At 47.0% G+C, this 143,246-nt stretch overlaps 2 protein-coding genes across 4 annotated transcripts; one reads left to right on the forward strand and one right to left on the reverse strand.

The window, feature by feature from the left end:
* Positions 1-465: 465 nt before the first annotated feature.
* Positions 466-34,920, reverse strand: MIA3 (MIA SH3 domain ER export factor 3). 3 transcript variants are annotated; one of them, XM_081114531.1, is made up of 28 exons: positions 34,740-34,920; positions 31,577-31,710; positions 28,438-28,524; positions 22,682-25,496; positions 21,107-21,268; positions 19,684-19,799; positions 15,345-15,476; positions 14,308-14,329; positions 13,464-13,552; positions 13,143-13,220; positions 12,941-13,051; positions 11,876-11,947; positions 11,585-11,689; positions 10,848-10,970; positions 10,645-10,756; positions 9,851-9,906; positions 9,666-9,756; positions 9,169-9,307; positions 7,096-7,197; positions 6,438-6,498; positions 6,303-6,338; positions 6,160-6,227; positions 5,940-6,037; positions 5,164-5,298; positions 3,939-4,015; positions 3,757-3,828; positions 2,177-2,315; positions 466-1,278 (listed from the first exon to the last, which is right to left on the reverse strand). In XM_081114531.1, exons 1-28 carry the CDS (start codon positions 34,870-34,872, stop codon positions 971-973), a joined length of 5,673 nt encoding a protein of 1,890 aa, XP_080970657.1. In that variant the 5' UTR covers positions 34,873-34,920; the 3' UTR covers positions 466-970. The 3 variants fall into 3 exon arrangements, with proteins under 3 accessions (XP_080970657.1, XP_080970658.1, XP_080970659.1); XM_081114532.1 differs by lacking the exons at positions 19,684-19,799; positions 21,107-21,268; positions 22,682-25,496; ... (1 more) ...; positions 31,577-31,710; positions 34,740-34,920 and adding an exon at positions 16,645-16,934; XM_081114533.1 differs by lacking the exons at positions 3,757-3,828; positions 19,684-19,799; positions 21,107-21,268; ... (2 more) ...; positions 31,577-31,710; positions 34,740-34,920 and adding an exon at positions 16,645-16,934.
* A 4,638-nt stretch (positions 34,921-39,558) lies between these two features.
* On the forward strand, positions 39,559-59,847 carry TAF1A (TATA-box binding protein associated factor, RNA polymerase I subunit A). Its single transcript, XM_081114536.1, has 11 exons — positions 39,559-39,630; positions 41,411-41,533; positions 43,329-43,498; positions 46,518-46,631; positions 47,873-48,071; positions 51,169-51,299; positions 52,249-52,407; positions 53,008-53,074; positions 54,848-54,971; positions 56,838-56,992; positions 59,601-59,847. The coding sequence occupies exons 2-11, from the start codon at positions 41,413-41,415 to the stop codon at positions 59,711-59,713; spliced, it is 1,353 nt and encodes a 450-aa protein (XP_080970662.1). The 5' UTR covers positions 39,559-39,630; positions 41,411-41,412; the 3' UTR covers positions 59,714-59,847.
* The last annotated feature ends 83,399 nt before the right edge of the window (positions 59,848-143,246 follow it).

Here is a 143,246-nt window from a genome sequence, read left to right on the forward strand (position 1 = left end):
CATCAATGATGAGAGAATCATCGATCAGCTGCCTCCTGCACGCCCCACACTGGAGATTGAGCCTTCAACCTGGGCATGTGCCCTGACCAGGAATTGAACCTTGACTTCCTGGGTTACAGGTCAATGCTCAATACTGAACCAAACCGGTGGGCTTCTGTTGTGCACCCTGAATGCACAAATGGCAAAAGCAACAGAACATCAGAGCAGACACTCCTTGCTCCTGCTGTAAACTCATCTTCGGGAATGACCCAGGCAGGTAGTCACAGAACGCCGTGAGTGCTGTCAGATGGCCTGTGGCTGCTCTGAAGTGAAGGAAGCCCTCAGTCCTGGTGCCTGGGTGACGGAGGCCGAACCTGCCGAGCAGGGAGCAACAGGGAACTTGGTGCTGGGAGCCCGAGCTTTCATCTTTCCAAATGGCACAAGTCTCATGAGAAAACAGTCGAATGAATCAACAGACTCTTGGGAAACATTAATAACCAAATTTTAATGAACTTCCACTACAAAGAACTTCAGCAAGAGGGGAGATAAAGTTCAGTGATTTCTTAGTAAACATTTTTAGCGTAACAGTCCTTGCGACCAGATACTTTAAAAATTCAAGCTTATAAACACCGTTGCTCTGCGTTCAACTGGTGTCCACTAAAAACAGGATAATAAATGGAAATACATGTTCTTATGGCATTTCCACAGGAAATGTTCATATTTTTCATGACGTTCTAAATCATTGAACAGTTACATATGCTACACGAACTAAGACACAGGTATTCTTTATTGCACATTTCAGAGTTGGGAGGAGGCTCTAGCTTACGAGGTGATGTTCATTTAAGGGGAGAAATGGTATTTTTTCATTGTTTGGCTCAAAAATGCACACTGCCGGGGCAGCTTAGGTCTAAAAACTAACTTTATTGAAACTTTTGGATTTGAGACTAATGGGTAGTGCACAGTCCACTTCCTCTCCGGCTGCGTGTGGGAGTTACGGGCTCTGTTTCAAGGTCTGGGAGGGGCCCTGGCTGCCGCTCTGAGAGGCAGGTGGGGGCTCCTCTCTGGATCCAGGAGGATGTGAGTCTCTTGCAGCAGGTGAGGGGTACTCCGGGGGGCCGTGGCTCGGGGGCGGTAGTCGGGGGCCAGGAGCGAAGTACTCCCGAGGGCCAGGAGAGCCTCCAGGTCTAAAATGAGGGTGTCCCGGTACAAATCCTCGAGGGTCAAAAGGCACGTCCCGTTTCCCCGGTGGCACGCCCGGTGGGTATTCCCTTAAGCCTAGAGGTGGCCGGAAACCGGGACCTGGGAAAACAGAAATGGCGTCACGTATGAGCATATCTCCGTGTGGGGGATTCCAGGAATGTTCATCTTTCATTTCTCCCAACCCTAGAAGTCGGGGGTGGGAGCCCACTGTATACATCGGTCACACTGAGGCTCAGCAGGTTTAAGTGACAGGCCTCTGGCCGGCCAGCCATGAAGCAGCACAGGCAGGATTGCAGCACGGCTCTACCTACGTCACTCGTCTGCCATCTTTATCTCACGAGAACTTGGCTTGTATTTGACCCATTATGAAAAAAAGGGCTTCACAAGGTAAAGAAGTCTTGGTAAAGGAATCCTGTCTACTGCTGTGTCAATTAAAAGTTCCTGCGGGGCTCAGCATCACAATCAAGGTGCTTGCCCCTCTGGGAAGGCCTTCCAGCTCCACCTAATTAAACTCAGCAACATCCAGTACGTAGCTGTTCCACGCCACCTTCTCTTTAAAACTTCCTTCCCATTTATTCCCAAGGTGGGGAGTAAGGGTTTAGTCTTCCCTTTATACTCTGACCCACTCACACATATGGCCTATGTAGCTGGTCCTATAGGACACCCTGAGTTCTTGGAGTTCGGAGAATAGTGAGTTCTATCCACCATAGAGCCTGGCACGCAGCCCCAGATGTTCAGTGAACATCTGCAGCAGTAATATTTCTGGCTTCCTATAAGCAGCCCCTTTCTGCTGTCTACAAGAGATACCATTCGGCCCACCCCAGCGGAGGGAGATTTTGCAGCCCCCCCCCCCCCCGCCATGTATCCTAAGAAACTTTAGGACAAGTTGAAAGGGACTCCGCCAGCTTTACCCTTTCATTGCAGAGCCCGCGATAGTAACTGTTAAAATCTTAGCAAGGAGCACACAGAGAGGTGGTTGGCAAGTCCATCATCATACCAAATGGTGGAGGAAATGGCCGAGGCCCGAAAGGCCTGCAGAGCTGAGGAGGTGGTCCATAGCGAATGGGCGGTGGTAGAGGGCCTCCCATGAGGGGCACGCCTGGGAAAGGAGCGGGCCCTTCTGCAGCCATATTCACCTGCAGAGCAGAAACGGTTCAAGTCTGAAATACTCTGGAATGACAGACAGAAGCACCAGCACCAGCAAAAGCTGAACCCCAAAGAAGCAGATGCCAGGCACCTGCCAATGGGCAGAACCAGTGCAAGAGACTGCCCTCCTCCCATTGGTCCCACTGGCAGCCTGGCCGGCAGCACGGCACAGCAGTGGAGTTTTGCTGTGATCGTGCTGCTACTGGTATGTCCAAGTGGGAGGGGGGAAATCACACCATGCTATACACGGCGATCTACTTCCAGGGCTTTCCCTCCCTCCCACATCCCTCCCATCACCACAACAGCTCCTTGTTTCCATACGAAGAATGGAGAGAAGGGAACAAAAATCCATTCTCTACACCTGTCATCACAGCTACTCCTCAGAGTACCTTCAATTTCTTTTCATTTAACTCTCAGGTCTCTGAGTACCACCATCTTGTTGTAAATATCAAAGGGCACAGAGAGCAGCAGACGCTTTGCCAAAGGTCATCCAGGATGGGAGGCCAAGGCAGGAGTCAGGGTCAGAGCTGCTCTCCCCACCCCTGCGCCCTCTCACAAAGCAGGCTATTCTCTTTGAAGCCTTCAACTTACAGGGGTCTTGGGTCTTATTCAAGCCGCCCCTGGAGAAAAGACCTGTCGGGAGAGGTGTGTCCCGGGGCCCTGCACCGAACGGGAAGTGTTTTCCAACCGAAACAATGCTCCATGTTGGTGAAGTTAGGCAGGCAGGGTGCTAATCCTCACCTTCACTCACCAGTGATACTGCACACTGTGAGATAAGGACTGATCTTTCCTCACGGGAACTGGGTTGAAAATTCTAAATAATTAAATCGCATGTACTTCTATTTCAAGCTAGAGAAGCCCTGTGAGGTATGACAGAGGACTCCCAGCGAGAGCCGCTACGCGAGAGACAAGCCTCTCACGGGACCCTCATTTAAGGCTCTTGCCAGAATTGGCACAACAGTAAGGACAGGTTTGCACTAGTCAGTGTTTCACCCCCGGCAAACATCCTTCTGTTACCAAGCTGTGATTGCAGGTTATTCAAATTAGGGTTTGCCTACTGTACAACTGGGGAGGGTCTTAAATAGCAGACTTCCCAGCACATGTACTGACGATGAGTTATGCACCACACGGTGGATTTGCTTTCCTTGAGAGCGCTCAACACGGAAGCACGCGATGTAAGGGTGGAGTGATGCCTGTGCACGTGTGTTAGTTAATTATAGCACTCCAAACGGGTTAATCACCGAACCAAAACAGAAACCAGTCAACCGGTCAGATTTCAGCAGCAGAGAAACACTCGCAAGTCCAAGGCCAGAGGAAGCTCACACGGCCGTGCAAGTTCACGCAGGCAGGTGCGTGCCAGGACCTGCGTGTCCTTCCCAGAAAGGCACCAGGTGTGACAAGCCCAGGGCAGTCCTCAGCCTCAGTACTCACTGCTGCTGGATGCTCAGCCAAAGGTGTAGTGCTGGGAACTGAAGGGCCTTCAAACTCCTGGGGAACCGTTTGCTTTTTAAAAAATAAATGAGACAGTAGAGAGATAACCGCACACACACACAGTGATGGACGAGGCGCAGAGAGGGCTGCGGACACAGCGCAGTGCTTCCGGAAATACGTACCTTGCCCTCACCCACCCTGGAAGGGGACGCGCTTCTTGGGCTGCTGTTCATCATGGGAGCTGCACCAGACCCGGGGTCTGTCGAAACCAGAGGATGAGTTAGACTTCCTCTGAGTTACATACTCTTTGAGGAAGAATAAAAACCCCTCTACCCCCTGCCTCCATGATTTTGTTGTTTTCTTAATATATTTTTATTGATTTCAGAGAGGAAGGGTCGGGGGGAGAGAGAGAGAGAAACATCAATGATGAGAGAGAATCATTGACCGGCTGCCTACTATATACCCCCTATTAGTGATCAAGCCCGCAACCCGGGCACATGCCCAGACCAGGAATGGAACCGTGACCTCCTGGTTCATAGGCTGAGGCTCAACCACTGAGCCACACTGGCCGGCTGCCTCCATGATTTTAGACCTTGAACACACCAGGTCCCTACCAGAGGCAGAGGGGCTCCCAGGTGCCTCAGAGCACTGGAGAGGAGGTGGAGGCTCGTCCACTGAACCTTGAGAAAGAAAGAACAGCCCTTGCGTGGATTTTCAGGAGGAATGAACCCACTGTGGGCGGGGCAGGGCTCAACTCTGAAAGTAACATTAAAAACAGGGCCCCCAGCACCTATGAGGGGACATCGCAATTTATGCCCAGACTTGGAGAATTAAAGTAGGAGCTGTCTTAGAAAGAAGGGCAACAAACCCTGCGATGAACGGACTGGTTAGGGACCGCACGCCGCAGGCTGAGGCAGGAGTATATGCTCACCTTTTTCAGTTTGCATGTAATGACTTCCATATCTTACTGAGTCTCATGGACATAGTTATGAATAGAAAAAAGACCTAGCATTTCATACTATAGTGAGAAATGGTTGCTGCAGAAATTATAAAGTCTTAAGGCTACTTTTGTAATATTTCAGAAGGGAACTCCATAGAAATTTATTTTACAGATAAAGGCTTACACATCACAGTAAAACATAAAAATAGAAGCAAAAACAATATTATTTATGCTTTTACTTAAGTATAAATATACTTTACGTATTTATATGTAAGATAAATAATGATGATAATAATTAGATGGTTTCTGTTCTAACGCAGATCTTGCAGTAGACTATTCGAAATAAGTAAAATTAAGAAATTCTCTATGTTAGGCACAGATTCTAAAAAGTTTGCATTAGAATTCTCAAATAAAAGGGGAAAGTGCTCTTGAAACAGTTTACAGGTAATGTGAACATGAATACTCACCAAATTCACTTCTGGGCACATCTCTTCGACTGAGCGTGGCAGAGAGAGGTCTCGCGGGCGGGTCCCTCGGTGGCGGGGAGCATTCTCCACCACTCACGGGTGAGGGGCCGAAAGAGCCGTTCTGGCTCAGGGGGCCTGCAGGTGACAGTCCACCGTTACCGCGGCAGGCAATCTCTTTTCTTTAACATGTTGCGGACTGATCGCGAGAATTCTCGTGTTTTCTGTTCTAAGGCTTGTGCCCAATCACGAGAATTCTTTAAAAAGCTATTAGCTTGTAAGAATATGTAATAAGTAACTTCAAAATGCCATGGGTGCCCTGACCAGTTTGGCTCAGTAGATAGAGCGTCGGCCTGCGGACTCAAGGGTCCCAGGTTCGATTCCGGTCAAGGGCATGTACCTTGGTTGCGGGCACATCCCCAGTGGGGAGTATGCAGGAGGCAGCTGATCGATGTTTCTCTCTCATCGATGTTTCTAACTCTCTATCCCTCTCCCTTCCTCTCTATAAAAAAATCAATAAAAAATATTTTTAAAAAAATGCCATGGGTATTTAATTTTAAAGTGTGCCTTTAACATTTATGTAAAACATTGTTTGTACTCGTTCAACAGAAACTTATCTGGCCACTGGGTAAAGCTGGCAATAAAACTACTGGTCGGCACTGTGTTAAGTTCTTAGGCTTGTCTCTAGGGCATCGTTATATTACACACAGAAATAAAAAGCAACCTATATTCAGTCTGCACCAAAATACAGATTGCTGCCCTTCAGGAGCGCTCCCCACCTCTCCGTGGAGGGTTCTGTGCGCTGGGCCTTCCGGGCATTGGTTTTACAATCACAGGTTCTTGGAGCATCGCCATCTTCTGGGTCAATTCTAACAACCTTGAATTTGGAGAAAGAATGGACTTAAATATGAAATCGGAAACCAATTCTTATCAAATACCACTCAGCACAGCCTGGAAGACCTCCAAGGGCACTGACAAAACAGGATCAAAGCTACGTACTTGTGTCTCAAATTGGCTGCTTCCCTCTTCTCTTCAGCCATAGCTCTTTCTGCCGCACGAGCTTTGAGCTGTTGGAGGAAAACGTATCCAAGTTCAGCTGTGGTCGACTATGCGCCAGATAAAGGGAAGGGAAAAAACCTTACCCAGTTCTCGTGCGCTTTCTTCTCATTAGCAGAAATCTGAAAAAGATAACACATCAAAAAATACGTTTATGGATTCTTTACACTAGCCTGTCGGAGACCCCAAAGAATCCTGCAGCTGCCGGGCGGTATACTCACCTGGTCTTTAAAGGAGCGTTCCGTTTTCTGCAATTCATCCTCTAGCTCTTCGATTCTCCACCTAAGAATACACTTGCTTTTATCCGTCCAGCACAACTGAATTAGATGTTACATGATCCTCCCATGTTCCCTTTACTGTAACTGTACCCTTACAGATTTCATCTTAACAGAAATGTATTTTACATGGTTATAATTAAAATTAATACCACCTAATGTCCTTATTTATTGTAGCAGCCAGAGATTCCGAGTTGATACATTATAATTTCTTTAACTGTTCTTTAATATGTTCTCATATAAGCCTGCTATCAATAGCTCCCTCCATAAAGCTTCTTCCTTTAATTATATCCACGGAGCATTACCCAGAGCTGAGCACTGGGCCCATCAATGTCAAGGTCATTTTAAAGGTCTGATACACCAGAGAGCAAACTGCCTTCCTAAAACAGGTCTTAAACCACCCAGATCTGCCGGCATGATTACCAAGCTCCCTTACATTCACCAGTGTTGGGTGTTGGGAAATTTTTGTTAAACATTATTTTCCTTTGCTAAGCGAAAATTTTCCTTGTGCGAATTAAACGTACTGATGTCCTCTCACCATTATTTATGTGCCAGTTTGTTGCGCAAACTGAACGAGTGGTTTCTGTTAAAAGCCTGAACTCACTTGTAGGTTTTTATCTCCTCTGCCGCCGAAACCGCCTTTTCGTCGGCCGCTGACAGCCGCTGCTCCCTTTCTCGCCGCTCAAACTCCTCTTGGCTCAGCTTCCTAGGGAAGAGCCAGTCGCCCAGTGAAAGTGTGTCTCCTTTCCCCAGCGCCTGTCTCAATGCCTCCATCGAATCCTCAATGCCTCCCCTTCCCATCCTCTCCCAGAGGCTCAGACGTGCATACAGATTCACAGAGGGTTTCCTTCACACCTGCCATTTGGGGATGCAAACCAAGCTCTGGTCTTTGGCAAATCACCTGCATTTCCCGACTTCTCTTCGTAATCCTCTACTTCTTCACAAATAAAACAAAGAAACGAGAAACACTAGGTGGCCCACGGGCAGCGTTCTGGGACGCGAGACAATGAAAGCTCATTTGCCTCGTGTGGAAAGCCGAGGCGGATCTGCCCGACAGTCAAGCTCATCAGGGTAAAGCAGGGGATGATTCCGATTCCCACCACGGGGAGACCTGTAACTGCTTCTCTTATTCCTGTCACGGAAGGGCTGTTTCTCAGCTGAAGACTGGCACCATGAGAAGACAGCCCGCTGAAGACAGAGTCTTTAAAACACGTCTCCTGTCGGTGCAATTAACCACAGACACTTCCACAGTTTAGGTCCCAACCCCCCTCCCCACCTGCTTCAGTGGGATTGTGATGAGGAGAGAGAAAAGCCAAGGACTGGCAATGTCCATTGAAGAGAAAGAGACTCTGACTGCCCCCTATTCAGTGTACCATCTACGGGACACTGGTTTTAACCCAATAACCTGCCAGCTCAAGCTGTCAATCTACTGTAACATAAATGACAATGGTGACATTTAACGGTTTAAAAACACTACTTTCTTGTTACCCTTGGACCTCTCTGCACATAGTTCTGATTCAAAAGACACTTAACTTGAAACTTAATTTTCTATGAATCAGAAGCAAAATGAGAGAAGAGCTATAGTAAAAAGGGTTAGTACCAAAGAGAAAAAGGTTTATGTATTCTTTTAAATATTTTTTTTTTTTTTTTTACAGAGATGAAGGGAGAGGGACAGAGAGCTAGAAACATCAATGAGAGAGAAACATCCATCAGCTGCCTTCTGCACGCCCCCTACTGGGGATGTGCCTGCAACCAAGGTACATGCCCTTGACCAGAATCAAACCTGGGACCCTTCAGTCTGCAGGCCGACGCTCTATCCACTGAGCCAAACCGGTTAGGGCAATGTATTCTTAACTGCCCATTCAATACTTCAGCCAGTATTTTATGAATGGCTGTAATAGACCGGTTACCTAGTAAGATGCTAAGATTAAAGTACGGACAGATACTATTGTTATGTGCCAGGCAATCAAAGCTGACGGGGCATTCCGCGAGACGTGGTGATGAAAATCTAAAAGACAGGCCAACTCCTTGGCACGGTTACATTATGTACTGTTTAGTGTATTTGACTTACATATCTTCAATAGCTAAATATTCCTTTTGAAGTATTTACTTTACTAAAAATAATGTATGTAGCCGAAACCGGTTTGGCTCAGTGGATAGAGCATCAGCTTGCGGACTGAAAGGTCCCGGGTTCGATTCCGGTCAAGGGCATGTACCTGGGTTGCGGGCACATCCCCAGTAGGGGATGTGCAGGAGGCAGCTGATCGATGTTTCTCTTTCATCGATGTTTCTAACTCTCTATCTCTCTCTCTTCCTCTCTGTAAAAAATCAATAAAATATATTTAAAAAAAATTAAAAAAAAATAATGTATGTAAATCACTCAGGATTTTTCAAGACTACAGAAAGGGTAAGGATCATCAAAAACAAAAAACAAAAACCACTTCTGCAGCAGTAACTGTTAGTACCAACACCACTCCCCCTCAAAAAATTTCTGACAACTGGTTAGAATGGAAAGAAAAATGCAAGTTATGAAAAATGGGGCAGAAAGGGAAAAAGGCAACCCTAACTTCATCATGGATGGAAAGCCTCGGTAATCTTTAAAAAGGAGACAGTGATGGGATAGTCACGCCTTTAGTTAAGCGGCCGTCTGGCTGCCAGCGCCCCGGGAGAACCGTACTTCTGCAGCGTCATCTCCTTCTGCTGGTAGAGTTCGTTCAGGATCTCCACCTTCTGCTTCAGGGTCTTGTTCTCCTCCTCCAGCCCGGCCTTGGCGGCCTGCAGGGAGCTGCGCTCCTCTTCTAACTTCTTTATTTGGTCTGCAGAGGAGAACACGTCTGAGCTGTGTGTGCACAAGGACTGGGCAACTTGAGGGTGGGAAACACGAACACCGGAAGCCATTCTGTCTCTTATCAATGCAATGATTATTTAAAAAAATTTTTTTTTATTGATTGCAGAGATGAAGGGAGAGGGAGAGAGAGATAGAAACATCAATGATGAAAGAGAATCACTGATTGGCTGCCTCCTGCACGCCCCCTACTGGGGATCTAGTCTGCATGTGCCCTGACCAGGAATCAAACTGTGACCTCCTGGTTCATAGGTCAATGCTCAACCACTGAGTCACACCAGCCAAGCATCCAAAGCAATTCTTTCTCTTCCCAATATCTGGCAACCTACCTTCCAGGTTACATTTTGTGGACATCGAGGCTCTCAGCTTACACTGTAGAAGTTTTAGATCCTCTTCAACTACGGATATTTCCGTCTGTGTCTAGAAAGTGCAGCAGAGAGAGGTGTTCTTAAAAGGAGGCACAGTAAGGACTCACAGGCACGGACGCCACTCTGTTCTACACAAAGGACGGTACCCGAGAAATGTCCATCATCTGCTTAATCTGATTTTTCATCTTCTCACTTCGGTCACCTAGGAAACAAAGAGGTTTCATTACTTCTTCCTCCCGTGCTTTTTAACTCTATTTCTCGATTTCCCCTAAATGAAAAATGACTATGTTTAAACAGTCGAAGTCAAAACAAACGAACCAACAGAACTGATTAGGCTACTTGACTTTTAGAGAGTTTTGTGCAATAAAAATATTACCCATACCATTCGTGAACAAGGAGGGATATGTGAGGCAAAGCTCTCTCTTCCATCTCACATCTACCTGCACCTGGTCAAGTATCTTCATTAGAAAGACTCATTCCTCCCTTCTCCCCTTGAATCTGCTACCGGGTGGGGTTGAAAACACCCACTATGTGAGCAACATCCAACTCGGGAAGCAGCATCCAGAAACATCTCATCTCTAGTCAGTTCACGGCTCCCATCACCTCACTCTCAAAGTTAGTTGTGGGGCCTTCGAACCATGGAGCTACAGAGATGATGGGCATTCAATCCCAGTATCATCTCCGTGAAGGTGGGAAACCAGTTTCTCCTCAGTGCCCAGCACCAGTGCACATGTCTAGTTCTACTGGGATGGAAAAGCAAAACCAGTGCTCACTGCACGCCCACTGTCACACCGGAGCCCAGCCACCCACCTCTGCCCAGCGCACACAGACGCACACACAGATCCAGCGATGTGCGCCCACAGCTCTAAAGGCGCACTGGTTACTTGATTAAAGACAGGAAGGCAGAAAGAAGACTTAGCCTCCCTGAAACCCATCTTACCTCCCACTTCCCCGTTTGCTAGTTCATCTGATTCATTTCCTGTTTTATGTTGATGCTCAGATTCAGATTCACAGTCTAACCGATTCAACTGTGTGATGCAATTCGTCAAAGCCTAGAAAAGAAGCAAAAGGGTATTAGAAGGAACCTCCTGGTTGCGTGGGAGTTCATGAGAACTAAACATGTGTTCGAGAGAATGAACTTACATTGATATTATCATCTTTTTGAGTAAGAGTTACTTCCAAATCTTTCTGAGACTTCTCAAATGATTGGATTTGCTCACTGAGCTCAGCGTGGGATTTATTCAAGTCTTTGATTTCCTGCTGCAACTGAAAAGTTAAAGCACACGAATTTCCGAAAGTTAGGGCTTTGTGCTGGAGACATCAGGACCACGTGACCGAGACAGGTTAGTACAGAGCCAGGCTCCTCTTTGCCCGTCACCACGGGCTAAGGCCTCGGTTAAGGGCGAAGGGAGAGTGGCTCCAACCCTCAGAAGCTGATCCAGTTTACTGTATCCTTCAGAAAATGGCAGCCAATTCAAAGAACTAACACCCAGTAGGAATAGAAGGGAACAATCTCAGTCTTCCAGACCCAGAAATGTCATCTTCCCTTGAAGCAGGAACTGCTTAGACTAATTCTTTAGTTTAAGAAGCAAATCCACACCCCCTTGAGGCCATTCAGGTTAATAACTGGTTGGTGTTTGAAGACGAAGATTAAGCACTCCGCTAGCTCTAAGAAACTGTACAGAACAGAAAATCCAGAACAGATGGAGGACGAACACATGTACTCAATTTAGGGAGCACAGTTTAAACTCTGCATATCTCAGAATAGAATCCTGAATACATATTTCATTTCCTTAAAAACAGATCTGAGAAAAGATATTCAAGAGGCAATGGTATTGGGTTCTCTAGTTTACATAATCTACGCGTTAACTTTTCTTTACCTGGTCTCTCTTCTTCTTAAGCTTAGCATTTTCCTCTTGAACCCGGTGGCATTCGGACTTCACCTTCTCTTCACTAAGTTTAGCTTCGTTAAGGGCAATCTGAACCTAATGCGAAACACTCCTATTAATGAATTAATTCCAAAGGGGGGAGAAATAAATCCACAAAGTTTCACTTTCCCAATCAGACCTCAGATAGTTTTCAGTTGCATATTCTAGCACAAATAAGAGTTTGCTCCGCAATAAAACTAAGACATTGCATTAATATCTTGCAGGAATTATAGGCAGCTTTACCTCTGAAAGTTCTGAGGCATTCATTGCAATAACATCCTTTAACTTCTCTAAAGATATCTTGTTTTCCGAAATCTGCCATGTGGAAAAGAACACACAAAATATGTCAGGATTTCAGTAGGAACACTGGGATACAAGCTAAAAAAGAAGGGCCATCCCCTATGTATAGCAGGTAAAAGCAGGTGACCCAGCCTTAGCCTCCAAGAAAAGCCAAGAATGTAAAGAGATGAGGAAACAAGAAAATAATTGGAGGCATTAGTGTTTCGTGCCACCCACAACCTTCCTGCCTGTGAGATAATGTGGCAGAGGACCAGACAAAAAGGTGAAAGCAAAGGAAATGAAAAAACTTTCAAGCACACCAGTTCAAATCAATGGTTTTTTCTAGTAAGAGAGAAAAAGATCCCGAGGTCACTTTAAAAATTCTCTGGCCTGAACTGCAAATGGCTGGACCAGAGAGTAGACAAACCTCACCTAGAGGAGACTTCACGATAAATTATGAAGGACGCTGCCTCCCCAGGTTGGGGGTGGGGGGGGGCGCCTCTTCCCCCTTTAGCTGTGGGCTGTGACTTCCAGGATACAGCAGGCCAAGGCGGCAGAGGGCTGACTGTACCGTGGAGCAGCCTCAGCCAGGTGATCACGTGTAACTGGGCGTGTGATATATGGGAACCCTCTCTCTACTATGTTGAACTTGAACTCTAAAACTGTCCTAATATTAGAAGTCTATTTTTAAAAAGAACCACGCAAACAAAACAAAGCACTAGCACTGTTCAACTGGGCTAGTTTCTTAGTTGCTCAACATGTTTTGGGGGTTGAGCCAAGCAATATAAAAATTACCCTGGGCTGAGGACAAAAGTACTTCCTAGGACCGTAAGAATAAGAACTTGTGGTATTAGCATTTAAAGTTCCCAAGAAATGAACAGATGTAGGTTCAACTCCCCTGGCTTCCCATCTTACTCTAGTTACAACATGGGAAAATGCAGAGTTCAACTCACCCAATCTATTAAATAGTTTGAAATATAAAATAGTCTGAAATCCAAGTGCTGGTGACACTTAGAGCGAAACTCTTACCAAGTCCTCATTCTTGGCATTCTGTTCTCTCTCAGATTCTAAGAGGAGACGCAGATTTTTTGCTGTATCGTTCAGATTTTCCTTAGTTTCTTCAAGTTCCTTGATTCTATGCTATAGAAAACGATATGAAGATTAATAATAATTACTTGTTATTTTTCTTTTGTTCTTTGAATGTAACCTCAAAATGATCAGGGATTTTTACCTTAAATTTAGTTGCTTCATCAGAGAGAATCATATTTTGTTTCTTGGTTTCTTGAACATGCTTCTTTGATTCCTTGACCTATTTAGATAAAGCATTCAGAATATAGAAATATGAATCAGAGTGCTATCAAACGTATCTCCACCAGGTGGCCCCTTTAGAAAAAAGAGTAGTACTTTACACACATCATGGTTGCTTCAAATTTGAATGGTTTGTAGAGAATAATGGAATTTAAAAATATGATTTAAAAATAGCATAATAACTATAAGACAGGAGGAGGAAATGAAGCTGGAACCATGGGGGAAAAAACTAAAAGAATTATACCTTCTGCTCATAATTTGACAATTTTTGTACAAGATCTGCGTTTTCTTTTTTGAGCATCTTCAGCTTCTCAGAAATTTGTTGTTCAGTGACTAAAAGAAAAGGGGGGGGGGCGAATCCATAATGGAATTATGACTTCTAAATAAAACTAAATTACCCAATCTATTAGCAACAAAGACATCTTATCCTGCACTATGAAGGAAAAGAACTTCTTAGCATAACTATCAGCCTTTAAAAAGCAATCAGTAGTTAAGAGAAATAAAGGTGTAAAAATATTAAAATTTAAGAAAAATATACTAAGAACCTTTACTTCAATGAGTTTCCAATTAAATTTATTTCAGAGGTAGGAAATACAGTAAAATATTTTAGCTCTATATCCTTCCCTTCAGGAAACCCCTTTCTTCGCAGAAACTGTGGTCATTTCAACTATACATAACTTGCAAAGAGGAACAGATGAAAGTATAGCATATTGATTTGCATCTCTTATTCCTCAAATTATCTACTTAAATATATTTATATACTGTATTGATTATAATATTAGCCCAGGAACACTGTTCACATGTAATAAATTTGCATTCCATCAATATTTAAAGTCAATCTGCCCCAAATTAAACCAATCATCTTCTTCCTACTGCGAGTCTGTTCCACCTCATCCCCAATGTCAGTGGGTAGCATCACCATCTATCTACTCTATCACCCAAACCACAACCCAGCATTAGTGAAACCTTCAGGAGTTAATAAGTCAGTCATATATCAGATGTCACTATAGCTACTTCTAGTGTAAAACTCTTATCAGGCACCAATAATAAGGACACAGCACAATAACAAAACCAGCCTAAATATTTACCTTGGTACACATGACTCCTTACCTAAAAGAGAAAGAAATAAAATTAAATTTGATTTCATTATTAGAAATAATACAGTTCTAATATAATAGTCAAATCGTAACTACAAGGAAATTTAGTAACAGTTGGTTCAGCCCAATGAGCCATCAGGTTAGAAAAAGGTTACAAAGCATTTCAAATGTAATTGGTAGTGATACTTCATAAATAGTTTGATAGATAAAAGCAATAAGGCAAACACCTCATTTTGCAACAAAAGGTACATTTATATATCTATGGAATGAGCACCAATCTTATTAGCTAAGCACCTAACTTTAAAAAATGAAAATGGATAGTATCTTCATATTAAATATACTAATGCTTCATTTACCCGAAATAACCTGACAACCCCAAACTGCCAGAATGAGGTCTAGAAACAATGACTGTTTAAAAAGACAAAAATTAAAGGCATTGTCTTGGTACTAAGACATGCCTCTTCCTCTCACCAGAAAACATCATGGGAATCCTATTTAAAGTTGACTATTGGCTGAATTTAGAAGTCTAATAAATTAGCTCGAGATCATTCAGATTTTCCCAACCCCCTGAGAATAGTGGTCATAATCCTGAAAGGGAAAGGAGACTAGTGCAGGAAAATGCACAAACAAAAAGACAGCTAAGCCCTAGCCGGTTTGGTTCAGTGGATAGAGCGCTGGCCTGCGAACTGAAAGGTCCCGGGTTCGATTCCGGCCAAGGGCACATGCCTGGATTTCGGGCTCAATCCCCGGTAGCGGGCGTGCAGGAGGCAGCCAATCAATGATTCTCTGTCATTATCCATGTTTCTATCTCTCTCTCTCCCTCTCCCTTCCTCTCTGAAATCAATAAAAAATAAAAATGACAGCCAACACCAATGAAGACTATACTGGGTTACTTTACAAGGGTAGTGTAGATTACATGCATTGGTTTGTGTTCATGGTAGGAAGTGAAAAAGAAACAAAAGGGCCAGTGACTATAAAATACTCCTTGTACCTATGAGGCAAGAGATAAGTTAATCTAATTTACTCACAGCAAGGATGGTTCTCCAGAAGAAAATGACAAATGAAAGAATTCCCAAGAAGGCAGTGATAAGTACAGGCTTCCATGGCAGTCCATAAAAATCCGGCCCGGGCTGAACATCACCAGGCAGTGTAGAAAGCAGCTGCAACAGAAATATCAGAAATAATAAAAACTCTACAGCCGAGCAGCCACAAAGAATTATCCACAGACATTCTAGAACAACCTCTAGCAGGTAACTACCCCCTCAAAAATCTTCAATAGCTTCCATGGTTTCTACAAAGACTGGATACTGGCAGCCTCACACTCCTCTCTCCTTTAAAAAAAAAAAATTTAATGATTTTTTAGAGAGAGTAGAAGAGAGAGGAATAGAGAGAAACATCCATGATGAGAGAGGAACATCATCGATCGGCTACCTCCTGCATACCTCCTGCATGCCCCGCACAGGGAATAGAGCTCACAACCCCGGCATGTGCCCTGACCGGGAATCGAACCGTGACCTCCTGGCTCATAGGTCGATGCTCAACCATTGAGCCACACCAGCCGGGCGGTCTCACATTTCTTGTTTGATTTGAAATGTTTCTAAACAGGATGAATCCAAATGTCTTTAAGTTGTGCATGTATTTTCATATGTGACACCACATCACCGTGTCTAACACAGGGCTAGAATCCCTCTGGATCTAGCTGATGTGTATGACTTAAACAGCCACATAAAACAAACAATTAAAATCCTGTACCAAGCAATCAAGTTATACAGCAGCAAATAAAACCAAAATGGTAAAAAGTACACAAAAAAGTGCACTTTTCCCCTAAGACTGTATTCCACTCCTACAGACACATGGCGAGGAGGCCGCACAGCTGGTCAGTGGTCTCGGGGGGGCGCCCCTGAATATAACTGTCTTCCGTGCACCTCAGCGCCTCCATTCTAACAGTTTCCGCGAAGGCCGTGCAGGAAACACCCGCCTGTGCTCGGTTCCCAGCGCCTCTGCCGGTTCACGGCACCTGTCCCGCTGGCCCCGCCCCCGCGGAGCCGGGGTCACGGGGAGGAGGCGGCGGGGCCGGGAGAGGACGGCGATCTCACAGCGATCGCAGGCCAGGGTAACCCAGCGCCCGCCGCCTGCTCAGGGCTCAATGGGAACCAACAGGCGACACCTCGCTCAGGCCCGCCGCCTCCTGGAGCAGCGCTGCAGGGTCCCGCCGCCTCGGGCCTGGCCCCCGTTTCTCCCTCGCCCCGTCCGCCAGGGCACCCGCTCCCATCAGAACGGCCACCGGCCGGCCCGGGGTCCCCCCCGCCCCCGGAACGGGACCGTCACCTCCAGGAGCTTGGCTATCAGCGCCGCGAAGAACACCGACAGGGGTCCCAGCAGCTCCGAGTCCCCGGGGGAGGCGGAGACGGAAGGCACGGTGGCGGGTACGGAGTCCATGGCGCGGGGGCAGGCGACGGAGGCGACGCTTCCCCGAGGTGCGGCCCCGGGCGCCCCTCTGGTCACCGGCTCCCCCTTCGGAAAGGACCCGAGGGGCGGGAGCTGGCAATGAACTTCGCCTCCCCCGCCGCCAGCACTGACACTTCCTACACCTGCAGTCAACCACGTCATCGGCCCCTGCCCCCGGGCGACGTCAACGTGCCGGCGGGGGCGCGGCCTTGGTGGGCGGGGCCGCGGCGGGAGGAGCCAATGGTCGAGCGCGGCGGGGAGGGAGCGAACGGACCTGCGCGAAAGGAACGGACCCGCGCGGGGAGGAAGGAGGCGCACTTGCCTCAGGTACCGGGGGAGAGAGCGCGATCGAGGGGAGACCCCGGCTACGGGAGGAGGACGGGGGGCAGGGCCGGCCACTCGCCCGCCCCGAGCCGGACCCTCAGTCCCGGCGGGCTGAGCTCCCCGACACCTGCGGTCGCTCCGCTCGTTGGACCGCTCGGCCTCCGGGTCCGGCCGGCCTCCCTGCGCTCAGGTGCCCGCCCCGCTCAAGGCTCCCTTCCCGACCGCCGGGGGCTCCAGGGCCTCATTTCCTGCTGATGCCCCTTCAAAAGCCACGTCCTAAGGAACCGCGCCATTATCACGCCCGCGCCAGTGGGCTCAGGGGGTCCCGCGTTCGATGGTTACGGGACTCATGGAAAGAAGAGGATCAGGAAGAAACGGGACAGGAAGCTGGAGAGGAAGCAGTTCTTGCAGATTTTAGAGGCATGTCTCCGGGCTGAGTGTCCAGTCCATTCAGAAGAACAACAGAGCAGGGACAACCAGAGAAATCCAGAATTACGCTTTATACCCCCTAACAGCGGTTCTCAACCTCCTGGCCCTTTAAATACAGTTCCTCATGCTGTGACCCAACCATAACATTATTTTCGTTGCTACTTCATCACTGTCATGTTGCTACTGTTATGAATCGTCATGTAAATATCTGATATGCAGGATGGTCATAGGCGACCCCTGTGAAAGGGTCGTTGGACCGCCAAAGGGGTCGCGACCCACAGGTTGAGAACCGCTGCAACCTTCTATTCCTAGCACAAGACTTGGTGCATATTGGGCCATCAAAATGCTTTGTACCTTTCAAACCAATGTTATTTTGCAACATTGCACCCTTCTCTCTTGCCACTCGTATCTGTCTTCTCCCATCAACCCCCAAGCAGGCACTGTAACCTGTAGCACATCTGTGTCCACCAACCCTGGGCTAGAACAGGGCTCTGTGCATACCTGTAAGTAAAGGGAATAAAGAATCCCTCCCACATATGGAGACGGTGAAACTGTGGAAGGGATGATGATGTATTCTGATCATCAAATGTGAATTCTGAGCCTCCCTTAATCTCTGGAAATTTCATTATTCTGCCTCACAGGTCACACACACCTTCACCCGGACCGGCTGCCACCCACCACAATGACCATGGAGGAAACGGAAAAGCAGTTTGGTTTTCCTCCAGCCTTCTCATCCGGTGGCCTTCCTCCTGAATTCCTTAGGTATTCGACATCTTTATACTGGACCCCTGGTCAACCAAATGAGAAGCAGGTAGGGGGTGACACCTACAAAATGCCAGGCACTGTGCTAGACACTGTCTATTATCAACTCATGTTGTCCTGACAACGATCGGAGTAGGTATTATCTGCTTTGTGAAGACGAGGAAGCTGATATTCAAAGTTTAGTAATTTGCCCACGCTTCTAAATCAGGGGTGGGGAACCCTTTTCTATCAAAGGTCATTTGGATATTTGTAATATCATTCATGGGCCATACAAAATGATCATCTTAAAAATTAGCCCGAAATATTTGGTCAAACATTTAATTCACTCACCCCTAATGCGTGGGCAGGGCCAGACCAAATGATTTCTCGGACCTTACACAACCTGAGGGCCAGGCGTTCCCCACCCCTGTAATCTAAATGATGTATCTGGGATTTGAAACCAGATCATCCTGGCTCAAAACCCATGCATTTTACAGGACAAAAAAACTCCTCTTTCCTACACAAGTTTTGAAATAACAGAACCGGGAGGAAAAGTATTTTTGTAGGAGAGGATACTTTCTCTGTAGCTTCAAATAATTTACCAAGAAAAACCACCCCATTTCAACAAACACCACAAGGGGGAGCTATGACCTAAAAAGCGTAGGTAAAATAGATTAAGTATCTCATTTGGGTCATGACTTCCTTTAGGAAGATAAATCTGAATAAATATTTTACCGTAAGTGACTCTTTCTGAGAAGCAAATCTGACCATACCCCTTTTCTGCTAAAAACTCGAAAGGACGAACCCCCATCCCTAACAGCCTAACACACCAAGATATACAACTTCCTTTATGCCTCACCATTACTCTGCATTTGAATGACACACAAAGCTTCCTTGGCTCCCCCAAATAAACTTTTCTTTATGCCTCCATCTGCTTGAACATATTATTTCTTCTGACTGCACACTGCCCCGTCCCCCGCCCCCACCCCCCAGTCCCTCACCCCCGCTGTCCTTCTATTCAACAACAAACTACACATCAAACTCCCACTGGCCCTTCAACTCTGCCCCAAACATATCTCAGCCCACTTCTGACCTCCTCCCACCACAGTGAATCGATTTATTTAACACAGTGCTCACCACCAGGTAAACACTCTTTCGGCCTGTATGAAAGTGTGTTCAGGTGGATGTCTCTATTTCCTTGCGGTGTTTTACAGCCGTGCATATGCCCAGCTTGGGCACAAAGAAATCCTCCTAAGTGCTGCGCTACCTAAGAGCCCGTCAGAGTCATCTACCTGAGGCCCTCTTCAAAGAATCGGGAGTCGTTTTCAGAAAAACACCTTAGCTTTCTCACCTCATGCTCGAAATCAGCTTAAAAACTGTAATCATCAACATTCTATTTGAAGAAACCATGTATGGCAAACTTACCGTCTTAGTCAAATAAGCCATGACAGGCGTGGCGCTAGCTGGCTCTTCGGCATGTATTTCTAGTTGCTCTTTTCCATCCACAAAATAGTCAGGAGTGCTTTCGGTTACAAATATCCCTAAAGTTGAGGGGGGGAAAGGAATATTTTATTGTATGCTTTAGAATAAGAATTGTTTCTCTTCACTTAACAATATTTATGAGTGCCCACTAATAGTAGTCACAATGACGGGATCTGTGGCTGTTAAAGACGATTCTATAGAGAGGAAATCCCAGAATTCCCATTGGGGCCATCAAAGCCTTCAGTTATAAAACGAACATAGCACTGCCCTCACTGGTGTGGCTCGGTTGGTTGGGACTAATCCTGGGCACCTAAAGGTTGCCGGTTCGATTCCCAGACAGAGCACATGCCTGGGTTGTGGGCTCAATTCCCGATATCTTGCTCTCTCCCTCTCCCTTCCTCTCTCTCTAAAAAATGTTGTTTTTAAAACAACTTTCTCAGTTCGGACAAAATGAGTTGCTCTCCCACTAGACGTTCGCTGTGCTCTGTGATCCAGTTACTGTTCAGAAGTGTCTGTCTCCACTGGACATCCCACCCTGCTACATTCTGTACTGTTTCCTGAACTCGTACAGTATAACGATATATGGACATAAATACCCCGTCCCTGTGTTTTTTTATATATATAATATATATATTATTGATTTTTACAGAGAGGAAGGGAGTGGGATAGAAAACTAGAAACATCGATGAGAGAGAAACATTGATCAGCTGCCTCCTGCACACCCCCTACCAGGGAGGAGCCCGCAACCAAGGTACATGCCCTTGACTGGAATTGAACCTGGGACGTTTTAGTCCGAAGGCCGATGCTCTGTCCACTGAGCCAAACCGGTTGGGGCCCTTCCCTGTTTTAAAAGTTTTTTTTACCATGTCCAGGTAGCATATCAACAAAAGAACTGAACTACACTGTGTTCTACTTCGGGGGAGGTGGAGTGTGGAATGGGGGTGAAACACTGAATTTGTGAGTTTTGGAGCAACGGTTCTCAAACTTTCAACCAATCAGAATTTCCTGGAGGGCTCGTTAAACTCTGATTGCTGGTTTCCACCCTGAGAGTGTCTGCTGCTGCTGATCTGGTTGCAACTGTTTTAGAGCTGAAGGCTTTTAAAAGTACATTTTAGTTTAAAATGATTTGCCTAAGCTAATGCTAGCAGTCATTGGTGTGGGGTTACTGACAGTCTCCAGCCTGTGTCCTATGATTGATCTCATGTGTCTTAGCTCCTGCTTCTGTTGGTTCTAGGATTTCTTACTTTCAGAATGTGTCATACCTGTATTACTTTCCCCTCTGTTTCCGATCTTTAATAACAAACCTCCCAGAAGCTCTTCTTTATGACATGCCTCTCCTTGGTAGAGAAAAATTAGCAAGCTTTACCTGGGTGTTCGTCTTTCTCAGTATTTGGCTTCTGTGGCACTTCTAAGACACCCACGTGACTAGTCACGGGTTGATCTGAATGGCCAGGCTCCTCAGGAATCTGCATTTTGAGATCTTCTATGTTCTCTTGTGGGAAATTATCTTCCAGCGGTGGCTGTATCTCTACGGGGAAGAATGCATTGTGCCGGCAAAGCTTGCTGACTCCCCCTTGAACTCCTCCCTCTGAGCAGCAACCCATCACAGCCCTGGGGCAACCCCCTCTGCCCTCGGAGTGCCAGCAGCTCATGGAGCACAAGTGGGCAGGAAATTAAGAGTTTCAAATAATTTGATCTCACTTCAAAGATAGCTAATCTACATAGTAAAATGTACAAAGAAACCCTTCTTCCAAAGTAAATACATAATTAAATGTATTTACAGTAGGGACGTCAATAACCTAACATCCTCTGGCCCACACAGATAAATGTGCGAGAGAATCCAGTCAAAAGCAAAACTAGGAAATGTCTCTTCGACACAGAAATGACATGAACTCTCTCATACACAAGCACGCCTGTCTCAGAGCCAGCACAGAGAAGGGCGTTACATACAAAGGCAGCTTGCTGAAGTGCCTTCCCATATTGTCAAAGCACCTCTAACGGTCAAAGAGAACCCATTTCCGTCCCTAAGAGGCTCAGGGCATGGCCCAATGTGTGACCACAACAGAGATGGGTTTCTTTCAAACCTCAGAATCTACCCTGAAAATTCGAGTTTTATGTTCTAACCCAATACATATCTGCATTCATGAAATGCAAAGGTAGTCGGTTCCTGCCCAAATGCTCGGGGAAATTGACATCTGGGGAGAAACATTGACCCTGTGCTTCCTGTCCCCTGGTTCTCCTCCACATACACTCAGTTCAAATCCCTGAGTTTGAAAAGCATGGGGGGCAGAGATGAGGGCGTGGAACTCAGAAGCAGCTTACGTCAGGACACTGGCTCAGGGCCAGTTCGACCACTATTTACTTGATGGCTTCTCTGTCAGCTGCTGTGTTAGACTTTCTCTGCATCCTGGCTCACTGCTGGGCCAATCCGAATGCATGAACCCCAGGGCCCAGGAGAATTGACCTGACCTTGGTGATTGCTCCCAACAGGCAGAAAGAACATGACATCCACCAAAGATGCAAGCTGGGAAATGAAATCCCTCAGGCAAGGCATCACCTGAAAAGTTAGGCCAGTCAATCCTTGCTCCTACTGCACTTATTTTATGATTGAGAAACTGTGTTCCCAAAAGCGCTTTCATAACTTCACATGGAACTTGTACTTGGTTAACAGGTCTATTTTGTGCATCTTTTTCTTGTTTGCATCTTTATCTTTTTAAAGTTTCCTTTCGAAAGTGCTACCATTCTCAACTGTTCTAAGAAGAAAACAGTAAGAAGTCCTTATCCGTGCCTGAAAAAAGGCAGGAAGGGACGGGTGGACGTCACTGCGCTGCCTCTTGCCTTTAGACATGCTGTCAGCTGTGGGCAGGGCTTTACAAATAAGGTGTAAGGCCCTTCAGCGAACCCCCAACCCAGCTCAACAAGGTCACAGGCGGGTACTTACCTTCTGCTGGTCCCCCCCAGCCTCCCTCTGGAGGCTGTGTCGTTGCCAGTGGTCCATTCTCCTCCCCTGTGGAGTGTGTGTACCTGACAAAATAGATCAGGTCCTGAACATCGTCTAGCACTGCAGCCTCTTCAAGAATGTCACGCTCTTTCATTCCCGAATCCCTCCATTCGGTCACAAGAGCATCGAGCATTTTCTCTGCTACATTCAAAATCTGTGACTCAGACGCCCGGGAGACCTTATCCAGGACTTTCTCCACATTGTAGGGCAGGCTGTCCCGCTGTGCCGACTTCAGCTTTCGCGACATTTCTTGGAGCATGGCTTCCAGCTCGTGGACATCAAAGTACTTCTGGAACCGCTGCAGAGACTGCTGCTCCTTAAAGAAGCTGCTGATGATAGGCAGGTCCTCCCTGTGGGCGCTGTGCTCTGGCTTTGCGGTTGTGTGTGCAGCCCCGGGGACGTCGCCTTCGCGTGCCTCAGCAGCAGCCCCCTGGCTCTGTGTGTCCATGAACCTCTCTGTGTCCTCCTGGCCCGCTTTCCAGAGCTCTACCCCAGGCTTCTCTGCGAGCCCCGAGGTCTTCGGGGGTTCCTCGGGGTCGTCCTCTTTAAGATAACCAGGGTCTTGACTCCGAAGTACTTCACCTAACTCCGGAGTCTGGTACTTTCTCTTGTCAGGAAAGCCACTCCCTTCAGATGGTCCCTGTGCTTCCTTACCTGCAGGAGGGCTTTCTTCTGTTTCTACCTCCGGGCCACCAGGTTCCTTGCCTAGCGTGCCTACCCCTCTGCCCTCGGTTTCATTTTTGCTTTCAGTTTCCAAAATATTACTAGTGTTTTCTTTGCTTTCTTCAGTTTCTACATTAGTATTTATGGCGTCGAAAATTCCACTTCCAGGGACTTGTGGATTAACATCTAACTGCCTGTCCTGCATCTCAGGGCCTTTTTCTTTAGACTGTTTTGCACTTGCAGCATTTTCGTCCTCCAGCAGTTCTTCAGCGCTGGGATCTTCCTCCTCTGCCTCTGGTTGTTCAGGATGGAAACCTGGTACTTCTGCGCTATCAGTCTGGCCTGCTGTTGCCGCTTCCGGAGTGCCCGGCTGTGGATAAACAAGCTCTTCACTGAAGGTGTCCCCTGTGACCTCTTCCTCATTCAGCCTTGTCTTGCCCTTCGCTTCCATATTAACTGCAGCAGCCACATCTCCTCCTGGCTGCCCGGACAGATTTCTTCCCAGAATGGAACCCTCATCTTCCAGTTCTGCTGACAAACCAATTTCATCGGGAGAGGAGAACCTAGGTTGATTTTGAGTTTTAAGAAGCTGTTCCTCTTTAAATTCCTCACTTGGATGCTCTGCTGTGGGCATGTGTTGTTCTGGTCCATTTCCGGAAACATCTATTCCCTTCTCCACACTGTCTCTGGATGCATTATGCTCATTATCTCCCAAGAGCCGTGTATCATCCATGGCTTCCTGTTTAATCTTTTCTTCCTTCATTTCATTCCCTGCAGCTCTATGTTTCCATACATTCACTGAGCCACCTTCCGAAATCTGTTCTCCAGGTTTCTCTTCATGGGCCATTCCTTTTGAGATATGAACAGCTGCTCCTTTTAGGTCATTTTCTTTGTTATAAAAGGCTGACTTTAATATTTCTTTACCCTTTTCAGTAGCTGGCAAAGAGTTGAGGTTACTGCTTTGCATAGAACCAGGCAGAGTCCTGTCTTCTTTCTTTCCATCCTCCAATCCTTTCTTACCTTCCACCAGGTCCCTGTTGGACTCCTCAACTGTCCTCCCTTTTTCTTTAATATGAAGTTCTGTGTCCATTACTGGGTTTTTGTCATTATTTGTTTTAGGAACTACATCTTCTGCCTTTTCAGGGTCATTTTCATCTGCTGCTGATTGTGGTTTCCCCCATTTGCTGTCTGGGATTAATCCATCCTCACCTTCCTCTTCTTCCTCTGAATCAGAACTCTCAAAATCCATACCTGTTTGCTCTTCACCTTCTGTGACAGCAGAGAAGACAGTATCCTCCAAAGATGTTAGCATGCTTTTATCACCCTTTTTGATGCCAAGGGGCTGAGTTACCTCCCCCTCATCCTCTTCACTTGAATTCTGCTCTTTATCGGTTGAATATTTCTCAACTTCAGATTCCACTGGCATTCTCAAGTCCTCTCCATCTGTGAAGGTTAGTAATGGCAACTCATCAAAGTCTTCTTCATCCTCTTCCTCTTCGTCCTTCCCAACTACGTAGTACTCAGCATCTAATTCCTCATCAAAATCGTCTTCTAAGGAAGTAACGAGCCTGGTTGTCTCGTCATCAGACACAAGTACATCAGCAGTTGAGCCAAATTTGGTTTTCAAATCCACGGTCATTTCTTTTTTCAAAAGTTTATAAGCATCAGTCTTCTGCTCACTGGAGAGCTGGGAGCCATTGCTGGCCGTGTTGTTTTCACTGGCTGACGCGTTTAAGTTCTCTGGAAGCATTTCTTCCAGCGGTTCCAGTGAGGATTGGTCTCCCTGAGGGTGGCTTCTTTGACTGTTTACATGGGGACGGTTCTTCGGAGCCTCATGACTGTCCTGGAGGTCCTTGGTGCTTTCCGAGAAAACACTTTCTCTTTCTTCTGAGGTAGCTTGCACTGAGTCAGGTTCAGGGTCACTTTCTTCAGGTATTTCAGGAGGCTCTTCCACAGGCTGAGAGGTTTTCTCTAGAGCTTTCTCAGAATCTCTAGCTGCAGAATTGTGCAAGTCCAAAAATCCTAGAAGTTCTTCTACATTATAGTTATCAAAAGTGTCTCTTCCCCCATCAAAGCAAACAAAATCTGTCTCCTGGAAGGGAAAGAAAAACATTAGTATGTCTGGAGCCGTGTGTCACAAGAGCAAACTCTCAGCCTTGCCAATGACAGAGATAGCCTCAAGGTCATGTTTGGCTTAGGGGGCTTTTGTACCAGCCTCGGGCAATGACTGTTCCTCGGTAGCTGGGAGACAGGAGGCCGGAACCCGCTTTTCCCTGGCTCTCTGCTTCCCCAAGGAAATACTTTCACATGAATAATACTACCGGCTTCCCTTCACTCTCTCTTCCCCAGGGGAGGGATGACTCAGGCAGGTGGTGAGTTTGCCCTGCACCATCCCCGTTTTCTGTTTGGGACCAGCTGGAAGGAGCACGCATCCTCCCTCTTCTATGCTGTCAGTTAGAGGGACATCTCCCCTGGGAATAACCAACCCGCCACCCCCTGCCCCTTCCTGAGCTCTGTCTCTGGCTGTGTTAGTCTGTCTTATTCTAGACCGCAATGTTCGGAAGTCCCTTATTTCTTCACTCTGGAGGCATGTTTACCAAAAAGCTCCAGCAATAAATAATGGTGACAATTTAGCCTCCATCTGCCTGACTCCTTGGTCTCAATGTGTTCTGAGCACAAAAGGTGAAAGTGAGGTGTCAGTGATTGGGTCCCCCAACTTCCAACATTGATACCTGATGTCCTGGGAATTCACCACGTAATAATATGTCTCACTAAGCCGTGGGCAGACTACGGCCCACGGGCTGGATCCGGCCCGTTTGAAATTAATAAAACTATTGAAATAAAAGACCGTACCCTTTCATGTAATGATGTTTACTTTGAATTTATATTAGTTCACACAAACACTCCATCCATGCTTTTGTTCTGGCCCTCGGTCCAGTTTAAGACCCCATTGTGGCCCTCGAGTCAAAAAGTTTGCCCACCCCTGGCTAGCTCCTCTGGCATCCGACTTTCTAAGCTGAACCTCTCTGCTGACCCAGCCAGAACCAGGCAGAATCCCCTTGCTGTCGGTTGGCTGAGTCTACATGGATTTTGTCTCTTATTTTCCTTACATTGGGAAAGATAAATCAGCTCAAGACGTATCTTATTGAAATACAGGTGCACAGGAAGTAAAAATGTAAAGGAACAGAGAACGGTGTCGAGGGGGTTCCCACCTAATTATTACCACAAGGATAACTTGAAAACATGTAAGGGATATACTCTAAATCAGGATTCTTGGTGTCATTAAAATCTGCTTTCAGGACTCTCAGTAATCCTATATTCTTCCTTTCCTCCCTTAAAAACCCTATGGACATTAAAGGGGCCACAAAGGGAAAAGTTAAAAAAAACAAAGATCATTTTCTTCTCCTCACTAAACTTTCACATCACTCTGGGGAGGCCTAACCAGTGTGGTGGGGATAAATTATATTGCCTTTTTTCATCGCATGCATTTCTGAGCCATTTGCTTAACTGAGGGAAGCATGCAAAGGTTGGTGCAAGGAGAAGGCAGATTCCCAAACAAGTGAGGTCCCCGTGACCAAGGAACTGCTGTCTCCCACTTACCCCGAAGTCTCTTCATTCAGAGTGAGGCCAAACAGGCAGCAAGGCTGATTTTATGACCCTTGGGATCATCAGGAATTTTTAAGAATAGCGATGGCTCTAAAACGTCACCCATTCTGCCACTCTCATCTGAGAGCTGCTCTTGGCCAGCAGCTAGCACACTCTGAAGCAACTCCAAAGAGCTGCTCAAAGACTTCTGAATGAAGGTGGGCATCAATTATTATACATTTTAAAACTGCAGAAATAATCAGCAGAATGGGGATCTCAGAACACAAAATCCTCGTCTTGACAAAGCTATTTTAAGTCAGTGCTCCCTGGAGGAGTGATTTATAGAATTGGTGCCATCGGTACCTGGTAGATTTGTGACAGGACTGCATCTGAAACTTGCACGTTCCCTTTTCCAAATCTAAAATACAACTATAATCCCTTAAGCCATTGACAGGTCAATGATAAGAAAATCCCTGTAAATCTGCATTTCTGGCCTAGTACATAAATTAGGGCTTGATCAATTTATCCTGATTTCTATTTACATAAACTAGTAGCTATTCCTTTTGCTTATAAAAAGAATTATCTCATTTTAATAACTAAATGCAAAGAAACTGAATTCTTAACTTTTTTTCAAATGAAAGTAACAAAGAAAAACCCTGTATGAGTACACAGCCTTGTATAAGATGTGCTTCAACGCAGATAACTATCAGATTATAAGTCTCCTAGATATTCTTTTCAAATTTTTCTTTTTTTCTATTTTTAAAGGAAACCTGATTCTAAATTAAAATCTGAAACACAAACATTAACTTTCTTTCTTTTTTTTTTCCAAAACACATTCAGCCGAAACCGGTTTGGCTCAGTGGATAGAGCGTTGGCCTGCGGACTGAGGGGTCCCAGGTTCGATTCCGGTCAAGGGCATGTACCTGGGTTGCGGGCATATCCCCAGTAGAAGATGTGCAGGAGGCAGCTGATTGATGTTTCTCTCTCATCGATGTTTCTAACTCTCTATCTCTCTCCCTTCCTCTCTGTAAAAAATCAATAAAATATATTTAAAAAAAAACAAAAAAAACCCAAAAAAACAAAACAAAACACATTCAAAGACTTTAAAAAATACAGCAGGTCCTTGAATAACATCTTGTTCAATGTCATTTCATTATCATGTTGTGAGATGCCATAGAAATGTAACTCTTGCTTATATCAATTAGCCTATGATAAAACTGGCTTTGTTTTATGTCATTTTGCTTAAAGTCAAAGAACCCATAAAGGACATTAAGTGAGTACTTAATGTAGTTAACAACTGATGAATATGCAAGCCAAATATAGGGTGTCCCAAAATTCACGCAAGATTTGCAGTTCAATTCAATTGCAAATCTTGCGTGAATTTTGGGACACCCTATATAATGGAGAACCACCACCCCCCTCCCCCCCAAAAAAAATCCACAACTTACATCTGCTGGAATTTGTAGCTCTCCTTTCGTGTATTTATGGACTATCTGAAGTAAATCCTTTGGAAAATATCCAAAAATACGCCCAACCTATGTAAAAAGAATGGGCAAAAGAAAAACTATCAATCAAAATTCTGTACCAGAAATATAAATGAGAGAAATGTAAATGAGAGGAAATATACAAATGGATAGGCAGATATAACCACAGAAGTACACAGTCGCTATGATTAGAAAGATTATTAATCCAATTAAAATTAAGCATATAATATTGCAAAGCCAACTTTCCAAAACCACTTATGTTTTCTTTCAATACTCAGCTTAATGCTAAACACAGGGCACATAAAGTTAGGTTTTGAAGTAGATAAAAGATCTGCACAAGAAAAGATTGTTGTATATTATGTGATTAAAACTATGCAAATCAAAGCTGATTGGAAACACAATTCCATATAACCTCTAGCAAGAATTTACCTGTACGTTTCATAGCACTGCTCACAAACCAGTACTATGTCTCTCTTAAACCAATAAACACCAGCCATGAAAATTAATAAGTAAAAAATATAAAATTTCTGGAATGTACTGATCAACACAACAAAAGGCGAACAAATATTTATCGATATTTATGGGCTGTACTAGCTTTTTCAAAAACTAGATTTTCCAGGTATTTGGGGAGAACATAAAATTCATACTAATCTACACATCAGCTTTAGTTTTATGCAGAGAAAACCTCTGTAGAAGATGATCCCACTTATCTGCAGCACTAGCAGCTAAGGTTATAGTAGGAAGCGTGTCCTCCTGGGAAACATACACTGCCTGTTACTAGCTGCAGTCTGAAAGAGAGTGTTAGATCTCTTCCCAGTCATTCCAGAAGGAGACTGATAGGCGGATCAAATGCATGAAAAAAAACAAAAGGCTATCTTATCACTAACTCCTAAAATATCCTCATTATGAGTGCTCTTGTTTTATCTGGCAACTACCTGAGAGCCTGTTGGTGGTAGAGCAATGCCTTTGAGATTAGATAAGCCAGGGCAATTAAAAACTGCCACATTGGCAGCTGAAGTCTGAAATTCTAAGAAACCAAAAAAGACGGTAGGATGAAAACTAAGAAATAGAAAGAAGAATTATTTGAAAGCCAAGGAGAGAGAGTTTTAATTTCATAAAGTGTAAGGGCCACAAAATGAGAGAGGAAAGTGAGGGAAAAGATCCTTTTCTCCTTCTCAGGAAAATTTTATTTAGAGAGAATGTGGAAAAGGGGAAAAAATCAGATCTGTAGAGAAAGGAAACGCATTTATCTTTGTGTCATCTTTGCTGTATAAAACTTTATTTTTATACTGGATGAGGTCCCCTTTCTTATGACCTGACCCCTCCCCAAAATGTTGCAGAATCATGGGCCCTCGTAACTAGAAATAATTTTTATATCTAATTGGCTTCCAGCTATCATCCCTGCCAGGGAACTGCTACTGATTTGATTTGGGGGCTGGAGGAGGGGGCGGGGAGAAGCAAAGTATTTTTTCAAGAGAACAAATTCTGCATAGCTACTATGCAGACAAATGTCACTGCCACCGCCCTGAAAGGAAATATTCAAAAGGAAGATGGGCCCTTCCATTTCAGAGCTTTTGATTTCATAGGAGCTGAGACAGCACACACCCTAACTAACTGCAATGCAAAGCAGAGAAAGCGGTCCCACAAGCAGTGCCAACACGGTGTCCCCTAAACAATTAGCAGACGGCAAAGACCCCGCTGGCCGGGTGCAGAGGGCAGTGCTTCCCACAGAAGGCAGGATGAGAGTTGGGCCCGGAAAGAAGGCAGGCTTTCTAGACGCGAGTCAGGTGGTGAACAAGAGTGTGGAGGTAGAAAAATGCAAGTTGAGGTCACTTATCCAAAGGCTCACACTTGACCACCAGATTAATTAAAAATGCAGCGTAGGGACATGGAAAAAACCCTCCCAGAATAAAGATTACTAAGAAATCCCATGTGCTAGACTTGAAAGAAACAATAGATTCTTCTTTGTAGCAAACGATTCAACTGGGATTCTGCCTAAATGCAAGGACTGTCCCTGACCAGTTGGCCTTTGAAGATTCCTCCCTGGGAATCGGGAACGCCGACAAAATCAACCTGCTTTTCCCCATGGAGGATTCTCAAGCCTTATTTTCTGTTCTTTGTTTGGTGTTTTACTGAGATTGAAAGCTTTCACAGTTGGGACTGGATATTTCTCGAAGTTTGGACAACCCCAAGGACATCAAGGACTATTGCTACTTTCAATAAATACATAGTCCACACATCACATTTTTTAAAAAGGACAAGAACTCATAAGCCTCCCAATCAGCTCACTCCCAGTGAAGCTCTTCATTCAAAACATCACAGCATGATGCACGCACTGATTGCCATGTCTGCTATCAGGACAACCACGGAACTGGGTGGAATCGAGCTGCTGGGGGGACTGCTGGCAACAAGTGTCCGAAAAGCAGGAAGAGGACGACCCAGAAGTCGCCAATAAACCAAACTAGAAGGCACACGGTGACAATGACATTTTGGTTTTTTAAGACTAAGAACAGCACACATGGTTAGGTAACTGTTCCCAGAGCTGCCAGTCTTTCAAATATTCATAATTTAGTAAAAAAGAAATGTACACAAGACCAGCTTTCCTCGGGAATGCCCGAAACCCTATCCCGCACATAGCTTACAGGAATAAGTCTCAAACCCATGAGTCCTTTCGTTTTAAAGCTACGGAATTTCAGGCTGCGCCATTTCCACCTTTGCTGTGTATGGAGCACGCATGGCTGAGAAGGCCTTGAACGTGATGCTGAGGAGCAGTAGCTGGAAGCAGTTCAGTTCTATTTAGGAAATCTCTGCTGAGCCCCTACTCTGTGCCAAGCCTGCTGCCTGCTGGGGACACACAGCTGAGGACAGGTTAACGCCATCCAGGACCCCAAGGAAACAGTTACTTAAATCGACAGCGCTAAACGAGCCCATACAATGTCAGAAAAGAAAGCATGTCATTTTCCCCATCTTCTTCCTGGCAGAATTTGCACGTGGCTCACCATGTCTGCAGGTTCTAAGTTGCAATCCCTTTCTTTTTCCTGAATAAATCTCTTTGGGTGATGAAAAAGGAAAAGAAAAGAAACGATGTCAAATTTTTACTTACAGTTCCAGCCCAAACTTCCGGCGAGGTCCCCGCCAGCTTATAGTAGATATGGACATGGTCTCCTTTTTTAAAATTCACAAAACGACAATCTGGGCCGGTAAAGTCTTCCAGAGCCTCAGCCCGGTACATCAACACTGTATGTAAAGAGAGCAAAGAAATAACCAGAGATCACCATTCGACTTGCACAGCGCATATTGATTTATCAGGAAATACGTGAACTCACTGCAAACAACTTTCTCCGGTACTGTCTGCAATCGATCACTTTCAAGCCACATGCTCCAAACATCTAAAATCTTTAGAGCTTTATCATGATACATCAGGACATCACCTGCAAGTAGACAGGGCAGAGGGAAACTCTCACTGGTTTTCTTTATGGAAAATGCTGAGAAACAAAAACCAGTGTGTCCACCACCACCAAAGGCTGGTCTCAAATAAAACTCTTGGTTCCCTCTCTAACTTGCAAATCCTCGATCTCTGCTGTTTCATAATTATAAAAAAGCTTCATTTTGGCCGAAACCGGTTTGGCTCAGTGGATAGAGCGTCGGCCTGCGGACTGAAAGGTCCCAGGTTCGATTCCGGTCAAGGGCATGTACCTGGGTTGCAGGCACATCCCCAGTAGGAGATGTGCAGGAAGCAGCTGATCGATGTTTCTAACTCTATCCCTCTCCCTTCCTCTCTGTAAAAAATCAATAAAATATATTAAAAAAAAGAGAGAGAGACTTGATAGTCTTAAAAAAAAAAAGCTTCATTTTGCAACTGGGTAAATTCAAGGGCAGATGCTGACTTGCTTAAGCATGGCTGCATTCAGAGGTAGTAGCGACTGGGGAGAGCACCCAGGAACCCCCAGGGGGTCAATTAACTTGAACTAACCACGAAAAGGCACTATTTTTAAGTGGCTCTAACTGCTACCACCCCACAGTAAACACTGCCAGTTTCATTTGTGGCCAAGTTGTTCTTTCCTTACAATATCCACGAAAATCAATGGGAAAGGATGTCACACCCTATGTGACAGATCCAATCACATGACAAGGTAATGTTTCCTGAAGGTAAAGAATGTTTGCTGGAGCCAACATTAAGAAGGTTTCAGAACCAAGTTAAAATAGCCTTATTTACCTGTTGCTATAAACAAAACCAAAAGTGGACATCACCTGTGGCAGGGATTAAGCAAAACTTGTGAATACTGTTCAGTAGTTGCCTTCGGTCTTAAAATGCAGGACTTAAATCACACCCGATCTAGAAACTGGTGGAAGTATTTTCCTTTTTGTTGGCCAAATACACAGTTTCGCATGTAAGATGAAATGGACAATAAATGCAATTAAGTAGCAGAAGAAAAGGAGGATGAAATGGAAGTAATACTTTTCCACAAGGCAATTAGCAATAAATGCATGACAACGTATCTGTATGTATTAGAGGGACAAACATAAAGAGGGTTATTTGGATTTTGAAGCTAAGAATCTCATTACTTTAATACATGCCATCAACCTAATTCAGATATAATTGGGTGAGAGGCCAGACGGAAGGTGACAGGCAATTTAAGACTGGGGACTCTACGACAATTGGAAATAGCAATGTTTCTCTCGGTCCCCTCAACAGATCATTGAGGGTTTCTCATCATAATGGGATGACACCATAACGCAGGCTGTAGAACAGCTATCTGAAAGCACATGCGTACTACACGGCCCCTACCCTGCCTCGGCCGCTTCCTGCTGCGCTTGGTGACATCTGGATGGACACATGCCATGTGACCACTTACCGGCCCTTCCAATACCTTATCTCCCACTGAGAAAGCATCGCCATGTGATTCTCCAGGCAACGGGTTTGGAGGAACTCAGGTGGGATTGCGCTTGGAAGCACAGAAAAGCGGCTGTTCGCGGGAGCCAGCCCCGCTTGCTAATAACCCGGCTTTGCTCCGAGAGAAAACTGCAGGAAAAACCGTGCAGCTGCGCTGCTTTTGTAGCGTTTATTTACATGGGCCCCAGGGTTACCTCCGGGAATGGCGCTCCAGGGATACAAACTCCAAATGATGAAACTGGTTTTTGAATAACGCCACTCTGCATAGAAGCAGCTACCCTGTAGGCCGATGGCCTTTCCAGAAAGATCGTTTTCTATACCTTCTGGTGACTATTTAGGAACCGCCTTTTTGGAAGCGGTTATTCGCAAGTTAAGACTATTTGAGACCGGCTGGGAGACTGCAAGGCTGACCCCTGTTCGGCAAACACGTAGCCTCAGAGATCCCAACAACGCAAGGGGCTCAGGGTAAAGCTGGCTGGGTTTATGCAACCCTCGGAGTAGTGAACATAGTATCACTGTTACTGTAATAATCCTCGCCATCGGAGAATGAAGATCTCTCTCTTACCCATCGCACCCCCCCGTCCCCCGCCCCCACCAATCTGAGGCAGGGGAACAGTTCCGCTTCCTGCACAAAGACCAGGAGGCTGTGGGGGTCCCAGGTGGCCGAGGCAGATCCTCCGACACTTTCAGAGCCAAAGACTGTGGCCTTACCGGCGCAAGACTTCAAGCACCGAAATGACAGGACTGAGGCAGAGCGGGATGGAGAGCCTGGACTCTGAGCTGTCCCAACCCCAAACTCCGGTATCCGTCCAAAAGGCGGCATGCGCCCCAATCCGAGCGAAGCAGAGGGCACAGGGGCAGCGCCCTTCCCGAAACCTATCATCAACGTGGAGCGGGGCATCCGCCCGGCGAGCCCGGAGCGCATCTGCCCGCGGGCAGCACCCACCCGGTCCCGCCGCGGGGGCAGGAAGGCTCTCCGAGGCAGCGTGGGAAGCCCGGGGCCCGCGGCGCGCCACCCCAGCTCCCATCGGAGCCGGGCAAACGAGGGGAGCGGACGCCGGGAGCGGCCCCGGGATAACGGGGGCCATCTCCAACCCCCCCCCCCCCACCACCACCACCAGTCCCCTACCCCGATCAGCAAAGGAAAAATAACACGCCGGCAACAAGTGGGAGGCGCAGACCCCACGGCCGGGGCCTGCTGGCCCGGGCGCCCGCAGAGCCGCCGGGCACACACGCCGGGACCCCGGGCTCGGCCCCCGACCCCCGGCGCGGCGCTCCGCCCTCCAGCCCGGGCTGCGCCTCCCCAGCGGCGTGCGGGCTGCCCCGCTCCCGCCCCCGCGCGGCCCGGCCCCGGCGGCCCTCGGGCACTCACTGCTGCATTCCTCGTCCGCGCAGAGCTTGTGCGTGGAGAAGCGCCGGCCCATGTCGGGCTCCAGCCGGCCCGCGACCCGCCAGGGCAGCCCGAGCAGGAGCAGGCACAAGGGCAGCCCCGGCGCCGCAGCCATGTTGTGGTCACCGCGGGGGCCGGTGACGCGGAGGCGGAGGCCCGCGGCGCCAGTGGGCGGGGCCGGGGCGGGGCCGGGGCGTGGAGGGGGCGGGGTCCGGCGCGAGGGGCGGGGCCGGGCGGGGTTGAGCTGCTGGGCTGACACGTCAGCACGGGCCCCGGGAGCGGGGGAAGGGGGTCTGGGAGGAGGACCGAACTGCCTTCTCCGCTCTCCCCGCACCTCCGCCCCGCGACCTGGGATTCCTAACCTCCCACCTGTTGGTGCGATGGCGCGAGGTTCTCGCAGCCTCTCGTTTCTGATCCGCACCCCCCATTCTTGGTTTGGTACCTCCTTTTCCCAACTATGAAATCCCACCCGCGGCCTGACACTGTTGGTCCCTGTTTGGAGGCTCCATCCAGGCACCGAGCCCGCCTTGATTAGGGAGGGGGAGGGAGTGGAGTGGTGCGTTGGCGAGGTCATCAGAGCAGGTGGCGGGTTTGGTCTTCTGAGGGGGCCTGGGAGATGGAGATGGGCAATGGGTCCCCGTGCTGACATCTGCGGGTGCTTGGGCTTTATCCCTAGGGAAGAAGTAACTGAACTCAACACAAATGTGTTGAGCTTCCATTTTATGCTGCCATGTCATGCCAGGCACCGGACAAAATACTGGGGTGGCGTGCAAAGATATGTAAGTCAAAGACAAGGTATCTGGCCCTAAGGAAGCCCACAATTCAGTGGAAACCAACTGGCATAAAAACGACTAATGATGCTGTAACTGGTTTGGTTCAGTGGATGGAGCGTCAGCCTGCGGACTGAAAGGTCCCAGGTTCCATTCCGATTCTGGCCAAGGGCTTGTACCTTGGTTGCGGGCACATCCCCAGTAGGAGGTGTGCAGGAGGCAGCTGATCGATGTTTCTAACTATCTCTCCCTTCCTCTCTGTAAAATCAATATAAATATAAAAGATATATATAAAAAAGACTAACGAATCAATGTCAGAATAGGCGAGAGCTAATGGCGGCTAATATTATTTTCCTTGGGAGAGGGTAAGTTATTCTAAGGCCTTTATATGTATCAATTCATTTAATCTTCAAAACATTTTTTGGTGTGCTGCGGACTTTTAGTAAGTAGTTTATGTGTGCCACGAGATGAGAAAGGTTGAAAATCGCTGATCTATAGAATATACAAAGGACTCTTAAAATTCAGTAATAAAAAGACAAATAACCTGACGTGTTATAAACCAGGTTAATCCTAGTAAAGGTCTTGGTTAAAAATAAGAACACTGTGATTGGTTGCAATATCGTGAGTCAAAAAAACAACAAACACACATTTCGTTACCCTGTCAAGTTAACCTGCACAGTATCATTTCCTACCCGGCATCTTGAGGTCTTCCTTTCTTCTCTCTTCCCAGATTTCGGGCTTTTGTGTCTATGGTCATCCTGTGTGGTCAGTGTCTAGGAGACCGGCCCACCTTTTACACCTGTGCCCAAGGAGCCTCCATTGGGCTCCACCTCTGAGGGTGGAGAATGACTCCCGATCCTCATCATATTATTTAGAATGGAAACGCCTACAAGATCAACAAATCTCTCCCACTAATACCAATCATCTCTCTTAGTAAGAATGGGGGTGGGGTGGGAGGGAGAAAAGAACCCTGGCACACAATAAGTGCTAAAATGTGTTTGGGTACAAATTCTAAGCACTACAGAGTTCAAAGGAGTGGGATTTGAGTTTGTCTCGGTGAGTAAGTAGGATTTAGATTCTAAAAAGACAGGAAAGGGCAAATTGAAGAAAGCAACATAAGACAAAACAGAGCAGGAAGTAATTTTTAAAGGACAGGAAGGAGACCTAATCTTTCTAGAGCGAAATGATCCTATTAAAGAGAACCGGGAGATAAATTTGGGTGGCTAGGGTAGGTCAGCTTATGAAAATCAAGCACAAGAATTTAGACTTAGTACAGTCAAAGAGAGAAAGCTATCAGACTTTAAGTAAAGGAGTCATAAAACTGAAGTGAACTTTAAGTAAATATCCTATTCTGAAAGCCAAGGAGAATGGAGTTTTGTGTTAAGCATGGCTAGTAGGGTTAAATCCTTCCCCACCATCAAAAAGCATGTCCAAGCCGTGTCAAAGGGTCTGTTCTACTAGGAGTGAGTCATATGCAAGCCAAGGTCTTCTATCAGCATGTTCTGTTTGTCCAGTCCTGGTAAATGTCTCCATTTCTATTGTACAAAGAAAGAAAGGCAAACATCTGAAACTGCCACTAGTATATACAGTAAGCTCATATGTAAGTTCCGGTTTCCGGCTCTGCCTAATTTACCTTGGCGCTATTTTCACAGAAGTCAAATATTTGGTGCTTTGATACAAATGCAGAACAAATTCCAGGGTGGAGCCTGTACAACTCAACTTCCACAGTGTAGGCTGGCTTATCCATTACAGTTTTCAGGTATGAATTACTTTCTTACAGGACAAGAGTGGAGGCAGGGAATGTAGTCAGAAGAATTAAGCTAGCTATCAATGTGCAATGGTGTGACCGTGGGCGAGTCATCAATTTTTCTGTGTCTTAGATTCCTCATCTATAAAATTGGGGCTAAATGTTAAGACTTCATGGTGTTCCTTTAAGAAGCAAATAAGATCACATATTAAAGATTGCCCATTTATGTTGTTTAAAAATTTAAACAGCAAACATATCTGGCTCTTAGCCAACAGCGATGGTTGATGGTACAGCGAGAGTCTCAGCCAATCAATGACTTGGTCACAAGGGAGACATTTTTTAGATGGAACCCACCACAGACACCTCCCTTCTTACTAAAAGTCAGCGTGGCAGGTAACAACCTCCCAAGCTGTGCTTGGCAGTTCAAAGGCGCCTCCTGAAGGAGATGCTAAGAACTGAGAGGAAGAAAATAGGCTCTTGATGTAACACAAGCAGAGACAACCTGTTAACAGATCACACACCCAGGCAAGGGAAACCTCCTGAATCCTCAGCATTTTAATCGACACATTCAGTATAAAATTAGGAACAGGAACATAAATGCCATCACGAAGACTATTCAGGTGTGGATGTCGAGCAATTGCATACAGGAAGAGTAAGAGTTCCCTGCAAGTATAAAAGTATATCCCAATCAAAAGATGAAGAAAAAAAAAGTTCATCCTTATTTAAATATGCATCGGATATGAAATGATATGGAATGCATTAGAGGATGATTGAATGACATCAAACCAGAATGATTAAATAATGGATCTAAACCTGGTATTTCCCTTACATCTCACTGACTCCCAAGAACAATGCTGTCCAATAGCAATATGATGCCAGCTACAAATTTAAAATTTCTACAAGTGACATTAGAAAGGTAAAACAGCCCTAACCGGTTTGGCTCAGTGGATAGAGCGTCGGCCTGCGGACTGGGAGGTCCCGGGTTCGGTTCCAGTCGGGGGCATGTGCCTGGGTTGCGGGCACATCCCCGGTGGGGGATGTGCAGGAGGCAGCTGATCTATGTTTCTCTCTCATCGATGTTTCTAACTTTCTCTGTCTCTATCCCTTCCTCTCTGAAAAATCAATAAAATATATATATATAAAAATACATCTTATTTAATACAATACATCCAAAGCATTACTGTTTCAACTTGTAATCAATGTAAAATTATTAACGAGGCATTTGACATTCTTTATTTTATATGAAATCTTTGAAATCTGGTATTTTACACTTACAGTGCATATTAATTCAGACTAGACACATTTAAAGATAGCACAGCTCAAGAAGGCAGGGATTAAAAATTAACATCAGATCCATACATTTGTACAGATCTGTACATTATTCTGCATATACTTATTTTAACGAGATGAAAAGCTTAAAATTTTGTTTTAGAATTTAACATATTTTGAACATATTTTGGCCATGCTCTTTTGGAACTTTTGCAGAAGGAGAAAGAAGGATGGTGGTTATCTCAAGAGCCACCAATTTTTTTTTTTTTTTTTGTAATCAGAGGTTGAGATTATTGTTCGGGATATTTGAGAATTTCATTGCCATTTCAGATGAATCTGAAGACCTTAATAAAAAGCATAAGATACAGTTATCCTTATGCTCCTAGTCATTAAGTGCTAGCTATGCATTTATTGTGCATTTCTCATAATCATCTCACACACATTTACCATTGGCCTCTGCGTTGCCAGGGCTGTCTTGCCTAGGACTCCTCGGCTTTCCGTTATTTCACACTTCGCCACCCTACTTTCCACCCCTATTTCATAAAAAGTTTGTCGATGGTCCTCATGACAGCGACTCCAGGTGTCAGCAGAACCACCACTGCTGAAAAGGGGAAAAAACAACAACTGTGTTGCCCAACCTTTGGGGAGATAGTCAAGGGTCCCCTAAATTCAAAACTTAATTTTAAGAAAAGAGGACACAGATTTGCTGTGCTCGGACCACCAACCACTTGCCCTCCAGTCGCCCCAAAATCCATTTGCAACGAAAGTCTCCCATTATTCCCACGCCGATAGCCTAAGGTGCAAATCTGGAGTGAGCGCCCTGGGAGGGCGGGAGTTCGCGATCACTTCCGGGTCACCTGGGCGGGGGAATGGGCTGGGGGGTGGGGTCGAGCCGCGGACAGCCAAGACTGCGCCGCCGCTGGAGGAGTTAGGGGCGGGGCTGCGTCGGCGCGTCGCCTGCGAGCCCGGAGCGGGCTTCGCGCATGCTCACACGGAGCTCGGGCTAACTCCACTTCCGGTGTTTGCTCTGGCGGCGTCGGAGCCGGGGCTGCGTTGGGCGGTGCGAAGAGAGGCCCTGCTGCCAGCGGTGAGTGCCGCGGTACCCTCCGTCCATCCCATCACCGCCGGCGGGAGGGTGGAGGGACTTTGGCGAACTCGCATGACGCCCCTGCAGCCTTGGGGAATTTGGGAGGGGAGAGCTGCTTCTACAAGGACTCGTTAAAGTGCATGCGCGTGGGGCTCAGATTCTGGTGCCATTTAAAGCCCACGCTCCCGACTCTAGAGCTTGGTTTTGAAAGATCGATGCAGGCAGTGGCGTGGAGTGGCTGAATCTGAGGCGGGGCCACTAGTTGGAAAGCGAGTGCAGGAAGCCGGACCCAGTGTGAAGGTGCTGGTGGACCCAGTGTGAAGGTGCTGGTGGACTCTGTGTGAAGGTGCTGGTGGACCCAGTGTGAAGGTGCTGGCTAGGGTGCCGGCGCAGGATTGCGGAGAAGGGGCAGATTCAAGGGCCAGCAGGCAGCCGTCAGCAGGACCTAACGAGCCATCGGAATGGGTGGGGAGCGAGGGAGAGGGCCCTGAGCATCTTTTTTAAAAAAATATTTTATTGATTTTTTTCTTTTTTTTTTTTTTTTTTACAGAGAGGAAGGGAGAGGGATAGAGAGTTAGAAACATTGATGAATGAGAAACATCGATCAGCTGCCTCCTGCACACCCCCTCCTGGGGATGTGCCCGCAACCAAGGTACCTGCCCATGAGCGGGATGGAACCTGGGACCCTTCAGTCCGCAGGCCGATGCTCTATCCTCTGAGCCAAACCGGTTAGCGGAGCATCTTGAGGGTCAAGTCCAGACTCAGCTGGGCATAGGGCTGTCCTTCTAGATTCTTTCCCGCCCTCACTTCTGCATTCCGGTCCCCTCCTGCGCACAGACCCCAAACTCCATTCAGGCCAAGTAGTTTGAAGTTCTGGTTCGTAGAATATTGTCCTCACCTTGCTTGTGACGTCAGGCCAGGTTACGGTTCTTAAAGATTAAATTAGATGATTTATACGACCGATGTATAAAAAGGGCCCAGTAAATGTTAACTACTACTATTACTGTTATTATTGTACTGTCTTGTTATTATGCATTGTTTTGCTGTTTCTCCCTTTATTACATTTTTAAAAATTAAAAAAATATATACCTTGATTTGATTTGAGAGAGATAGAGAAACATCCATTTGTTGTTAACGCTTGTTTATGCATTCATTGGTTGAGTCTTGTCTGTGCCCTGACCCAGGATCAAACCCCAAACCTTGGTGTATTGGGTGGGTGCTCTAACCAATGAGCTACCTGACCAGGGCTGCTGTTTCTTCCTTTAGGTTTGCATTGTTTTCTTTTTTAAATCAAGGGGCAGGTATCTTATCTATGTTGGTGTTTTCTTGAAACATAGTTTTTGTCTGTTTTTTTGAATGGATCATTTATTTTGGTTGTTGCTGACAAATTTGTATGTATATTTTTATTTTTTTAAAATATATATTTTTATTGATTTCAGAGAGGAAGGGAGAGGGAGAGAGAGAAACATCAGTGATGAGAGAGAATCATTGATTGGCTTCCTCCTGGACGCCCAGCACTGGGGGTTGAGCCCACAACCCGGGCATGTGCCCTTGGCTGGAATTGAACCTGGGACCCTTTAGTCCGCAGGCTGACGCTCTATCCACTGAGCCAAGCCGGCTAGGGCCCAAATTTATATTTTTAAAAGGAATTACAGGCTACAATTAATGTTGCTGATCAAGTGTTATTTGCTAGATTAAGAAATGTCTGTTTTTCTGTATAAACCAGAAGACTGTGGATTAAGACGTGCAGAAAGTAACTGATCTTCTCGGTCTGAAGTAGGTATGAGTGATTTCAGCGAAGACTTGCTGAGGCCCACGCCAGAGGATGACCCAGCAGAAACCAGTGTCCGCCCTCGTTCAGGAATGTGTCTTCCTTGGCTCCAAAAGCAAGTAGAAAGTGTGGGTAAGTAAAATACTATTCAGCCATTTTACCCTCCATGCAAGAGAGGATAAGATCCCATATGAATGCAACATGAATAACTAAGCTTGGTTCACTTTTCAGGATAGGAATAAATAGATGACAATTTCTTATGCTGCAGCCAAAAAGAAATAAAAAAATAGATGATTTTTTTGTTTTAGAATTCTTTTCCTTTGAATTAATAATATCTGTATTATGGCAGATACACATGTCTTTTTCTTTTTCTTTTTCTTTTTCTTTTTCTTTTTCCTGAGCACTTATTATATCCCTGACATTGGCTAAATCCGCTGTAAATCTACATGCTAGGCATTTTATTTTATTTATTTTATTTTATTTTATTTATTTTTTTTAAATATATTTCTTTATTGATTTCAGAGAGGAAGGGAGAAGGAGAGAGAGAGAGAAATATCAATGATGAGAGAGAATCATGGATCGGCTGCCTCCTGCACACCCCCTATTGGGGATCAAGCCCGCAATCCAGGCATGTGCCCTTGGCCGGGATCGAACCTGGGACCCATCGGTCCGCAGGCTGACGCACTATCCACTGAGGCAAGCCGGCCAGGGTGATGCTAGGCATTTTAAAGGTGAGGAAACTGAATCTCAAATGACTTTAAGTGCTGGATATGTTAGTTATTCACTTTCTCCTCCATTTTCACCTTAAGGCAACTCATACTGCTTTTGTTCACAAGGCCTTGACTGTAGGCACAGTTCTCTAGGAGATGAATTTTAGGAAAGAGTACGGGAGGAAGTTGATTGCTCTAAAACTATAGTTTGCATGTACCTGTTAGTCTGTGTACTCTCAGAGTAAGGGTGCCTGAGCTGAAAGACTGCTGGTCCCTAGGGGCCCCCTAGAGGTACGGGAAGGGAAGAGGAGTGGCAGTATGCAACCAGTTGCTCCTATAACAGGGTTGTAACTAATTCCAAATATTCTTAATATGAGTATTGTCAATTCTTTTATTTTTTTATTTTTAAATCTTTATTGTTGAAATATTACACATGTCCCCTTTTTTCCGTATTGTCAATTCTTTAGAGACCTAAAGAATTGTTTTAGTCTAATTTGCATTTAATGTCATTGAGTTACTAGGAACTCAGTCCTTAAAAACATTAAAGCCCGCCTCTTGTTTTTAGAACACTGGTAGGTACTAAAGGCCCTGTTTGCCTAGGATGGCCCTAATGATTTCTACGCATTCTAACGACTTGAGACTATGCATTTGGGGCCCTCTTGGACAATTCTACTCAGATTATTTAGATTATTTAGTACAAGAGTGAAAGGGTGATGGAGTCAGATTTGAAGGGTTTGTTGACTCTGGTAAAACATCAAATTACACATCTCCACATTAGACTTTTTTTTTTCATTTGCTAAAACTAGTTAAAATAGTGTGGAAGAGTTTGTTTCCAGTGAAGCTAGCTTTGATATTTGGGATGGGCTAGATTAAGGTAATATACACTGTTCTACTTGCTAACACTTATGCTTATCAGAAGTAAGTTTTTGAGCTGTTGAATTGGGGTCACTGGGTAAAAGACTCCTCTCTTTGCCCAGCCGTTGCGGCTCAGTGGTTGAGCAACAACCAGTGAACCAGGAGGTCACGGTTTGATTCCTGGTCAGGGCACATGCCCGGGTTGCAGGCTTGATCCCCAGTAGGGGGCATGCAGGAGGCAGCCGATCGATGATTTTCTCTCATCATTGATGTTTCTACCTTTCTCCCTCTCCCTTCCTCTCTCAAATCAATCAAGACATATTAAAAAATACATAAAAGACTCTTCTCTTTAATCTTTATAGCAACCCGAGGGAAAAAGGAGAAGGATTTTGCTCAGACGACAAGTGCCTGTTTAAGTTTCATCCAAGAAGCCCTGCTGAAGCATCAGTGGCAGCGAGCAGCCGAGTTCATGCACAGCTACCTCCAGATCCTGGAAGACTCGGACAGCCACAAGAGGCAGGCTGCGCCCGAGGTGAGGCAGGGGCGCGTCTGCGGGAGAGGTCACCGATCCCTGGGAGTTTCAGCTTCTTTTGGCAGAAATGGTTCTGATCCTCACCACATTTTCTTCATCTCAGAAGATGATGGTTTTATGTATCCAGCTGCTAAGGCCAGACTCCGGAGTCCTCCTTTTTTTTCTCATGTCCCATCTCCAAACCATCAGAAAGTCCCGTTGGCTGTACTTTCAGATTCCCTGGGGTGCGACCAGGCTGCCCCTGATCCAGGCCATTGCCATCCCGGTGAGACCGCTGTTGGCCCTTTTCCTCCTCCTGTCTGGTTTCAGCACAGCAACTAGAGCGACGCTTTTTATAATTTTAGAAAGAGAGAAATCGTTTTATTATTTATTTATTTACTTTAATATATTTGTATTGATTTCAGAGAGGAAGGGAGAGGGAGAGAGAGATAGAAACATTGAGAGTCATTGATCAGCTGCCTCCTGCACGCCCCCCATGGGGGATCAGCCCGCAACCCAGGCATGTGCCCTTGACTGGAATCGAACCTGGGACCCTTCAGTCTGCAGGCTGACGCTCTATCTATTGAGCCAAACCAGCTAGGGCGAGTGAGAAATCGTTTTATTGACACACCATACAATTCACCCGTTTCAGTGGTATACAGTTCAGGGGTTTTTTCATAGATATTCACAGAGGTGTGCAACTATTACCACAATCTGAACGTGGACATTTTTGTCTCCCCAAGAAGAAATCCTCTATGGACTTGTATTCAGTCCCTGTTTTTCTCTTCACCCCTCCTCCCCCCCCCCCCCCCCTTCGCCCCAGCCCCTGGCAGCCACTAATCTAGGACTTTCTATTCTGGAGATTTCATGTAAGTGGAACCATATAATGTATGGCCTCTGTGAGTGACTTCTTTCACTGTACATGATGTTGTCAAGGTTTACCCGGGTTGTAGCGTGTATTAGTACATCATTCCTTTTTATTATTGCAAAGCAATGTTCCATTATGTAGATCAGGGGTCCTCAAACTACGGCCCGCGGGCCACATGCAAATACAAATATTGTATTTGTTCCCGTTTTGTTTTTTTACTTCAAAATAAGATATGTGCAGTGTGCATAGGAATTTGTTCATAGTTTTTTTTTAAACTATAGTCCGGCCCTCCAACGGTCTGAGGGACAGTGAACTGGCCCCCTGTTTAAAAAGTTTGAGGACCCCTGATGTAGATCATAGCTCATTTTATTTGTCCATTTGTCAGTTGTTGGACATGTGGATTCTTTCCACTTTGTGGTTATTGTGAATAAGGCTGCTGGACACTCTTACAGGTTGTGGTCGGGATGTTTGGGTATGTACCCAGGAGCGGAATCGCTGGGCCGCATGGGAGCGGTTTAATCTCTGGAGAACCGTCTGCTATGCCAGAGCGATGACACCATTTGACCCTCCCACCAGCAGTGTGGGAGGGCTCCAGGTTCCCACATCCTTGCCAACACTTGTTATTGTCTGTCTTTTGATTGCAGCTGTCCTAGTGGTTGTGAAGGTGACATCTCATGGTGGTTTTGATTTGCTCCCAAGTTCTGTGACTAATGAACATGTTGCCTCAGCGTGATCCTTTTAAAACATGATCCTGCTGAAGACCTGGTGGCTTCCCATGTCACTGCACGTAGCAGCCAGCGTCCTCCCGATGCCTGCGTGTTCTACATGTCTTCCCTCTGCCCTCCCCGCTCCGACCTCTCTCTGACCTCATCTGTCACTCTCCTTGTTTTTTCCTCTGCATCCTCACCGCCTTCCTTCTCTTACTTGGACAGGCTCTTACTTGCCTGGTTGCCTTTGCCTTAGCTGTTTCCTTTACCTGGAAAGGTGTTCAGGACTCACTCTAGCATTTTCAACGGGGCCCAATGTGACTACAGTTGACGCTGGACACACCTCTCCACCTTCCAGCTGTCCCTCGGGTCCCCTTATCCCACTCCATTTGTTTCCCATAGTTTTTGCCAATTTATTTATTATGTTTCTTGGTTATTGTCTGTCTCTACAGTAGAATGTAATTTCCAGTAGGGCAGGGCTCTGAAACGGTGTCTCGCATATATGGTTAAATTTGTTCAGTAAAAAACAGTTTGTCCGAAATAATTTCACCTGGAAATCTCAAATAGCTTTTATTTATTTTTTTAAAATATATTTGTATTGATTTCAGAGAGGAAGGGAGAGGAAGAGAGAGAAACATCAATGATGAACGAGAATCACCGATCAGCTTCCTCCTTCATGCCCCATACTGGGGATGGAGCGTGGAACCTGGGCATGTGCTCTGACCGGGAATCGAACCGTGAACTCCTGGTTCATAGGTCGATGTTGCTCAACCACTGCGCCACGCCAGCCAGGTTACAGTAACCAGTGTATGAGTTAGATATCTAATAGAGCCAAAAACAATCTGAAAGAAAAAGTTATCCCATTGATTGAAACTTCAGTTTATGGACGAAGGTTTCATGCAGCTTTAAATCACTGGGCAAGTCACAGGTTCTCTTTGTCCAGAGTTTGTTTTGTGAAGTGAGGCACTTGGATCAGGGCTTTCTAGGCGCTTGTTTGGCTCTATTGGAATCGTCTAGGGCAGCGGTTCTCAATCTGTCCATAGCTGGTACACATTCTTAGATTTGAGCCCTAAATGTAGGTTACACATAGTCAGTATTGAGAAAGCTTGCTGGGATCTCAGGAAGTATCCAATCCATTGCTCTCATTTGGTTTTTTTCCTATGTTAGTTAAAAATGTTATCTTCAGTGCATATCTCAACTGCCTGCCTTCTTTAGACGACTAATTTAAAAATGGCACTATCATAGTTACCTGGTATTTTAATCGGCGGGAAAGTTTTAATCACGTGTGATACAATAGTAGTTTCACTGGGGGAAGTGTAGTGAAATATTGATGGAGGTGGTATCTAGGAAAAGAAATTATAGGTTGCTTTTGAATGAAATAATCAGGAAAAAAAATAGCTTTCTTAGGCAGACATTGGTTAAGGCAAAGATTTTACATTTTTGTTAGTAATTTCTGTTTTGACAGATTATTTGGAAACTCGGAAGTGAAATTCTCTATTATCACCCCAAAAGCAGCGTGGAGACTTTTAATACCTTTGCAGACAGGATGAAAAACATTGGCGTCATGAATTACTTAACGGTAAGAACACGGGCTTTGTGAATTTACCTTTGCAGTGTTCATTTCAACAAAACAGCTGGTCTCAGCAGTGAGATAAGTGGTCAGGTAAAAGGCCTAGACCAGTGATGGCGAACCTATGACACGCGAACTCATTTTTTTGGTTGATTTTTCTTTGTTAAATGGCATTTAAATATATAAAATAAATAGCAAAAATATAAGTCTTTGTTTTACTATGGTTGCAAATATCAAAAAATTTCTGTATGTGACACGGCACCAGAGTTCAGTTAGGGTTTTTAAAAATGCTGACACGCCGAGCTCAAAAGGTTCACCATCACTGCCCTAGACAGAGTGTTAGGGACGTGGATAAATAAGAAGCTGAAAGGAAGCGGTGCTGTGAGAACCATCTACTTCTCTGTTTCCTGTCGCCTACCTTGACCTCTGAGTTAAAATACCTGCTTGTTCTATGTCTCGAGCTGCCCAGACCAGCCCTCTGAGGGGCCACCTTCTCATCCTTTGCTCAAGTCGCTTGAGCTCTCTAGCAATCGGCACTTTTGGAAAAGGATTGAACTAAACAAATTGGGAGTTTGCATATGTGAAATCGTTTTCCCCCAGCTTTGTGGAGCTATAATTGGCATATATCACTGTGGAGGTTTAATGCGTACAGTGTGATGATTTGATCCATGTACACATCATGAAAGAGTTACCACAATAAGGTGAGCTGGCACCTCCTTCCTCTCACATAATTACCATTGTGTTGTAGTTACAGTGAGAACATTAAAGCTCTACCCTCCCGGGAACGTTCGAGCATACAATTCCGCGTCATTAACTCTAGCTACCGTACTGTATATCAGGTCCCCGGAACTTACTCATCTCATAACTGAAAATGTGTGCCCTTTGACCAGCATCTTCCCGCCTCCTCCACCCTCAGCCCTTGGCAACCACCAGGCTCCTCTCTGTTGATGCCGCTTTGGGGCAGCATCTGAGCCAGGACTGTCTGTCCCCAGGGCACAGGCTCTTTCCCTAGATCGCGCGGTCCTCTCTCTGTAAGCTGACATCATTTTACTCTCACCCACCTCGTGCTGCTCCACACTCTTCCCTCTTTGCTAGATGGAAATTTTGGATGACGGGGCCAGTGTTGTTAACATCGTTTGTGTCCTGCCAAGGTCTCGGCCCGACATACGTCCTATGTTCACTGAGCTTCCTGACGAATGGTGTTCTAAGCACCCAACAGGTCATGGCGCATGTTCTCGTTATGGTTGCAGATCTCCTTGCAACACGCGTTGTACCTCCTGCATCACGGGATGTTCGACGACGCCAGCAGAAATCTCAGCCAGGCGGAGACGTGGAGATACGGTGAAAAGTCGTCTTCCCAGGAGGCGTTAATCAACCTTGTTCAGGCCTATAAAGGGCTCCTGCAATATTACACTTGGTCTAAGAAGAAGAAGGAACTGTCCGAGCTTGGTGAGTGGGTAAAGTGAACTGTTGGGGGATAATTCTGGGTCAGAGGGACACAGGGACCTTAAGGAGTAAATCGAATCCCCGACCTCCCAGCCGAGCTTTATCCAGATGTTACAGAGAGCAGATGTTTCTATGGATGTAAAATTCTCCATCATCTTTTATATATTGATGTATCAAAAGCCTTTTCAGACAAAACTTAGATGATTCATAAATTAAGTTTATGACCATTTTAGATTCATTGCTGTTTTTAAATATGATTTCCAGGAAAGGTGATCATTTTCTTTGCATATCATAAGTGTTTCTTCTTGTGGGTTTAGAATGGGGTTTAGTGTGTTTTATAATGTTGTTTCTCAGAATACTATGTTTAAAGAATAGAGCAAGATAAAGTTCTTTCATCTCTGTACAAAGGTCATACCAGACCATTTTCTTTCCCTTTTTTCAGTATGTTTTTACTCATTTCAGAGAGAGGAAAGGAGGGGAGAGAGATAGAAACATCAATATGAGAGAGAATTATTCATCGGTTGCCTTCTGCACTCCCCTACTGGGGATGGAGCCCACAACCCGGGCATGTGCCCTGACCGGGAATCACACTGACCTCCTGGTACATGGGTCGACGTTCAACCACTGAGCCACGCCAGCTGGGCACAGACACTTCTCTGGATCATACCAGAAACTGACCATGTGTCCGTCTCAAACTGAGTTCCCTTTCTCTTTCTTTTTACTGGTGATGGTATCCTGTGCTAGCGCCGCATCTGTGTTCTTCAAAGCTATAGGCTGTCTTCATTTCCTTTCTCTTGTTTAGTTTTTCTCTGTAGCTTTTCTGTGATTCATTCCTTTTTATGTTCTGGTTTTCTATCCAAATCTCAGTCATGGTATTTATCTCGTTGTGTGTGGTAAGCAGTGTTTTCTTATTATGCTTATGGGATAAGTAGTATTTCCTTGGTCTCTGGTCGTGTGATTTTACTAACCTCAGAACTCCCTTCCCTCTTCCTACTTCCGACCTCTCCCAAGACCCTTCTACAGCGCGGTCTTCATCGTGATAATCTTGTGTGGTCTTCATGCCATCCCCTTATCCAGAATGCCCTCCGCCCATCAGGACTCAGTAGACCCCTTATCCTTACACTTGACCCCTATAGATCAGCCGCCTGTGCAGCCTGTGTTATTGGACCCTTGGCCTCTTGCTTTGTAATTGCTCTAAGCTTTCCCTGTGTGTTTTCTGTTGTATCTCCTTGTCTGCACCAGTCACATCTTTCGAGGTCTCGTGTCTGTCTGCTGTTTCTTCAGTTCACCTTGCTACAATGCCCGCTGCGATATTTTTTTAAAAAAAATAAACAGGCTTGCTGATGTTGATTAGGTAAGTTTTCAGTTCAATATTTACTTTCTTACACGTGGTTAGGTAGAACTGAAGCAAATATTTGATGACAGAAGCCATTGGAACCTGGCATTGACACCATCTCCCCCACGGACAGATGGTCCAGGCCCTTCCTACAGCTGACCCGTTCGTTGTTCTGTAGCAACAGGAGAGGAAGAGGGGATGACACGTGGAGCTCTTTACATGACTTCCAGCCTCCAATGTCTGCTTAATAAGAAAAAACCTATGGCTAGTTCTGTATAACTAAGCTCCTAAGGACATAGCACATAACCATCCCTTGCTGCTGCGATGGCCTGTCCTGGTTGGATTTCACGCACTAGGCGACTGGGAACCCCCTTCCACAGGAAGTTCACACCTAACGTAGACTTACTCAGGGATCTGCCTTTTTGCTTTAAAATGTTTTTCTAGTTCAGCCGGTGTGGCTCAGTGGTTGAGCATTGACCTATGAACCACGGTTCGATTCTGAGTTGCGGGCTTGATCTCCAGTGGGAGGTGTGCAAGAGGCAGCCGATCGATGATTCTCTCTCCTTCTCCCTCCCTTTCTGAAATCAATTTTTTAAAAAAGTTTTCTATACCATTTCTTACCTGCTTTCCTCTTATCACCTCGTTTCCAAGTCCATATTGATATCTATTCAGTTGATCTACTGGGGAGAGAATACCAATCCCTCTTTTTGGGGGCGATGAGTTAGTTTTTTGGTTAAAATGTAGCACTGGTACCAAAAAGTATTTTGGTCGTCTGTTAGTTGTTGCCTTTGAAAGACTGAGTAACTTTCTTTTAAACATTTAAGGTTGTGAAATATAACATACAGTAAGTGCTCACTTAACATCGTTGATAGGTTCTGTGACTTTAATAAGCGAAATGACATGTGATAAAACCAGTTTTACCACAGGCGGATTGATAGAAACAAGAGTCAAGTTCCTGTGGCATGTCAACAACAGTATAACGAAATGTTGAACGCAAGATATTATTTGAGGACCTGCTGAATGACTCGATGGGATATAGAATGGAAGGGATATAGACAGAAAAAAATGTATAAAACAAATGTGTGGTAGAATGAATAATTACAAAACAAACATCCATGTACCTGCCACCCAGGTTAAGGGGCACAGCATTGCTGTCACCATGAAGCCCCCCACCTGTGCCTCTCCTTCCATTGCCTTGAGAAAACCACTCTCCTGATTTTTTTAAAAAAATATATTTTATTGACTTTTTTACAGAGAGGAAGAGAGAGGGATAGACAGTTAGAAACATCGATAAGAGAGAAACATTGATCAGCTGCCTCCTGCACACCCCCTACTGGGGATGTGCCCGCAACCCAGGTACATGCCCTTGACCGGAATCGAACCTGGGACCTTTCAGTCCGCAGACTGACGCTCTATCCACTGAGCCAAACCGGTTAGGGCAACCACTGTCCTGATTTTAATTTGCTAGTATTTTGCTGAGGATATTTGCATCTGTGTCTCTGGAAAGATTGGTCCCTCATGTTCTTGTGTTGTCCTTGTCTTGTTTGGGTCTGAGGGGAATACTGGCCTCATAGAGTGAGCTGGAAAGTGTTCCCTCTTCTTTTTTTGGGGGGGAAGAGTTTGTGAAGAATCAGTCTCATCCTTTCAACGTTTGAATTCGCCAGCAAAGCCGTCAGGGCCTGAGCTTTTCTTGTGGGTAGTTACGGATTGCTGATTCTGCGGTCAGTTCTGAGTGATTCTTAAAAGTCTTTGATCTTTGATTAGATGAGGATGACTATGCTTACAGCACAGCATCTCAGAACATGTTCAAGCACAGCTGGAAGACGTCCATCAACTTCTCTGCATTGGTTCAGACGCCTGGCGTTTGGGACCCTTTTGTGAAGAGCTATGTAGAGGTAAGTAGACTTTTCATAACATTTTATCAGTGTCCTTTTTACTATAAGCCTAACCTCTACTGATCAGAAGGAAACGAATATTTAGAAATTGTTAAAGAAAAAAAAGTCTCTCCTTTTGGTCTGAACATTTTTTGTTTATTTTACTAGTATACTGTAACTGTTACTTTTCTTTGTTTTTACCGCTGGATAATATGTCATAGCCAAATATTTATAAAATAAATCACAATATAGTTGTAAATGCCAACTCCATATTATTCTTATCGAGCTTAAAAGAAAAGCAGAAAGATCTTTTATGACTCGATGGGATGTAGAACGGTAGGGGACAGAAAAATCTGAAATTAGGTCACGATATATCTGATGGAGAATAACGGCTTTTACCCCAGAGTCATGACGGAAGGACAGGGGGCCTTGGCCCGAGGCACCAAATAAGTCCTCACACTAATTGGCTTTGTGATGCTTCATGAGTGCTGAAGTGGTCATTGTGTTGTCAGAAGAGCATCTCTGAGACCGGATGCTGGTGAGCCCGGAAGTTTCCGGGTAACGTTGGAGTGGGATGAAAGGGACTGCACTTCCCACGCACCCCTTTTGTGGCTGACGTTACGCAGGGCACCGAGGCGGGCGATGTCCTGTGTTCTCTTTCCTGCCCAGAGTGCTCTGCTGTAAGCGCTTCATTTCTTACAGGGACAGTTCTCATGTGAAGTTGTTGGGTTGTTCAGTAACAAATAGGATGAGGATACAGTGGGAAGCCAGCAGGCCTTTGTTGTAAGTGACCTCTGCCCTCCACAGAGGCTGTAACATGCTGCGGAGAGCAGAAACGGGCGTGACCACCATAACCCACACCGCAAATGCTCTTTTTCAGTTTTATGACGTTTTTGTGCCCATCATTAACTTGTGCGTTATCTTTCATGTCTGACAGAATTTAGCTAAGATACTATTTTTTTTTCTATAGATGCTGGAATTCTACGGGGATCAAGATGGGGCCCGAGAGGTCCTCACTAATTATGCCTACGACGAAAAGTTCCCATCCAACCCGAACGCGCACGTCTACTTATACAACTTCCTGAAGAGGGAGAAGGCACCAAGAGAGAAACTGATAAGTGTGCTTAAGGTATAGATTTTTTAAAAAAAGATTTTTAATTGGTTTTTAGAGAGAGAGAGAGGGAGGGAGGGAGAGGGATAGAAAGATAGAAACATCGGTGGGAGAGACATCAGTCAGCTGCCTCCTGCGCGCCCTGTACTGGGGATCGAGCCTGCATCATGGGCATGTGCTCCGACCTGGAATCGAACCGGGAACCTCATGGTTCATGGGTTGACACTCAACCACTGAGTCACACTGGCAGGGCCTGTGTGAAATAGTTTTCTTCCTTTATTTTTTTCTCTCTCAGTTTTGACTTCGGAAAAGAAATTAAATTTTTATGTGTGGTATACAGTATAAAAAATGTATAAGGAGAAAATGAAAAGTCTCCATCTGTTTCCCCTACACCTCTGATTATCTAGTTATTATCAGTGATTTTTAAACAATAGCTTTACAGAGAATCCTCTCTATACCTGAATTGAAACTGGATAAAAGCTAAGTATCTTTTAAATCAATGATTCATTCACTGAAGGGCTATTCGAGAGTAAGAGCTTTATTTATTTGAAAAGTAAGCTGACATTTGAGAAATGCCTTTTGAATGTGCAAATAACACAAGATTATCCCTTCTTCCAGATTTTGTATCAGATTGTGCCGTCTCATACACTGATGTTAGAATTCCATAGGTTACTGAGGAAATCGGGTGAGTCGTGCGTGTTTTATATCCCTGTGGGCAGACACGCCATGGACGAGGCGGTCAGCAGCCCAAGGTCCCTGGGCCAAATCCATTGCTCACCCGATCTGAGTCCTGGAGCCCAGCCACGCCGTGCGCTGGCGTGGTGTCGCTGGTGTCCGTGGCTGCTTTTGCACTGCGGCAGCACAGAGACCACGCGGCTCACAAAGCCTTCATCAGGGGTGGGCAACCTTTTTGTGAGTGCGTGCCAAAACCAGCAAAATCTCTGACTCAAAATTCTTCTGCGTGCCAACCCTAATTTTTTGAGAACATGTTACACCTACTTGATATCTCTTAAGGTGTACGTATGTGAAGAACCTTGAAGAAATAATAAAATTCATTCAAGCAACAAAAACACAGTATACGATGATGAAAAATACATTTATTTTTTAACGTGTACATGTACACGGATAGTCCGACAGAAAACTTTAGGACTCCGTTTGATATTATCAGTGGGACTTTTGCTGCTGCATCACTGATGTGACAGAGATTTTACATCAGGTTTCTATTTCGTGACCTTCAGAGATATGCACGAGCTACTACTTTCATCCGTCAGGCTACTCCTATTATGAGACTTAACAGAATTCATCCCTGAGAACAAAGATTCACCATTGTAAATGGGAGATTATAAGAGAGGGTTTCGCGTGCCAGCAAAACTGACTGGCGTGCCATGTTTGGCACGTGCACCAGGGGTTGCCCACCCCTGGCCTACATGTTTACTGTCCGGCCCTTTACAAATAAAGTTTGCTGATGCTGCTATAGCATGCTAGGCAGCAGTCGGCCAAAGAGAAGTGGCTGGAGTGTATATAACTCGTCTCGTTGCAATCACTGCTGCCTCACAGCTCCATACAGAGAAGAATGTAGCTTCATAGGGAGAGGCCAGCCTGAGTCCAGGAGGTGGCGAGCCTGTCTCATTCCCTCTCCTCGTAGGAGACAGTAATGTGGGACCTGCCCACACAGGGCAGGCGCTTTAAACAATGTTCTCGGTGTTTGCAGTTGATCCTCGAACAACGTGGGTTTGAGCTGTGTGGGTCCACTTACATGCAGGATTTTTTCAATAAATGCTGTAACTCTTCCTTATGATTAAAAAATATATATTTTTTTATTGATTTCAGAGATGGAAGGAGAGGGAGAGAGAGCTAGAAACATCAGTGATCAGAGAGAACCATTGATAGGCTGCCTCCTGCACACCCCACACTGGGGATCGAGCCCACAACCCGGGCATGTGCCCTGATGGGGAATCCATCCGTGACTTCCTGGTTCATTGGTCGACACTCAACCACTGAGCCACACCGGCCGGGCATGATTTTCTTAATAACATTGTCTTTTCTCTAGCTTACTGTATTGTAAGAATACAGTATATAATACACATAACAGACAGAGTATGTGTGATCAGTATGACCTCTGGCCAACAGTAGGCCATTAGTAGCTAAGGGTTTTGGGAGTCAAAAGTTAGACATGGGTGTTTGACTGTGGGGATGGGGGGATGGATGCCCCTAAGTCAGGCATTCAGTTGTATAGCCCATTCAGAGATGAGAATCCGCATTCCGACTTTAGTAGCGTGGACTGAATTATTGAATTTTTCAGATTCTTCACAGGAGAGTACGAGTACAATGAATTGTTTTACATTTTTAGCCAAATTAGAGGGCTTATCGTTCAGTAATATTGTATCAGCTGATGAAATGTTTTAGCTTTGTGTGCCTCAGTTTCTTATCTGAATCCTAATTGCTGTGACCATTGCAGACAAAGAAGAGCACCATAAACTGGGGCTGGAGGTACTATTCGGTGTCTTAGATTTTGCTGGATGCACTAAAAACCTGACTGCTTGGCAATATTTGGCAAAATATCTCAGACAGATTTTAATGGGGTAAGTAAGAGACGCATGGTATTTATTACTGGGTCAGCATAAATAATAATATTTCCCAATATTAGAGCTGATAATATGTCAATTTTTATTTTGGATTTCTTTTTAAAAAAAATATTTGTTACTGCTTTTAGAGAGAATGGAAGGATGAGGAAGAGAGAAAAACATTGAGAGGCTGCCTCCTGCACGCCCCCTACTTGGGGTTGGGCCTGCAACCCAGGCATGTGCCCTGACCAGGAATGGAACCAGTGACCCCTCGGTGCATGGGTTGACACCCAACCACTGAGCCACACCTTTCTGCGGCTTTCTTCTGACTTTCTAAAAAACAAGGACACAAACAGTCACAAGGATAGCATACAAAAATTTCTCAAGATTTTTTTTACATTAGCAAAATAAGTACCACTGTTAGGTTAGGGAATATGTTGGTTTTCAAATTGGAAATCAGGATGAGGCGGGGTCACTCCCACTCCGTGCTGGACTCTTATAAAACTCTTCGGGATTTTCTAAGATCACATGGGAAGCAGCTTTCTTCCCAGCTGTTTCCAGTAGTTTCCAGTGGGGTTTTAAGGCCTCATAAGATCATGGAAGGTTATTCATTCAGCAAATATTTCATAAGCCCGTTGTGAGCTGGGAATCAAAAATGATGGCTTTGATCATAACATCATTAGTGTCATATTTTTACTTTGTGAGAAGAAGGGATATAAAAAAATTGTTTCAACCCTAGCCGGTTTGGCTCAGTGGATAGAGCGCCGGCCTGTGGACTAAAGGGTGCCAGGTTTAATTCTGGACAAGGGCACATGCCCGGGTTGTGGGCTAGATTCCCCCAGTAGGGAGTGTGCAGGAGGCAGCCAATCAGTGATTCTCTCTCATCATTGATGTTTCTATCTCTCTCTCTCTCTCCCTTCCTCTCTGAAATCAATTATATATATATATATATATATATATATATATATATATATATATATTTAAAAAAATAGTTTCTTTAATTCATTGTATCCATTTGGGTTGGTTAGGAAGTTCATGATCAGTGGGAACCTGTTTCAGGCTTTAGATCTGACCTGATCCTGGGGATGGAACAGAGCTGATTATAAAATGTTTTTTGTGTTCTATGTTGATATACTCACTGTAAACCACTCTGCAGATCGAAAGCCCTGTCTAAACCCTTTCTGAACCCCTGCTGACCGTAAGATTCTTGAAGGCAGAGAAATGTCCTATTCAGTTGTTGAACCTGTAGGAGTTCTGCCACAGGACACAAATAGGTCCTAAATGTGTATTTGCTCAATTAAATCATTCATGAGCCCTTAGCCTTGTCCGGTTCAACTGTCAGACCTGTGTATTCATGCATTTGTATGATAATATCTGCATCTGGATAGGAATTCTTTGCAGCATGTAATTTACAATGAGGTTTTAAAGAAACTTATAAGTAGTAATAATAGCTAACATTTAAGCAACATTTGCCAGGAGCTTTCCATGAGCCTGCTGTATTGCTGGACCCGTTTAACCCTAGTAACAATGCTCTGAGCCGGTGCCATTAATACCCTCAAGGAAACTGAAGCTCAGAGAGGTTAACCACCTTGGCCGGGGTCACATGGACAGTGAATGGAAGATCTGAGATTTGAATCAGGATTTTGACTTCAGAGTCTATGGTATTAACCACTGCGCATACTGAGCTGGCTGTTTAGTTAAATGGAAAATAGGGCATAGAGATCGACGAGAACCAGACGGACGTGGCTTCATGCGTGTGCCCTCCCACTGCCAGACTCAGACGTTGGTCTGAAAACGTCTTCCTCTCATCGTTCATAGCCTCTGCTTCAGTCCCCGTTCTGACGGCGTAGATCCGTCTCCGACATTGACCTTTGTCTTTTCCAGAAGTCACCTTGCCTGGGTTCAGGACGAGTGGAATTCCAGGAAAAACTGGTGGCCAGGCTTTCACTTCAGCTCCTTTTGGGCAAAAAGTGATTGGAAGGAGGACAAAGCTTTGGCTTATGAGAAAGCTTTCGTAGCTGGAATATTGTTAGGAAAAGGTACGTGTTTTCTTTTTATCTAAAAGTCTCTTCTAGACGATTTTGAAATACGAAGTTTGACCATTGTTGAATCAGACAGCTCACCTCCTGCGGTACCTTAGGTTGTTTCTGTGTCTTGGCTGTTGTGAATGATGCTACAGTGAAATAGGGATACGTATATCTTTATGATTGTGTCTTAAAAAATATTTGGGGTAGATACCCAGAAGAGGAATTGCTGGGTCATATGGCAGCTCTATTCTTAATGGTTTGAGGAGCCTCCATTCTGTTTTCCATGGAGGCTGCATGAATTTACAATCCTACCAGCAGGGTCCCCTTTTCTCTGCATCCTCTCCAGCACTTGCTACTTCTTATCTCATTGAGAGCAGCCATTCTACCGGGTGTGAGGTAGTATCTTATTGTGGTTTTGATTTGCGTTTCCCTTATAGCTAGTGAGTTGAGCATCATCTCATATATCTATTGGCCATCCATATGTCTTCTTGGGTAAAGTGTCTGTTCGGGTCCTCTAAAGACTACACCAAAAGACTATTCACAACAATAAATAAATATAGTAAAGGGTGCAGAATACAAAGTCAGTGTACGGAAATCTGTTGTGTTCCTGTATACCAGAAATGAAACATCAGAAAAAGAAATGAAGAAAACACACAATCCCATTTGCAGTTGCAACGGAAAGGATAAAATACCTAGGAATAAACGTAAAGGACGTGAAGGTCCTATACACAGAAAACTACAAGAGATTGTTGAGAGAAATTGAAGACACAGAAATGGAAAGATACGCTGTGCTCATGGATGAGAAGAATTAGCATAGCTAAAATGGCCATGGTGCCTAAAGCAAGATGCGGATGGAATAGAATCCCCATCAGAACTCCAGTGGCATTTTTCTAAGAAGTAGTACAAAAATTCAAATTTGTATGGAACCACAAAAGACCCCAAATAGCTACAGCAATACTGAGAAAAAAGCAAAGCCAGAGGTATCACACTCCCTGACTTCAAATTATCCTACAAAGCTACAGTAATCAAAACAGTAAGGTATTGGCAGAAAAATAGACACACAGACCAATGGAACAGAATTGAGAGCCCCCAAATCCACACATATATGGGCAACTCATTTTTGACAAAAAAGCCAAAAACATACACTGGAGAAAGGAAAGCCTCTTCGATGAATGGTATTGGGAAAATTGGCAAGCCAAGTGTTAAAAGAATGAAAGTAAACTGCTGTCTGACATCATACATAAAAGCTACCTCAAAATGGATTAAAGACTTGAATATAAAACCCGAAACAGTAAGATACATAGAGGAAAACATAGGTACTAAACTAGGGACCTTGGTCTCAGAGGGGATTTTGTGAACTTGACCCCGAAAGCAAAAATAAATGAATGGGACGACATCGAACTAAAAAACTCAGTGCAGCAGAAGAAATCAACAAAACAAAAGGCAGCCAACTCAGTGGGAGAAGGTATTTGCAAACAATCCTGATAGAGGCTAATACCCAAAATGTATAAAGAATGTATACAACCCAACAACAACAAAAATAAACAATCCGATATTAAAATGGGCAAGAGGGCCTGGCAGAACTTCAAATGGGCACCAGGCACCTTTGGCAGAGTTATTGGACCACCGTCCAGCTACTTGCTAGGTCGTTAGAATGACTAGATAATTCCTGATCTAACCTATGGTTTATTTATTCTAGTGCTTTACATCAAGATTTTCTACAGATAACTTCCTTATTATTATAGATGCCTCTTTCGCTGCTTTTACAAGCTAACTTTGTGAAGGATTCTAGCCCTAACTGGTTGGCTCAGTGGATAGAGCATCGGCCGGGGGAACTGAAGGGTCCCAGGTTCGATTCTGGTCCCAGGCACAGGCCTGGGTTGCACGCTCCATCCCCAGTAAGGGGTGTGCACGAGGCAACCAATCAATGATTCTCATCATTGATGTTTCTGTCTCTCTCTCCCTCTCCCTTCCTCTCTAAAATCAATAAAAAAATATATTTAAAAAACAACAACAAAAAAGAGAAGGACTCTAGAATAATTTGCTTTTGGAGAATGCTCATTTAATATATGAATGCATATAATATGCATATCACCTAAGTAAGGGTGTGGGAGGCAGCTTAGAAAACCAGCTAAAGTTGACGCTTTAATGTTGATGGACCAGAAACATCTTCGTGTGTAGCAAGCAGTACATTTCATTGGCGATGCTCTGAGCGTGTGCTTAGGTATGTTGGTATAGACCAGTGATGGCGAACCTATGATACACGTGTCAGAGGTGACACACAAACTCATTTTTTTGGTTGATTTTTCTTCGTTAAATGGCATTTAAATATATAAAATAAATATCAAAAATATAAATCTTTGTTTTACTATGGTTGCAAATATCAAAAAATTTCTATATGTGCCACGGCACCAGAGTTAAGTTGGGGTTTTTCAAAATGCTGACATGCCGAGCTCAAAAGGTTCGCCATCACTGGTATAGACAGTAAAACTCACTCCGTTTCCATAATCATTAATATGCCAGGAATGAAGCAAAGCTAAAAATGTAGAAGTATATTTGAAGGATTCGATAATATTAAAACTATTTTTCTTTATTTTGCTTTGTTTTATTTATTTTTTAGGTTGTAGATATTTTCGGTATATTTCAAAACAAGATCATCAAGACTTAAGGAAGAAATTTAAGCGGATGAAGAAGTTAGTGAAAAAACACAGTATTGTAAATCCAGGACCCTGATACTGAATTTTAGTTATTTCAGATTAGTAGCTACAGGGTCGTAGCTTAATGGATAATTATTGAATGTACTTATTTATTTGGTGTTTTAAGAAGGCGGTTTTATATGGCTACAAAAAAGTTATTTTTATATATCTTTATATTTTCTCTTACTAGTAGTTAGAGCTGAAGAAACAGTCTCACTACCTTTGTTCTTGGTAAATATATTTCCTTTTTGTACTGTTAAATATAATATTTATTAAGGAATAATTTTCAAATAAAATATATATTTATTTAATCAGAGAATACACCTCTACAGCAGTTATTGTTATTTGCAGATAATTTGCCTGACTTTGTGCAATAAGACATAATTGTGGGGCTGTTAAATGAATTCATATTCTTATTTCAGATTCTAAGTGATCCAGGTTGGATTTACTATCATGACAAATATTTTGGTGATGAGTTCTGTGGAGAAACGTTAGAAACCAAGAAAGATCTAGAAAAGGACTCTCCTCTTTCCCCTTTGGTGTTAACACAGGACAGTTTGGGGCTGAGTGACCTGATTCTAGAAGAGGAATCTGGGTCAGAGAAGGTGGAAGGGCTGGCTGGTTTCAGCTGGTACTGGCTTAGCTTCAGAAGGCTCTAGGCTTGTTTGCATTTATTTCTTTATCGGCACAGCGATCTTTAGCCATGCTTTGGAGCTCCTGAGTCCTCCCCTTTCTCTGGGAAACAAGGTACAGCAGTAGGCAGCTGGACAGGGGAGGAGACAGCTAGTGAAATAGCGTCCCAGGGTCACACAGTAGGCCCGATGGGAAATGAAATAGTGTCCCAGTCACACAGTAGGACTGAAGGGGAGTGAAATAGTGCCCCAGTCACACAGTAGGACTGATGGGAAATGAAATAGTGTCCCAGGGTCACACAGTAGGCCCAATGGGAAATGAAATAGTGTCCCAGTCACACAATAGGCCCGATGGGAAATGAAATAGTGTCCCAGTCACACAATAGGCCCGATGGGAAATGAAATAGTGTCCCAGGGTCACACGGTAGGACTGAAGGGGAGTAAAATAGTGTCCCAGTCACACAGTAGGCCCGATGGGAAATGAAATAGTGTCCCAGTCACACAATAGGCCCGATGGGAAATGAAATAGTGTCCCAGGGTCACACGGTAGGACTGAAGGGGAGTAAAATAGTGTCCCAGTCACACAGTAGGCCCGATGGGAAATGAAATAGTGTCCCAGTAACACAGTAGGACTGAAGGGGAGTGAAATAGTGTCCCAGTCACACAATAGGCCCGATGGGAAATGAAATAGTGTCCCAGTCACACAATAGGACTGATGGGAAATGAAATAGTGTCCCAGGGTCACACAGTAGGCCCGATGGGAAATGAAATAGTGTCCCAGGGTCACACAGTAGGCCCGATGGGAAATGAAATAGTGTCCCAGTGACACAGTAGGCCCGGTGGGAAATGAAATAGTGTCCCAGGGTCACACAGTAGGCCCAATGGGAAATGAAATAGTGTCCCAGTCACACAATAGGCCCGATGGGAAATGAAATAGTGTCCCAGTCACACAATAGGCCCGATGGGAAATGAAATAGTGTCCCAGGGTCACATAGTAGGCCCAGTGGGGAAGCTTGGGGTATGAGCTGAACTTTATAACGTCTTGCAAAACCTGGTAGAGTGAGTGTTTCTTCAAAACTGTCTTGGCCCTCACACATTTACTGTTCACATAACTAGTATTTGAGTTGTACGAAGGCTCACTGACTTCAGAGAAAATCCAATATTTAGATGGCAAACCATGTATTTTTCCCCATTGGCCTATATTCCCACTAATTTTAAACTGCCAGAAAATTGGGGGACATACTATGCTTTGTCAGTCATTTACTTCAATATTTTATATTTAGTAAGATATGACCATCAACAAACAAGAACCCAACCTTCTGATAAACATCTGAGACAAGAAGGTGCCTCACAGAACCAGCATAACCAAGTTACAGCTACCACCGCAAGGAGCCAGCCTTGTCAAATGTACACACCTAACTGCGCAGCAAGGGCAGTGAGAATCCACAACTGACATTGCTTTAGGTCCGTGAAAATTGAAGCCAGTTTCGTGATCGATAATTGACAACACTTACCAAGCACCTTGGGCTTTACATTTCGTCATGGCGTCACCACAAATCCTCTGAATCATCCCTCGCTTACCAAAGAAGGAAGTCCGGTCCTCAGAGAGTAAGTTACTTGCCCAAGGTCACAACTGCTAGCTTTTAGCGGAGTTCCAAAGACCACACTCCATTCGTACTGTCCGTACTGACTCCCATGTTAGCCAGGGCTTCTTTATTAAAGGGTGTCCCAAAATTCACGCAAGAAGTAATTTTGATAGAAAACAGGTTTATAATAAAAAAAAATTGTAAATTTTTTATTGATTCATAAAGTATACAGTATAGGGTTATGTATGGAATAGCATATCGGGTAAATGGCCTCCACAGCTTTGCTGGCACATGCACACTCTTTTGTTACTGCCTGAGCAGCCGCATTTTCGAAGAAGAATGGTCCGATGACGCCTCCAGCCCAAAATCCGCACCAAACAGTGACACGTTGTGGATGCATTTGTTTCTCAACAATCACTCGTGGATTTTCTGAACCCCAAATGCGACAATCTTGTCAATTAACCAAGCCATCAGGATGCAAATGAGCCTCATCAAAATTCAGCCACATTTATGCAAAACGGTCATGGAAAATTTCAACAAAAGAGTGCGTATGTGCCAGCAAAGCCGTGGAGGCCATTTACCCGATATGCTATTCCCTACATAACCCTATACTGTATACTTTATGAATCAATAAAAAATTTACAATTTTTTAAATTATAAACCTGTGTTTTCTATCAAAATTACTATTTGCGTGAATTTTGGGACACCCTATACATGCAGAACACCGAGCTGGGTAGCAGCCCCTCGTTTTTAAAATTCTTTCCTGGCTGTCGGCGCTAGTCTGCAAAACCGCTTGGACTGGCGCCGCACGTCTCTATTTTTGTTTTGTAAATGCTACGGCCTAAGGCAATAACTCAGCATTTGCTCAAAAGGACATATACCTCTTGATCGCCCCGATGTGTGGCATTCGCCTGAGAACCGTATTTCACTCTCACGCCACATATACCCCAGGTCTAGGAGGAGGAGGCCTGTGCTGCCGGCTTTCCCAGGAAAGCTCCCCCCTAACATGGTCACCCCCTTGGCAGGTTCCAAGGAAGTAGTCCTGGTCCCAGGGTGATTCAGGATCTGAACTGTCTTTGCAGACAGACATTCCGGACCAGCGAAGTGCTGCCCCTTCTGTGAGAACTGAGAGTGTTTTTCCTGCCTGGGTGGGACCCATTTCCTCCCGGCCCTCTGGACACTTCACCTCCCTGCACACACCCTGCCCACAGGAAGGCAAAATAACCACCCAGCGTGTGTGCTGCTGCAGAGCCGAAGTCCAGCAAGCCAAGATGAACCCGTGAACTGCCACGCGTCCATCCCCACCCGGAAACCATTCCCACACGCCCCCCAATATTTTGAATATAATTTTTAAAAACCTGCCGCTTGTGTCTACAGATGCTTACGGCGTACAAAGGTCCATGCATCACTCCCAAAGCCAGTCAATTTAAAGAATATGTTCTCTCTCCCTAACCGGTTTGGCTCAGTGGATAGAGCGTTGGCTTGCGGGCTGAAGGGTCCTGGGTTCGATTTCCGTCAAGGGCATGTACCTTGGTTGCGGGCACATCCCCAGTAGGGGGATGTGCAGGAGGCAGCTGATCGATGTTTCTAACTCTGTCCCTCTCCCTTCCTTTCTTAAAAAATCAATAAAGTGTATTTTAAAATAAAGAATATGTTCTCTTGCCCTTTGTGGAGTTTACAATTATGTTGGGGAGGTATTTGGTTTTATTTCAGCCAGTGCCACGCTTCCTGCGTGCCAGGCACAGTGCCGGCTTTGGGAGGCCCAGAGGCCTCTGCCGCCCCCAGAATTTCCTGGTTAAAAATGAACTTGAACTCAAGGTCACCGGGCTCTCACTCCGTACACCTGCAGCAGGAGAGCTGCAACCAGGGGCCGCATGTGTACTTCCTTTAACATGTTCTGTTAGCCACATTTAAAAAAAAAAAATAGCTCGGTACAATGGAAGTAACTATATTTTACGTAATCCACTCTATCTGCAATATTAGCACTTCAGCACATAATCAGTGAAAACGTTACTCGTGGGATAGTTTACATTCTTTTTTTTTTTTTTTTTTGAACTAATTTTTCTGAGTCTGGGCTGTGTTTTATGCTCTGCACATCTCCATCCGGATTGGCCGCGATTCAGGCCTCAAGGCCACACGTGGCTAGACAGCCCTTCATCCCGCTCCAGCCCGGGATGCGGGGGGAGGAGGTCGTGGGTGGGCCCACTCATGCTTTCAGAAAAGACGCTCAAGGCCCTGCAGTCACGCGCATTCTGGAATTCAGGGGGAACCGGGGGCATGAGGGTGGCTGCAGGCACTGGCTTCCCGAGCGGCGTGGGCTGCTTGTTTGGGGGGAATCTCTCCCCCTCCCTCTGGATCGGGGCCGGACCCGGGATCCGGCCTGGGCTGCGAGGCCGGGGTGCCACGTGGCGGCCACAGCCGCGCTGGCCACGCTCCGGCTGCGGGTCCGGCGTGGGGAGAGGCGAGCGGGAGCCGGCGCCGCAGCGCCACCTGCCGGCCGCGCGCGCGAACTGCAGGCGCCGCGCCCCCTCCGCCCGCCCCGCCGCCCGCGCCCGAGTTCCCGCGGCGCACGCCCCTCCGCTTCCCGCCGCGCACGCGGGGCGCCGGCTGCCAGGCGCTGCGAACGCGCCCGCGGAGCCCGGTGGAGCCCGGCGGCCCCCGTTTGCAGCGCCCGGGCCCGCAGGTGCCGGGAGCACCACGGTCGCCGAGGATGGCTTTTCGGTTTCTTTTTTCTTCTTTTTTTCCCTTTTCTTTCTGCTCTTTGTTGCGGCCCAGCGTGTTCCCTTCCGCGTCACATCCAAAGCGCCCGTCATTGGCGTTTCCGGAGGAGCCACTTTTCATCGTGCGGGGTAACGTTGGCAGAGGGGACTTTTCCGCTTTGGAGTTTCTGTTTTGTGTTTATGCGAGATAATGACCAAAAAAAAAAAAAAAAGAAAAAGAAAAGAAAAAAAAAGAAAAGAAAAAAGCGCCAGCAAAAGGCCCCAGCGAGGATCGAACTCGCGACCCCTGGTTTACAAGACCAGTGCTCTAACCACTGAGCTATGGAGCCCGCTTGTTACCTGGGAGACTGTAATTCAAGGACATTGGAAGCAGCCTTGCTGTAGCTGGCAGGCTTTTGAGACTGACCGACCCCATGCATCGCCCCCCCCCGTGTCGACAATGATGGCTTTGGAGACTGTGAAAGGCCAGAGGAAAAATGCCTGCCCCACGATAGGCAGAAAAAAACAACAGCCCCGAATCTCAGCGTCTTAAGGTTAGGATCACAAAACACTGACTCATACCGACGGTAAGTGATGCGAAACGACAGAGGCTGGAAGGGAAGATGCAAAAGTTCAATGGCCTGGTTACCTCTAGGTCGTAGTACAGCTCTGTGGTTTCTGGGACAACTTGTATCCATACTTATAGGGGAGTTATGGGGCCTGTCTTTGGTTCTCATGAGTAAGTTTTTGGTTATGGGTGAGTTCGTTGATTCCACACACTCCTATTCTTTAAAAAAAAAAATGCCTGGGATCACGCAAGGATGCCTCATTCCCTTTGGCTTAATGAACTGTTTACCAAAGGAATGAAGTTGTGGCCATGGCATGATCCGTCCCTGCACGAAGGAGAGAACGAAGAAGAGCATGTGTTCCCAGTGGCCCACAAGCCTCTCTGCTGTACCTCCTTCAAGCCTTTGCTCCTCACATTCTCTTTCTCAAGGAGACCGTTCTGCACCCACTGTTCCAAGCTGCACCGGCCTCCTTGTCCCCTCCCCATTCTATTTAGCCCTCTTGCCCACGAGATGATTGGCTTCCTGTGTTTATTATCTCTTTCTGTCTCTTCCTATTGGAATGTCGGCTCTTTTCGAGGTCAGGGGTGTTCGTTTTATTCCCTGCCGTGTTTCCAGCACCTGGAATAGTGCGTAGCATAGAGTAGGTGCTCCATAAATGCTAAAGGATTGGCATTGATGATGTCATCCCACTGGTTTATAAACCCAAGCCCGAATTCACACGTGGACGTGGCAGCAACGAGTGGCTTCAGGAAACAGAGAGCTTATGTGTGTGTGTGTGTGTGTGTGTGTGTGTGTGTGTGTTCAGGGACAGGTGAATGGCAATGAGCCAGATGTGTGTCATCCCTGCCTTGGGGCGCCCTTCAGCGTTAGGAGGGCCATGGGCTTGGTGTCCAGTGCTGCGATTTCAATCTTCTCGAATTCGCTGAGGTTTGTTTTGTGACCTAAGATGTGGTCTGTCCTGGAGAACGTTGGAAACCACTGATTGCTTTTCGGTTTTGGGATTCAGTTTCGATGACGTGGATCTTATCTAATGTGGAGTCGCGGTGTTGCAGGCTGGGAGCAGGCATCGAGAGGGTAGACACCTCAGCCAGTGAGGATGAGGAGGAGGATGCTAGCCGACTGCAATAACACCATCATCGCCTGTGGGTGCCTGGCAAGAACCACTGAAACCATGTGTGTAAATCCTTCCCACAGAGCCTGGCGTCTGGGGAGTCCTTGGTGTAAGTTATTTTTATTCCTCGTTGCACCTACAAGTATTGTGTGCAGCCCTCCTCGTGCAGGAGGGTGGCTCACAGAGATGGGGGTGGCAGGAGGCAGAGGCAGAGGTGAAGAATGGGCCTGCAGGTGCCCAAACCCTGATTTCTGCAGCCAGAGCCCCTCCCAGACACCGGCTGAGTGAGATGTTAGCAGCACAGCTTGGGGAGCACTGAATCATATTCAGAAAGGAGAGCTTCTCTCGCCTCCCGCAGGACCGCGGGTTAGAATGAACCTGATTGAAGCCAGACAGAGGCGGGAAGAGGGTAGTCTTTTCGGGGGACGCAGCTGTCTTCCGTCAGGTGCTTCCCCTGACAGTGGGGCGGGGTTTCCACGCCCGGTGGGTAGAAGGAGATGCTGGCAATGGCTAGTTCAGGGCCAGAAGGACAGTCGAGACACGGAGGGTGTCCCAAGAATTGCTCAAGACTTTGGGGACAATCTTATGAGCCAGAGAAACTAGCCAACCCCCAGCAGAGCTCCTAGTGGGCCACGTAAGGGCAAGAAGACCTCCAGCCTAAAGGGGGTGGGGCCTTAAGGTAGAAACACAGGGCTGGAGGGTCTTACAGTTCATCTGGTTGCATGGGTCTCAATTCTGGCTGCATGTGAGTTACCCGGGGACTTTTAAAAAAAGGTCATTGCCCAGGCTCCAGAAAGTCTGGTTTAATTGGCGTGGGGGGAGGCCTAGGCATTCCTTTATAAATGCTCTTCAAGGTATTCTGTGGAGAACCGGATCTTACCAGTCCATTTCATCTTGTAGAGCAAGCATGTCAAACTCCAAGGCTGACACGGGCCCAGTAAACAAGATGTAAGTGTATCTGGGCCGCAGAAAAACACACACAAAAGCTTCGGTTTTCATAGAAACGTAGGTTTATTTCGATAGAGACATGCTGCATCCAAAGGGCTGAAATAAACGAGTCACCGTTCACATAAAATAATAGAACATTTTAATAAAAATGTTTTTTCTTGAACATTAACTTACCAGACACTGAATAACTGCACAAAATAATAAGCGTAATGCAAAATGAACCTATTTTTCTTGTTCTCTGGAAGCGAAATTTTTTCCGCTGCGCACACCAAACAGGTCAGTCCAGGACGAATGACGTGGCCATTGGCTGCTAAAATATTCGCTGCTGGTATTAGCGGAGAGAAATGGTGCGCCTGCGCGTAAGGCACGTAAGGGAAATGAACTCAACGCAATTATAGTCGTCAGTCATTAGCGAACGTTGTAGTTCGTTACTAATAATTATGTATAACAGACATTGTAAAGATTAAGTTACAAAATTTTTATCGAAACATTTCTCACATACTGTTATATTGGCTGGGCCGCAAAAACATTCATTGTGGGCCACATGTGGCCCGCGGGCCGCGAGTTTGACATGCTTGTTGTAGATGAAAAAACAAGACTTCGAGAGCCTAAATAATGGACCCAAAGTAAAGGCCACGCAGGCGATGTTTGGCCACAGGGTCTGAACTCAGACTTGGGGCTCTCTCCCTCCCCCTGCAACCAAACGTCCTCAGCCTTGACACTCTGGGTTGATTTTAGAGGATAGCGACTGTGCTTGCGTGTTTAAACCTGCATCTGGGTATGGTATTTGAACAGCGCTAGCATGCTCTAGAGCAGTGGTCCCCAATCCGTGGTCCGTGGAACACTGCTGGTCCGAAAGGTTGGCGACCGCTGCTCTAGAGGGGCTGTTGAGAATTGTGACTGTCCCGGAGACATTGGTGACGGGTGGCCCCAGGCTCTGGAAGTGGTGACAAGCTCAGGTGTTGGAGTCAGGAAAGCCTGGGGACCTTGGTCTCGTTACCTGACAATTGTTGAGCTTCTGTGTCTTTATCTCTGAGATAAATATTTCCTTAGGGAGTCCACACAGACTGGTTCCTCGGTCGTGAAGATGAACTAAGAGAATGACAGTAAGCGCTTACTGCACAATCTGTGCCTTTTTATTTTATTATTTCTTTTTTTGTGCCTTTTTATTTTTTTTTAAATTTATATATACTTTTTTATTGATTTCAGAGAGGAAGGGAGAGAGAAACATCAATGATGAGAGAGAATCATTGATCGGCTGCTTCCTGCATGCCCCCTACTGGGATTGAGCCCACAATCCAGGCATGTGCCCTTGACCGGAATCGAACCCGGGATCCTTCAGTCCGCAGGCCGATGCTCTATCCACTGAGCCACACCAGCCAGGGCTTTTTGTGCCTTTTTAAATGGTAGCAACAGGAGAAGTAGTTGCTCTTGGCATTATTATGTTTACACTTCTGTGTCCTGGGCTTCTGGAAGTGTGGTTTCCAACTGGAGGTAATTTTGCAGCCTCGGGGAGCAGTGGGCAATGTCTAGAGATAGTTTGATTGTCTTAATGCAGGATAAGGGTTTACTGGCATCTAGTGGGTAGAGGCCAGGGTTGCCCCTAAACATTCACAGCGTGCAGGGCGGACCCTCCCCAAACAAAGGGTTAGCCAAGCAGTGGTGCCAGGTGGGGAAGCCTGCTCTAGAAACCCGAAAGGAACGGGGAGCTCGAAGGAAGGCCAGCGTGGGGCTGGTAACAGGTTGGCGGTTTGGGTTCTTGCACTGGGAGGAGGCGGGGGGCACTGCAGCACCCCATCTCCGCTGTCCGTCGCCACCAAAGACTTTGCAGCTGCTGCCTGGCAGGTGACAGTACGGCTGGGACTTGGTCCCTAGAGGTGCTGGGGGGATCCCGGGGAGGGCTGCCTTTCTCTGGGATCCACCTGGAAGGCGCTCTCGCCTCTCCTGAGCTCATCATTTACAAATGACAGCCGCCGGCGTGGGGAAGCATGACACCCCGATGGCCAGTGGGTAAGGGACTCCGCTTTCTTTCTGGAGCCTCGCGTCTTAACGTATTTATCTTAAGAATAAGATACATCTGACACTGCTAGGCAAGCCCTGTTGCGCGAGGAAAGAAGAATGAGTGTTAAAACGCTCCCCGATGAGAAAACAAAAAAACACACCAAAAAACAAAAACAAAACTCTTCTCTGAGCACAACACCTTGGTCAAAGGTGACCATGTTCATGTCTTTCTGTGGCTGCAGTTGAGCGGGTGGCCACTAGGGGGCGCCCCGTTCCCACACGAGAGGAGGCTCTGCCTGCCTGGAAGCGACTGATGTCAGTGAAAAATAAAGTAAGAGGCGAGATTTAGTTCTCCAAATAGGTCCGCAGCCCGGCGAAGCGCACACGGCCGTGGCAGGTCCATTTCCTTGCTCGGACGGACGGGCGGGCGGGCGGGCGGAAAAGGGCAGTGCCTGCCTGCGGGCATCTGGCTACAGATGTCAGGTTTTCAAAATACACAATTCAGAGAAACCACGCAGCCAGGCCTGGCCTGGGGAGCCAGAGAATGCGAACCAGCTGGGCTGGGCCACGGGCCTGGGATCCGGCCCCGGCCGGCCTCGGTGATGGGCAGTGGTCACGTGGAGGCCCTTTTAATTGTCCGGTTGGCTCTCAAATAGGAATGGGGAGCGGCCTGGCCCCACACCTGGGCGGGGATGCCACCTCTCTGAGCCTCCGCGTGCCGCCAGTTTGGAGAGGGATCCGTCGTTACCTCCCTGAGAGGGTGAGCCGGGTGTGGGTCCGCAGGAGGCAGTCCTGGGAGGGCAAAGGAGCGAGGACCAGAGGAGTGTTGTCATGGCGACGGGCAGGCTCCCGGGGACGCACTCAATGGCCCCATGCAAGTTCCCAGGCACCCTTGCCACTTGCCTCCAGACGCGTAGGTAGACCCCGCTGTCAGGCCCCGAGTGGGCCGGGGAGGGAGGAGGCACCGGGTGGAAGGGTGGCTGTGGTCTGGGCGCCCTGCATTCCAGTTCTGCCACCAGCCAGGCCTTTGACCTTGGGAAGGCCGTTCCCCTGGAGCTTCAGTGCTGTCATGTGTAGAACATGGACAAAACGGGCAGGGAGGTTGCAAGAGGGCCCCCGGCTGCTCCAAACGCGTTCACGTCCATCAGAAGCAGGTTTGCAGATCACATGGCCCGACAGGCCCAGGTGAAGGCAGAGGAAATGCGAGACCCAGGAGAGGGGCCTCGGATGGGGATGAGCGGACACCCTTCCCACCGTTTCAATCCCTTTCTCATTTTGTCTGGACTTGGTCCCTCCTGGCCTTAATGGATCCTGATAAGAGTTTACGGACTTGGAATAACGTAATGACAACGATCACGGATGAAGCAGGGACTAGGGTTTGGGGAACATAGTTTTTCCCAATTTAATGCTCACCAGCACCTGCAAGATGAGTCTTATCACAGGCAGGGAGCTTAGGAGGAAGTGAAGGGAGTCCCTGCCGGAAGTCACAGGTAGGTGGGCGGTGGAGTCGGGAGGCTCGGTGGGGGCTCCCTGGTGGGCAGGAAGCCAGCTGTCTCGTGGGAGAAGCAGGGGTGCTCATCACCCCGAGAGGAGAAGGCGTCTGGGGGCGGGGCAGACTGTGCAGTGGGTTTTCGTTCAATCACTGCAACTTCAACGGACAGACACACAGACACTCTATCTCCAGGTGCACATGTTCCTGGGTTATAAAGAGCCGTGGACTCCCCTGGGTGTCCCCGGGGTGGCTCTCCGAACGGCCAGTTTAGAAACCTGTCCACATGCACAGGACATGTGGTCCTGCTGGTCAAGGCCTGGCCGAGTGAGGCCCCATCTTCCCCCATTTGGTTGAGAACAGGCCAGACCCCTGACCCCTGGGCTGTTCAACCAGGGCCAGACGTGCTTCAGGCTGGCACACTCGCCTTCCTGCAATGACACACACCGGGGGACCATCTCCAACACCCCCCCTGGTCACACCTGCGGGTGGAAAACGGTTCTCGAATGAACTTCCATCTCCAGCTTGCCAGCGGCTCACCTGGACCCAAACCTTGTGTCAGGGCCCCTTCGAGCCGTGGTCGGCAGACTGCGGCTCGCCAGCCACATGCGGCTCTTTGGCCCCTTGAGTGTGGCTCTTCCTAAGCCTTAGGAGTACCCTCATTGAGTTAATAACAACGTACCTACCTATATAGTTTAATTTTCAAAAAAATTTGGCTCTCAAAAGAAATTTCAATTGTTGTACTGTTGATATTTGGCTCTGTTGACTAATGAGGTTGCCGACCACGGCCTTAGAGCAGTGGTTCTCAACCTTGGCTGCACATTAGAATCACCTGGGACTCTTTTTAAAATCCTGATTTCTGGGCCTCATCCGGAGTTGAGAATCACTGCCTAGAGTCAAAGGTCACCTTGTCTGCCATACCTCGGCGAGAGCCACACCCCCTGCACCAGGATCTGGGGGCTTTGGGATGCGAACAATGTTGCCCGTGTGATCCGTGTCAGGCAGGGTGTCTGGAGAAAGTCCCTACTAGCTGTTGAGGACACACTATGCTTCGGTGACTTATTAGGTATTCGTTTATCTCGCTGACTGCTCACAACCACCCTGCCCCGCAGCTGTGACCAGCCCCGGTTTAGGGATGTGTTTCAGGATGACCTTGCCTCTGCTTACGCAGCTGAAAATGTACGCGGGCTGGAAGCTCAGATCCGAGCTCTTCCCAGCGCCTTGTCCTATGGAAGTTTGCGCCTTGCTCAACACATGTTTATTTCAGTATCTTTTCTTCCAAAAGCGCTGTCTCTTTGGTGACTATCGTGTTGCTGCTGTGGTTCTTGCCCGCAGGGAATGGGACCACAGCTGTGGGAGGGAGCGCTTTACACCAGTGGTTCTCAGCCTGGGCTGCACATTAGAGTCACCTGGGAATCTTTTTAAAATCCTGATTTCTGGGCCTCCTCCTCCGGAAATTCTGTTTCTTTGTGATGGGGTGGGGCCACAACATGAGTCACAAAGAAACAGAATTTCCGGAGGAGGAGGCCCAGAAATCAGGATTTTCAAAAAGATTCCCAGGTGATTCTCATGTGCAGCCAAGGTTGAGAACCACTGGCTTACCCAGATGGTGGGAATGAGTGAATAATGTGAAGAGGTATCCCAGGTGCCCAAGGACGAGGTGATGGGCTCAGTTGGGAGGCGAGACGCCGGGTGGTCAGCGGAGGCCCATGGAGCAGGTGGGAAGTGAGTGAGTTCTTGAAATAAGGGTCAGATCTGGGGGAGGCCAGAGAGTGGACGGGTTACAACTGGAGCGTGGCCACCTGCTGTGAGGACAGGAGTTGTTTCCTGGTGAAAGGGGAGGTGGGAGTGTAAGAAAGTTGGGCCGGAAGGCCATTGCTAAGAGCCACAGCCCCTGGGTCCTGGTGGTTTCTGTTGACTGAGCAGATCAGAAGGGATGTCGGGTGGCTGTGGGACCTGGGGTTGAGTCTGGAGGGAGCTGGCCACAGCTGCAGTGGCTTCTGGAAGCTTTGCGTTGCGCTGCCCCCATTCCCTGGGCTCCGCAGGGCCCCCAGGCCTCTGCCTGCAACAGCTAAGGGGGAGGCAGCAGAGACTAGCCTTCTGGGGGAGATGAATTGTGAGTGGAGGCCTCAGGGATTCCCCTTCTCCCGGGACGGTGTGGGCACCCTCACGTTGTGCTTGGAGGTACGGGGAGAGGGGACCGATGGAGAAAGACGGATTGTCCTGCAGAAATCAGGATTTTAAAAAGATTCCCAGGTGATTCCAATGTGCAGCCAAGGTTGAGAACCGCTGTGCTAATCCAAGCAGGCGGGGGTGCTCAGCGTGGTTGTAGTTGGAACGTTGAAGCAAACGTGCAGGGCGTCCCCCCGAAATATATCCCCAGCCAAGAGTTCAGTTTTGAAAGTGAAATGTATTTTCATAAACACTGCCTTTCGCATTATTCAAAGTGTGCGTATACATTTGTTTTTTTTGGGGGGGGACCCTATATTGTATCTTAATTTATAGATACGAAGACTGGTAATACTTTAGACGTGAGTGAGGGCAATCAGGACGAAAAGGAGGCCGCAGACGCGATCCATAGTGCGGGGTGTTAGAGGACCATGTTTAGTGATGGGGTCAGGAGGGAAGATGCCAGGGCTGTCGGTTAGAGGCGAGATGAGGGTGGAAGGGGGAGGGGTCCGCAGGGCTGTCTTGGCTCCTCTCTGAAGCCGGCTCTCTCCCTAGGTGCCCTGGTTCCTGAACCCCGTCTCCCATCACGGGCTTCCCGTCTGCCGTCACCCAGGCCTCACCCCAAGCCAGTCCAGCCAGGCTTCCAGCCCCGAGAGCTGCGATCACGGTAAGTGCCCCGCGTGAAACCTACACTGCTCACATGTGCTCTTTCCACGTTTAGACACGCAGACACTCCCGCCTGCTGTGTGACAGTTGCCTACTGAGTTCAGTGCAGAACATGCTATGCAGGAGGCCGCACCCGGCCGCCGCGGGGCGCAGTGGGCGGGACCGTTAGGTCTGTAAGTGCAGGCTTCCATGTTTGTACACAGGACGCGTTCCTCGGCGTGCGCCCCGTCGTTAAGCGCTCTGATCATTGGGGAGATGGTCTCAAACGTTGTTTTCCTAAACTTCCTCCTGGGGTCCGAAGTGTTGGGTCTGGAGGAGCTGCTGCTTGTTATGGCTTCTGGCATTTTGGGCCAAGTGGGCGCCCTCCCCTCCCTCCCTCCCTCCCTTCCTTCCTTCCTTTCTTCCTTCCTTCCTTCCTTCCGTCTCTCTTTATTTCTTTATTTAATGAGTGCTGAAGGCCATTGGAAAGGAGAGGTAACCTCTTGCCTATAAAACGGTACCAAAATAATACACGATTTCTCATTTAAGAACAAGGAACATAAAAGAAAAATGTGTGGGGTTCATTAATGTAAGAAGTTAGAAATGTATTGAGTGCCTACCCTGTACCCTGCATTGAGCTAAGGGTGTGGTGTGAGTGTGGGTGTGTGTGTGTGAGTGTGAGATGAATAAAAGATGAATAAACTTTGGTCACTGCATTCAAGGAGCTCTCAGTCTCATGGGGGAGAGTTCTGCCCTGGTGTGAGCACAGACAGCGGTAAAAGCCATGGCGTGGGGTTTGTGTGGACGTTAGAGCCGGACCGTCTTGTCTGGATTTGAATTCTGGCTCCTCACCTTTTGAGACGGCACTTGGCCTTTGTGTATCTTAGTTTTTCTCCTCTGTAAAGTGGGGACAAGACTCAAGTCTGGTTAATGGTGATTTTTGTGTGTGTGAGGATTCGATATACAACGTATCTAAATGATGTTGAATAATGCCCGGCCAATAGGAAGCACTTGGTGAATGAGAGCAATGACTGCTGCAAGATTACAGTAGGGGCACGGCTGCATTTTTCATTTTCACTGATATTCAAAGGTTCTAGAATGGCCACCCCACCCGTTGCTTCAGACATGGGGCGGGGGGCAGGGAGGGGTTGGCTGTCGTCTCCCCAGTCATTTCTAGCCTCGCCTGGGACATGGGTGTGAGAGCATCCCTGCCTATGTTTTAGACCTGCCTGAGCCTTGATTTTATCATCTGTTAAATGGGAAGACTCTTTCGCAGAGCTGGTGAGAGGATGAGATCCCCACACAGGACTTCGCAGTGTTAAGTGCTCAACAGATGGCCCTTGATTCTGCGAAAAACGACTGTGTTTCACTGGAGTATTACGAAGAGTAGAGGAACGCCGCCATGGGAGGGCGCGGGAGGGGAAGGAATTACAGAGTAAGGAGAGGGGGATTTTGAGGTTGAACGTTGGTAAAATGAACCCTTCTTTTCTTCTCTTTTTAAATTTTGTTTTGTTGCTTAAAGTATTACAAAGAGTATTACATATGTCTCCTTTTTTCTTCTTTTTTAAAAATATTTAAGGGAGTTTTTTATTTTATTTTATTTTGTTTAAAGTATTACAAATAGTAGTACACATGTCTCCTTATTTTCCCCATTGACCTCCCTGCCACCCCCCCATTGTCTTGCATCCATTGTTAACCCTTATTTTCAAAGCTCTTTTCCCAACCCCTCCAGCTCCCCAAGGCAGTACCACCTAAAGACAGTGCTTTGCGGCTGACTTAGTGGCCGGATTAAGTGTGCCTGCCTCTGGGTTCAGGGGACCGCGGCGAAGGGGAGCCGTCTGACATTCTCACCCGCGTGCGGGGATAAACTGTCCTTGAGTCTGACTCGCGGATGCAAGTGTAAAGCCATCGGCGGGTCTCTGGGCAGGGCTCTGGGAGACCGAAGTGTCCAGAGCGGCCCTTCACCCCTGACAGAGAGTTCTGGAAAGAGTGAGTGTGCGATCCATTTCCGTCCTCCGCAGAGCGATGCCTGCTTGCGGGCGGCTTGGCTGGCTCTGCAGCGTGCCCTGTCCATAGCTGCTGAGTGGGTGGGAGTGAGGGTGACAAGAGAATACATTTTTGGGGTGAGTGGCAGCCTCGGGGAGGCCGTGGCCTTTCCCCTCGGCGGTTGGCTCTCTGGTTGACCTGCTCCAACTGTCCCTCTCGAATTCTGCCAGCCAGGCGTGGGCACGTCCGCCTGCTTCCTCTGCGAGGGTGTGAGAAGTTAATGAGGCTGGCTGGAGCTTCCCGTGCAGCCCAGGAATCTCAATTCGTATGTGAGGCATGAAACAATCAGATGGGAACTTAAAAGATGCTTCACCGGCCCTAGCAGGTGTGGGTCAGTGGGTAGAGCATCCGCCTGTGGACTGAAAGGTCCTGGGTTCGATTCCGGTCAAGGGCACATGCCCTGGTTGAGGGCTCCATCCCCAGTAGGGGGTGTGCAGGAGGCAGCTGATGGATGTTTCTCACTCATCGGTGTTTCTAACTCTCTGTCCCTCTCCCTTCCTCTCTGTAAAAAATCAATAAAATGTATTTTTTTAAAAAATAAGTGAACACATAAATATCAGAGGTTCCCATGACCCCCTCCTTGGGGATTTGCAGAAGTGGTCCTTGCCCCTAGGCTCCTGTTTCCAAGGTCACGAACACGGAATATCCCATCTTTTCAGGCCAGGTGTGCCCAAGTTCCGGGTTTGGCATCAGACCCGGGGAGTCTGTGAAAGCGTTCAAGGTGAAGGCTGTGATGTGCGGGTTGTACCCCTCCCCCCTTTACCTCCCACAGCTGTGGGCTAAACCGGGTTGACGGGGCAGGTGGCACCTGAGGAAGCTAATTGATTCTCTTCTGATGAATATTCATTTGAAGTGACTTCCCCATCTGCTCTCCTTCTGGAATTTCAACATGGCCACTGAGCCAGCCTGTTCCCTCGCCTTCTGGGTCACTCCCTGTACCACGACAAGTCCTGGGCAGAGGGCGCCGGGTGCGGTGAGGCCGGGAGCTTCGCCAGGCTGCCCTTCCCTCCTTGCGTTGAGCTCTGTGCAGCCGGCCGATGGGCTGATGAACCGGTTCTCAGCATGGCCTTCTGAGCCCTGGGCGGCTCTTAAAAGGGGGGCGCTCACAGGTGGCCGGGAATAGTCTGTGATGGGGAGGAAGAGCCATCGAGGGCAGAGCCCTCATTAGTTTTGATGGTGCTAGTTCAGATAATACAGCATTTTGGTCCCTTGCGTAAAATCCAGGCTCAGTACCAAAGAGAGGTGTCCCTCGCAGGCCACGGTGACTGGCTCCTGGGGGAGGGAAACTTTAGTGAGTCTTCTACTGTGGTCCCGGGGTTCACAGGGGACTGAGCTTGTGTGGAAGCCATCTCTTTGCCCCAGAAGGGGCTATTTTGGTCTTCGACCGATAAGCCTGAATATTGAGTGACTCTTCCCCTATGGGTGAAATGTGGTCATTGATGTTCCTGATAATGGCTCCTCCAGGTGGAAATACCTTAAACGGCCTCCTGTATCCTTCAAGATGGACAGAGTATGTTCACTGAAGCTTTGGTGTAAAATGCAGGTCATAGGTCCGATTTGGGGACCAACGCCAACGTGTGTGGGGTTTTCCTCACCGAGTCATTCTTGGGTACCAGGTGGGTGTCCCACAAGTCGAGTCAATTCGAACTCCCTGGGGACTGTGGCAGGTCCCACAGGTTAGGGACTTAGTCCCACAACCTCCACTTCAGATGCCAGTCGCGTGCTGGTCCAGGTCGTTATCTATGCTTCTGACCAACTGGGTATAAATCAGAGGCTCCACCCTAGCTAGTGTGGCTCGGTGGATAGAGCATCGGCCCAAAGACAGAAGGGTCCTGGGTTCCATTCCAGTCAGGGGCACTTGGTTGCAGGCTCGATCCCGGGCCCTGGTTGGGGCCATGCGGGAGGCAACCAATCGATGTGTTTCTCTCACATCGATGTTTCTCTCTCTCTCTGTCTCCCCACTTCCCTTCGACTCTCTCTAAAAATCAATGGAAAAATATCCTTGGGTGAGGATTAAAATAAACAAACAAACAAAGAAATATCAGAGGTTCCCATGACCCCCTCCTTAGGGATTTGCAAAAGTGGTCCTTGCTCCCAGGCTCCAGTGCCTCGCTGTGGCTCTCTGGGATGCTATGGTGGAGATGCTCCATGGCCAACAGAGCGCCTTAGCCTGGGCCAGTGACGGCGAACCTATGACACGCGTGTCAGAGGTGACACGCGAACTCATTTTTTTGGTTGATTTTTCTTCGTTAAATGGCATTTAAATATATAAAATAAATATCAAAACTGTATGTCTTTGTTTTACTATGGCTGCAAAGATCAAAACATGTCTATATGTGACACGGCACCAGAGTTAAGTTAGGGCTTTTCAAAATGCTGACACGCCGAGCTCAAAAGGTTCGCCATCACTGGCCTGGTCCTTCCTGCACTGGGTTTGGTGGGCTGTCTAGGGTTAGTGACCTTGTGGCAAAGCCTCTGTCGGTCACTGGACAGGGTTGGATGACTTCTGCCAAGCAAGCTGGGCAAATTTCCAGGCTTCAGATGGAGCCTCCCAAGGAGAAGTGAAAAAGTAGAGAGAGGGCGGGTCAGCAGAGACTCTGGATGGGGCACTGAACATGCACGCGCGCACGTGTGTGCGTGTGCATGTATGCATGTGTGTGCATGTGCACGCGCGTGCACGTGCATGTGCATGTGTGTGCATGTGTGCGTGTGTGTGAGTGTGTCTGTCTGTCTCCAGATCGCTCAGGTTACCCTCGGCCACTAGGCAAAGGTCACCCCACCCTTTCAGGATATCTCCCAGAGGCCATCAAGTCCTCCAAGAAGGAACTGGCCTCTTGTAACTGATAGTCCCGGTGCTGATGGTACTTTCCCAGAGTTCCGCGTTATTCATTTCCAGAAAGTAATTGCACTTGATGGCTGTGTGGGCTTTTTGAAGGAGGCATTTGGAGAAAATAGGTTGGCTCACCCTCACAATATATATCCCTTCTGGATGCTCCTAAGGACAGTGCACGTGCCAGTTTGGGATGGAAACTTGTTGGTGTGTCTGTCTCTGGTGGGTTTTAATGGGAGGTGAGACAGCTGTCTTCCTTGGTTCATTTGGTTGGATGCCCGCCTGGAACAGGGGTATCAGCTGACCTTGTAGTTCCTTCCAGTGGCAGCCTTCTATGACCAGGTGACAGATTCATGAGACTATAGGAGGCTGAGGATTTTATCCATCGGCTTTGTTATTTGACCCAATGTTTCCTAATCTTGTCTCTCTAAGCAGATTTTAAATTATTTGAAGGCTCGGCCTAGCCGGTTTGGTTCAGTGGATAGAACGTTGGCTCTCAGACGGAAGGGTCCCGGGTTCGATTCCAATCAAGGGCATGTACCTTGGTTGCAGGTTCCCTGGCCCTGGTCAGGATGCGTGCAGGAGGCAACTAATCGATGTGTTTCTCGCACATCGATGTCTCTCTGTCTCTCTCCCCCTCCCTTCCACTCTCTCTAGAAATCCATAAAAAACTGTCCTCAGGTGAGGATGAACAACCACACAAAATAGATTATTTGAAGGCTGGAATGCTGCCCTGTGTTTCTTCAACGTTCTCCACGGAAGAGTGAGAGGGTGGGGGTACTTATGGAGAAGGGTCTGGAGGAGACAGTATCCAGGAGACAGGAGCAAGGTCCCAGGTGGAAGGCTGTCCATTAATGAGAGGCCGAAGGGAAGAAGGGATCAATACTGATCTGCATGTAAATACATGAATAGATGGCATGAGCAAAGAGGAGGGAGATCACATCTCATAACCCCAGTTTCGTTAATAAAGAGTGAGGTGAGATCAACCATTGAAAGAAAGGAATCTAAAGGGTAGAAACATTTGGAAGTTATTGTGGAGAATGGAAGAGGGTGCTGACCAAGGACCTGGCAGAGGCTTGATGAGTGATACTAGAGGCTGCGATGAGTTTTGAAGCCATGACTGCGTAGTGGTGCCAACCCTGAGGGCAGCCTGGTTTTTGTCGGGAGTGTGTAGTTGGTGGGCATAGGGATGGAGAAAGAGGATTGCAGCATGGACTCGGGGTTGGGATTCTCCTGAGCAGTGTGGTAGGAGGCACATCAAAGTTAGCAGACAGAATAGTTCCGATAGTCCATTCGGGGACGTAGGCTTGGTAGGGAAGGCAATGTGTAGCTGGTACAGACGGAGTGTGAGATGGTGGGGGTGGTGAGGGGAGGGAGAGGGAGAGAAAGCAAAGGGACTGGAATAATCCACGAGGCCAGGGAGCAAGGAAATGAGAGAATGAGAGAGCTCAGACGATAGCAGGCTATGGCCAGAGAGTAGACTGTTGGAGCTCAAGACTTTTGGGGTGATCACAAAACCCCGGGGGTGGCCATGAGAATGGGTGGTCCACATGCAGTGGAGTAACTGAGCGGAGTTACGGAGATTCATGAACTTCACGTGGGTGGTTTTAGCTTCCTGGTGAGCCAGGGGTAGGCGGAGTAGGGCGGGGAAGAGGGTAGGATTGTTTCAGATGGAGGGAAGTAGTGTGCTGAGTAGATCCATGTGCCTATGATCATAAAGTGAATGACAGTCTGGAGATGCGGAACTTATTAAATAATGCAGCCTACAGCTTGATAATCCTTACCACTTAACAGTAGCCCCTATTTTATTTTTAATGGATATTTTTATTAACTCCGACTTCTGGAGGCTACAATTCACACCCTCACATTTAAAACATCTTGTGAAACCATTTAATAGAAGGAGGGAGATGAAACGTTCCCCGGGACCTATCCTCCTCACATCCGTACCCCTCTGCTGCCAGATTAATTTTTAATTACAGAGCTAGTGCATTATTTAATCCACATGGCTGAAGTGGGAAGAAAAAAAAAAAAGGAAAGAAAAAGAAAACCACGGACCTGGCAAAGCAGAGGGGAAGAACCAAGGGAAGATAAAGAATAGACTCAAGAGCACTTTGACTTGTGCCTTGCCAAGATGCAAATGAGCCCCGGCCGGGTTGCTCAGTGGGTTGGGGCGTCTTCCCATGCACCAAAACGTTGTGGGTTCAATCCCCAGTCAGGGCAGGTATGGGAGGAACTGATGTTTCTCTCTTTCTCTCACACTCTGTCTCTAAAATCAAATAAAAACCTATCCCCTGTTGAGGATGCAAATAAGATGCAAATGAGGGGCCATTATGATTCTGGACGAACGGTCACCTGTTCAGTGTAGCTTCAGAAGAGAGAAAGGCACTCAGAGGAGAGAGCCAAAATGTTCCCAAGGAAAAGCATCCATAAACGAAGCCAACTCTATTTCCACCAAGTTCCTTGGGCCATAAATGGTCTCCAAGGAGATGCAGCTAACTGACAGGTTGGACTTGGAACCTGCCTTCCTTTTCCCACCCCATGTTCGCGGTGAGAGGGGTTGGATGAGGGGGGAGCCCAGGCTGCGGACCAGAAAGGAGCTGGACCTACGTCCTGGCTCTGTCCCACTGCTGGTAAGCGGCGTGACCTTGAGCTTGTGTCCCAGCTTCTTGGAGTTTCCCTTCAGCATCCGTAGGAGAAGAAGAAGCTACAGGTCAAGCCAAAGGGTGGGTGTGAGGGTTGGAGATTGCGTATGAAACACTGAAAATAACACCCAGGACCCAGGAGGCTGCCAATCAATGGTAGCTCTTAGCTACTACTATTATTGTCACTCCTCCGACCATTCCTAAGGCTCCCAGCACTCTGTTCAGTAAACGAACCTGTGCGATAGAGGGAAAGCCTGCAGGGGTTGGGCATTTGGTGTGTGGCTGCTACCCTCTTAATAAATTCTCACGGCAACAAAATAATTCAGAATGCAAGCGGTTCCTCTGCAGGGCTGTGGACTGGACAGGGTGCGACTTCTTCCAGGAGGACAGCAGGCATTTGCCAGTGACCTCCTAGGTGTGCGTGCGTGTGCGTGTGTGTATGTGTGTGTGCATGCGTGTGCGTGTGTGTGTGTGGAGAGGGTGTCTGAGAGACAGGAGAGTGGTATTGAGGCGGGAAGCAGGTTCTAAATGCCATCCAGAAGTCTAGCACCTCAACGCCAGCATCTTGAGCTGCCTTCGAGAATAGAGACAGTTCACGTTGTACATGGTAGAAGGGATCGGTTTCAAAATAAGATTTTCAGGCAAATGAAACGTGGAAAAGTCCTGCTTTTTCTGTTCAGAAGAAAGTGCTTGGGTTTCTCAGGTAACGGCAACCTCCCCTTTCAAAGGCTGCTCCCTCCCCGGCCCCCAGCCCTGACTCGCCCAGGTGCCAGGGTATGTACCACACGCTCTCTGTTTGCAAAACGATTACAGCAGAAAACATAGGAAACTGAGCCACACCCAGAGGCCAAAGAAGCCCCAGAGGGCAGCCTGTTGGGTGATGTCTGGATGGGAGGGTGTGAAGCCCAGAGCATTTATGGTGGTGGGGTGGGCTCTTTAGGATTGATGGAATCCTTTCTATAGAGAGATCACTGCCCCCCGCCCCCAGTAGGTTGGGGGGCCCTCAGAGCAGGAGTTTAAGGCAGTTGGGCTGTTGTCCACTAGCTGTCCTGTTGCTGGGGCTGCGCCATGGACCTTCCTGCAGAGACGTGGGCAACCCCTTGGAAGCCTTTCCTGTTTTTGTCCTATGTTGGGACCCTGACCTGGTCGTTACTGTCTCATCCTGAGCCTCTGACAGTAACAAGGGGATCTTTGCTGAGGGCTTGGTGGTGGAGGCCTGGGAAGAGGGCTGTGCGGAGTGGGTGAGGTGAGACCACCAGCGAGTCACTGCAGATGCTGAGTGTCCTTGGGTTAATGCTCCCGACGTGACAGGCACACGCATGGGGATCGGAAAACCCTCCAATGCGTTTGTACAGCTTTTCAGAAACATTTTCAGCCTCTCCAGATCTCCTCTCCTGCATCTTTAATGGGAGGGAGAATCATTCCCGAATAGGCATTCGTTACAGAGTGCATCAATAATGCATTGGGTTTTGCAATATTTTCCCTATGTTATCGTCGTCGTGATAGATGGTGAGTCTGAGTCGATTCGGTTAATGCCACGGTGATTTATGAGCACGCGTTGTGTTTGGAAAGGACTAGAAGTAATCTTCACACAGATGTGGAAGGCGGTAGTTGTCACGGTGGTGGCAAGGGGGTGGGAACGTGGCTATTTTATGAAGGCTTGAGAAATATTAACTGCCCCCTCCCCGGGCCCTTAATTAACCACCTGTTTTCTCCGCTGTTCTGCATCCCTGTGGAGTTGTTGTAAGTGTTCACATTTCTATTTGCAGTGAGTACAGTGGGACAAAAAGCTGATTTCTGTCAATGTTTATGGGAAAGGTAGAAATGGGAGTAGAGTTTTGGAGGTAATATATTTCATGGGGCCAGTGGGGCCAATTTATTTTGATTATTGGAATGATTGCTTTTACTTATTAACTTGAATCTAATGAGACAGATTCAATTCCATTTAATTAGAGTATTTATTGAGTGCCTACTCCGTATAAAGCACATAGCAGTTGGTGTGGGTGGATCCATCAGAAATAGCTTTGACACAAAGCACAACGAAGTAAGTATCCTCAATAAGAGAAGTTAAAAGTGCCATTTGGGGTCAAAGGAAGAAGAAACCCTATTTATTTAGGGTTTCAGCTGGATTCCCACAAAAAAGGGGCCTGAAACAAAAGCTTTCACGGTAACACTTTACCGGGGGGTGCAACCCCAGGGACGTAAGAGAGAGGCAAAAAGGGAAGCAAGGCAAGAAAGCGAGAGCAAATACAAGATGGCGCCTTGCCAAGGTGATTACAGCGCTACAGAAAACCAGATGGCCGCTCAGTCATGTGGGCCATCTCCAGGGACAATGGAAGGAACAGTTAGCTGTCCGTCATCGAGATGGAAGAGGGAGCAATTTATTTGCTGGCTCTTGCCTCTCCCCTCTCTCTCGTTCATCAAAGTCTGCTCCATAAACACCAACTCCCTCACAATTTGGGGTTGTGTTATCCATTTCTCCAGGAGGTTGCTGGGCAGGCCGGCGACTCAGTGGGCCCAGTCTGTCCAGGGCACAGACCTGGTGAGTCGGAGTCCATGGGTGCCTCTTGGTCTGTGGTGGCAGCAGTGGTAGCGTGGGCTTTAGGATTATAGAGCGGTCATGAGGGTCATTCTGGCCTGGAAGTAAGATAAGCAAGCAAGGCTGGGGGTGAGGAGATAGTCGGGGCTGAACAGCTCTAGGGTGGGCCAGATGTATACAGTTAGGATTAGGAAAAGCTTTAGAGAGGAAGAGAGCACCTGAGATGCCAGTTACAAGGATGGGTAGGGTTTTGATAGGTAGTGATAGAATGCTGGTAGTGAGATTCGATCAAACGAAGTCATGGGTGGAGGTGGGGAAGCAGGGTTGGCTAGAGGCACAGTGAGTAGTTCGCTTTGCTTGGACTCTGAGATATGTGTAGGGAAGAAGTGGGAGATAAGGTTGGAAGTATAGATGGGGGCTTGATTAGGGAGGGCCTTGAGAGCAAGTGTATCAGTCAGCTATTGCTGTATAACAAACAAGCACAAAAAATTCTTACTGGCATGTAACAATAGGCATTTGTTTCTGGCATACCTGCTGGTCTGCTGAAGTGGCTCTCCTCCAGGCTTCAGGTCTTTGGATTGGATGGGCAGCTTTGCTCTATACTTGTTCATTCTGGAGGTCCAGATAGAAGGGGCAGGAGCTCCCTGGGGAAGCTCTCCTTATGGCGATGGCAGAAGCTCACGAGGGATTGACCAACAACTATACCACACACTTCAAGCTGCTGCTGTGTCATGTCTACGAACATACCACTGGCCGAGGAAGTCACATGGCCAAGGCCAACGTCAGTGGGGCCAACAGATACACACGGCTCCTATGAGACCATGGCAAGGATGTGGATACATACTTTTGGCAGATAAAGAGCTATGATCAATTATTTGATTTAGCAGCAAGGTGAGAAGCTTGTAGACTCAAGGGGAAAAAAAAAGATATTTTATTCATTGTGTCTGTCCTTCTAGTGCCAAGCACGGTGCCTAGAACACAGTAGGTGCTTAATGTTTGCTGCATGCATGACCGAATGAATGCCACCACGGTGCGCTCTGCACTGTGGTGAACGTTGCAGATTGAGTTTGGGGCTTACCTCCTCCAGCATTTCCTTTAGATGAGGCTTCAAGATACAGAAATCTCACACCCAATTAGCTTAAATCATTTATTTCAAGATGAGAGGCCCGGTGCACGAATTTGTGCATGGGTGAGGTCCGGCCGGTCCACCCTGAATTGGGGTGGGGAGATGGGGCCGGCTGGGGGAAGGGGCTGTGGCCAGGGGGAGGGGCCATGGGCAGTTGGCCAGCCGGCCCCACCCCTGGTCAAACTCGCGGTCGAACTCCCAGTTGAGGGGAAAATTTGCATATTAGCCTTTTATTATATAGGATAATCTTTCTGGACCTTTGCTTTTCTGTGCTCCCCTTTTATGCAAGAATTAATTATAACCTCTTTTTGTCAAGCCACACTTTTCTGCCTTACTCCCTGACACGAACTGTCCATGCCCGGCATGCCCTGTCTTAGGTGGTCCCTCCCCGCCCCTATTCTATTCTGGTTGGTGTTCCCTCAGTGCCTCTACCCAGGCTGCTGTCTTTGGGGGCCTGTGTTCTCTGTTCTTCAACTTGTCCATCAACTCTTTACCCTCTGGTTTGGCCAAAAGCGACTCTTGTTCCATAAAACCTCTGCGACAGTTCCAGGACTCACCAACTCCTCCTTTTGCTGAACACCTGTTTACACCTGTGAATATTTTACATCTTTACTTCTCGTTAATTGTCTCATGTGGGTGAGTCTCTGACAAGAGGCTGTGTCTGCTCTGCCTCGCAGTCATATTGTTTGGCCAAGTGGCCTATGAGGGCCTTGGACTGACCATCGCCCCCCCATGCAAGTGCATGTCCTATATGACAATGGGTGTAAGTTCCTGATAGGACTTCCTCAGCAGCCCTTGTGATCGACAGTCTCTGCTGCCTCCCAGCGCCTTTCCCTGTGTGCCCCTTAGATAAGAACCCCTGGAGTCTAACAAAACCCTGCCCTTTTCGGTTTGAATTGACCAATTTGTCCTTAGCCCAGGAACCCCAAGGCTCGCCACCCATGGATCCTCATAAAGGCATGTGCCCCAGATCTTGCCTCTCTCTCTGTCTGCACTCTGGCTTGACCTGCCTGATCGCCCCTGGAGGCATGCCCTGTACTTACTTGCTCTAGGACCTCTGAGTAATAAACGTCTCTATTTTGTTTTCCTTTGTGGTCTGTTGTTGGAACTGCAGGCACCACCAGACACCCTGGGCTCCACTTAACACATATTAATTTAATGATGTCATAGCAGCCCTACTTACCCAACCAGTGTGTGAACGTTTTCAAGACAGAGCCCAGATCTTTTGCTCCCTGAGTCTCTCATTGTGTCTAGCATGGTGCTTGATACCAAATAGATGGATGATAAATAAGTACTGATGGATTGATCCTGTATGCACTATGTATGTATTGATGAACATGTTGACTGTGGGCTTAGAAAGTGGACTATCTTCATGGACATGGACAACAATGCAGTGATTGCCCAGGGAAGATAGGGTGCGGAGAGGCGGAGGAGGGTATAGGGGAGATAAATGGTGATGGACGGGGACTTGACTTGGAGTGGTGAACACACACAGTGTACAGATGACGTGTTGTAGAGTTGTGCACCTGAAACGTGTATACTTTCGTTAACCAATACCATATCAATAAATTCAATTAAAAGAAAGAAAAAACCAACCCAAGAAAGAGTTCTTGAAAGTAGAGCAAATAAAACCTTCTGCATGTGTATGGCTTCCTTCAGTTCTCTTGACATAGCCCTTGAATCAGTAATTGATGAACTTTTGATAGGTGATCAGTCCATCTCATTTTAGTGCCTTATCATTTTTATCATTTAGGTGCCCCATGATTAAGACACTGATAGGGGACAACAAAGCAAGCGAAGGTCTTGGTGCTCGCTGCATGCGAGCCTGCAGGAGAGTCTGCCCCACTGGGGGACTTGCACCATGTGGAGGACTCCCATTGTCCTCGGGGCCGGATGCTGTCTCTTGCCCATGATGCAAATGAGGAATGCGCATAGCAGGCTGTGTTTTATTTCTCCCTCTGAAACCATGAAAACAGTGAACATATGGTTCTGCCTGTGCCTGGGATGAAAAGGAGAGGTTGACATTGCCCTTGTCGGCGAGGAAGAACCAGTGTCTCTCTCGCTACCTCCTAATGGGACACCCTTGCTTAGAGAGGGGGACACCCTGAAGGGTGAGTGTAGACATCACCCCCCCCCACCCCCGGCCAAAGCTGAGGCCTTCACGACTGAGTCTGGAGAAAGAGGAGCTCTTGTCTCTTTAATGTCCCAAGAGCTGGTCTGGCTGTTGGGAGTTTACTCTGCTTGAATGTTCATCAGCTTTTTAAATTAACGCTTTCACCGAAGCCACGTGCAGAATGGTAGGTGCTCAGAAGGATGGGTTGGAACTGAAATTGGTTCGCAGACACGAGTTTAAAGGGATACTACCTCTAAGGGCTGGGGGAGATGACCTCTTCAAGTACTTTCACAGACAAGGGATTTTAGAGTCGGAAGCAACCTTAATGGAAGGTAAATTCTCTAATCCAATCACATCCTTATACAAATGAGAGAACTTCAGCCTGGAAAGGTGGAAGCGACTTTGCTCAGCTCACACTGCTAGACTGACCAGCTGGGGCACCACCTGACACCCTGGGCTCCAAAAAGCCATGACACCAAAAAGATGAGACCCGTGCATCCATCTGTCCACGGCATCTTTTTGATCTAGCAGAATGCGTGGTGTCCACATTAGCTAAGTTCTGTTAATAGGGGCTGTTAATGAGGATGTGGAAACAGCTTCATTAGGGAGCAGTGGACATTAGCATGGTACCCGTTAAAGTGAGTTTGCTCATCTGCAACATGAGCATATCGCAGTAGATAGACTTTAAATTCCTTTCTTCTGGAAAGTCCCTGGGGTCCTGCCTTTGGGATTGAGGATCCCAGGTGCTAGATTTATTTATTTTTTATGTTTTTATACATTTTTATTGATTTCAGGGAGGAAGGGAGTGGGAGAGAGAGAGAGATGGAAACATCAATGATGAGAGAGAATCATTGACTGGCTGCATGCCCCCTACTGGGGATCGAGCCCGCAACCCAGGCATATTCCCTTGACCGGAATCGAACCCGGGACCTTTCAGTCCACAGGCCAACGCTCGAGCCACTGAGCCAAACCAGCTAGGGCTACAGGTGCTAGATTTAGCCCAGCTCTCTTTGGCTCACCTGTTGTGACCAGGGGGCAGTTGGTAGACTGAGTCCTACCTCAGCTAAGGAGATCCCGTCTTCCCACCTGAAAAACAGCAAAAGGTCTTCATGATCTCCCCCTTCTCCTAGTCTGTGAGCAAAGGCCTGGCTCGCTCTTTCCCTAAAGGCGGTTCACAGGTGGACATGCTGTTCTCAGGACAGATGTGGCTGCTGGTCGAGGGGCGGATTGTGTCACCTAAACCCGGTTAGCGTGTTCTCCTCTCCTCTCCTTTTGTGTGTCTCGTGTGGCAGCCCAGGTCGTGGAGTTAAACTCTGTATCAGGAGGGCTCTACAGTGATGACTTCATGGAACTACTGGAGCTTTGAAAGGCGTGCACTATGATATGCCTCTTAGAATCTCGGGGATGGGCATTGTATAGTTTGTACCAGCTTCCCAGGCAACTTACTGAGCCATTGTCCCCGCCTCGAGATTCATTCTGGAAATGAGAGCTTTCCTACCTAGGTGCTTACCTATCTGTGGATGGACCAGATGTTGTGTAAGCCCTGAAACATCTGGATCTTTGCGATGGCTCTGTAGCCTTAGCTCTTTCCCAGGACGAGTAGCATTTCTAGTCCTACAATCTTTGTGATTTATGTGCGCTCATCCCCCTTTCTCTAATACCCCCCGTCCCCTTTTCCCCCACCTCACCAGATGCCTGGAGCCTGGGTGGGCTGCCCCCATAGGCAGGCCTTTCTTCCTCCCCCTACCCAGCCCCTCCAGGTTCATCCCAGGAGGGGAATCTCACTTTTCAAAGAATAAATCAGTAAGAGAGGCAACGTTTGCAGGGCAGTACATCTTTGCTGTGTGTGTGTGGGCACGCCTGTGTGCATATGTGTTTCCGGAAACCTGTGCTCTGCGTGTCTGTCTGTGTGTCTGCAGAGAGGAGACCAGAGGTGACAGCGTGAAGGGCCTTTTCATTTCTGATGAGTCAGGAGCACTGGGGGGAAGGACACGCTCAGGGAAGCAGGGGGGTGTCCAGTCAGGCTGAGGGAAGGAGCGTGCTGGGCAGGAAGTGTTCCCAGTTCGATTTCCCGCCCGGGAGCTGCTGCTGCTGTGTGACCTGGGTTCCGAAGTAGCTGTGGAATGACAGCGTGAGCCCCTCCCCTTCCCTTGGAACAGTCTGATCTCTCTGCTGCTTTGGGGGGAGTGGAAGGGACGCCTGGCCTTCCCTGCGTGCAGAGTCCCTCACGCCCTGGCCCGTCAGCCCCTGGGTGTGCCTTCTCTGTGGTGTATGTCCTCTATCCCAGTGGTCGGCAAACTCATTAGTCAACAGAGCCAAATAGCAACAGCACAACGATGGAAATTTCTTTTGAGAGCCACATTTTTTAAACTTAAACTATATGGGTAGGTACATTGTTATGAACTTAATGAGGGTCCTCCTAAGCTGGCCTTTGCTAAAAACGTCCTCAATCGGATGGAGGTACGTTCGCTGAGGTCGACCCCTTCCAACTCTCCCATCCACACTCGTCTTGTATATTTGTTTTGTCTCCTTTTGTTCATCCTCTCTCTATGTCCAAACCATCTCAACATACCTTTCTCAATCCTTGACACTACATCTTTCACTCCACAATGTTCCCTAAAATTAACTTAATAAACTTTACTTAAAGTTTTAAGTCTTAGTTAAACTATAGGTACGTTGAATAAAACTTGATACCATACTTAATAACGATATTATTTATTGATAAAATTAAATTCCTTATAATTTACCTTACAATATCCATAAAATTAAATCATGACAATGACTGGCCCAGGCCGAAAACCGACTTCTGCGCATGGGCCACGAAGTTTCAATCGCACTGTACGTGCGCGCCCGCACGTGGTATTTTGTGGAAGAGCCACACTCAAGGGGCCAAAGAGCCGCATGTGGCTCGCGAGCCGTGGTTTGCCGACCACCGCTCTATCCTGTCTGGAGGAAAGGATTGGGAGGAGAACCCCGGAGAAGACTCTGAATCCAGTCGAATCCTCCCAACAGTTTTCCGCCGAAGTTGTGAATGAAAACAAAACTCTTCCAGCCAACAGCCAATGAGCTCACTAACCAGCCCCAAACAGAACCCAGATGTGGGAAGATGGAAATATTACAGGGCTGTCATCCAGCTCCTTGGCTCTTGGCCTTGTGGGCATGAATGGAACTGGGTGTGGTAGAGGTCGGCCAGGGGGCGACGTTAATTAGGATGAAGGCGCCTTTGGAAACCAGGGTCTCTCGTCAGACCACAGGGTTGCTAATGAGCCTGGACCACCCTTGATTCTGCAGAGGAACAGTATGGAGAATTGAAATCCACGGAGAGTTCCTCGGCCCTATTTTAGCCTCTCCCTCTCTCCTCCTCCCCGAAATGAATATGATGGAAGAAAGGGCACAGAAGAACCTACCTAGAAATCATGGGTCTGGCTGTGTAGTCAGATCCAGGAGAGCTATTGAGGCCCAATGAATGTACTAGTATATAGTTTGACAAGAATGTGTATCCTTCTAACTATGAGTGGAATAGTCCTGCTAATGTGAGTGTTAGGAAGAGGTGGCTATGGAGGTTCCAATGGCCGCTGTGTGGGGAGACCCCCCCAGGCCTTTGGGACAGCTGTGTTCTGTGGGTACACGGTTCTGGTTCCTCTTTTAGGGCAACACTTTTTCCCGAGATGCTCATTATTTATGTATCCCCATCACCGCCCAGTTTGAAAACACGCGGAGCTGGTTGGTGTATGGAGAGAGCAGCGTGGGAGAGGCTGTTCAGGAACGCAGACGAGTGTAAAAATCTCCTCGCACAGCACGGGGCCCCATTCAGGGCCCCAAATCAAGCCCAGGCCCTCCCCTGCCTGGCGACAGCGGTGGCTTCTCTGGGCCTGTCACCCTTCATCAGGCTGTTTATATCAGAAGGCGGGGTCAAAGTCAATTTTTAAAAAACGATTATGGAAACCATATGTGTGTGCGTGAAAACATCCTTCTTCTCATTATTCCCCCAGGGCTGGTAGGATTTCTTGCCCTTTCCCTTGGCGTCTTTCCGAGCAGGGAAAATATGTGACACGCCGAGGGAGAGGATCACTTCTCATGCAACACGAGTCCAGCACGAGGGGATTCATCGCAGCCGTGATCTGTGGACATTTCCAACCGCAGTCCCTTTCAATTGATGGCATTCAGGGACTTCCTGGTCGCTGTAATGAGCCAGGCAGGCCCAGACTGTAATACGGTCCTAAAAGCTTCCCGGCCCCAAGGAGAAGAATTGTCTTAGCATTTTTAAAAAAATATATATTTTATTGATTTTTGTACAGAGAGGAAGGGAGAGGGACAGAGAGAAACATCGATCAGCTGCCTCCTGCACACCTCCTACTGGGGATGTGCCCGCAACCAAGGTACATGCCCTTGACCGGAATCGAACCTGGGACCCTTCAGTCCGCAGGCCGACGCTCTATCCACTGAGCCAAACCAGTCAGGGCAATGATCCTGTGCTATGTAACCACGTAATACCAAGCTTCCCATCCCTTCTTCCTCAGGTCTCCCTAGCCTTGTCAAGGCGGAAGGCTGGCCTCCCATAAAGGCTGGGGAAAGGGCCAGAGGAAGTAGTACCTTCATGTAAGAAAAACACCATTTCGTTCACTGTACAGAGCTAGTAAGTGGATATAAAAAGTAAAATTGAGCCCTGGCTGGTTTGGCTCAGTGGATAGAGCATCGGTCTGCAGACTCAAGGGTCCCAGGTTCGATCCCGGTCAAGGGCATAGGCTCAGGATGTGGGCTCGGTCCCCAGTAGGGGGGGTGCAGGAGGCAGACAATCAATGGTTCCCTCTCATCATTGATGTTTCTATCTCTCTCTTCCTCTCCCTTCCTCTCTGAAATCAATAAAAATATATTTAAAAAATAAAAATAAATAAAAAGTAAAATTGAACGTATAATTTGACATTGAATGCCCTTGAGCCTTCAAGGACATTTCTCTATTGTTTATGTATAATCAACAAAAGTTAAGACCGCTGATTTTGAACCTGGGGCCTTGGGAGCACAGTGGTGCAATCCAGACCCAGGGGAAGGAAAATGAACTTGGTAAAAATGCTAAGACAGCCCTAACCGGTTTGGCTCAGTGGACAGAGCATCGGCTTGTGGACTGAAGGGTCCCAGGTTCGATTCCTGTCAATGATGAGAGAGAATCATGAATCGGCTGCTTCCTGCACACCCCCTGCTGGGGATTGAGCCCGAAACCCAGCCATGTGCCCTTGGCCGGAAGCGAACTTAGGAACCTTCAGTCTGCAGGCCGATGCTCTGTCTACTGAGCCACACCAGCGAGGGCTGATGTTGTTTTTAAATCCTAGCAGCTATTGAGGGTGGAAGCGTGATAGAAAGCTGTGACCTCAATTCGTATCACAATTTTTAAAATACCAGCTTTCATCTAAGAATGTCTTGTAATCAGTAAATGGTTTTGGAGCCAGAACAGTGCCATCGTCCATGCATTCTCCATCCCCCAAGAAAACAACCCCCCTGTATACCAGTTCCCTACTTTGTTCTGCCAGTGGTTGGTCCTCTGGGCTGGCAAGAGGCCCAGGTCAAGCAGCATAAGGAAGCAAGGAGCTCAGGTTTTCCACTGGGGGTTCCGAACATGTGCTCACGCACTCTGGAGAGCTCAGAGCTGGAGTTCATTCATTCGCACACCCATTCATTTGTAAGGGGATGCTTCTTGGATGGAGATGGTACGTTAGTTTTCTTAAAGCTGGAAAACGACTATTTTCCGGATTGCAAGTAGTTTCTGAATTATCTTTGTGTAAAGCCTTCTGTGACAGGGTGGTTGGTTGTTGTTTTTTTTTTAATTTTTTTTAATTGATTAAGTTATTACATATGTGTCCTTATCTCCACGTTACCCCCTACCCCCACTCCCCACTCATGCCCTCACCCCCCTGTTGTCTCTGTCCATTGGTTAGGCCTATATGCTTGCATACAAGTCCTTTGGTTGATCTCTCCCCCTTACCCCCACCCTCCCCTACCTTCCCTCTGGGGTTTGACGGTCTGATCGATGCTTCTCTGTCTCTGGATCTGTTGTTGTCATCAGTTTATGTTGTTCATTATATTCCATAAATGAGTGAGATCATGTGGTATTTATCTTTCTCCGACTGGCTTATTTCACTTAGCACAATGCTCTCCAGTTCCATCCATGCTGTTGCACATGGCAAGTACTCCTTTTTTACCGCAGCATAGTATTCCATCGTGTAGATGTACCACAGTTTTCTAATCCACTCATCTGCTGATGGGCACTTAGGCTGTTTCCAAATCTTAGCTATGGTGAATTGTGCTGCTATGAACATAGGGGTGCTTGGTTTCGTTGACCTAAAAAGAAAAGGCCAACTCGAGAGGCAACACGTGTTTATTTGTGACCCCAAATAATAGCGATTCGGGAAGCACTGATTCAGACAGAAATCCGAATAGTGTTCCTATTGGGAGGGGAAGGCAGGGGTAGGTATGAGAAAGGGAAGAGGGGCAATGAACATCAGTGGAAAGAAGGCATTTCTGTGGGTGTTAAGTTAAGGAAGGCGTTTGTATAGGCGCGGATAAGCGAACACAGTGACGCTAATTCTAAAGAATGTCTTTAATTCTCAGTCTCCCCATCCTAATGTCTGCTTTCTTGTTATCTTTGCAAACAGTTGTTTGGGAGATGGTGCTGCTAGAGTCCTACCTTAGCTAAGGAGATCCTGTCTTCCCACCTGCCAGGGTATTGTTATATAGGGTGTCCCAAAATTCACGCAAGATTTGAATTCTGCGTGAGCATTAACAACAACAACAACAAAAAAAATAAAAGCCTAATTTTACTTGGTTTATTGAATCAGATTCTAATATCTGTTGCCCTTTGATTTCAATCCCTTCAATTTGATAAGCATGACCAAGTACCAGTGATGGCCCAGGAGCAGGGACAATGAAGACCAATGAAGAACACGGCTTTGCGTATGTGCCAGCAAAGCCGTGGAGGCCATTTACCCGATGTGCTATTCCATACGTAACCCTATACTGTATACTTTATGAATCAATAAAAAATTTACAATTTTTAATTATAAGCCTGTGTTTTCTATCAAAATTACTTCTTGCGTGAATTTTGGGACACCCTACTAAGTGCACAGATTAAGGATGACTTGTAATGTGCATAGCCTGCTGTAGAGTTGGGCAGTGTGAGCATAAATGGTGCAGCAGCCCTCCTCCTTCTCCCACCCAATGGATTCCTGAGGGAGGGGATAGGCAAGGATGGGAAATCACCTACAGGCCAGGGGACCCTGAGGGTATCCACGTGTAGGAGCAGGTGGAAGCCACTTGTGTGGTCTCTTGGTCTCTCATTCCTTGCTAATGGGTCTGTGAAATGCTCTAAGTCTGCTCTTAGCAGTGGGCTGGGCAGTTGGAGTTGGATTTCACAATGATTGAGTTGAACTTCTATAGATTGGGCAACAGTAGGGCAATGAAAAGATGGCAAGAGGTGATTGGAGGATGATTGATAGAAGAGTTACACGCCCACCAGAGCAGATGTGTGGAATGAGTCTTCCTTCCTTGGGAATGCCCAGAAATCACTTAATGAGAGGAAATCTGAAAAAAATAAGGGATTTCCTAAGGACCATGGGCTATAGGCTAGGACCGTGGTTGGCAAACCAGGGCTTGTGAGCCACATGCGGCTCTTTGGCCCCTTGAGTGTGGCTCTTCCACAAAATACCACGTGCGGGCATGCACGTACAGTGCGATCGAAACTTCGTGGCCCATGCACAGAAGTCGGTATTTTGTGGAAGAGCTGGTATTTTGTGGAAGAGCCACACTCAAGGGGCCAAAGAGCCGCATGTAGCTCGCGAGCTGCGGTTTGCCGACCACTGGGCTTGGATCATTTGTATTAAAGCTTTAAATAAAAATGTCACTTTGAAGGCTAGGGAGCTTGGGGACCAAGAGGTGGCACATTTTAAGAACACATACTTCTACTGTCCTTTCACCATGTGACAGGCACCTATTCGGAGCACATGAGCTAGACACTTGAATGAAGTCCAGTTCTCATCCTCTCTCAACTCTGCTAAGGAAACTGGACGAGTAAGTTACCCATCACAGTTCATGGCAATATGTTTTATAATCAACACCGAGCAAGGGATCTCAGACTATCTAGTCATGGCGAGGGAGGCGAGACCTCTAAAGTTAAGCTGTGACCAACATTGAGAGTCAATTCCTTCATTTGCCGCCTCCCTGTCTCCCGCAGCGGATTTGGGCAGTGTGAACACACAGAGCGTTCACTTGGGCTGATGAGGGCTTGGTGCAGTGCAGCCACATTAGCATTCCGGTCATACCCCCTTCCCTGGCTGTGATCCATGGCTCTCTGCAGCTGCAGTGTGGCAGCCACAGACGCTGGGAGGGCGTCCTCTGGCCTGGAAGGGGACTTTCTGCCCCTGAAAGCATATGTAGAGCGGATCTGGAGAGCTCCTTTGTCTTCTGGAAGCTTCAGGGACCAAGGCCAGAGTTCAGCATCAGCGCAGTAATGACTGAGACCTGTGGAGAACCCTGCAAAGGAACCTTCTCTAACGTACGAGAGATGATAGTTGGCATCGATGGGGTTTCATTATGCAACAGATGCTTTCCATATACTATCTTATTTCGTCCTCAGCATCCTTGCAACCCCATGAGACAGTGAGAAAAAAATGGAGGCCAGGCAGTTGAACCGAAGTGTCCAAGGTGACAATACAAGCAATTAAAACAGAACCTGGATTGCAACTTGTCTCTGTCTGACCCAAAGCCTTAAGACAGTGTTACTCAGCCAGAGGCCATTTTCCCGTGAGGGGACATTGGTCAATGTCTGGAGACATTTTTGATGGTCACCCTCCAAACTGTAAGAGTGCTAATGGCATCTGTGGGTGGAAGCCGGGGATGCTGCTGAACACCCAGGAATGCCCAGACCTCAGCTGAACGTGTCTCTCCAGAAAGCTATGGTGAAGCACCTCAGAATGGGGCTTGATCTGGAAATAGAGCAGCGGTTCTCAACCTGTGGGTCGCGACCCCTTTGGGGGTCGAACGACCCTTTCACAGGAGTCACCTAAGACCATCGGGAAACACATATATAATGACATACTGTTTTTGTGATTAATCACTATGCTTTAATGATGTTCAATTTGTAACAATGAAAATACATCCTGCATATCAGATATTTACATGACGATTCATAACAGTAGCGAAATTACAGTTATGAAGTGGCAACGAAAATAATTTTACAACATGAGGAACTGTATTTAAAGGGCCAGAAGGTTGAGAACCACTCAAATAGAGCTTTTGCAGATAGAATTACAGAAGATGGGGCTCTATTGGAGTAGGGTAGACTCTTAATCCAGTATAACTGGCGTCCGTATAAGAAGAAGAGAGAGACATAGAGGGGAGATGGCCATGTGAAGACACGGAGATCCAGGGAGAACCACGGGAAGATGGAAACGGGTTGGAGTTCATGTCCCTGTGCGTCAGCAAGCCAAGGAATGCCAACGAGTGCCAGTTGGCACCAGAAGCTAGGAGAGGGCCATGGGACAGGTTCCCCCTTACGGCTCTTAGGAGGAACCAAGGTGCTGACACCTTGACCTTGAACTTCTGACCTGCAGAACTCTGAGGGAGAACGTTTCTGTTGTTCCAACTCACCCGGTTGGTGGTAGTTTGATATGGCAGCTCGAGCAAAGCAGTACCCCCACAACCAAGAGTTGCCCAGTCCAAAATGTCAACAGCGCCCCCACTGAGAAACCTGCCTTAAGAGAACATTGCACTTGCCTCCTCTTCACAGGCATCTGCCTCTTTCTCCTCTTGCCAAGGGCCACCGAACATTCCAGGGAGGCTGCAAGCACTTATGTATGCCCGTGTCTAGACGGCGGAGAACAGGCTGTTTCAGACAGTAAAAGCCCGTCTCTTCAAACGTTCAGCATAGTTAGTCCATCTGGCAACTTAATTAGCCTTGATGTACCCCAGGAGTGAGCGGTCCTGGCTGGGGTGGTGCTGATGAATGGCGGTATCGTTTTCGTTGAACGAGACCCTCGTTTTCTCCCAGCCCGGCTGGAAACTGCTGCTCTGGGTGCTGGGCTGGGTGGTCGGAGTTTCCTGCACAGTGTCACATTCTATTTTATTAGTCTCTGCTTTCCTCACAGAGCGTAGGGCTAGATTTCACCCCAAAGCAAAGAGTGGGATTTCTTGAGACTAGGAAAAGAAAACTTTCTCCAGAAGAGGTGGGATGGGGAGGCCATAGTCCTCAAAGGAAATGCACTTGTCAGGAGGGCCATCATTGGGCTGCAGATATTTTTGCGAACTCTTGTTTATATGACTTTTGTGTTTTCTCCTCATGCTTCAGCATCTCTTAACAGAAGGCAGCAAACCCAGCCCTCTCCTTCTATAAGGAAGTACCAACATGCACTTGAACACTCTCTTTACCCTCTTCCCAGCTTTGCATCCCACCTCCTACCCCCTGTCAAGAAAGGCTGGCCAGCGTGCTGGGTGTTGATTGGGTCTCTTGAGACTGATGGTCCAGCGCCTTTCAAGTAGACTCCAGGCCTCTTATGAAATTCTACCATATTTCTCGCTCTTGGAGGGAAGGCTTAGCCAGGTGGGAGTCACACTATCCATTGGGCGGAGGTAGGGGGCCCCACCTGGGTCTTCTGGGCCATGTTCTCCAGTTCAGTTTGATCCAAGAAGCCCTGCGTTGTGGGCTCTTAGGTGCTTTCACAGTTATGAGTAAAACTGTGTTTTGTTCTCCACTGAGATGTCGTTCCTCGTGAGTACTCTCTTTCTATTGAGAGTTCCAAAGGGAAATGGCGAGAAGTGGGATTCAGGTATGGAACGTCCTCCTCAAACCCTAACATTGCGAAGAACCTAAAGAGCTTCTGAAATCTGACGACCCCTGGGAAACATTCCCTTTGTTGTTGGATTTTGGAGTCAGACCACCTTCAGTTATTCACTTCTGATTACTTTTTAAAGTTGCATCAGTGTCCCCGAAACCATCTCTGACTCTGGACAACTGGTTTGCCCTCCCCAAGTTTCTCAAGGTCATGTGGGAATCCCTCAGTCTCCCACCATCTTTGTCTTGCTAGGGTTAGAGACCATAGGTACTTACCCAACTTCATGAAGAAAAGACAGACATGGAGGCGACATGATCCAGTGTAGACGGCTCACCGGGAGCATGGGAACCAGCAGGCAGTATTCCTTTCTTCACCGTTACTTTTCCTTTGACGGATCTAAGTCATTCATTCTCCCTTGACAAATTTCATTAGCACTCTGTCCTCAGCTGTGCAATAAAATGGTGACATTGAAATCTCCTTTAGCCGCGGGAAGAGAGTTAGACATGGTCATGGCTGGGTCAAAATTATTTTGTCAAAATGAATTCATGGAGGAAAATGACAGGGGAGGGGAAAGACCCTTTGAACTTCGCCCTCGATCTTTAATTTCTGAACTCTTTCAATCTCTAGAGGAAGCCTCCATCTGAGGAACTCCCCTAATTCCTCGAATCCGTAGAGCATCTTCTCCCCACTGGTGAAGTAGATGAGGCATCTGTGGTCCTCCCTGTGTTGTCACCCTGGTCCTGTCCTGTCTCATCAGGTTCCCATGGATACCTCCCTCTGTGCTTTTCCATCTGTCAGAACGTCAGTCATTTACCCCAATGATGAGTTGCTTCTCTTTGGGACCATTGAGTGTTCATGTTGGTTCCAGTGGTGGGTTGACTAACCTCATGCCTTGTTAAAGAAGTTCTGTTTCCTGGAAGGGAACTTATTATTTTGGGGGAGGTGAGGGATACTTTCTCGGAGTCCCTGACATTACAGCATTAAGGAAGCATCTCCCTAACACCTCCTCACTCCATCCATAAGGGCTCTCACCGTCCTTTTCCCAAAGCATCTCCAAATCCACCCAGAACTTCTGGCCTCCAGACCAGTTCTAGGCTGTCATTCCCTAAAGCTGTGTTTGTTCTATCTGGGTGTCCCTGGTACCAATCTCACAACAGCCCCAAGCATTTTGTAGGATGCCTGCATTGCCATGGGAACAGCCCAGAGGCTCCTGGGTAGGTGTGAGCTGATGGGAATCCACACCTGCCTCCCCCTCCTCGGGGCTTTGTGGCCATAAGGGTTCCGCTGTGGGACCCTGTCAGCTGCCTCTGCCTGTGGGGAGCAGCTGTGAGGTCCCTGAGCAAATCGTGTTCCTGCGAGACCAGATTTATAGGCAAGAGGAAGGCGAGTCAGAGCTGATGAGCTTTGTGCAAGTTGCCCCCCGGGCCATGTTTCTCTGGCCCCAGATGGAGGCGTGGGAACACTGGCTGGGATGACGGGATGGGACTCTACTTGAGCCAATGGCTGAGTGATCTGTGGGTAGGTAATGACGCATTTTGGGCTTCCTCCAGATGAGGCAGCCCCAGGTAAATGGCAGGCTTGGCCATTACCGTGACTCTAACAGGGAATGCATCCCTAAGCTCCAATTCCATCAGCCCTCGCAGCCACTGATCGCAGCCAAGGCAAACGCATTGCCTGCGAGGAATGTCTGGTGATGTGCTGCAGAGGAATTAACTCGGACGTCATGGAATCTTGCTTTCACCGCTGCTCATAAAAGCAAGCGCCTCGAGCAAGTGAGAATGTGTGTGGCCATTTGTGCGTTTCCAGTAATGATCGCGGACGGACAGCGTTCTCACAGAAGGAGATGGCGTGACTGCGGACCAGGGCTGGCTGGTGAATGATGGGTGCAAAGCAGTGCGACCAGGACGCTGGCTCTAGAGAGAGAAGGGGGGTGAGGGTGCCGGCTGGAGGGGAGGAGAGGGAAGGTGCTGGAAAGGTGTACCCCCTTCATGGTGTGATGCCAAGGGATTTGGCCGGTGCCAGTGACAGAATCATTTCAGGGGAGAATGAGCAGGGTCAGTTGCCTTGGAGCTGGCAAAAGGAGAGGCTTGATCAGCATCTTCCTCCCCCCCCCCCCCCCCGGCCTCTTCTTGGAGACCTTCCCTCTGGGTGCAGGTCAGGGATCTAAGTCACCTTCCCTCAACACCCTTAGTCCTCTGCCCTGCACATCCCTTGTCCACCAACCAGCCCTTCTTCTGGTGACAAACTCTCTAGGCCAGCGTTTCTCAACCTGTGGGTCGTGACCCCTTTGGGGGTTGAACGACCCTTTCACAGGGGTCGTCTAAGACCATCGGAAAACACATATATAATTACATATTGTTTTTGTGATTCATCACTATGCTTTAATGATGTTCCATTTGTAACAATGAAAATCCATCCTGCATATCAGATATTTACATGACGACTCATAACAGTAGCAAAATTACAGTTAGGAAGTAGCAACGAAAATAATTTGATGGTTGGGGGTCCCCACAACATGAGGAACTGTATGAAAGGGTCGCGGCATTAGGAAGGTCGAGAACCACTGCTCTAGGCTCTACTTTCCAGCACCCCCTCCCCGCTTCATTTCCTCACCGACAAAACCCGTGGACAACTGCCAGGTGATCATTACTCCTTACCTGTCTCTGGGTTGCAGAATGTTCCTTGGAGTAGCCCCATGAGGGACCCCAGGTCCTGACTCTGCTCACTTCTAACCTCAGCGCTGTTCGGATAAGGCCCTCGGGTGATTTCTGTACTTGGCCTGGCCTGCAACCTGGTTCCATAATAAAATAAAACCTAAAACCTGGGCGTCCTTGGAGTTCCCATCTGTCTCACCTTGGCATCATCAGGAATTGAGAGGAGGAATCTGGGTTACTTCTGGATATAGTTGACAAAGCCAGAATTCTCTGTGCCAGGGTCAGAGGGATTCGGAGGCTCAGGGACGGGGCCTTTGGTTGCTATACCCACAGACGGGCCAGTAGCTGTACGAGGACTCAGTAAAGAGCCAAGGTCCCGAGGGCCCCTGTGTCCTCACTTATGTTCCTCCCTGTGCTGGGAGAATCTTGGCTTGGCTTGCTTCTTCTGCTTTCACTCTGGAGATCAGACATGACCTTTACTGGGAAGAGAGAATGGCTGATTAAGAGCATGGGGCTTTGGAGTCAGACTGCACTGGACTGAGCTCCAGGTCGGGCTCTTAATTTGCTGTGTGACCCCGAGTAAGTTGCTTCACCTCTCTGTGGCAGCTGAAAGATGATCACAAATTTTTCATACTCTCCTACAAAAGGATGGGGTCTGTTTCTCTTCTTGAACTGGGGCTGGTGTGAGACGGCTTTCACCAATAGAGTACATCCAGAATGAAGCTAAGCCAGGGCCATTGAAGGTAAGCCAGCCTACCTTTTCAAGGATCAGCAGCTTTTACCTCGGTCTCTTGTGGCCCTGAGTTGCCATGTAGGAAGTCTGAGTGTCCTGCTGGGGGTAGCAGTCACACGGCGGCAGCCCAGAGCACCAGCCAGATACGTGAATGGAGAAGCCATCTCAACGTCTGGTCCGGTCGGGCTTTCAGATGAACTGCGGCCCAGCTGACCTCTGATTGCAACCGCATGAGAGGTCCCCAAAGAGAATTGCCCGGCTGAACCCCAATCAACTCACATGACCCTGAGAGATAATAATAACTTGTTATTTTAAGTCATTAGGTCCTGGGGGTGGTATTTTCTTATCAGCAAAATTGAGGCAATAATAGAGACTTTTACAGAGTGGATGCAAGGATGAGATAAGAGCTTATGCATCTAAATGCTTAGCAGGGCTTGTGTGTCTTACCTAATTAGGCTGCCTCTGACAGATAGTCAAATATATTGTTGAGTTTGAGGACCGTGAGTTTGAATCCCAATACGATGGCTTCTGGGGTGGAGTTTAAAGATCCCTGTGCCTCCCATGAAGTCAGAACGGCTTGGATCATGTCTGAGTTAATGTTATGTCCCATCTCAGGTTCTCAAACCCTGTCAGAGAGCCTGACAAAATAGCTGCTCAGTGATTGCTAATGAATGACAGTCATCAGCTTGGTGTTGGGGTTCCGGCCTAGAAGGTTCTGCCCAGGAGTGTCCAGGGCTGTTGGGGATGGGCTCGCACACAATCGCTTGTATTGGCTTTATGTACCTCTTAGGAGACCCTCGATGAATCTAAGAGCATTCAAGTCAAGAGGACTGTGTTTATTTCATCAGTGCTCCCTGGATAGTACCTTAGGAGGAAAAGCGAGTCAGCACATTGCTATTCAATACATTAGTTAACCATATCGTCTCATTAGCTAGTGTCCGCTCTCCAGTGTTAAGGGAGAAAATTGGGCAGAGCATCGTATTGGCTGGCTTAAGTTTTCACCTCTGGGGCTGTTCACGTTTGCACGGGAGCTGCCAGTGTTTCTTAGATAACTGGGCTTCTCAAGTGAAAACTACCTACAAGTGAGGTCAAGTTAGAAGTGCCCTGGGCGGGCCTGGGCCGTGCAAGGCATTTGACCTTGGTCCATTGCGTCACCGTTCAAAGGAACCTTTGATTCTTTCTTCCCTGTAAATACCCTTCCTGGTTGAGAACAAAAATGCAAAGCAAAAGAAGTCAAGCAAACGTGGCCAGAATGTATTTTTTTTTTTTTTTAAATTTCCTCTCTCATTGAAAATGGCTCTATATGTCAAGGGAGGAAGAGAACAGCCTTCGCAGTGCTCTTGCTGTCTTAGGGCTTGTTTGAAAGAACCCTGCAAACGTATTTTTCTCATAATCACTGCAGTACTGTCACAGGCTCCAGCCCGCATGCCTGCCCTAATGAGAAGATTAAAGAACTCTTAAAGCCATTTGTTTTGTTTCCCAGCAGCAGGAGACAGGAGAGCTAAATATTCCCTAGGAGTTGGTGCGGTGGTTCTGAAGTCACAGTGACCAAATGGCTGCAGTGACCTTGGTTTTTATGTTCCATTAAATGGACCAAAGATAAGATCTATATTGTTTCTGAAGCGCTGAGGCCCATAAACAGGGGATGAGAAATTTCTCTGCCTGGGCCACTGGGGAAAACAAACTGGGAATTCAAATGGCTCTCTCAAGTCTCAATTTTTCACTCAACCACTGCGATGCTCTTATTCGATAGCAAGGCTGGGTTTGGGGAGCTGGCGGGACTAGTGATTCATGGGCTTATGTTTGCTTGTGGATAATATTGTTGAGAAGTACTCACTGAATATCAATTACGGGTGGATGCTGGAAGGGTATAAAGAGGCATATGTGCCTGCCTTCAGAGATTGTAACATCTTGTTTGGAAGCAGAGCCTTTGTGCCTTGAAAGAAGATGGCACTTGAGAGCAAACGCTAAGTGTGGGAGGACTGAGCTGCCACTCACCTCTCTTCTCTCGTATTCTAGGGAAATCATTAAAGCAATGTTAGCTAAATGGGAAATGTGCTGATTTATCACGCAGGGCAGTAACCTTAAATGATGCTTCTGATAGGTTGAGTTGGGGACAGTGAATTGGATCTGAGGTCATGGTGGGGACTCAATATGACAGGACCTGTACAGGTGATTGATTCTAAATGCTCTTACTGACAAGTTGAACGGACAAGGACCACTGAGAAGACTGTGATATTCCCATGGGTATGTGCTGCATGGGGACAGGAAATGAAGAGGAAGCTGTCACTGACCACAGGAAATGAAAAACAAGTGACCTGGCTCCCAATCTTGAGGCCAAGGTTAACATGCTTCCCGGGCCATTGATTGGCAGGCTTCCATCATTCTTGGGGTTAACTCTTGTTCTCCTGGACATGAGTCACTAGAGGTAGAGTTTGGAACAGTTTCTGCTAATAATCCTTCACGTGGGGAGAGGGCTCTTGAGCGGAAATCCCTTAGAAATATGGGAAGATGGAGAGAAATCGTTCTCCTCCAACAATGTGCCCATTATCCATCTCTATGGATGTCCTCTTGAAATTAATCACAGATAGGAGACCTTCTTAATTGGCATTTGCAAATTGCCTCAGCAAAGTACATGCAAGCACTTGGACGCTTTTTCAAATATAGGCCATGGCAACTAGAAAACTTGTAAATGTTTTCTTTTGAGATTTGTAATCATTTGTGATATTAAAAAAGAAAAAAAAGACATTTAAAACCCAAAGACGGAAGGTCCCGGGGTGAGCGCGAGAAAAGCAAGGCAGAGAACACCGTGTCAGGCAGGTTAAATGTTTTCACGTCGCTGTGGTTCCCTCGATTTCAGTTCTGCCACGAAGTTTCCAAATGTGAAGGTGTTTTTCCACTGGCGTGATTCCGCCAGGATCTCTGATGGAAGGATCGGGGAGGTCTCTTCAATTTCAGACAGGCTCAGGGAAACTCTGACCTGCCGTCAACATCGGAAAACTAATGGAGCAATTCTGTGCTTCTAGAACCGAGAGCACACCCGCCTTTGACTTCGGCAGGTCCTGCTCCCAGATGAATGAGGCACTTAATGAGCGGAGGAATGGGCAGGTCACGGTCAGGGTGCATCAGGGTCTAGGCCAGTGATGGCGAACCTTTTGCGCTCGGCGTGTCAGCATTTTGAAAAACCCTAACTTAACTCTGGTGCCGTGTCACATAATAGAAATTTGTTGATGTTTGCCACCATAGTAAAACAAAGATTTATATTTTTGATATTTATTGTATATATTTAAATGCCATTTAACAAAGAAAAATCAACCAAAAAAATGAGTTCGCCTGTCACCTCTGACGCGCGTGTCATAGGCTCGCCATCACTGGTCTAGGACGTGACGCAATGAAGAGGTCCATTTTGCGTGTGACTTTGTTGTAGGCGGTGATGTGAGATCGCTACTATTTTCCCAAAGGCCCCTTCCCCTGCCTGCATTTTGCAAAATGGAGGATCATTTTCTGTGCTTGTGCCTTGGAAATGCAGCATATTCAGTAACCACGCAGTTCTAACCTACAACGTTTCTGATTTGGATTCCGAAGCAGCAGACCCTGCCACTCCTTTCCTGATTTTGGTGGAAATGTGTGAAGATGAGGTTTTTTTAAAAAATATATTTTTATTGGTTTCAGAGAGGAAGGGAGAGGGAGAGAGAGATAGAAACATCAGTGATGAGAGGGAATCATGGATGGGCTGCCTCCTGCACGCCCCCTGCTGGGGATCAAGCCCACAACCTGGGCATGTGCCCTTGACCGGAATCGAACGCGGGACCCTTCAGTCTGCAGGCCGACGCTCTGTCCACTGAGCCAAACGGGCTAGGCCTGAAGATGAGTCTTTTTAACCTCAACGGTAAAACTCTATTTTCTACTGTCTTCACATTCTTTGTGGTGGAGACCAGGAGCTTAATTTTCTGCTGATGACTCAGTGGCGGGCTGTGGCTCCCCCTGATGACCCGTTAAGTGGTGAGGTGTCGTGTCAATCCCTCCTTCTCTCTCTGTAGGGTGAGACGCAGCAATTTGTCCTTGATCCTTGGGCCTGGTACCATGCTGACTTTTACACAAAGCTGGATGGCAAGCAATACAGTCAGCTGCCAAATTGACTTGTGGTTCTGCTCACGGCAGTCTTGGGACATGCGCACTGGTATTCTGCTCTAATCCAGGAAGCACCGAGGCGAAGGGGTATTTTTCTCTCTCCTCTACCAGCTTCATCCGTCCCTGAATAGAAGTCATCGACCGTGGCCAGATCTTCTTACTGGTTGGTGTGGGGTCAGAGGAAAGAGATGGAGGCTAATTATCGAGTCCTATCAGTATGCGACTCCCAGTGCAAGAGATTACAAAGAAGTCCCATTTCTCTGCACCGGAACAAGGGTTAGGGACGTAGAGTAAATATGGATTCTTTGTAGCCACGGGAGAAAAGGTTAGCAAATTCAAGAGTTATGGGTTTTTTTTAATTATTAAAAATATTTTTATTGATTTCAGAAAGGAAGGAAGAGGGAGAGAGAGAGAGAGAGAAACATCCATGATGATAGAGAATCATTGATCGGCTGCCTCCTGCACGCCCCCTACTGGGGATCGAGCCTGCAACCCGGGCATGTGCCCTTGACCGGAATCGAACCTGGGACCTTCAGTCCGCAGGCCGATGCTCTGTCCACGGAGCCAAACCGGCTAGGGTAGGATGCGCCTTTAACTTTAGGACGAAACCCCAACGGGCAATTAGACTTGCAGCTCCCTGTGGGAGCACAGATTTGCAGTGGTAACAGCCATTTATTCGCTCGCTGACGGCTGCTGATGAGGATGGCCACCGGCAGCCCAAGGGTTAGTTCGTTCTGGAGGTCATGGCCAGGGCCAGATCGCTGCCTCCTGCCGTCCCCCGTCCTTGCTGCACGCAAGTGCACTGCTTGCTTCCTCCCTGTCCTCTCTCATTTAACATCTTCATTCAGACCTGCCTGCCGGAGCCGAAGGAGCGATCGTGGCTGCCCCAACGTGGTCCCCAGCTCCCAGGGCAACTTTGAGACAAACCCCATCCCGTGGCCCATTTCCTGTCTCACCTGTCCCTCCGTGGTGTGACCAGCGCCCCCCAGAGGAACTTGCCGTGTGCGCGGATGCGTTGGTGTGTGGGGAGTGCATTGGCCACCCCGCGGGCATCGCCCACAGAGCCTGCTGTCAGGCAGAATTGGTGGGTTGATTGTCCAGGCTCTCAGGCATCTTGGGGCAAAGTTCCAGATTTTGTCGAGAGCCGCGCTTATCAGCTCTTTAATGAGCATGTGAGTCGCCTGGGATCTTGTTAGCACTGAGGCTCGGGAGGAGGGTTTGCAGGTCTGACAGGGTCCTGGGGTGCTGACACCACGCTTCCGGGCAGCAGAGACCCAGACGACAGCAAGACGCACAGGGTCTTCCCCTGCGAGCAGTCCCTTCGATAACGACTCACGGGGAACCTGTTGCAGAATGCCGGGCCGGGCCTGGCTTCATCGGGGAGACGGATGCGCGTGTTTTGCGTTTGAAGCAGTTAACTGCCGTGATATTTTGAATTTAATTAAAAAAAGTCCACCGCTGGCGTCTCCAGATGCTGATGGTGTGCAAATGGTTAAAGACCCTTTGCAACTCTGCACCAAAAGATGGTGAGTTTGTGGCGTTACAGCCTGCAGCTGTGTCTCTTCCAGATGCGGACAAAGCTTGGATTCCACGAATCTCGGGAGTACCCCAGTCATCAGTGTGAGCTACCTTTGGCTGCCTTTGTCCGGCCATCCTCAGCTTTTCTTCATAAGCAGTAGTTTTTATTTTTTTTTAAATATATTTTTATTGATTTCAGAGAGGAAGGGAGAGGGAGAGAGAAAGATAGAAACATCCGTGATGAGAGAGAAATATGGATCGGCTGCCTCCTGCACGCCCCCTACTGGGGATGGAGCCCACAACCTGGCATGTGCCCTGACCGGGAATCGAATGGTGACCTCCTGGTTCATAGGTCCACGCTCAACCACTGAGCCACACCGGCCAGGCAGTAGTTTTTATCTTCACACATAAGAAGAAAAAAAGGCATATCTGGTCCTGTGCCAGGATAGAGCTTGTTGTGTCCTTTCTCTGCTGTGGATGAATCGTGTTGGTGAAGGGAACTAGGTGAAGTCTGGTTGTGTTTCCACAGGGGAGGCTGAGGTGTGTGTATGTGTGTGTGTGTGTGTGTGTGTGCGCACATGCGTAGGCTGCAAACTCAGTTTAGATTTGCAATAAAACTCCCTTCTATGAACTATAGACTCCTTTTAAAGTCTGTATTATTTTATCTTACTTTATTTTCTGTTGGCAGTATTACAGATATCCCCCCTTCCCCCCTTTTCCCCCCTCCCCCTAGCCCTTGGCCCACTCCCCCCGCCCCCATTTCCCTCTGAGATATGTCAGTCTATTCTGTGCCTCTATGCCCCTGGACCTGTTGTTTTTTTTTTTTTATATTGAATTTTTGCAGAGAGGAAGGGAGAGGGATAGAGAGTCAGAAACATCAATGAGAGAGAAACATCGATCAGCTGCCTCCTGCACACCTCCCACTGGGGATGTGCCCGCAACCAAGGTACATGCCCTTGACCAGAATCGAACCTGGGCCCCTTCAGTCCACAGGCCAACGCTCTATCCACTGAGCCAAACTGGCCAGGGCAACCTGGACCTGTTTTGTTCATCAGTTTATTATGTTCGTTAGATTCCACTTACGGCCATGGGCACACCTGGCCTGCCTTTACGGTGAAACATCATAATCACCTTGGGTTCAGCTAGTTACAGGTATAGGCGCCTTGCAATTTCATGAGCTCCAGGCATTTAAAAAAAAATCATTACGGGGAAAAGAAAAGAAAGCACCGCAGTACCTTTTATTGTTTTGCAGATCAGCCTGCAGCGAAGTTGATAAAAAAATTCCAGCGACGCAGACATCTGGGTGAAAGAGCAGCAGGTCAGGCTATAATTCCTTTTCATGCGAAAATATTTACATTCTCCGAGGCCGCGGCTCCTCGGTTAGTGTCTGATGTAGAGGCAAAGGAATGTCTCACTACGTTGGGCGATGAGCGTGGGGGATGAGCCGCAAGTGTGACTCCATCTGCAGAGCAGCGTGCGTTTCGACGTTGTTGACAGGACTTCCTGGAGGGGAATTGGAAAAAGATGCTCCGTTCCTCACGAAAGAGTCTCTTGCATTTGCCTTTCTCTAGGAAAAGAACCGCTTATAATTCTTTCCAGTTCTAACAGGAACAGTTCTGACGCTGAAACTTCAGGTCCGTTTAGTTCAATTCTATGGGGACGGGAGAATTGTTTCCCTGGAAACCTACTCTACGAAGGGGAGCAAGATCTGGTCCAGTCCAGGGAACATTCGCATCGTAGGAATCAGGCCCCCCATTGACTTACACGTTCATGATTAGCTTTAGGAAGGCTGGTTTGGGGATAGAAAGAAGTCTGGCCCATATTTCTGCTGGCCCAGAATGGGGTGGAGCCAGGGAAACAGGAGGACAGAGCCATTGCTGAGGTCATGGTCAGGGACAAGGAGAGGAGAGACGAGACGGTGATTGTGGGCTGACGTGCACAAAACTGGGTACATTCACAGTCAGCAGACCGACCCAACCTGCTGTCGCTCACACTTTAAGGGGAACTTCAGGAAACAGCTCTCAGAACCCATTGCTGGCTCTGATTATTTTTATTGTAATACTAGAGGCCTGGTGCACAGAATTTGTGCACTCCAGGGGCCCCTGAGTCCGGCCTGCGCCCTCTCACAGTCCGGGAGCCCTCGGGGGATGTCCTACTGGCGGGAGCAGGCCTAAGCCGGCAGTTGGACATCCTTAGTGCTGCCATGGAGGCGGGAGAGGCTCCCGCAACCACCACTGCACTCGCCAGCCATGAGCCCAGCTTTTTCCCCGCACTGACCACCAGGGGACAGCTCCTGCCTTGAGCATCTTCCCCCTGGTGGTCCGTGCGTGTCATAGCAACCAGTCGTTCCACTGTTCGGTCCATTTGCATATTAGCCTTTTATTATATAGGATTGCAAAAAGGGGAGGAACAGAAAGGTAGCTACAGCCAGCCGGTGTGACTCACTGGTTGAGCATTGACCTATGAACCAGGCGGTCATGGTTCCATTCCCAATTCCACCTTCACTCTATGAGTGACAGGTAGTAACCCCTGGCTGTATCACAGCTGTGGGAAAGGTGATGCCTTCTGTGTGGCTCTCTGCACAGGGAAGATATATGTTGCCCTGTTTTCTCTCATCTTGACATGCCCTGTCCCAGGGGATTTGTAAAACCATATAAGGGGTTCAGGACAGCATTAGCTCAAGGCCTAATAAAGAGATTTCTCTCGCAGATGTGGGTGATTAGGAACGACTCACTCACTGCGGAGTGTAGGATTAAAAGTGTTACTGTCTTATTAGAAGTGATGAGGCATGGGCAAGAGTATTTGCCTGGCAACGAGTCTACGGACAGTTTCTGGTAACTCTCCTCTCTGATTAAAATGCTCAATTGAGTCTAGAGCTCGGGTGCTAAAAACCCGGATTCCTTTTTGGTACAACGAGAGAAAAATGCTCTCTAGAGAGGAGCACAGGTGGAAGAAGGAGGGGATCCATGGCTAGGAAACAGCAGGTCAGCTGCAGAGGGTGGGGTAGTGAAGAGTGGCGGGTGGGATATGACATCTCCCTGGGCCAGCCCTTCTCCGCCATTGTGGGAGAATCCTCTGTCTCAGCTTTTACATCTGTAATGTGGGGATACAGGGAGTAATAACATCTCCCTCAGAGGGCTTTTGAGGCATGAGAAGGTCAATGATGTTGTGGGAGCTTAGTAAGCCTTCCTTTTTAAAAAAATACCTCTTCTTTCTAAAAATATTTTTATTGATTTCAGGGAGAAAGGGAGAGGGAGAGAGATAGAAACATCACTGATGAGACAGAATCATTGATCGGTTGCCTCCTGCATGCCCCCGACTGGGGATCGAGCCTGCAACTCGGGCATGTGCCCTGACTGGGAATTGAACCGTGATCTCTTGGTTCCTGGGTCCACGCTCAACCACTGAGCCCCACCAGCCGGGCTTAAATCTCTTCTTGATCATGTTACTGCCTCGCAAATCTGACTATGTTATTATAATATTCGTGGAATTTTATCAGAAAAAATTTAAGTATTACGATGCCGTATATCGTGTCATAGCTTGAAGAAAGTGGGTTGAACGTTGCCCGATGTTATCATTTTTGTCTCATTGTGTGAGTTGCCCTTAGAGAGCCTGACTCTGAGCCCTGGGGGTCTACTCTGAAGGACCTCAGTGACACTATTGTCTTTTCCACTGGCTTCGCTGGGGAGAACATGGGCTGTCTGGTCTACCCCTGAGAAATCGCCCCATGCTCTTATTGGGAAGGGTGGAGTCGGGTGGGGAGAAGCCAGCCCTGAGCAGGACAAGGTACCATGGGTGGAGAACAGTGAGTGTTGTCATTGCCACTCAGTGTTGGGGGGGTGGGGTGGGGTACCTGGGCACCTTTCGAGGATCCAGGAAGACACACGGAAGTGTCAGGCTCCTGGGGGGAGGTCAGGCCAGCACATCTTGGAATTTCTTTTATTCCTTAAAAATGCTGCGTGCACAACAGGGAGGGTAACATGCACCACGGAAACTTTGGCTAACCGTGGGAGGGCCCCCCTTCTCTTTCAGTGCTGATTTTCTTTTCATGGTTAATTATTTATTCAGACATCTGGCCTCAGAGATTTCATGTGGGCTCCCAGAGCCATAAAAGCTCAAGGTCACCAGGGGAAGTGTTTTCAGATGCGCAGTGATCCTCCTCCCAGCTAGTGTTGTAAAATGTTAGTTTCAGGAGTCGTGATGTCCGCAGGAGGGGTGGCGGCTTCACGCTTGCTCCCTAATGAAATGTTGACCTCGGTGCTGATAAAGGATGGAGGGCACCACGGTCAGGGTCCCCAGGGCCATAGCTGAGCTGTCGGCACCCTGGCTTGGCAAGCCCTTCATTGTGGGGTGACCTATACACAATGGTGATGATGATGGGGTGTGTAGGGGAAGGGCGGGAGCTCCAAGGAGGCTAGACTACTTCTAATGAATCCCTGCGTCCACTGGAAACAAACGAAAACTACCCAGGGTAGCCCTAAGTGGTTTGGCTCAGTGGATAGAGCGTCGGCCTGTGGACTGAAGGGTCTCAGGTTCGATTCCGGTCAAGGGCATGTACCTTGGTTGTGGGCACATCCCCAGTAGGGGGTGTGCAGGAGGCAGCTGATCGATGTTTCTAACTCTCTATCCCTCTCCCTTCTTCTCTGTAAAAAAACCAATAAAATATATATTTAAAAAAAACCCCCAAAATTACCCAGGGGTAAGCTCTGATTTTTCTTGTACCTCGATTGAAAGCTATGACACGTAGGTCCAAAAGTAGCTTTGCTTTCACGTCCATTGATAACAATAGTTTTTAAATGCTGCACCCCCACCCCCCATTGCATCACTATTGACCTCTAGTCACCCAAAGAGGTGAAGGGTTCATAGCTAACATTCCGGCCACCTCCAGTTTATTTTAGATCATCTCGCCTTTTTAGGTTTAAATATATATTTTTTAAAAAATACATTTTTATTGACTTCAGAGAGGAAGGGAGAGAGAGATAGAAGCATCAATGATGAGAAAGAATCATGGATCGGCTGCCTCCTGCACGTCCCACACTGGGGATCGAGCCCGCAACCTGGGCATGTGCCCTGACCGGGAATTAAGCCATGATCTTATGGTTCATAGGTCTACACTCAACCACTGAGCCACGCCGGCTGGGCCAGAGGCAACTACTCTTAACAATGTTCTTGGTATTCTTCCAGAAATGGTCTATGCGTATCACCTTTGCATATATAAAAGTTTAAAAAATTAACCTATGCTAGCATATTGGCAGTTTGCATTGAGATTACTCCATGTCTGTACAAACAGCAGCTCCATCATTTATGACGCTAGCAGTCCCCGCCTTCTGTGGCACAACTGGGTCTGGAACTCGGAGTTCCTAATTCCTCTTCTACCCCCTTTCCCGTAACTCTCAGCCAGTTTCCTTTCATCCTGAAATTCTCTGTGGCCAGAAGACATCCTAAGTGCACTTGTTGTCTTAGTGTGTCGGCCAAGCTGCTGTAACAAAGAAGCCCCAGTGGCTCAACTGACATAGACACTCCTCTGTCCGTCCTGTGACGGCTCAGGGGGAGGTGGGTTAGGGCTTGCAGGGGAGCAAAGGTAGAACAAGAATAAAAATAACAAGTAAAGGGATAAGAATTAATTCCATATTTTAGGTGTTTTGTATTTTTCAATAGGCTTTCTCTTATTTTTTTTTAAAATATATTTTATTGATTTTTTTTTTTTTTTACAGTGAGGAAGGGAGAGGGATAGAGAGTTAGAAACATCGATGAGAGAGAAACATCAATCAGCTGCCTCCTGCACACCCCCCCAATGGGGATGTGCCTGCAACCAAGGTACATGGCCTTGACCGGAATCGAACCTGGGACCTTTCAGTCTGCAGGCCGACGCTCTATCCACGGAGCCAAACCGGTTAGGGCAGGCTTTCTCTTTAATGTCACATCGGTTTTATTCTGATAAGCCTGTAAGGTGGTGAGAGGTAGTTTGTGAGGGTACCATTCTTTCAAGCGTATCCATAGGGACTCCGTGGTAGCGTGTATTGAATTTCCCAAGGTGACCTGCCTGGCAAGTCCCCGAGGACCTGGAGTAGCACATCTTCTAAATCTCCTTTAGTTACTGGTTAAGGAGGAGCCAAGATGGAAATGGCCAGATGGTACATTGTCAGTGGAGCTCCCGGATGTCTGTGCGGTGGGGTAGCAGGTGCTCTCGCGTGTGTGTGTGTGTGTGTGTGTGTGTGTGTGTGTGTGTGTGTGTGTCGGGGGTCTGGGGGGGAGGGCAGGGTTCAAAGCAGAGATTCCGAAGTCACACTGCCCAGGTGTGAATTTTACTCTTACTCTGGCTTAGTTTGTACACTAAGCGAGTTGCTTAAACTCTCTGAACCCTGGTTTACTCCTCTGTAAGTGGGCAAAACTGTGATAACGACCCCACGTGGACATTACAGAGCTGAGATACGTTTATATGGTAAAGAGAGCTTCAGATTATGCCTGACACATCAGAAGTGCTCAATCAATGGTAACTCCTCTTATCATTCCACTCACAATTCCTCTGGGAAGCTTCTCTGATTATACCAATGAATCAACGTTTGCTTTTTCTTCTTCTTTTGCTTCTTTTTTGCTTTTCCTTCTCTGCACCCCAGTCACGAAGGACTTACTGTTTTTTAACGATACAAGTTAGCACTTCAAAATATTCTCGCTAATACTCTTTAATAATTATTAAAGGTGTATTCACCTTGTCTCGCTTCTAACTGTAGAAGCAGATTCTCTGCATCTTCTGACTCACTGCCAAGCCCTTAATGAATGTTTGGATGAATGATCTTTGGAGAAAATTGCTTAGATTTTCTTTTTCTTTTTTTTTTTTTTGGTCAAAGATTATTTTAAGAATATACAGTTCCCTGGCTTTTAGATTTTTATGGGCTTGTGTGAAAAGTCCCTGATTTATGTTTCGCAACACGGTGCAGATGAGAATGCTTTATTAGATTCTCTTTACAGATGGCTGATAGGACCATGTGAGCATTTCAATGATGTCGTTATTAAGTACATGGGTCATAATTTGAACCCAGGTCTCCTGACTCCAAAATTGAGCATTCTTTCTGCTTCATTTGAAGTGGATGGCCAATGTAGACTGGACTGAACAGCTGAGAGTCATTTGCATTACATATTTCTCCTTTCATTTCCTGTTTGGAGTTGTCTGTTCAGGGAGTTAATGCAAACACATTCAGAGGGAAGGGGACAAGGATTTCAATGAGAAAGCAATACAAGTAGAGTTGGATCAGGTCATCCATGCCCTCTCCGACCTCTAGGTCAAGGCCACACTGGCCAGCAGGACGGGTGGCAAGCATTTTCTTTCTTCTTGGACATGCCTACGAAGAGTTGAGATCTTAGTTGCATAGCCAAACAGGGCTTAATTTTTTTGATGACTTAAAAAATAAAACAAAGGAAAACACCCAAAGAAAAGCAAAATTTTATCACAATTTCAAGTGCTTGATACAGGGAAGGTTCTTTCCCAAATATTTCAGAAAATTGCTGCCGAAATGCAGACATTGGTTGTGCAGATCCTGCATTGAAATAAAATAGACTTTCAGGCTCAGTTTTGTATGTCCAACCAAGATGGGTACCAGAGTTCCTTCCTATTTTCCAATTCAGAATATCCTGGAATGGCCGTTGGGGACATTTCCTCGTTGTTATGACCTTGTACTTTGATTCGCTGCATGGCCATTCTCCTTGTCTAAAAGGTTAGTCTCTTTATTGGTAGACTTGGAAACTCGACAGCAAAAGATGAGGGGATGGCAGGTATTGGAAGACGGTTTAATAAATATGCCATTATCTCACAGTGTATGACTGTGTTTCAATAAAACTTTATTTACAAAAACAGGTGGCAGCCTGGATGTGGCCTGTGAGCCAGAGTTTGCTGGCCCCTGGCTTGAAACAAGACTTGACACATAGTAAGTCATAGATAAGCACTGATCCATAAAAGTAACTACATAAATAAATTTTAGGTGAGAGGTTTATTTTTAAAGGATGATTATCAAATACACTTGTATCACACCTTTATACCCACAGTAAATAGGTTGAGATTTGGATAAAAATACACAGGTACACACGCATTACTCTCACAAACATTACGCTCTACCCACCCACGAATACACACTCACACTCTTGCGTGCGTGCATGCACGCGTGCACACACACATACACATACACACACACAGAGTTTATCATCCATCAAGTTATGGCTCATCAGTCCTCTTTAATACATTTCTCGGCGACTCTCTCTTGCCACCCATGCATGCTGAATTATGCCCCTCCGTGACCTGGCTTGGTGAGCTTGGAGAATGCAAACTAATTTCAGTGGAACCAGTGCGCATACAAATCACTATGTAAAAATCATAACGATCGTGAGGCAAATATTCATGGTGTCTTGATTACGTCCTGCTTTGGATAAACTCCATTGCTCTTTTTTTATTATTAAAAAAGATAATAGAGATTTGTTTATACCTTTTTAAAAAAATATATTTTTATTGATTTCAGAGAGGAAGGGAGAGGGAGAGAGAAATAGAAACATCAATGGTGAGAGAGAATCATTGATCGGCTGCCTTCTGCACACCCCTTACTGGGGATCGAGCCTGCAACCTGGGCATGTGCCCTTGACCAGAATCGAACCCAGGACCCTTCAGTCTGCAGGCTGACGCTCTATTCAGTGAGCCAAGCCAGCTAGGGCTGCTTATACCTTTTTAATCTGTGTGACTTTTACAAATGTGCTGTTATTACAGTGTCTTAAGGTATTTATAATAATAAAAGCGTAATATGCTAATTAGACTGGATGTCCTTCCGAACATCCTTCCGGACAACCTTCCAGGTAGCGGGGGCTGAGGCAGAGGCAGCTGTGGTGGCGGCGGCGGCGGGGGCTGAGCCCCTTGCACGAATTTTGTGCACCGGGCCTCTAGTCTTCCAATAAATGGCCATTTGGGGGCTTCGTGCTGGATGAGGCATTTGGGTTGGGTTCCATTTGAATTGTGATTAGAATTCAAGTGGATAATGCAAGGCTGGGCAGGGTCATGTGGTGAGCAAAAAAGAATAAGTCACAGTATCTCCAATGCGGAGGCTCACAGACAGAAGTCTCCCCTTGGGCACACCTGCACCATTGATTCCAGCACAGGTGGTGATGGAGACTCAGCAGAAAGCATAGCAGGGTGCCCTGGCGAGGAGAGGCCTCTCCTGTTCGTAGGACGCTGGGTGGTATACTGTAGGGCGAGCTTGCTTAATGCCTTTGGGTGATGAGCATGACAGTGGTGATGAAGATGCTGATGGTGAGGAAGAGTAATGAGGTTTGCCCGTGGTTGAATCTCAAACAGGGACGTGTTTGCTTCCCTGGGTGCCATCCCAGGCTGGCTCTGACACAGCTAGAAAATTTGCTGACTGTAATCAGAGAGCCAACCAGCTGTTCCCGGAGCAAACAGACTGTTTATGTGCCCTCCTGCTTAAGTCAGACTCAGTGCGGAAGAATAAGGAGTTTGTGCAGTAATAGCTGAGCTGTGGTTTTTTTTTTTAATCTCAAATTTAAAGGCGGAATTAAAGCAATACAACATTCTTGCCAGTAACGTTCTGTTTTGAAAAGATGAATCATTCTCATGTTTGTACTCAAAGGCATCGAGTTGGGTGCAAGGTGATTTGCAGAGTAATTTTGGGGAGGAACAGCTTTCTGTCAGCAGATCAATATCAGTGTATGTGTTTATTCTGGGGAAGAATAGAAAAACACACATTCTGCTGGTGAGGAGGAAACTTGAGTTGCTTCTTTTCAAACACATTCCAATGTTTTTTCATAAGTTAAAAGGTCATTGACAATGACATTTAAAAAGCGAACAATCTTCATTCATGTTTTGAGCAAGATTCCCAAAACCAGCTGCTTATTCTCCCTTTAATTAATTTTAAATTGGGTGAGATTACAGTTTTGAGTGCTGTCGAAACTCCTTACTTTCTGGTTTTCTCTCCCCTCCTCTCTCTATTTTTCTTTAAAAAATATTTTTATTGATTTCAGAGAGGAAGGGAGAGGGAGAGAGAGATAGAAACATCAATGATGAGAGAGAATTATTGATCAGCTGCCTCCTGCACCCTCCTCCTTCCCCCACTGGGGATTGAGCCTGCAACCCAGGCATGTGCCGTAACTGGTAATTGAACCCTGACCTTCTGGTTCATAGGTCAGTGCTTAACCAATGAGCCATGCTGGTTGGGCGAAGTAGGTATTTTTTATGTCAATTTATAGATGAGAAAGAAAAGTACTTCCCAGGTTCTTCGTAGCATTGCTGGGACTATAGTCTATGCCATGTGTGATTCAGGGTAGATTTCCCTGGTCGGTTGCATATCCCATGGTCAGTTGCTTTTCTAGAAACGTAAGGAAGTTCTTGGATAATAGGACAAAGAGGACCAGCTACTCTCACACACTTTGCTCTGAAGAGTCAATGTTGCTATATTTCTCTTGGAAAGCAATCTGGCAGAATATGTCAAGATGCTTGAAAACTTTCAATCTAATTATAGGGCTTCCTGGAATCTACTCAGAAGAAAGAACCAAAAATGTGGAAAAAGCTTTATGTCTGGGGATGGTCATCGAAAGATCATAAAGAGAGGTAGCATATTTGCTTCCTTTGTATTCAGATGTGCAGAGGAAATGTAATTTTCCTTTTCTCTTTTCCTGTAACGAACCCAGTCTTTCTCCTGAGCGCTCATCCTGCCATCTCCTACTTCCCACCACCCAATGGGGAAAGGGGAAATCTAAATACATTCTCAGGATATATTCCTAGAAGTGGGGTCACTGGTTCAAATGGGAGTTCCATTTTTAATTTCTTGAGGAAACTCCATACTGTTTTCCATAGTGGCTGTACTAGTCTGCATTCCCACCAGCAGTGCATGAGGGTTCCTTTTTCTCCACATCCTCGCCAGCACTTGTAGTTGGTTGATTTGTTGATGGTAGCCATTATGACTGGTGTGAGGTGATATCTTATTGTCGTTTTGATTTGCATCTCTCGGATGATTAGTGACTTTGAGCATTTTTTCATATGCCTCTTGTCTTTCTGCCTGTCTCCTTTGGAGAAGTGTCTATTTAGGTCTTTTGCCCATTTTTAAATTGGATTGTTTGTCTTCCTTTTGTTAAGTTATATGAGTTCCCTATATATTTTGGAGATTAACCCCTTACCAGATGTATCATTGCCAAATATGTTCTTCCATGTAGTGGGGTCTCTTGTATGCATGTATGCATAACCTGTTGACACAGGCAATGGGGTGGTGAGGGCCTAGGGAGGGTGGAGGATGAGAGTGGGCTGCAAGAGGTTAATGGGGGAAAAAGGAGGACCTATGTAATACTTTCAACAATAAAGACCAAAGGAAAAAAATACATTCTCATCTGGTAAGTTTAGCTCAGTCTCTTTGGGATAAATTCCCATGCGCTTGCCCCACTCCCGGAGTCTCACCAACATGGCCTCTGGGTGTGTGGGGAGGGAGTGAATGTGACCTCAAGGTGATCTGATGGCCTTGGAAGCACAGGTCTTTGTTCTGTCCTCTGCCTCCCCTTTGGTGATGATGGCACCGTTCTCTGCATTCTGCTGTCATTGATGTAGAAGTTTGGGGTGGTGACTTCATGGGGGGTTCTTCGTGCATGGCCAGGGCCCTCTGGCTGACTCGGTCCCACCTCCCCAACACTGGAGTGCTGTGGGACTGTGGCGTGTCTCAGAGCTCAGGGTGACCCCCTTTCAGACCTCGGTGTGTTAGCCTGCCCTGTCGCCTTCTGCTTCAGGGTCACTCAGCCAACCTCTGGACCTGCCCAATCTAATTCCAACAGCCTCCTGGCCTCCCTAGGGGAGGCCGGCACATCTGCCCTTTGCTCTTCACAGGGAGGCATGAATCTAGGCGGTCTCTCTGCCTGACCCCGGGACAGTCCAGGCAATGACCTTGGTGCCATGAAGCCCCCTTGGAGGGTCGGTGGGAAGCCAGGCGGATGAGTCCGTCCCCTTGCTCTCAGCTCCTCTAACACAACCTCATGGTAGGATGGTGAGATGAGGGATGACTTTTCTTTCTCATTCTGATATGGAAAATCATTCTTTTTTTTTTTTTTTAAAGAAAAAGTAGATGACTTTTAAACTATGACCTAGCATAGAAATGACTCTTCAAATGTGTCGTTGAAGGCCCAGCGAGTAGGAAACTCATCATAGGTGGTGATTTCAGGAAAGGAGACAGAACCTGTAGCCACACCTCCTCTCTCGCTCCTCCCCTGTCCTCCCTCAAAGATGGACCCCCGTCCCCCCCCATTCAAATGAGAAGGTGAAGTTCATGTATGACCAACAAATTCAGGGATTTGTCGAGTCATACATGACTCATCACCAACGAACCCTCCTGCCCTTGCCTGAGCACTTGCTTCTCAGAGAGCATTTTGAGGAAAAGGATGGTTGAGGAGGCGGGGCCCAGAGACAATTAGCCCAGGGAAAGGCCAAAGGGCCAATCGGATCGAGGATTTGGTCAGCTGGGTGAGCAGTTCCTCTGAAAAGAATTTCCCATGAAACCCCTGGCTCCACAGTCAGCTTGATCCAGGACCAGGTAATAGTTAGATTTACCCTCTTATCTCATTTCAGGGGTGGGGAACCTTGTTTCTGTCCAGGGCCATTTGGATATTTATAATATCATTCTCGGGCCACACAAACTTACCAGCTTACAAATGAGCCTGCTGTATTTGGTCAAGCATTTAATTAGCTCTCCCCCAATGCCTTGGCAGGGCCAGACCTAATGATTTCATGGTCCTTCTACGGCCCGAGGGCCGGACGTTCCCCACCCCTGTCTTGTTTAACGGGACCCTTGTTTAAGTCCTCCAGTCCTTGATCAGAGTGCTGGTCATTTCTCGAATTTAGTTCAGGGCCAGCATTGCCAAACTGCTCAGCAGAAAATGGCTGTAATCTGCTTTGCAGACTTCAGAAATACCCAGAGGAACAAGTTAATGGGAGAGAACATAATAAGCCTTTTTGTGAAGAGTAAGATGTGGGGTATATTTTATCTTAACAGTTTGCAACAAAGCCCCCGGGGTAGAAGTTTTTCATTAAAGTAGAAGTCTTTTTTTTCTTCTTCTTTTTTTCTAATTTGAAACCTTTTTTTGCCTTAAATGTTTTTGAGCCCAAAGGAAACTCAGGCCAAGCCCCCTCCTCTCCTGCGATCCCCCAATTATTTGGGTTCATCTCGGTTGTAGAGGTGTCAGGACAAGCATGGCCAAAGGCTGCCTTTCCTTTTCCAGGAGATTTTCCTTTGGGAAAGAGGTTCTCTTAAGTAAAAATGTCTTTTCAAAAAGCACAAGAGGTGCAAAAATCCTGGGACGTGACCTTGAGGACTCCTTGCTGTTAGTTACCGATGAAACAAAATCAGAATCGGATTCATGGGGTGGTGTGTGCATGTGTGCGTGTGTGAGTGTGTGTATGGTGTGACAAAACATAAATTGGACCAAAATAGGAGCTCATTAAAGGCTCACTTTGCGGGGTGGGGCTACTCTTTCCACACTGTCATTAAATACCATTTGCAGACACACCAGCCTCCATAAATCCCCTTCCCATTTCCCTTGTAGTGGCATCTCCAGTTCTTTCATTTGGACTCACACGACACACAATTCAAGTTCTTTAATTTTTGGTCATCAAATTATTCCTACTTGGCACCATCAAGTACAACTTCTTGGATCTGAGAACTGGAATGGATCTGAAACGTAAAATCCAACAGGGAGGGTTCTGCTGCTTTACTATCCTGATAAATTGTGATGAGTATGGAGTGAGAGGGCCGGGGGTGAAATCCCATTCAGACTGTGGTTAACTGTGATTTTCAGGAAATCCCTTTATGTTTCGCTTTCCTTTATGGGCTGGGTCTGAGAATTTCTTGATGCGATATTCAAAATCGAAGTTCAAAAGCTTTGGGGGGAAAAGTGCTGAGTCAGTTTTGAACCAGAATGCTCTGTAACGATTAGGTGCCAAGCTCGAACTGGTATTGCACCCGTTGCATGCTAATTTCTTGTGTGTAAGGTAGGTATGAGTTGGCTGGCTTATAGGGTTCCGACCAGCTTTATTACAACTAAAAATCAAAATACCAGCTGCATTCTCTAATCGGTAATCACAAATACGGAAAAGAACACCTATCTCAGGCTCGAGGGGAAAGGAAAAATGACCAAGATTGCACGACAGGGGACCCTGTCACCCCATCACAATGCGAAGGGGGTTCCATTCTTTTTTTTAAAATATATTTTATTGATTTTTTTACAGAGAGGAAGGGAGAGGGATAGAGAGTTAGAAACATCAATGAGAGAGAAACATCGATCAGCTGCCTCCTGCACACCCCCTCCTGGGGATGTGCCCGCAACCAAGGTACATGCCCTTGACCGGAATTGAACCTGGGACCCTTGGGTCCGCAGGCTGATGCTCTATCCACCGAGCCAAACCGGCGAGGGCATGGGGGGATTCCATTCTTGTGGGACACTGAGCATGTGTGAGCGCCTGTGAGCTGGGTGTCCCCTGAGTGTGCTGGTCGCCCATTCTCTGGTTTGAACTCTCAGTTCTCACAGACCCTACCAGAGGCAGTCCATTTGCTTCTGTGTGTTCAGATAGCCCTGGCCTGCTCACAAGGGGGCCACGTGCTGATGTTCTGGCTTTCCTCTGCGCACAGAGGAGGGCAGTTCTCAATGCCCCTTTCAGAGCTATTCTATAGCTTCATATTTTCTATGAATTTTGACACATTTAACCCATAGCATGCAGGTTCAGGCATACGAGCTAAAGGTGAGGTAGAAGTTTAGTGTGCACATGTACACACACACACACACACAACGTTTATGGAGGCTTTCTACTCTTTCCCATCCTACCATGTCATCCTAACCACTGAGCTTTCTGCACGGTACGTTTCCAATAAATCTTTGCTGGTTGGGTCTCATGCTGAAAATGCTCTTTATGAAAAGTTACTCTGTCTCTCAGGTGCAGGGTGGATTGCAGATGCAGTACCAGGGGTCTGGAGACCTCTCTATAGCCGATGCCATCACATGTAAAAAAGGACAGGACAGCCCTGGCCGGTTTGGCTCAGTGGATAGAGCACCGGCCTGTGGACTGAAGGGTCCCGGGTTCAATTCCGGTCAGGGGCACATACCCGGGTTGCGGGCTCAATCCCCAGTGGGGAGCATGCAGGAGGCAGCCGATCACTGATTCTCTCTCATCATGGATGTTTCTGTCTTTCTCTCCCTCTTCCTTCTTTTCTGAAATCAATAAAAAAGGACAGGGTGTCTGCATTAGGAGTTGGAAGCAATTGCTGCCCTCCTCACCCAGCCTCCTGGAGCTGTTGCCGCTGGCTTCACAGCTTGGGGAATGGCTGTGTATCGATCCTTCCGCAGGCCCTGCCAGCCAGCAACCCTATGAACAGCAATTGGCATCAGGCAAAGTGGCTTTTCCCGGGGCGAGAAGTCCATTTCCCTTTGATGAAGCGAAGTCAACTGGTTCACATAGCGATGAACCAAATCTCTGTGTTAAAAAATGCAGCAGGCAATTTTGGGTGCAGACGATGAGGTGCTGCGTGTCCCCTTTGCTGGCAGAGACCCCCTCCCGTTAGACATCGAAAATGTCAGCCTCCCTTTGCCCAGCTTCCCTTACTGGTGTGTAAGCATGCGACCTATGCTGGCCAATGGGTCTCGAGCAGAAGTCCTCTGAAAACAGGAAGTGTAAGGAGATAGGTCCTCCCTGTGTGGGTGAGGATGTGATGGGTGGAGCAGCTGTCATTGGCAGCCATGTCGAGCTCATGAAGCAAAGACCCAGGATGAAGGGCTCTGGGCGCGGACGGCCGGGCAGAGAATTGGAAACACCAAGGTCTTTGGTGGGATTATCGTGCCACTGAGTTAATGGATCCTCCATGGAACACCATCTCTATTGAGATCACAACAATGTTCTGAATGTGTCACCATTTATTATTTCACTAGAGGCCCCGTGCACAAAATTCATGCATGGGTAGGGTCCCTAGGCCTGGCCGGCGATCAGGGACGATCGGGACCTTTCTTCCCCCAGTTGCCAGCTGCCGGCCGGGGCCTTCCTTTCCCCAGCTGCTGGCTGCAGGTCACGGCCTTCCCTAGTTCCACACCGCCCCCTTGTGGTCAGCACATGTCATAGCGAGCGGTGGACCTCCCAGTAGGTCAACTCCCGAGGGGATAATTTGCATATTAGCCTTTTATTATATAGGATTATTTGCTTACTTGCCGCCAAACACACGCTAAAATGCAAGAGATGGTAGACAGCTCTGGACTTAATTGTCGTTTAATGTCAGTGGAAAGTCACATACATGTGACTAGAGCTGAGAACACAGACGTTGGAAGTAGTTGCGTATGAGTGGAATATTAATAGCCTTAGAGCATGATATGTTGGCATAACTGCGGTGGTCAGACCAGGCATCTGTAGGCTGAGAATACGTCACAGAGAATGATTTTATTTCTTCTCTGTCCGAGGCTCCCAAACACGGTGACTGCTGTCTAAAAGCCTGTCATGTCCCCTTGGAGTGTTTTTCATTAAAGACCATTATCCAGTTACCGCGGATGGGAGCAGAGAGTGCTGGCAGGGGACAAGATCCGCTGTGAACAAGTCAAATATTTTTAGATGTTCCTTGGGTGCAGAAAATGTTCCATTATGTCAGAGAGTCATTACGTCCCAAGAATTCATGGCTTTCAGACCTCGTTAAAATGACGGCTTCCTGCAGTGGCACACACAGCCGAGGGGAGCTGTCAGCGCCGCTGGGCGGTGACGGGGGTTGTTTTCTGCCCCAAGGAGCCCCCCACACCCCGATCTGCCATTGCTTTCATGGTGTTCATGCACCAGGTCATCCGGAACCTCACCTGTGCCCAGGATGGCCGCCTCTTGGTCCAAGATCGGACGGACTTTTGCTTTGCACAGTCTCAGCGCTGTGGTTCTAGAGCTGTGGTTGGCATTCATGGCTCATGCAGTCAATTTATTGGGGTGAGGTCAGCATTTAGAAAAGACAAATGGAGGGCAATAGCATTGACGGGGATACAACAGAGAGGGGTATCATTGAGTCGCCCAGAAAGCACCAGAGAATATGAAGAGGATGGGAAGCAGAGTGTCCCAGAGTCTTCCTTCAGTTTCAGACGTCGTCTCAAAAACCCATTTTTAATTTTCCCTTTTGGAGGCGGTACCTCTGATGGAAGCTGGCAACATGGACTGGAGAAAAAAAAATTAAAATGGTGTCTTTCAAGGTTCACCAAACTAAATAAATATATAAGAGATTTCAGTAAGTGTTCCAACAATGCTGTTCTAAGTAGCATTTACCCTTCTCAAGTTATTCTAGTTTACAGCTGTATGAGGACTGTGTTGCTTTGGGGAAGTGTGTGTGTGTGTGTGTGTGTGTGTGTGTGTGTGTGTGTGTGTGTTGGTAAAAACATGCCTGGAAGCCACCGTTCTAATATATTTGGGATTTCTGTTCAGTCCCAGCCTCTGGATCCAGTCGGATTTTTCTGATGTCTTATTTCTGTCAGCTGTGCGTATAGGCATTCCTTAGCCATTGAGCTAGGATCCCTAAGGAAGATGAGGTAGTGGGTCCAAAGAAGATGAGGAAGAGAGTCCAAATGAAACCCAAAGCTCTCTCCCTCCCCTTTTCACTCTTTTGTTTTTTTCTTCAGAGAAACCTATGTTTTTGGCAGAGCATCCAGCTGAGGGGGCCTGCTGAAGGGAGGATATTGGTGGTAGCCTCTGAGATAAAACAGCCTTAGCCGGTTTGGCTCAGTGGATAGAGCGTCGGCCTGCAGACTGAAGGGTCCCAGGTTTGATTCCGGTCAAGGGCACATGCCCGAGTTGCGTGCTTGATCCCCAGTGTGGGGCGTGCAGGAGGCAGCCGATCAATGATTCTCTCTCAATATTGATGTTTCTGTTTCTGTCTCCCTCTCCCTTCCTCTCTGAAGTCAATCAAAGAAAAAAAGAAAAGAAAGTGCTAAAACACAGACTGGCCAGCGAGGAGGAAGGGGGAGGGGGTGCATTCACAAAGGTGCCAAGCAAGTGGATTCCACTGGGCGTTTGGACCTGAGGAAGCAGTTTGCTTAGCTGGTTAAGATTTCCCCTTCCCATCAGTCTACGCTGTGCTGTTAAGGTGCACTTCCCCAAGTTTCCATGCCAACATCACAACACAGAGCATGTACACATACACATACACACACACACACACACACACACACACACACCCTAATGTTAGGGTCTATTTTCCCTAGAGTCACATTTGCAAACATGACCTCTTCCATTCTCCCTCTTTTCCTTCCTTCTCTTTCCCCCTCCTTTCTTTCTATCCACAGATGCACATGAAACATGCATTAGGGTCCCGGAAGCAGGGGGACACAAGATACAAAGATGAAGCCAACACTGCCCATCTCCCAAAGACCATTGTCGGGTGCTAATACCATAACAAAAACATTACCCGATATTCAGCTCATGTCAGGAGGAAAGAATACCACCGATAGGGATTGTCATATATAAGGCAGGCATAAAGGACACTGTGGGTATTTCGTTTGAGCTGGCGTAGGAAGAAGAGTGGGGAGGAGAGGGAGGTGGAGTGGGGACAGCAGCGTTTGAAGTGGGGGAAGTTTATGAGGATTCGGGGCGTGAGGGACTCGAGGCTTAGAAAATAGAATGAACAAAGGGTCAAGGGAGAAATGCTGGACTTCGTAGGGCCAGCAGTGAGCTGTTCTGGGGAGGTAGGACATAGTGCACGAAGCAGAAAGTGGAGCTGAATTAGGAAGGAAGGATGGAAAGACTTGCTTCATGGGACAAAGATTTCGGTCCCTAATGGGGAGGGACGAGGGGGAGTTTTGAGCAAGAAAGAGGTGATAAGAGCTGTGCTCCAAGAGCATTTTCTTTCTTTAAATATGTTTTTTAAAAATTGATTTCAGACAGAGGAAGGGAGAGGGAAAGAGGGACAGAAACATCAGTGATGAGAGAGAATCATGGATTGGCTGTCTCCTGCACACCCCACATTGGGGATCAAGCCCGTAACTTGGCTTGTGACCTGTGACCTCCTGGTTCATGGGTCAACAACGCTCAAACACTGAGCCACAATGGCTGGACCAAAAGCATTTTCTTGTAGAAAAGAATCGTAAGTGAGGAAAGACCTCAGGCCCAGACACAGAAGGCTAAGAAATAAGAGACTAGTTCCTCATGTGGTGCCAATCACACTGTGGCTGATTAATCAATATTCATTGACGATGATGAGTAATTGATTTGACCAATAATTTAGTGATATCGTTTCTTTCTTTTGTTTGCTCTTTCTGGCATTCGTTGTCTTCTTAAAAAAAGAAAAAAAGAAAGCAAATCTCATTCTCCCTAGTGTCAGATTGCAGCAGTGTATTGAATAAAAATAGCCTAGAATGATTAAAAAAAATTTTTTTTTCAGTTCATCTCCTCTTGCTATAGATTGATTTTCTGAGCACCTGTTTGACATCGGAAGTCTTCACATCTATTATGTTAAGACTTTGGGGTTGAGTTTTTAATAGGCTGCTTAGACGCTTTCTAAAAATGATTGTGATTTGGATCATAGGTACGGAAAGGAACAACTGACAGTCACAATTCTTTTGGGAGATAGTCTAATGATGAGTGTCCTGTTTCACAATGAAAATAGTATGTGGACATCCGGAGCCCGTTGACTCACTTCTCAAAACCCCAATTCTCAAGCACCCAGTAGGTGGAATATGAGTCAGACTCAGGCTGGTGGGCAAGAGAGGGCCCTTTTTGGGCACTGGGCCTGGGTGGTGCCTTTGCCCTGGCATTCCCTGTGTGTTTTGTAAGACATATTGATAGATATTTGATTCATGGCTTGGCACCGCCCCAAGGGCACCTTGGAGGGGAGCAGGCACCAACCATGCTGGCACTGACATTTCTCTGCATTTTCCCCTTTCTCTGTCTTTCTCCTGAAGTTCTAAATTTGCATTTGCATTGGCAGTTAAAGAGATGGCATTAGAAGATCAAAACTTGGCTTTCGTTCAACGTGGAGAATGCCTTTGAAGGTGACTTTAGCTTGACCTCTTTGGGAAAAGCTACGCTGAATCTTTATTTGAACACGTATGATGAACCCGGCCCTGTCCTAGGATTATTTTATTTGATCCTCAAAACAAACCTGTGAAGGAGGCACCAGGACTGAACAGATTTGCAGGCGAAGAAATGAAGCAGAGAGAGTGTGGCAAAGTCACTTGCCGGAGGGGGGACGGGATTTGGCCCCAGAGCCCAGCCTTTTCAGTCCCTCTGTGGAATGCGTCTCTCAGGCATTCTCCTTACTTTCTCTTTTATTAATTTTTATTTTTTAATTGAATTTATAGGAGTGACATTGGCTAATAAAATTACGTAAGTTTTAGGTATACAATTCTATAATACAGCATCTGTATATGGTGTTGTGTGTTTACCACCCCACGTCAAGTCTCTCTCCATCACCATGTATCCCCCTTTGATCCTCTTCTACCTCCCTCCCTCCCCTCTGGCGATCATCATACTGTCTCCTGACTCTTAAAAGAGCTTCCTGCCTCCCAGGAAAGAGCTGACCGCTCATTGAGGTCAACATGTGAGCGACTTTTGTTCTTTTCACAAATAGGCTAAACCCCAAACTCAAAAGAATGAATGGAATTCCTGGTCCCTGGAATGGAGGCAGTTCATTGCCACAAATATTTCCGGGTGTCAGCAGTGTGGCCGGGGCTGTGCTGGGCTCTAGGAATTCAGGAAGACAGACAGGCCCCCTCTACTCCTGGACCAGCCTGGAGGAGTTCGGGGAGGACTTGTGGGCTGTTGCCTTCTTAGGTAGATGCAAGGCCTGTCTACACCCTCGGGAAGATGTTAAATTATTCATAGAAGCATAAATGTGTTTTTCTCAAGCATTTTGAAACCCAAAAGAAAGTAAAAAAAAGAATTCCCAACTGTTTTTTTTTTTTTCTTTTAAAATAGGTCATTGCATGGAGCATTACAACCGCAGTAAGAAACCCATGGGCCAAGAGAGGCCTTGGCATGGTGGTCTCCTGACAATAGACCCTGTGTGACCACGTCTATACTAGCAAAATCATCAAAGACTTTTTCCCCCTAAAACAAACTTCCCCTGCATGAGAACACAGTGTTTTTTTTTTTTTTTTTTTTAAATGTTCTAGACAAGAAGGCAGATTGCAGGATGTTAGGAAAATTATAGAGGCAGGAAAGGAGAGGGGGGGCGGTGGCTAAGTGGTGGAGTAGAAATGGCTTTGGAGCCAGACAGCGGCTGGAGCGTTTTGCCTCTGTCACTGTTCACTGTTGGGGCTTTGGCAGGTCACTTAACTTTTTGAACATCGGTTGGCTTGCCGATGCACTTAAATGATGCACCAGTTTATACGTGGCAACGCTTTTGTGGGCATTGGAGGTAATTTTTAGAATGGTGCTAGGACACCTGAAATAGGTGTTTAATAAGTGCCCAAATGGACTCTTTCAGGCTTGGATTTGACCCCATTTCTTCTTGTTCACACCTCCACATTGGATACCGAGATGGGCTTTAATAACCTCTTGCATAAGCATCCTGGAGTTGATAGTCAACTCCCAGTGTTAACTTATTCTGGGTAAATGCTTCCGCCTCAGACGTTCTCCCCCAGTTAGGCTTGCCAGATAAAATACAGGACACCCAGGATGCCCCATGGGGCTCTAGCTTCTGGGGCTCTAGCGGTGGCATTAGACGGTTCTGCAATATTGAGCATAGTTCTATCCACCGAAGGCTGGTGCCTCTTACTCAGGCATTTGAAAGCTGAGGTCTCCTCCAACCAATTCTTAGTCACTCCCCTCACGTCCAACATGGAGCATCGCAGAGGTACACACAGCGTCAGGCATGCTTTAACCACACCCGTGCAGGGCACTGTGCTGGGATGGGACTCCAGTGACCAGTGTGTGACCTCCCCAGCTCCTTCCCCCTGCTCCTCAGGAAAAGAATAAATGAAGACACAGAAAAGAGAGTGACACATGAAGGAACGACTCAGGCCCGATAACGGGGTGACTCGCCTCCTTTGCACAGGGAGTCGGCCCTTCTTCCCGCGGAAAGGAAGAGTGGCGGGGCGAAGGAGCATGGGGTTGGGCAGACTAAGCGCTGGGAGCCTCACTTTCCTCCTCTGGGCAGTGGGGGCACAGTGGTGATCTCTGTGGTGGTGGTAAGGATGAAGGGATACACGTCTAATACCACGCAAAGTCCTTGACACCGAGTGAAGTCATGTCAGAGCCCTTTCCTAGGCTGGTCTGAGGTTGCATAATCTTGAGTTTGTGGAAATACTTGATTCCACACCCCTACTGAACCACCCTCTTACCATGTCTTAAGTCAACCATTCTTTCTTTCCCCCAGACACCCCCCCCCCCCAGCTGATGCTGCATTTAGCATGCCCTCAAAGTCACACCCCCCCTTGTCAGAGTTGTCCTGCCTGAAGTCCCAGATGATTTATTTTTGACACTTCAGTGTCCTGGAACAGGTGACTGCCTCACACAGTGTATCTTTGTGGAATATCATCTGGGAGATAATTAAACTGGTTAATTTTACACCCTGTTGTACATTTCATGTGTGTCACGCCTAGAATACAGGGTTGGAATCTATCTGGACTCATTAATTGCACTAATTGTTACACAGGAGAGGTTAGGGGCACTTGAATGTATTATTCAAATTTATGCAGATTAGATGGACAATATAATCATCACACTCGTAAAACACAATTATAGTATTGGCTGTTACCCAAGAAATGCGTTTTAAAGACTGTACTAGAATTCTCTGAAAGGTGGCTTTTGTCAACAGAGTCATAGACTAAACCTTTGGAATCATCTGTTCAACTGACTCTACTGGAGTTTTGGAATCTGAATTGGTGATGTTTTCAGTTGTCTTTCTAGTAACCCTACTGGTCAAAGATGGAGACATCCGTGTCTAACAGAGCTGGAGGGAGAGAGAAGGCGTTAAGGTGAAGATTTAAAAGTTAATATGCTTTACCATCCGGGTATAATACACAAATACCTGATAAAATCTACAGAGAGGTCATGCTTTAAGCAAACACAATAAATAACAATTTAGTCATAAAACAGACAGATTGGGAGATGCATGACTATATCGAAGATGAGTGTTTTGCTTTACAAAATAACTCACCCTGAGGCACATTAAATACCATCTCTCCTGGCATATTTAAAATGTGTCTACCATTTGGAAAGTAAATAATTTATACCTAGGTTTTTCAGGAAATTATATAAAATCATCCATCATGCAAGATGTTTTATTTATGACTGAGAATTATAGATCAGGGATGGCTCTGAAATAAAATGGGAGGGAGACTGCAAACTTGGCATTGCCTACCTGAGAAGAATAAGAAGATAGGGTCATTATTGTTATCTCCAAAACAAACGTGCAACAAATACACGCCACTCAAGGAGTGGAGAGGCGGAGATATGTGAGAACATTTGAGAGGAGGTGTTAGGATTCAATTTGCAGGAGAAAAGGCGGAGGGGAGCTTGGTGACATGTGAGGCAGGGAGGGCTGATGGCGGAGGGATGGTACCCGTTGGTTCCCTTGCTGCAGTGTGGAGTGGTGAGGATGGAACATTTTAATGGGTGATGCCTTTCAGTTCTCACCCTTGAGTTCTGGTAATCGCATTACCCTTTTCTTCAGTCCGTGGGCCGGCGCTCTATCCACTGAGCCAAACCGGCCGGGGCTACCCTTTTCTTGGACAGCTGTGGAAGCTGAGGCTTGGGGAAGTTGTCCAAGGACTGAGCTATGGCTAGAGATGGACAGACTTAGGTCTGTTGGACTCTAAAACCCAATGCTTTCAACCATTGTGTATATAGAGTTCAACATTTATGGTAGACCAAAGGAAGACTCTCCCATTAACGAGAGGTTAAAAATTCTAATACACTACTAAAATATTCACGGTAATACCAAGTGGCAGGGGAAGTGTATTTAAAGTGGAATTGCCTCTTAGTTGCCTTAGAGGAGTCATTCAGGTCTTGCAACTTCCACATTTGCTGAGCCTGTTAGTAATGGAGTGGTTGCATCTACAGGAATATGGAAAGTGAGCCAAAGATCTAAATGGCCAGATGAGCCAGTGGTACTATTTCTATGATTTAAAAAATGACTATATTTTTTAGAAAAAAAGAATACAGATGCTTTGGTTGGCCAGAGTTTTATTTAGTTTATTCTTTTCTGATTTACGATTTTGTTTTTTTAAATCTCAGCAACCTATAAAAAGCGAAATCATGTTAGTTATATGTTTAAGGAATCTCATTGTTAGAAATACATCTACTCGACCAATCCAGGCTGGTTTGGAAATCCGCTGTGCCCGGGTTCTGGGGACCCTCTGGATGCCCCTGGCACGCTGTGAATGAGCCTGCCCCTCTGAATCCCTCCCCCCACCCCCCCGGAGCTGCCAGGCGGCAGCCCTCACTGAACTATCTTCTGAGCATTCACTTGCCTGTGCTTCTCTCTGCCTTTTCGTCTTTATCATCAGCCTTGTGATCGAGTGGTTTAATTTAGTTGCCATGAAATGACTTTCCATCACACTCGGGTTTTTGGTTCTTTGTACCACGCAATGTCATCTATTTTGGAAATTTTAATATGGCAAAACCCTCTCTAATGCAGTGTGTATGCAAAAAAAACCCAAAAAACTATGCAAGAGAAAATTGTACTGTATTGATTTCTCTGGGTCTAATTGTTCTCTTGAGTCATGTTGAGTTTTTACTGTGTCTGTTTTTCTCATATATATTTACAAAAATCCATAGACTTGTTCATAACATTTTATAGCGACACAGTCCTTTTTTGGGGGTCTGATTGAAGACAGTAATAGCTTGCAGTGCTAATTCTGTTGTATCACAACTATTGAGTAGCTGAAATGGGAAAACATTTTCAGTCTGAAAGCAATTTTTAGCTTCTTAAAGATAGGCTAGTTGGGGAAACAGGTTCATCTGCTACCAGATCATTTTCTGTTTATAGTAAAATTATATAAAAATTCCTGGTAAAAGCAGTCAATTTATTTTAAAAAATAGTATAGCCTGTGTCAACATAACCCCCCAGTAATTCATTCAGTAAATTTAGGGGAAATTCTATAATCTTGTTTGGGAGTGGCCTGCTTTGGGGAAGGAGTATTAATATATCTTTTTTATGAGTAGAACTTTTTTTTTTTTCATTTTGAAGTTATCTACTTTGTCACTCATAATACTTTATATTTTAAAGACAATAGTTCCTCAGGTTTCTTTAGGTTTACAATAATTCAAAACTGTTTTTTTCATTCTTTACCCTCGAGTTTTCTCTGTCCTTATGTTTTGGTGAGTCTCTTATAAAGAGCTTATAGCTGAGTTGTTTTTATTTTCTATACAATTTAACACTATTTCTTTTGAGAATTTAGCCCCTTTATAATTAACTAGAGGACTGGTGCACAAATTCGTGCACGGGTGGGGGGCCGGCTGGCCTGCCCCAATTGGGCCGATCAGGCCGGGCTGGCCAGGGGGAGTTGCCTGGCTGGCCCCGCCCTCTGGTCAAACTCCCTGTCAAGGGTTCAATTTGCATATTAGCCTTTTATTCTATAGGATGTAATCCTGGTATGTATGGATTGAAATGCATCATTTTAATTATGTGCTTTCTATTTATCCCACTTTTTTTTTCCTGCCCCTCACCTCCAGTCTTCCTTCTTGTCTTTGTTTAGCTCAATTGAAATTTGTCTTTAGATCAATTTGAATCCTTTTTAAAATTCTGATTTACCTCTTTTCTTGTTTCAAAGCTCTGCACTCTATGTTTGTTCTTTAAATGGTTACTCTTAACATAGATGCTCAACAAAGTCTAAACTCAGTATCTTTCCTTGTGATAAATGAGACATTTTCATGCTGATCGCTTTCTATCAACATACTTGCTTTTGTGGTTCAGTATTTTAATTCTGACCCTGTTTTGTTAACCCTTCAAGTGATACTTTAATATTCTGTTTAATATAGTTGATGCTTGTTTAGATGTCCCACTCATTTACCAGTATTTTTACTCACTGTTCCTGGCACACATCCCTTTGTCCTAACTTCTTAGCCTGACCGTCAAGGCTGCCGTGTTCAGGCTCCATCCATTCTTCCAACTTTGCCAACTTTTCTTCGTAGCGTCCCTCTGTGTGCCTTGGCTCACACGCCTTCCCATATCTAGAATGCTCCTTCCCTCCTTTCTACTCACCAGAATCCTGCTTATTTTTAAAAGCCCCTTCCCCGTCTCATTTCTCCAGAGCGACTCCCCTCCCCCCACAACCTTCTGGGGCAATCTCTCCTGCCCCGGACTATCTCAGAGATTGAACAGACTCAGTTGGCGTTGACGTGGGCCCTTGGGTTCTTTCACCTTATTATTCCAGATTGAAAGGACTCTGGAGGGCAGAGGCATGCCCTGTCCCCTGTGTCCCCATACCTGGCACAGCGCCCACACTTCGTAGGGGGCCCTCCTGTGCATCGAGTCAACCTTGGCAGTGGCTTTTTTTTTTCTATCTCGTTTGGAAAACCGCTAATCGTGGTGACAGATGGCGGCCCCTCTTTCTAGTCAGAAACCCCGACGCTGTTCTGGGAGGCCTAATTGCTCTTCACGGGTAGTTGAAGCCCGCCTCATTTGTTTCAGCTCTAAACAGCATCTCTGAGTTACAGGAGTTCAATCAGGCCGTCGATCGGGTAACCGGCGATTGTTGCTCTCCGCCGTAGCCTGGCCAGCAGGCAGCCCCATGACCTGGACTTCCGGCCTGTCACCCAGCAGCAGGTGGATTCCTTCTGTCCAGCAGGCCCGGAGTGAGGGCTGTGCAAAACACCAGGACACTGGCCCTGCCCTGGGCTGTCACGCAGAACCTACAGGCTCAGGCGGATCACCTCCAGGACCAAGCGTCGCTTGGGCCAGAGCATGGATGAGCCCCATCGCGTGGTGGTGGGAGGTGGCACAGGAAAGGGGCCTGGGAAAGAGAATGGCCACGACCTGTGCTGTCGAGCTAGGGGGATTACGTTTCCATCAACACGCTGCCCATCAGCTCCTTGATCTCTCCGATCACACCTTCCTCACTTGCCAAGTATCGCTGCTTCTTGTAACTGGTATGAGAAATGAATGAGATCATGGGTGTAGAACAATGAATTGAAATCTGGCCTAAGGTAGTCATTTCATAAGTGACTGTGTCAGAAACACAGTTCTTTCTTTCTTTCTTTTTTAAAAAAATATATTTTTATTGACTTCAGAGAGGAAGGGAGAGGGAGAGAGAGATAGAAACATCAATGACAAGAGAGAATCATTGATCGGCTGCCTTCTGCACGCCCCCTAGTGGGGATTGAGCTCGCAACCCAGGCATGTACCCTTGACTGGAATCGAACCCAGGACCCTTCAGTCCACAGGCTGACGCTCTATTCACTGAACCAAACCAGCCAGGGCGGGCGCACAGTCCTCCTTTCATAGAGCAGTGGCCTGGCCTTCTGTATGTTTTGCCAGCCACCATCCCTGACTCCCACCGGCCCGTGTGCTGCCTGCTGAGGTTCTTGACTGTTCTTGCCTCCTCTCGCTGCGTGTGCTTGTCCTAACGTCCTGGGCTCCCTTTATCAGTCGGCATTATCTTGGGGACCCATTTCTCTTCTGCCCGGAGACCTGTCATCAGGACCCAATGTGACCCCTTTATTCCATTCCTTAAAGTACATGTTTCCGTAAACCCATCCTCCTCTGAGTCTTGTCCATGGTGAGAAGGAGCCCCCATCATAAGTGGGGGAGCTTCCGTTTAGGGGGGCGGGGTTGGATCCTCCCCCTCCCCCGGCAGTGTTCAGCTGCGTCATCTCATAGCATCCAGAGAGAGGGAACAATTTGGGTCCATTCTGCCCTCACAAAAACCCGCGACTGCTTAATACAATTTCTTTTAGGCGTGCGAGCCCGTGATAAAAGTTCTAATCTCTGCAAAGCATGGGAAGGAGTGTTAATACCGCTTGGGAAAATACCCTCCCGTCCTCAATTTCCTGGCACGCTGCGGCCCTCGCCAATGCACAGCTTATCTTGCGAAGGCAGGGCTTCCAGAGTGACACATTTTAAGCCAAGCAGTGGAGTCTGTTTTCCCTGTGCCTACACTTTTCTTGAAGTATTTTGGGGAAACATTTGGATTCTCAGAGGGGAAAAAAACCATTGATTTGGACAGCTCCTCTTTCTCTGTTCTTTCCTGCTTGCATTTTTTTTTTTTTTTGTAGTTTTACTAGAGTCCCTGGCTTTTTTTAAGGGTGTCAGAAGGGAATTTAATTTTGAGAGAATTTAACAGGAAAATGCTTGGAAAGCTCTTCCTGGAAAGAAATGGCAGTCTGGAGCTGTTGAATTGGACCTCGCAGTACTCAGTCATTAGAGTCCATGGAAATTATATTGGGATTCTCAGCCTATGGGATCCCACGTGGGTGCTGAGGGTGGGTTCCGTAAGAGTGGGGGCCTTGTCCTATTTGTATGTAACCTCAGCACCTCACCTTGTCCTTGGGGAGGTTTGCTGGGAGAGTGGATACATGCTTGTGTTTGAAATAGGTCCAAGCAAAAGCTTGTCTTTACACCCATTTGCCTTTCCTGTGCCATTAGGAGTTCACATAGGTGCTTTTTAAAAAATATATATTTATTGATTTCAGAGAGGGAGGGAGAGGGAGAGAGAGATAGAAACATCAATGATGAGAGCGAATCATTGATCTGCTGCCTCCTGCACGCCCCCTACTGGGGATCAAGCCCGCAATCCGGGCTTGTGTCCTGACTGGGAATTGAACTGTGACCTCCTGGTTCCTAGGTGGACGCTCAGCCACTGAGCCACTCCGGTCGGGCATCAGCTTCTGTTTTTTTTTTGATTCAAAGACTGCTCTTCCACCGTATCATTCTGTGACGTGTTAATAGCACCCTTTCCCATGTGTCTAGAGCTTTAACATTTCTATGGATTATTTTCAGGCTCTGCGAGGCAGGCAGGGCAAATGTATATGGCATGTCACTCCCGCTAACGACGAGCTCCGGTGAAAATACCCATTACTTCCCAGTACATGGTCATTATCTCTGAATAGCTTCAATCGACATCTCAGCTTGCAACTGTGCCAGTATTTGGATGACCATATCATTAGTCATGCTAAACAGGGCATTTTGATAGTAAAAGGGGAGCTGTTGGTAGTTACACTGGGACAACAGGTGTAAGCTAGGAATGTTCCAGGAAAGTTAGGACATACAGGCCTTCTTTCCTATTAGAAAAGGGGGAGAAGGGGAGGAGGGAAGGAAATGAACACATTTAAAGCCCTGATATAAGTGAGATATTGTGCTAAATATTTAAACATCGTTTAGCTTAAGTCATAGATATGGTTAATGTCCACTGTCCATATTTGGAGAAATCAAGACATTTCTGACAGATGGTACAGGCTAGCGATTAAGAGTGCCATTAGAAATAGAGTTTCCAACCCATTCATTCATTGAACAAATGTTTACTGAACATGTATATTCCATGCTCGGTTCCAGTTGCTGGGGAGAGAGCAGCGACCGACAGGGAGTTTCTGTTCTATTAGGAGACTAAAATGAAGTAAACAAAAATGTATAATGTTGTATCTTTTCATAACCAGGTGGTGATGAATGTGATAAAAAAAAATAAGACACGGTAGGGGATAGAGGGCTGGGGGATGCTATTTTTTGTTGTTGTTGTTAATCCTCACCCGAGGATATTTTTTCCATTGATTTTTAGAGCAAGTGGAAAAGAGGGGGAGAGACACACAGAGAGAAACATTGATGTGAGAGAGACACATCTATTGGTTGCCTCCTGCATGTACCCCTACCAGGGCCGGGGATTGAGCCTGCAACTGAGGTGTGTGCCCTTGACCAGGAATCTGCATGCCTATGCTCTATCCATTGAGCCAAACCATCTAGGGCAGGCAGGGGGTGCTATTTTAAGATGGACATTCTTGGTCAGTCCCTCCTTTGGTGGAAGTCCCTTCAGTGTTGTCCATAACGTTGCCTGTCGGGAACTCTGCTGGCCACCACAGAGCAGAGCTCCTGACCTGTTGATGGGAGCGTACATTTCACTGCCCTGTCCTTACCATCACAGCCACCGCCCTCATTATCCACAACCACTTACTGGCTTAGTGCATGACCTCAATGTACTCACTCCCATTTCTTTCCTATCTCATCTGGGACCAGACTTGGGGACTTGCCGTTCTGTGTGGGGCACATAAGCTCTATTCCTTGACTGTGGCCCAGAGCTCAGCAACCTTCACTTTCCTGAAGGATGGTGTGAAGACAAATGGAAAGACAAGGGCAGATGGGGGCAAAGATGGCTGAGAGGTTGAGAGGGAGAATATGGAAATCACAGCAGACTCGGAAGACCTGGGTTCCACTCCTGGAGTTTTCTCTTACTGGCTCTCTCTGTAATCTTGGACAAAGACATCTCACCTCTTCTGGCTTCAGTTTTCTCAACTGTGAGGTTGTGACAATAATGCAATGACGACAATCAAGTTATGACATGGGCATCTCATAGGATGGTTCAATTGATGTTGATATCCATCTCATGCTGGATACTGTGCAAGATGGTGGAGCTGAAACTGTGGTAAGACCCTGCCCCTGCCCTTCACAGGTGTGGTGGAGGGGCACCTGGCTTAACGGAGTGAGTGGAATATGTATGCAGACCTGCTCTCTGTTGTGCTGTGTAACTGTAAGAAGCAGTAACGAATGCAGCGATGCGAAGGAAGTCATGCACAAGCTGGGATTAACGGGATACGTTGGAGAGTTGATTTGTCAATAGGAAATCACCTGTCCGTTAAAATTACCTGGAGAGTTTACAAAGCTACAAATGCCTGGGCCTAAACTCCAGACATTCTCATTGAATTGGCCTGGGATGCGTGGGGGTGGGGGGGGTCTGGACTCTGGTTTTTAAAAAAACGCACACGAGATGATGCTAATGAACACCGGGGGTTGAGAGCCACTTTGCCTCATGTTGTGCCGCTGGAAGAGGGAACAGAGCTTGCTTCTGAGTATGGGGTCAGGTTGAACCAGAGGGAGCGCACCTGTTCCCGTGTTCCCTGGCCTTGCCTCTCTGTCCTTGACTCCAGGGCCCCGGTATCCTTGGGAGAAGTGGGGATTTCCATCCGACATGTGAATGGAAAGGAAGGTCCTTGAGATCAGAAGGTGAGGAGGATGCCTGGAGAGCCGGCCTGTTAGGCATCACAGACCCAAGACAGATGGGGCGCCTGCGAGTCATTCTCACAGCGGCTGTGTTGCCAAGGATGGGCCAGGACATCCAGCAGCAGGGAGGGAGGGAGGTCCTGGAGGGACCAAGTGGTGGGAGCCGTGTTCCAGATGAAGAGCCAGAGGGCTTGAGACCAGTGCCGGGAACATTTGGAGGGGACTGGTGATCTGGCCAGGAGTGCTGTTTCTCACTGGCCAGAGGCTGAGGCCTGTCTGAGTGATTCCCAGTCTTGGCCCTGCCCACTGCCCCTGCCCGCTGCAGCGAGAGACACAGATGCCCTTCCCCTAGGTGCTTCCCCTGTCTCTGGCCTAGCCCACTCTGTCCAGGGCAGGAAAGAAAGCAGGAGGGTGAGTCCAGGAAGAGCCAAGATGGTAGCCACTCGTGTGCTCTACCTGGCCCATCTCCTCCTGCTCCCTGTCAACTCACTTTATAGACCCCGGTGTCTACCTTGACAACTCTTTCCCTACCTCTTCCCTGCTGGGGTTGGAGTCCTGCTCTGAACTTGGCTCTGACAGTGTCAGTGAGGTAGAAGACTACCCTTTTAATTGAAGCCCTAACATTAGACCCATTGCCAATGGCAAGACCACCTTCCATTCGGATGGCCATGCCTACCTGTCTCCCTCAAGGCAACACAACTGCTCTAACCTGCTGGATTATAAATGTTTGAGCTCTCTCTTGCCCAGAGAGAAAGGGTTGGAAATGGGCTGCCTGGAGATGTCTAGAGCTAAGCTTCAGGCTGTGAGAACGAGAGTCAGCCATAGTTGGACATACTCACTGGATTCCCCACTCCTGGCTGCTGGACCCTGCAGCCGGGTGTGTGTCTCCAAGCCCGAAGCCCACTGTGTCTGGACCAGATTCCTTGCCCCGAGGACTTGTGGAGGCTGTGCCCTGCCTCTTTCCCTGGCGAAGTAAGACGTTACTCCAGGCTAACGTCATTCCTGCCCGGGGCACCTTGCCCAGCGAGCCTCCGGATGCAGATGGGATGACAGAAATACTTTGTAAACCACGCAGTGCTCTGTGCACGCAAATCCTTTTTCCTGAGGGCACACATTTCCTTGTTTACTGCGAACTTGCCCTGGCAGTCCAGCCTGATTCAGAATCCATCAACCTGATATCTCAAGTGGGATGACTCACCGCCAAAATGTTTTAAATGTGGTAGACGGAGCAGGGCAGGGGCACCAGCTCTCCTCTCACGTGCTTGCCTCCCCAGGCCTGCTCTCTGGCCACAGTTTGTCTCCCCGTCTCTTACTATGAATGGGAGAACTAGGGTGGTGATTTTTTAAAATATATATACATATATATTTTTATTGATTTCAGATAGGGAGAGAGAAATATCAATGATGAGAGGGAATCATTGATTGACTGCCTCCTGCACGCCCCCTAGTGGGGATCGAGCCTGCAACCCAAACATGTGCCTTTGACTGGAATCGAACTTGGGACCCTTCAGTCCACAGGCCGATGCTCTATCCACTGAGCCACACCAGCTAGGGCGAGGGTGGTGATTTTTAACACTTCTTTTTGCATATGCGTTCATTTGACCAGTCCAGCTTGTTTCTCCCTCAGTTGCCCTTTTTTCCCCCCTTTCCTGGAGCTCTGTTGTAGTGACCAGGGCTCTGGCCCTGGAATTGGAATGTACAGATCAATTAAGTTTTAGCTTTGTGACCTTGGACCAGTCTCAATCTCAGGTTTTTTTTTTTTTGTTTTTTTTTTTTTTACCTTGGGGCTCTTTGTCTGAAAAATATGTGTAGTGGTATTTTACAGGTTGTCATGCACTCGGTGAATGTAATGCAAGACTTATTCCTATAAGGAGCCTTATCCGTTGGGGGTAAATATTACCACAGCTCACCAATTCGCCAGTATTCCATCCTTCCCAGCTACATTTCTCAGCAGCTCCCCTGCATGGAGTGGGGTGGAAAGTGACGTGTGTCACTTCCGGGCTGAAGCACTTAGGAGCAGGGACATGAGTCTCCTACCGTGGCCATCATGGAGGCATGGTTGGGTGGAGCCACCTTGGAGCTACCCCATGGAGGAAGGCTACCCTGAAGAGCTATCCAAATCCATAGTAGGCTTTGTGTGGATGAGAAAAAACAACCTTTATTGTGTTAAGCAACTGAAATTTTTGGTGCTCTTTGTTACACAGCATAGCCTATCTTATTCTGACTGTTGCACTCACTTCCTGCCTTCACATGGCAGGGTTTTCCAGCCAACTCCTTTGGTTCCCTGGGGTGCCATAGAGATACCATGGGAGGGAGGGAGGAGAAAAAGGAAATATAAGTGGTGAGCCTTCTGGTCACCCAGCCTTTCACCCTTGCTCTGATCACTCATGCCTGCTTCATACCAGCAGTATTTGCTTTTGTCTCCCATGACTTGTTTATTTGGATCTTGTTTTCCTTAAAACCTTTTTTCTCTCTACCTACCTATGTTTTTTCCTCCTCCAAAATATCCCTATGCAAAACTCACCGTCTCTTTTTCCAAACTTTACCTGGAAGCTTTCCTGGTTAAGTAAATTATTTGAATGGACTTTGGAAAAATCATTTCTATCTGTATTTCATTTTTATTTTCAAAACAACGGTGCTGCATTCCATGGTCGCCTACCCCCGGCCAGTGCTGACATCCTGTGATTACAAATAAATCTCATCTCTTTCTTTCCCCTGAATTCCTCAGCAGCTGTGGACTTTTTTCATATTGGGTTGATTTGCAGTTTCCACCATACTATTTTGTTTTTATCCTTCCATTTTTGCCATGTGCAACATTCAGGTGGTTCTATCTAGACCAGGGGTGGGCAAACTTTTTGACTCGAGGGCCACAATGGGTTCTTAAACTGGACCGGAGGGCCGGAACAAAAGCATGGATGGAGTGTTTGTGTGAACTAATATAAATTCAAAGTAAACATCATTACATAAAAGGGTACGGTCTTTTTTTTTTTTAGTTTTATTCATTTCAAACGGGCCGGATCCAGCCCGCGGGCCATAGTTTGCCCATGGCTGATCTAGACTATAGGCTCTTAGAAGGAGGGACCATATGGCTTCCTTCTCCTCCCCCTTCACTCCTATCCCCAGGCCACAGGATAAATCCATGGGCCCAGGGGTTGTTCCAATAATGTCATCTACTGTTGGACAGATGACAAAGAGCAAGTTCCATCCGGAGCCTTGTTTTTGGGTTTCTCTGCTATGTTCCTGCCTCTCAGCGTTTCAAAGCATAGCTTTAGTTACGTATTGGTCTGAGAATTAGATCTTAGCTGTTTCTATGATTGGCTCTATTAACACATACTCGCTGAAGGGTGTCCATGCCCTTGACTGGGAATTATGGGTATGTATAGGTGATAGTTAAAGCTGTGGGGCCCATGAGATGACTCTGGAAGAGAGACTAGAGAAGGCCAAAGACGGTGCCTTTAAAAGAAAGGCAGAAGGGAGAGGCCTATTTCTAAGACTGTGAATGTAGGTGGTTAGAGGCTCATGGACATTAAAGAGAGGGGAGAATGTTATGAAGGGCTTGTTCAGCATCAGCTGGGACTAAGGCACCGTTTGCCCCCTAGAGCCAAAGAGGGGCATTGCAGAGAAGAGAAGCAGATGTGGTGCTGGGAAGGTATGTGGAGCTAGTCGTTACAGTGAGTTGAGATACGCATGTGTGTGACCTGATTCTTTTGTGTTGTTCTGTCGAGCGAGGAGAACGAATCAGGGAAATGGGGTAGTTCAATGGGTCATATAATCAAAAAGTCTAAGATACCATCTGTTGCTACATAAGGATGATCTTATACAGGGACGTGCTGATAATCAGTTCTCTGGGGTTGCAGGAGGAAGCTATGATATGTAGCACTCGCCAGTTACCCTGGTGTAAATACTCTCACCATGGTTGATTTCAAGATACCAACATGTCATTGAACGTGGAGTTGGGAGAAGAGATGTGCAGTCAGCTTTTGTAAGCCAGTACATGCCAGCCCCAACACACCACTGATCCTTTATGCAGGCAGAGAAATAATAATAATAATAATAATAATAATAATAATAATATAATAATAATAATTTCTTATATTATGGAGCTGTTTGTGGTCCACCAGGAACGCTGATATATTTTTCTTTACCTGCATAATACCTTGAGTGTCATGTTAGAGGGTGCAATTTGAAGAGCATGGAAAATCTCTTGGGGTACAGACTTTAAATTACCACTGAGGAAACTCTTTTTGGTTTAACATTCATGTCTTTTAACAGATACCATGTCTTTTAAGGAATAGAATACAGGGTATATACATGTCAATAAGGCAGGATCAGACAGGAAAGATCTTTTTTTATTGCTTAAAGTATTACAAAGGGTATTACATATGTGTCCATTAGGAAAGATCTTGATTGTAGAATATCGCTAGAGAAGATCTAAAAGACCACAGAGACAGAAGGTTGGGTAGCCAGGTAAGGAGAATGTTCAAAAGAGAGATCCAAGGATACTAAGGATAATAATTTTCCCTACTTCATAATGTTGCTTAGGGCCTGGCCTGCTCCTCAATCATAGATCTTGCCAAGTATAGTTCATGCTCCATTATCCATTCTAATGGAGGAAAGTTGGACAACATAATTCAAAACAACAAATAACCTTGAAAGGGATAAATTGGATTTATAGAGAATGGAATGCCTGTATCTTAGTATCTTTACCATCTTGTGATTGGTCTGCCTATTCTTCCTCTAGAACTCAGCCTACTCATGACAAGTCATATTATGGAGTTGAGAAAAGCCACGTCATCAGTATCAACCTAGATTTTTTTTCTAAGCATAGCATTGGGGTACTTATGCCTCCTTATAAGCAATTTAATAAAGTTTTATTTAAGTTACTTCTTGTCCTAGAAAATGAAAATACCTTTTTCTGAAACATATTTAATTCATTTGGTCATAAGCTTTAAAGCATACTGTACATGCACAGCTTCAACTACTGCTGACTACAGAAGAAATCGATAACTCGCCATTGGCGGTTGTGGGCTGTTATCACTTGGTGACAGTTGATATATTGGTAGCGAGCAATGAGGAGAATGGTGGGTGTGCGTCCTATCAATTTTTAGAGCATATTTTATCTGTCCACGTATTAGTGGCTCAGGGTTCCATTTGTCATGTCTGCCCTTGAAAGTCGGAGTTGATAAATGACGGTAACTTTTAGCCCACCGAACCACACGCTTGCGTATGTTCCATAGTTTAGTTTCAGGATAGGAGGAAAGAAAGAAAATTTCTAACCTCTAGTAGAAGTTAGGGGTATTGGGATGTAGAACAAGGTAAAAAAAAATAGGTGAGCCAAGTCGTGGCTTCAGTTTTGATGGCTGAAAGCCCATACGTTCCTTTCATTGTCAGTAGTGGAAAACAGTTTTTTAAAATCCTTAGCTCTGTGGCCCCAGCCCCCACCAATTCAGTCAACTATTA

This window comes from Myotis nattereri, assembly GCF_964212035.1.
Source record: "Myotis nattereri genome assembly, chromosome: 20".
NCBI lineage: Eukaryota > Metazoa > Chordata > Mammalia > Chiroptera > Vespertilionidae > Myotis > Myotis nattereri.

Excerpts from the sequence above, each read along its gene's own strand:
- TAF1A (XM_081114536.1), top strand. The coding sequence starts at position 41,413 with ATGAGTGATTTCAGCGAAGACTTGCTGAGGCCCACGCCAGAGGATGAC. Across the intron at positions 51,300-52,248 it reads TTGTGAAGAGCTATGTAGAG|ATGCTGGAATTCTACGGGGA; the intron begins GTAAGTAGACTT and ends TTTTTTCTATAG. Across the intron at positions 53,075-54,847 it reads TAGGTTACTGAGGAAATCGG|ACAAAGAAGAGCACCATAAA; the intron begins GTGAGTCGTGCG and ends TGACCATTGCAG.
- MIA3 (XM_081114531.1), bottom strand. The coding sequence starts at position 34,872 with ATGGCTGCGGCGCCGGGGCTGCCCTTGTGCCTGCTCCTGCTCGGGCTG. Across the intron at positions 13,052-13,142 it reads ATGAAGCAACTAAATTTAAG|CATAGAATCAAGGAACTTGA; the intron begins GTAAAAATCCCT and ends CGTTTTCTATAG. Across the intron at positions 1,279-2,176 it reads GCCATTTCCTCCACCATTTG|GTCCCGGTTTCCGGCCACCT; the intron begins GTATGATGATGG and ends CTGTTTTCCCAG.